Genomic DNA, 143,819 nt, shown 5'->3' on the forward strand with positions numbered 1-143,819 from the left:
TTGAAATATTATTGAAAGAATTGACCAAAATCTCACATTGGACTTTATATGAACTCATATCAGACCCAACGTGGGATTTTAGTCGGTTTCGGTTGACATATATTAATTGATGTAGGGAACTTTTATTGCACTCATTCTAGGTCTTATGATTTTTTGAGGTTACAAAGAGTCCAAATATGTCATTTATTTTTTATTTTAGCTTCTCAGGGTGTGTTAAAAATTCTATTGGAAGAATTGATGAAAATCTCATGTTGAATCAGAGAAGTTAAAATAAAGAATGGATGATATATTTCGACTCCTTGCAACCTCAAAAAATTATAGGACCTGAAATATATGAAATCGTAACTCTCTAGGTCAATTAATGGATTTTAACCAAAATCGGGAGCTTCGATTACACTCATGTCAAGTCCTGTGGATTTCTGAGATGGTAAGAAATTCAAATATATCCGTCATTATTTATTTTGGCTTCTCCAATCCAATGTGGGATTTCAACTGATTTTTTAATAATATATTAATATCTTTGGAGAAGTCAAAATAAACAATTGAGTACATATTTGGACTCTTTACAATCTCATAAATCCACATGACCTAAAATGGATATTGATCCCGTCCGGAAGCTAAGTCGGATGAAGGCGGGCCTCGATGTACTGGAAGTTGACGGAAAGTCGCTGCGACGTCCAATCTACCTGGCAATCTCCGGAAGGGTTCACACGGGCGGATGACGAAGGGTGATGACTGGGATGATGACGCTAAGGCTCTGCGCACACTCAAACGAGCCCACGAGTCATTAGAGACCAGAAATCAGGGAAAAAGTCCCCGGATCAGGCCCTCCGATGCTCAAGTCATGTACTTTTTCCCTAGAAACACAAAGAAAGGACGAAAAGTAAAGACAAGTAAGAAATGGCGAGTGAGCGTACCTGCATAAGGGACAAAGCATCCCTTTTTATACTACAACGGATGTTTCTGGGGTCTGGCGGGTGTCAGGGAATGTCGGCTGTCAGGCTTTGTCTGACGGTGAATGACAAGCGACACCTCCTCATAGGCCGACGACAGAATCAAAGGGGTAATGAGCCCCGACTGTTAGCATATTCCCTGACACACTGATTATTCTCTGACAAACCGTTACGATTCCCTTGTTTGCTTGTCCTGTAGTGTCTGACATCCTCCACTCGTGATTGCTACGCTAGACCTTTACACTTGTTAACCTCGTTCTGATATATTGCTAACCCCGATCTGACATCACCTCCAGATCTGTGCTTTGAACCTTGTCCTATGCTTCTCCTATTGTCAACCCTTACCGGTCTTGTCTATTACGTGTCACACCCTGTATACCCTAGTTTGGTTCTGTTCATCCCTACTTCCAAGCTGTACGTCTGACTTCGTTTGTGCCGACCTGTATGCCTGCCTCCAACTTTGTTTATCTCGGACCATGAGGATATAAATCCTGACCTGTATCCTTGGCTAGCACATCTCGACCTGTACATTTTATCGATCTACGTATCCTGAGTCATAAGGCTATAAATCATGACCTGTGTGCATCGGTCTGCTTCCACTAATCTTGAGTTCCGACCTGTGCTCTTCCATCCCTTTATCCCATGCCGTGAAGATATAAGTCCAAACATGTAAGCCAGGTCTGTAAACTGACCTGCTTCTGTCATTCATAATCCATGTTTGTACATCCCGACCTATATATTTTATCGATCTACGTATCCTGAGTCATAAGACTATAAATCCTGACCTGTGTGCATCGGTCTACTTCCACTAATCTTGAGTTCCAACCTGTGCTCTTCGATCCCTTTATCCCATGCCGTGAAGATATAAGTCCAAACTTGTAAGCTAAGTCTGTAAACCGACCTGCTTTTGTCCTTCATAATCTATGGTTTGTACATCCCGACCTGTACACCAGGTCTGTATATCGACCTGCTTCTATCCTCAGTTATCCATTGCTTGTACATTCCGACCTGTACGCCAGGTTTGTATTCTGATCTGCTTCTGTCTACTATTATCCATGGCTTGTACGTCCCGACCTGTACGCCAGATCTGTATTCTGACTTGCTTTTGTCTACCGTTATCCATGCCTTGTACGTCCCGACCTGTGCGCCAGGTCTATATTCCAACCTACTTCTGTCTACCGTTATCCATGGCGTGTACGTCCCGATCTGTACGTCAGGTATGTTTTCCGACCTGCTTCGGTCCTTGGTTATCCATGGCTTATACATTCCGACCTGCTTCTGTCTACTTTTATCCATGGCTTGTACGTCCCGACTTGTACGCCAGGTTTGTATTTCGACCTATTTCGGTCCTCTGTTATCCATGGTTTGTACGTCCCGACCTGTACGCCAGGTCTGTATTCCGACCTGCTTCTATCTACCGTTATCCATAGCTTGTACGTTCCGACCTGCACGCCAGATCTGCATTCCGACCTACTTCTGTTTATTATTATCCATGGTTCGTACATCCCGACCTGTACGCCAGGTCTGTATTCTGACCTGCTTCTGCCTACCGTTATCCATGGCTTGTACATCCCGACCTGTACGCCAGGTCTGTATTCCGACCTGCTTCGATCCTCGGTTATCCATGGTTTATACGTTCCGACCTGCTTCTGTCTACTGTTATCCATCGCTTGTACGTCCCGACCTGTACTCCAGGTCTGTATTCCGACCTGCTTCGGTCCTGTGTTATCCATGGTTTGCACGTCCCGACCTGTACGCCAGGTCTGTATTCCGACCTGCTTCTATCTACTGTTATCCATAGCTTGTACGTTCCGACCTGCACGCCAGATCTGCATTCCGACTTACTTCTGTCTACTGTTATCCATGGTTCTTACATCCCGACCTATACGCCAGACCTGTATTTCGACTTGCTTCTGTCTGCTGTTATCCATGGCTCATATGTTCCGACCTGTACGCCAAGTCTGTATTCCGACCTACTCCTATCTACTGTTATCCATGGCTTGTACGTTTCGACTTATACGTCAGGTCTGTATTCCGACCTGCTTCTATCTATTGTTATCCATGGCTCGCATGCCCCGACCTGTACGTCAGGTCTGTATTCCGACCTGCTCCTATCTACTGTTATCCATGGCTTGTACGTTCTGACCTGTATGGCAGGTCTGTATTCTGACTTGCTTCTATCTACTGTTATCCATAGCTTGTACGTTCCGACATGTACGCCAGGTCTGTATTACGCCAGAGGCCTTCCTTTCCTAGCCTTTACCAGGACTGTAGGCTCGGTCCTTCACTGCACCTGGCCTGTGAGCCCAGTTCTTGATTGTTATTGGGGTTAGATCTTATCCCACTTGTAGTCCTCTCCTTTGACTATCCCGTCAGGTGAGACTTTGGCCATGGCTACGCAAACTTGACTTCCGACCTCCACGTAAGCTTGACTTCTGACCTCCACGGGGGCTAAACTTCTGACCTCTACATAAGCTTGACTTCTGACCTCCACGGGGGCTTGGACTTCTAACCTCCACGTGGGCTGAACTTCTGACCTCCACGTAAGCTTAACTCCTGACCATTCTGTGGTTTTGACCTCTAATCACATCATCTTACTGCCCCCACAATCATGCACCGTATCAGATACAATCAGAGCTCTCTAAGCCAATTAGTATATTTCAATTGAAATTAGCTGAAATCCCACGTTGGGCCTGATATAAGTTCATATCAGATCTAATGTGGAATTTCAACCGATTTTTTCAATAACATTTTAATATCTTTAGAGAAGTCGAAATAAACAATGAATGATATGTTTAAACTCCTTACAACTTCAAAAATTTATAGAACTTAAATGAGTGTAGTCGAAGTTCTTTATAACAATTAGTGAATTTCAACCGAAATTCACTTATTGACGTAGAGAGTTCCGATTCAATGCATTTCAGGTCTTATGGATTTTTTTATATTATGAGAAGTTCAAATATGTCATTCATTATTATTTTCGATATTTTATGATATTTTGAAAAAATAAATTTTCGTTCAATAAATTGATAGATGAATGATAGAGGAGAGATATGCATCCTTTAATACTTCGTACAGTATCATAAATTTTTAGTCGGAAAGCTATACTTTTTGATAAACTATCAAAACATAAAATTAAGAAAATAACTTACTATGACCGAATAGCCTTTATTTATTCTCCAAAATCTCTCCGCTTTGCCTATGGAAAAGATTTATAGAACGTGAATTTGATTTTTTTTTGTTTTTTATTTTTTAGTTTTATTCAACACTCAGCGAGAAATCACCTTAACAAAAGGCTATCAATGCTGCAAATTGGAAAATAGGTATGGGTCACGAATGACCCATAAATGGTTCAAACTCTAATGTAGCCTGTCTCATCTCCTCACTTACCATTGCATATACCGGGACTTTTTTTCAACATATTTCTATTTTTTTTAATTAACACTAAGTATTTAACTTATGCAGCTTAATTCTAAGGTGATCAGTCTAATCTTATAAAAATTTTCTATTGACTATCAGGATAAATCAAAAGTACTCATAGTGAACATGTCCATCAATTTAATGATTTTAGGTCAATCGTCTATTTAAAAAATATTATATATTAATTTGTCAAAACTAACCCTCATTCTTTATATGTCTGGAAATTTGAGAATATGCTCCTAGGCTTATCTATGTTCTTCCATTCACATAGTTAAGTTATGCATCAAATTTTTTATCGATGCATATTTTTTATCCAAAAAATAAAGTTTGATCTTGTCTGAAATCGAAAAAGAGAATGTATTAGGTAAGTAGCTCTACTGTTATTTGAAAGAAGACTCTGAGTTGAAAGAAAACAACACCGAGCGCTATTGCGTGTCAAAAAAGAACAAGTGGGAAATAAAACGCCAACAACCGTGCCAGGGAGGGATCCCTAGTATAAATACTTTGACGCTCAAGTCAATGATTGATTCAGAGAGAAAAGAATACAAGGAACAAAACAATGAATAGTGGCTATGAGTGAGTATGGTTGTGTAGTGTTGCGTTGTGTAATATAACATATTTGCACTTGTAGATAGAGACCCCTTATATAGTAGTGTTGATGCACCTTTGTGAACGAATATCAATATGTTTCTAAAAATTGACTGACCCTTCTTAGACTATGACAACTTTTCAAAAATAGGTCCATCGTTTTTGTGTTTTGTAGGGTAGAAAATTCCTCGCACAAATGACACAAAACGTCAAAAAGAAATATTAAACCATTGAGTTAATGAGTCATTTATATGCTTAGAGGATAGGCTGACCGAGTCCCCTTTGTCGTCCGATCAAACGTCTTTTTCACGGATGGGGTCAGTCGACTAAGGGATGATGATCTTCTCAAAGAGTCGACCTCCACTCAGCCTCCTTACTCGGCTCAAGAGACTGATCAAATCATATATCTAATATATCCGATCGGACCATAAGTCTGATCGACTAAATCACTTGGCTTAAACATGTGATCATGCTAGCCGTGAGTGACCAAGCATGCTTGCTCTGGATGACACTTATATAGATTGGGACTTTATCAATCCTAAGGGACTCGGACTCTGATAGGACAAAAGTTCAATCGGCTGGACCACCCGACCCCATTTATATGTGCTAATTTCATAGTAGTATTCTCTCGTTGACTTTATGAAGGCAGGGAGACGAATAAGAGGAGGCAGCCGCGGCGGCCGGCGGAAGTACCAATGAGGATTTGAAGGGTTCCTCTGTCGCTTGTTGTCTGCTAGTTGAGAACTCGTATACTGATTAGTACGTAGTTCTGAGTTCTAATTTGTGATTCATGTGCCTCGCGGGCAAAGTTGCAATCTCATTTATTCGTTTAATTTGCCAGCGTCGAGAAAAGATTGGAGATTGGCCATGGCCTCGGCGCTACCTTTCTCCTCCACCACTCTCCTCCTCAACTCTTCCACTCCCTTTTGCACCTTCTCCCCTTCCTTCCCTCCCATCACCCGCCGGATTCCCTCCGCTACGTCCCCGCATCCGCACCCTTCCTCCAGTCTGATTCCGGCGCCCCAGACCCCCGCAATTTGTGCGGCGTTCACGAAATGGTCGCCGGCGATGGGGTAGCACAGCATCCGCTTCCCGTGGAGCGCCGCCTCCACCGCCGACAGCCACCCGCAGTGCGTCAGGAAGCATCCCACCGCCGGGCTCGCCAGCACCGCCTCCTGCGGGGCCCAGTCCACCACCAGCCTGCCGCTTCGACCGGCGAAGCCCGCAGGCAGCCCAGCCCGCCACCGTGCGTCGTCCCGCAGCGCCCACAGGAACGGAGCGCCGGCCGCCTCCAGCCCCAATGCGAACTCAGAGATGGTCGCCGGCGAGAGCGGCGCCACCCAGCTTCCGAAGGAGACGTACACGACGGAGCCGGGCGGTTGGTCCTTGAGCCAGGCAAGGCAGCTCTCGTCTTCCTCCCACAGGTTGGGCCTGGGTACCCTCTCGTGGGCCATTAGTGGGCCAATGGGCAGAGCCCGAGGGGATCTGTGCTCCGGCGAGAGGAGGTGTCCGCCACCGCCGGCTTCGCCGGGGAAGGTGTTGACTAAGACGAATTGGAGAGACATGGCTCGATCAACTACTTGAAGCCAGAATTTGAATCGTAGATTCTGAACGGCGGAGTCGCCCACCAGCCATGGCAGATCTTCTAGGCTCAGCTTTGCTTCGACTGCCAATATTTCTAACTCCTCTGTTTCCAACTCTCGTTTGCTCTGCGATTGATGGCGCAGAAAACTACCTTTCGAGGGAAAATTTGAGAAATTTTTGAGATTCTGGAATTTTTTATGATTGAAATTTAAAATTTTATTTAATCTGGTGTTGATTTTAGTTTTTACCGTCTTGCTCGGAGATGAAACCTCTGCGAATTAGCTCGGGGATGGCGGAAATGGCTCGGTAAGAGGCGAGCATCGCTGGCCAGAACCCGGCGACCACCGACACGCCGCACCGCTTCGCCACCGGAATCGCCCACGAGGCCACCAGGTCCACCACCACGCCCGCCACCGCGCCATCGCCGTCCGCCAGCAACAGGCGCTCGAGGTGAGGAGGCATGTGGCACTCCATAGCCCGGACGATGGCGGTGGAGTCCTCCGCCGTGTGGTCCGCCTCTGGCAGCCCGCTCGGAAGGCACGCGTGGCGAACATCGCCGGCGTCTGCGCTGCCGGCGAGGCGGCGGTGGATGAAGTCGGGCGTGGCCATGGTGACGTCGAAGCCGCTCGCATTGAGAAGGCGGCCGAGGCGCAGCATAGCAGTGACATGGCCCTGAGCCGGGAAGGGAACGAGAATGAATCGCGACCTCGCCATGGCAACAAATTAAAGTTCCTCCCTTCCTCTTCAATTTGGTCATTTATAGTAGATTGTCGACGATTTCACCCAAATTATTATTCCAATTTTTCAATTAATTTCCTATTTTCACTAGTGGATAAAAGAATATTACTATCCTATTAAAAATATTTTTCCTTTACTAACTAACAAGTCTAAAATAAATTTACGTTAATATCCTTTTTTCTATTGGAAAAATTTCTATAAATATTTTAGATCGCGATGTTAAAAATATACTTTTCTTAATTTTTTACTATGATAAATATAATATTAAATTAATTTTTTACAGAAAAATTTATTATAATAATTTATTACTGAAATTCTTTAACGTCATCTTTCTATTATTGTACTATTGTGAGTCTGATTCTTAGTTCTTGAAATTATATTACATACTTAATACATGTGCCGATTACTAGTATCAAATATAGATTAACACACGATTTTACTTTTTTCAATTTTCTTTAAAAAAGGGGGCATTATTCAAATAAATATTCTTTACGTCCCTTCTACTGAGTGTTCATTTAATGTGCTATTTAATACCACAAAGCTGCCACGTTTGGATTCTGAAACAAAAAAAAAATAGTCATTAATGCTATAAGAAATATTCCTGCTATTTAATGCCACAAAGCTGCCATCCCGTTTATTTAATATTGATTTCTTTCTCATTCATCACTAATTTTATTTTTAAATTTACAAATTATTAACTTATCTTTTCCACCAAACATGTAAAACGACTAACTGTAAACAAACATATGAAAAATAAGATAAAATAAAATAAAAACATATCATCTTTTTGGCCTTCCACCATTCCTCTCGAGAAAACCTTCTAACATTACTTTCTTTTTATATTCAGCTGAGTCTATATGAATTTTCTTTGGTGCAATTTTTTCTTCATCATTTGGTTGTGAGGCTTTCACTAGTTGTGATATATATAAACATGAGCAAAGGCAAATTATGGCACTTCCGCGCCCTACAAATACCAAAATAGCCAAAGTGATCGTCATGATTCCAACTCCGACCGATGATCCAAGCTTCCGCGACTGACTCACAATCTTATATGGCCTTGGCTCATTGTCCTTGAGCCTAGTTGGAATTGGATACAAACTTTGAACAAATGAAGCTTGTGCTACGTTGCTATAATCTTTTCTTTTAGTTTGCAATTCGAGATGTTGTTGCCCAATGTTAAGATCCTCATCGAACTTTGAAGCTTCCCTACTTGATGAGGCCGCTTTATTCTTGGCATTGTTGTTATTATCCTCTGTGCCTCGCTGCTATGGAAACACGATAATAGAATATATAACTTCATATTTAACATATAAAATGAGTTAAGAATTATGTTTTCACAGTAAAATAGTATTTAAACAATTGAAAAATATTAATTCATTTTTAGTTAAAAAACAAAGGTTAAGTATATCAATAATTAGTAAAAACACATAATCACTATTAGAGCATCCTCGTTTGTTTGACGTTAATATATATCATACACCCATTAAATTAACATCTCTTTTTTATTAACATATATATTTACATATATTTTAGTATTAATCTTCATTATTTATGGGTCTCACTATCCATTCATTTATCTTCTTTATATCAAAAATTTATTTTTTATTTTTTAGACCTTTTTTTATAAAATATGCTCATTAACCGCGTTCAAAGAATTGAACATAATATGTGGTGTTAGAACATCCATATTGATATTAATGTATGAGTATTATAATACTTAAATGATATTAGGGCATCCACATTGGTATAAAGTGTGGATGTTACAACACCCAAATGATATTACAATCAATGTGGGTGAGTGTTATAACACACACACATTAACAACGTTTAATTATTAAAACGATGTTAATGAGCATCGATCAATTTCCGATGGATAGATGCCCTCGGGGAAAAAAGTCCTCCCACCTCTTAGTCACTTGGTGGTCGAGGTATAAGTTGACTCATGATTTACATCCCTTCACATAACCTAGGGACGAGTTGTGAGGGACACGTGAGGTGAGCATAATCACTTTTTGCTATAATTATTTGAATGTTGTTAACGAGGATTTTATTAAAAAATAATAATATAAATTTTGGATATAAAAATAAAGATGAATGAGTAAATGGTGGGTTCCACAAATAAAAAAATGGTTAATGTTAAAATGAATATGAGTATGCATTAATAAAATAGATATGTTAATCGTTGATGACTGAGATGGAAAAGCTTAAAACACACTCCAAAAGAGAGTTAGACTAGCTAGGTGACGAATCTCAAGGTCATTTTGATGCTCAAGTTAGGGTTGCTTGAGGTGATATGCAAGAAGAAAAAGATGAAGAAGAAGGGTAGAACATAGTCTAGGGCTTTCATAAATTGGGGGATCCCTTGTCATTACCTTCGTGAGTGTTTATATGGTCCGGAGAGCTTCATGTCAACCAAAATATCACTAAAAAAATTGAATTTAGTGAAAGAATTAGATATGAAAATATATTTCTGTCTCTATTAGAGATGAATTTCGTCTCTAATTAGAGATGAACTTAAGTTCCATCTCTTAATAGAGGCGGAATTGAAATATCTCACTAAAATGGTAGTTATTAATATAAAAACATAGTTAATATGGAATTATTAGTGGCGAAAATTAAATTTCTTCGTTAATTAGTGATGAAATATATATTTAGTCGCTAATTATGAACAAATCTATATATCCGTTGCTATTTAGCACTCTAATATTTAAATATAACGACGAGAATAAATATCTGTCTCTATATTATATATAGGCGGAATTTAAATTTTATCTCTAATATAGCGACGGAATAAACTTCCATCGCTGAATTTGAGATCATAGTTAGTTGATCTCTCTAGTGATATCTCTAGCATCCGCGGCCTCTTCGATCTTTGGCGCCCTCTCCGATCTCCAGCGTCTCTAGCATCCTCTCCTCCTCGATCTCGGTATAATCTTCTTCGTTGTCTCTCCTCTCATTTTTAACGTGGTGAGACCTTGTGACCGCGAGCTTGGCCTGTGAGCTTGTGGCGCAAGCTTGGCCCGCCCTAAGCTTGTGGCCGTGAGCTTGGCCAACCCTAAGCTCGTGGTTGCGAACTTGGCCGACCGTGAGCTCACAACTTTGAGCTTGGTGGCCGTGAGCTAGCGACCCGAGCTTGGCCGACCTTGAGCTCGTGACCGTGAACTTCTTGACATCTACTTTCTCCAAAGATCGTCGATGAGTGAGATGAAAGAACACGAAACACACTTCATAAGAGAGTTAGACGGCCGAGTTATGGATCTCGGGGCTACTTGATGCTCAAGTTAGAGTTTACTTGAAGTGATATATGAGAAAAAAGATAGAGAAGAAGGATAGAACCTAGTATAGGGTTTGCATAAATTGAGGGATCCTTGTTATTACCTTCATAATAAGTGTTTATATGGTTCTCCGAGAGTATCTTCACGTCGGTTGAAATATCATGATTGTGGAGTCGGTGAGAGGATCAAATCTAATAGCGGTTAGTTGTCACTCCATTCATCCAGGGCTACATGTTTCTAGGAGAGCATTTCGGAGACCAATCTAACTACCTTATAAATGCTCCTCCATTCTCAAGATGTTACACTTCTTGTAAAATTTGCAATTACTATCAGCAAGCTCATAAAAAGGCTTAGACCTATCTTGAGGACAAAAAAGGTGAGGTCGATGTGGAGTGACTTTAAGAATAGACAAAGTTAAGATTTGAGACTCTTAGACAGAGACAATGCTGAGATCCAATATTGAGAGAGGGCATTAGCGAATGAGACTAAGATATAGATGATGTCAGTGATGGCAGCGAAGACTGAGAGGGAGTATGTCGTCGATATTGAGAAGGAGTCTATTGTCGAGACTGAGAGGGAGTCTGTTGCCAAGACAAAGATGACGGCTGCCACCGATACTAAGAGATAGTCTGTTGTCGAGATTAAGATGAAGTTTGTCATCGAGACTGAAAGAGAATTTATTGTCGAGACTGAAAGATCGTTAAAACCAATATGAATGTCCTTATAACTAATACTAATGAGTGTTATAACATAAACACATTAACAACGTTTAATTCTTTGAGAACGTAGTTAATGAGCATATTTTATAAAAAGAAATCCAATAAATAAGAAAATAAGTTTTTAGTATAAAGAATAAAATGAATAAATGGTTAGTGAAATTCACACACAAAAGCGAATATTATAATACTCGCCCATTAATACTAATGTGATGTTGTTCTATTCTTTTCCTAGGCCCGAAGCTTCCATCCGACGAGCAATATTCTTATTCCGACATGTTAAAACATCCGAATAATAATAACAATAGCGACTACTTCATGATTCGTGCAAGTGCGAGAACCGACGGATGTAAGAAGAGAGAGAGAGAGGGAGAGAGGTTTACCTTGGCGGAAGACTTGTTAGGCCGGCTCTCCTCGACGGCCCGAGCCGGCCTGGACGGGGCCGAGGGTTTGGCCGGAGAGTGAACCGGAACCTCTTTCCCCTTCCTTTTCCTCTTCCGCGCCTCCCCGACCATGAAACAGGCGGACCACGACGACCTCTCGCGGTCGGACTTGTTAGGCCGGCTCTCCTCGACGGCCCGAGCCGGCCTGGACGGGGCCGAGGGTTTGGCCGGAGAGTGAACCGGAACCTCTTTCTTCGTTTTCTTCCTCTTCCTCGCCTCCCCGGCCATGAAACAGGCGGACCACGACGACCTCTCGCGGTCAGGGGTGCGCGTCGGCGCATCGGAGTCGTTGACCTGAGAGGCGTTGAAACAGAAGAGCCTAGACAAGGAGAGTCTCTTACTGCGCGGGGCTCCTCGAGTCCTCTGCTTCTCCGGCTTCATAATATCTCTCGAGAAGGGGAAGAAGAACAAAAGGTGGGGAATCGGTTCTTCATAATAAAGCTCGAGGTCTTTCACTTTTGTCAAAGTCAACGAAAAGGAAAAAAGAATTATTACAGCGAAAGCTGTGTGTGGCGATGTTCATGTTAGAGATGCCATTGGAGATCGGTTATTGGGGAAGTCTTGTCGACCAAGGAATCATAAGGAATTATTTTTTCCCTGATGCGGATTTTTTTTCTTCTCAGGAAGCCTCATATGGAGGATTTGCACGAGATCTAGAGAGAGGTTGACTGACTAACGGTAGACGTGATGGACGAAGTGCTCTGAACATGAACTGTTTTGGTTGCATAGACCAAAAACGTTTGATTGCTTTCAGTTAGTATCTACTCTTTTTTTTTCCTTTGAGTATTTCAGTTGAAGCACTGGGGAGACTTTTTGGAAAACTCCGATCTTGCCATATATTTCCTCTAGAAGACATAAAAGCTCTCAAATTAAACCATAATCACTTCTCCAAGAACACCAACTCTTTGGCCTCAGTACAGCCACACTTGCAAGCAACCCTCTCCACTATCTGCTGGTTACTGTGTTTGCATTATCGAGATCAACTAGAGCACTTGTTCAGATTTCTGACAAACTACCCTGGCACACTAAAATTGACCACCTTAACCCAATATTGACTTTAGAACAAGTCAGCCCAAGATAGGATTACATCACACTCTAACAAACCCAACAACTACATATTAACAACTAATACTTCGTCCTTGAACTTTAGCCGCCGCTCCTTTTAGCTCAGAATTATACCTCAAACCTGCATTGATGATGACACAGGCAACACTAAACAGCAAGGTCAAGGTGTAGGTTATCTTTCCTGTTGAGTAATAACCATGGGAGATACTAATGAGTGAATGACCTTTGATAGTGGTCTGACTTATTCTAATCGGTGAGTTTTGTTCACTCAATAGATAAAATTAGCACTGCTAATTTTATGAATAGAAAAGATAAAATTAGCAGATAAAAAACAAATGTTCCTAATTTGATTCAATGTTTTTTAACGACAATTGGTGGTAAAAGATGAATACGCTCGCCTCCAGTACTCCCGTTAACCCGTCCCAGGGCTAACACGGAGAAGGTAAATTACGGGCGACTACTAGCCTTTGGAATAGTGACTATCACATAAGGGAGACATTTACCTCGACTTTACTGAGATTCGAATCCCAAATTTTATTGTTGGCAACATCTCATGTGTTAGCCACTAGATTCATCTGAGATAACACCGTTTTTTTAGCGACAATGAACCAATTTATTGGCTAATTTTAACACGTGTTTGACCTTATTTTTTCAAATCTAACATGAATTTTAAAATATTTCTTTATTATGTACTTTAGAAATCTTATCAGGTTTATCCCAATGTTAAATTTCTATGGATTTTCTATTAAATAATGACATAACAAAGACGACTATCAAATTAATGGTCCAGCAACGTGACGCCTTCTTGATTTTTAAACATTAAAGCTCGAATTCAGTTCTGATCAATGAACGAATAATTTTTAATGTTACGATCAATTTAAAAATATTGGATTGATAGGTGATGAGTAATTTTCGATTTATCTTATTTATTTTTATGATCGATAAAAATTTTTTATAGGATCATGGGCCGAACCGATTATCCTAGGATTAGTTGACATAAGTTGGATACCTAATACTAACTAAAAAGAAAATGATGCAATGACAATCATCCCTTCTCAATTTTTCAGACATCTAAGGGTTGAATTCATCAAATTTCGACAAATTAATAGATAATTTTTTTTAATAGACATTTGACCGAAAAATGTTGGATTGATGGTCCGTCTATTATGAGCACTTCTCGATTTATTCTAAAAATATATGAAAAACTTATGTAGAATCGAGTTGTAGAGGTGGGAGCTAGGATCTTGATTCAATATTAGTAATAATATAATTAATAAAGTAAAAAAGCATTCCGATTCACGGAGTACTGACGTGGATCCAAAGTCTTGTCCTATTTTACAAGAAGCTAAGTTTGATATTCAAATCCGCCACCTCTAAATTATAGAACAATAATTGGGAAAATTTGCATGCAGTCCCCATTGATAAACATAACTTTGCATGCAGTCCATACTTCTCAAATTCTTTGTTTTCACTCTCTAGTCAAATATATTTACCTAATTACCTATGATATTTTTAAGTATAAAAAGTTCAAAAATCAGTATAATTCATCTTAAATTCAGTACATTAAATTTAGAATCAATATATTTTTTATTATTAAATTAAGTCACGATTCTTTTTAGTATTAATTGGATGAAAAATATATTAAATTCTTTCGTGATATTGATTGGATGAAAAATATATTAGATTTTCTTTCAGAAGCGGTAAATGATGCTGAATTTAGAAGGAATTATATTAAGAAAAAGTTGCTCAATTTATTAGAAAAATATACTGGATTCTAGTTTAAAGTGTTAGTTTAATAGGAATTATCTTTTCGTTTAGGTATTTGTACCTAAAAATATGAGATAATTTTGATAGAAAATATACACGATTTTCTTTAAATGATACTTAATTAGATGAAAATATACTAAATTTTGTTTAAATGGTACTGAATTTAGGAGAAATTATATTAAGTAGGGAAAAAATCATGCTCAATTTAATAGAAAATATACTTGATTCTAATATAAAATACTGAATTTAACAGGAATTATACTCGTTTTTAGATATTTTATATCTAAATTATAACGAGAGATAATGTTGATAGAAAAATATACTCGATTCTAGTATAAAATGCTGACTTTAAGAATAATTATACTCATTCTTGGACTTTTTATACCTAAAAAATCTAAGGGCAATTAGGTCATAATATTTACATGAGGGGAGTTGAAGCAAAGGAAACTTTACATGTAAGGAGTGGGAACAAAGTTTTTTGGATAAAGGGATTGCATGCAAAATTAAAAATGAGATTGGGGATTTTTCTCCACTTTACCAACAATAATTTTACAATTCCATCCAGACTCCTCTTAATAATAATTATTAAAATAAAAAAAACTTATACTCATAATAAAGCATCACAGAATAATTTCGTTATAATTTCTTTTTATTTGTAAACTTTTTTTTGTTTTTTTTTAACTTGAGACAGGTTTTGAAGATGAATATGCTCTTTGAAACTCAAAAAATCGCCAGAAGTAAATAAAAAATGCACACTTATTTCTTCTTGTCAACAACTTAAAAACACGAGGTAGTATTTCTTCTAATCAACACTACAAGATATCAAAACGGGTAAATTGTGTCAACTTTCCCTATGCTTTTCGGATACAGAAAAGAAAAGAGAACAGAAACAGATAAAAAAACACACAAAAACACAAGATGTTGCTACCAAACCAGTTAACTAAATTGGCATCAAACAACCCGTCTCCAATTAGCAGTAGTTTCACAAAATAAAATCGCAACTTGTATCCAAATAATTTGGATGATTTGATTAAATAAAAAATAAAAGCAACTGGCAAAAGAAAGTTATTACAAAGATTTTTGAGTTCAAAGATTGTCTTCATCGTAAAAACAATAGCTAGCAAAATAATAATTCTCAAATCTGCTGTTTCCTCCAACTCACTCTTCTATACCATATCTCCTATTCTAGGTGGGATGCACGGTTAATTCATGAAATCTCCAAAATTTATCAGTGTAGTTGGCTTGCCCATCCTTCTCTGGTTTCAAGATGTCCCGTCCATGGAGGAATTGTGGTGAGATTGCTCTTCGGTTTCTCGTTCAACCAGTTGACCCAACTCCAAGCTGTTCGCCGCAGCGAAGAAACCAGCAGTACAGCAGTCGATCGCTGTAAAAGCTCCAGAAGGATCTCCATCGATGTCCTGTTATATCTTCATTTGCAGCGCCAGCAGGTCAAGCATGGAGTATATCTCCTCAGTCGAAGGATGAGTCTTATCCCGAACAATGAATCTACTCACGCCGCCGCCCACCTCAATCTCGCTGCACGCCGGCGCCTTCCTCACCTTCCTCTTCTCCATAGTCTCCCTCATCTGCTTAGCCTCCTCCCACCGCCGCGCCACTGCGTACACATTCGACAATCCAACGTACCTCCCGTCATGATCCGGATCCATCTCGATCAATCTCTTCCCCACCACCTCCCCAAGCTCCACCCACCCATGGCTCCTGCAGCCGCTGAGCAGAGCACCCAAGACGGCGGCGCTCGGCTCAACTGGCATTTCGCAGACCAACTGGTAGGCCTCCTGCACTTTTCCCGCCCGACACAGCACGTCCACTATGCAAGCGTAGTGCTCGACGTGCGGCGCCATGCCGAGCTCCACCAGCGACCGGAACAATCCCCGGGCTTCGTCCACCAACCCTCCGTGCGCGCACGCGCTCAGCAACGCTAAGTACGTGATCTCGTCCGGCTTAACGCCCGCCTCGTCCTGCATCTCTCTGTACATCCGCACTGCCTCTGTTCCCATCCCGTGCATTGCGAGCCCGCCGATCATAGCGTTCCATAGTAGAACATCGGTCCTGCAGATTGGAACGCCGCGAAACACTCTCACGGCCTCGCTGATGGATCCGCACTTGGCGTACATGTCGACCAGGGAGGTCGCCAGTGCGAGGCTCAAGCGCAATCCGTTCTCCTTCAGGTGACCATGCATCTCCCTGCCCTGGTCGAGAGCCCCCAGGTGCGCGCATGCGCACAGCACGCTGACCATGGTGACCTCGTTGGCCTTTGGCATCGTCGGCCGAGCACGCATTGCTTCGAACAGAACCAGCGCTTCTCTGTACTCGCCGCCCTTCACGTACCCGTCGATCATTGCGCTCCAGGACACCACGTCCCGCTCCGGCATTCGGTCGAACACCTCCCGTGCAGCAACTAGATCTCGGCACTTGGCGTAGCCGTCGAGAAGGGAGTTCCAGGAGACGAGGTTCGGCTGGAGCATTCCGTCGAACACTCTGCGCGCGGAGACTGCGTCGCCGCAGGCCGCGTACATGTGAATCATGGAGTTGGACACGAAGTGGTCGGATTCCAGGCCGTGCTTGGCAGCCTGGCAGTGGACGGAGGTGGATGAGGTGAGGGAGGACATGCGAGCGCATGACTTAGCGAGAAAAGGGAAGGTGAAGTGGTCAGGCGGCGCGGCGGCGCGGAGCATGCGGACGAAGAGGGAGAGCGAGCGGTTGGGGTTGTTGGATCCAGAGAAGTGACGGATGAGGGAGTTGTAGGAGAAGACGGAAGGGGTGGGTATGGTTTGGAAGATGCGGTAGGAGCAGTCGAGATCGCCGGAATCGGAGGTGACGGCGGAGAAAAGGATGAACTTGGAGAGTAGGTGGTCGTCGCCGGAGAAGCCTGACGCCGTGATCTGGGCGTGTATCTGCTTCAGCTCTCTCATGGATGTACAAACATGGAGGAGAGAAGTAAGGCGGCGTCTGGTGGACCACGGCGGTGACGGCGCGAGCATTTAGACGCGATTGCTATGGAACCCATAATCCCATCCACCGGAAAGACAAATAGAATGGAGGGGGGATTCAGCCATTCAGGGACAAATCGCTTAAACGGCCCCTTAAAAGCGGCAAGATCTGATCGAAATTTAATATCGACCGTTCATACTTTACAGCATCCGATTTGCACGAATCTTGACGTCTTTATTTTATTTTTAAATAAAAAGTTTCTCCTGTAAATTTCATATTGGCGGCAGGATTTGTTACTAGATCCGTTCATACATCTCTGATCCAACCCGATTCAGGTGCGAGTTTAACTTGGTAGCAACTTTATTCCGTGGGATTCCGAAACTACCCTTTTTGTGTTTTCTTGGGCAAGGGTTCACCGTTTCGCTGCAATTTGATCGCGCAGCGCAGGCTCAGATCGCCTTGCTAATCTTTTCAGATCGGATTACCGGCGATGGGTGACAGCCAGTATTCCTTCTCTCTCACCACCTTCAGGTACGCTGTTCTCGAGACTCTACACGCTTCAAACCCCCCGCTAATCTACCTTCACGATTCCATTTACGTTTTTCTTCCTGCCTTGTCTGATCTTTCGGCACGCAGCCCGTCCGGGAAGTTAGTGCAGATCGAACACGCCTTGATGGCAGTTGGATCCGGCCAAACTTCCCTTGGAATCAAAGGTGAGATACTATCTAGTTTCATATGCCCTTTTTTCTATAACTTTTTTTTTAACTTAAAATGGTTGGATATCATAGCACCCGTGGGAAAAAAAATAATTGTGATTTTAGGATACATTTTCTGAAAGAAAATATTTCACTATTATTAAGCAGTTACATGAATTATGTGTGTTATGACTGCAGCTGCGAACGGTGTTGTCATAGCTACCGAGAAGAAACTTCCTTCCATTTTGGTGGATGAAGCATCAGTACGTTTCTACAACTTACCCATTTTTTCCTAGGATATTCTGATTTTTACTTTTTTTTTTCAAGTTCAAGCATTCTGGGAAACGTATTTCTTCCATTTTATCTTAGTGTCGTTGAATACTATGGTGGGGTAATTACAAGTGTTATTTATATGGATATTTCCATTCAAAAGGTTTTAGTGGCTTTTAGTTTTTCAAACTTCCCACTTTCAGTGTCTATGTATGTTCATTCTTGGAGGAGAAGCTTAAAAAATCTGTATAACAAAAATGCCTGGAGTTGCAGCTATTCATCATGTTTAGGCATATATGTGAATTTGGCTCTTAAATCTGTTTGTAGGATGTGATTACTATTTCAAAATGAGCAAGGCTGTAGGGCTTTCATGCTCATAATGTGCTATAGGTGTGTATACAAATAACACAACTAACAGAGGTTCTGGGATATTTGATAAATTGTTTGCTCAGACATTGAACTATCAAGTTAAATTTTGATACAATATATACTCATAGATGGGCTCAAAGGAATGAAAAATGAAACCTTAAATAAGAGAAAACTATTGTAGAAATTATCTAGTTGTGTCCTATGAAATGCAATTTTGACATTTCAAATGTAAAGTAAAGATGGAATTGAGATAATTCAATATTTATGTGTCTCTTTAGCTACATTAATATTTGAGTTTTGATATCTGATGCTTTCATGAGAAATCCATTATCACATCAATTTGATTTCTTTCTTTACAGTTTTTTTTTTCTGTCAAGCTTCTGTCCTTTTTTGTGTTGTGTATAGTATATTTTGAGACTGCATCACTCTAAAATCTTTAGCTAACTCATTCGTTTCTCTAAATGTAGGTGCAAAAGATTCAGCTTATGACTACTAATATTGGGGTTGTTTATAGGTGAATGATTTATTGTTTTCTTTGCTTCATTTGCAGTTAGTTGTAAATTATGTACAACATTGAATTGTGCACAACATTCAACATTCATTTGCGGTTAGCTGTTACCAAGACTAAACATGCCACTTCTTTTAATTAGGTTTTTTTTTTTTCTATCATTCTTATTTCTTTTTCATACATCAGATTTTTCTTCTTTTGTCTACTGCAGTGGCATGGGCCCAGATTCTCGTGTGCTAGTGAGAAAAAGCAGAAAGCAAGCACAACAATATTTTCGGCTATACAAGGTATCCCTTAATTCTGACCATCATTTCATTGACAATCATTTTGCTTGCAAAGAATCATTGGTAGTTGCACTAAATGTTTTTTTGTTATACATGGTTGCTATGCAACAATTCTCATCCCTTAGAGATAAACTAAATATTCAAAAGCATGAAATATTAATCTACTCCTGTAGTTAGACTGTTGGAATAGCTTTTAAATCAATCAAGTGATGATATATTAAATGTTTTGATAGCCTTTTTTTTTTTTAAGTTGATGTGTGGTCAACTGGTCATGTGTGGGCATGCCAATGGGATGTGCCTAAGCTCAAGCTGACAGAAGTACTGGCATGTCCTAAGGCATAAAAACCCCATGCCCGGCACGAGCTTTGGCTTGGTTCTAGTGTGCCATGCCCTGCTCATGTTGAGAAACCCATAGGGTCAACAATTTGATTACATTAATGATAAATTAATATAAAGATTTTAAAATGTTTTTATAATTTTATTTTATTTTTTGAAAAAAATATATGTGAGGGACAGGAGAGGTGATATTTAAAAATTGATATGCAAAACATATTGTTGCTATGTTAGGGCTCACATAGGGATGGCATCTGGTCAAGTATTACCCAAATGTGATTAATAGCCACTATTTGAATTTGATAGATAATTGTTTTGGCTGATAAATGGGTCTTTTAATCCATTGACATCCAATTTAAATGAAAATATTTGGGTACCTATGATTTCAAGTATACTTCACCTTGTCCAAACCCAATTATTAAGCATGAATTTGACTCGAACGGGTTAGGTACCCATTGCTATCAAATTTAAATAGTCGTAGTCAATATTTAAATAGTTTTGATAATATAAAAATAGATCAATTTGAATAAGTTATAATAGTTTTATCCAAAATTGTTACCAAACTATTGAAAGTAAGCATTTTAAAAATAAATAATATAAGCATCCTTTTAATCTTTTTTCTAATCGTGTCCTTTTTAATGATAAAGAAAATAAAGGACACTTTCTCAAACTATTTTTCATTGGAAAAATCTTCTGTTTTTTTTCTGAAGCGTGCATGCATATGGCAAAAGCACATCCTACGCATCCTTTATCATCGGTATCATATCGATATAAAGAAAATACGACAATTTATCAACGAGCCCACTCAACTTTTTAAATTGATAAAAACTGCATTTGGTAATTGTATCTCTCTTACCAATCATATGTAACTTACACCTCTTTCTCCCTTCCTCTCTCTGACTCCCTCCCTCTCTATCCACTCACGGGAAATAAAATTTTCTCCCCTCGCTCCGTTTATTCGACTCAAATATATTTTTTTAAAATATCACCTTCAAGAAAAATTTAAAATAATAATAGATAGATTATTTAAACACATTATAACTTGAAAAATTCACATAACTTTAAAATGAATGTAATCCGATGTCTTTAGATCTATCAGTAGATTTCGATTGAAATTCACTAATTAACTTTACATCAATTATACTCATTTCTAATTATGTAGATTTCTGAAGTTACAAGTAGTTTAAATATATTATCTATTTTTATTTCAACTTTTTCGGAAGTGTTACAGTGTTATTGAAAAAATCGGTCGAAATCCCACATGAGCTTGATATGAACTCATATCAGACCCATGTTGAGTATGATATGAACTCATATCAAGTCCAACATGGGATTTCAGCCGAGTTTAATCAAAATCCACTAATTAACTTAGAGATTCCGATTATATACATTTCAAGTTTTGTGGATTTTTGAGGTTGGAAGAAGTCCAAATTTTACATCCATTTCAGGTCCTATGTATTTTTAAATCTGCAAGGAATCCAAATATGCCTTTATTGTTTATTACTATTTTTCCGAATATGTTAAAATATTATTGAAATAATGGGCTAAAATCTAGATTTATGAGGTTAATTACAAAGAATTCAAATATGCTATCCATTATTTATTTTCGGCATTGTTGAAATATTATTGAAAGAATTGACCAAAATCTCACATTGGACTTTATATGAACTCATATCAGACCCAACGTGGGATTTTAGTCGGTTTCGGTTGACATATATTAATTGATGTAGGGAACTTTTATTGCACTCATTCTAGGTCTTATGATTTTTTGAGGTTACAAAGAGTCCAAATATGTCATTTATTTTTTATTTTAGCTTCTCAGGGTGTGTTAAAAATTCTATTGGAAGAATTGATGAAAATCTCATGTTGAATCAGAGAAGTTAAAATAAAGAATGGATGATATATTTCGACTCCTTGCAACCTCAAAAAATTATAGGACCTGAAATATATGAAATCGTAACTCTCTAGGTCAATTAATGGATTTTAACCAAAATCGGGAGCTTCGATTACACTCATGTCAAGTCCTGTGGATTTCTGAGATGGTAAGAAATTCAAATATATCCGTCATTATTTATTTTGGCTTCTCCAATCCAATGTGGGATTTCAACTGATTTTTTAATAATATATTAATATCTTTGGAGAAGTCAAAATAAACAATTGAGTACATATTTGGACTCTTTACAATCTCATAAATCCACATGACCTAAAATGGATATTGATCCCGTCCGGAAGCTAAGTCGGATGAAGGCGGGCCTCGATGTACTGGAAGTTGACGGAAAGTCGCTGCGACGTCCAATCTACCTGGCAATCTCCGGAAGGGTTCACACGGGCGGATGACGAAGGGTGATGACTGGGATGATGACGCTAAGGCTCTGCGCACACTCAAACGAGCCCCTAGAAACACAAAGAAAGGACGAAAAGTAAAGACAAGTAAGAAATGGCGAGTGAGCGTACTGCATAAGGGACAAAGCATCCTTTTATACTACAACGGATGTTTCGGGTCTGCGGGTGTCGGGGAATGTCGTTGTCAGGCTTTGTCGGCGGTGAATGACAAGCGACACCTCCTCATAGGCCGGCAACAGAATCAAAAGGGGTAATGAGCCCCGATTGTTAGCATATTCACGACACACCGATTATTCTCTGACAAGCAATTACGATTCCCTTGTTTGCTTGTCCTGTAGTGTCGACATCCTCCACTCGTGATTGCTACGCTAGACCTTTACACTTGTTAACCTCGTTCGATATATTGCTAACCCGATCGACATCACCTCCAGATCTGTGCTTTGAACCTTGTCCTATGCTTCTCCTATTGTCAACCCTTACCGGTCTTGTCTATTACGTGTCACACCCTGTATACCCTAGTTTGGTTCTGTTCATCCCTACTTCCAAGCTGTACGTCTGACTTCGTTTGTGCCGACCTGTATGCCTGCCTCCAACTTTGTTTATCTCGGACCATGAGGATATAAATCCTGACCTGTATCCTTGGCTAGCACATCTCGACCTGTACATTTTATCGATCTACGTATCCTGAGTCATAAGGCTATAAATCATGACCTGTGTGCATCGGTCTGCTTCCACTAATCTTGAGTTCCGACCTGTGCTCTTCCATCCCTTTATCCCATGCCGTGAAGATATAAGTCCAAACATGTAAGCCAGGTCTGTAAACTGACCTGCTTCTGTCATTCATAATCCATGTTTGTACATCCCGACCTATATATTTTATCGATCTACGTATCCTGAGTCATAAGACTATAAATCCTGACCTGTGTGCATCGGTCTACTTCCACTAATCTTGAGTTCCAACCTGTGCTCTTCGATCCCTTTATCCCATGCCGTGAAGATATAAGTCCAAACTTGTAAGCTAAGTCTGTAAACCGACCTGCTTTTGTCCTTCATAATCTATGGTTTGTACATCCCGACCTGTACACCAGGTCTGTATATCGACCTGCTTCTATCCTCAGTTATCCATTGCTTGTACATTCCGACCTGTACGCCAGGTTTGTATTCTGATCTGCTTCTGTCTACTATTATCCATGGCTTGTACGTCCCGACCTGTACGCCAGATCTGTATTCTGACTTGCTTTTGTCTACCGTTATCCATGCCTTGTACGTCCCGACCTGTGCGCCAGGTCTATATTCCAACCTACTTCTGTCTACCGTTATCCATGGCGTGTACGTCCCGATCTGTACGTCAGGTATGTTTTCCGACCTGCTTCGGTCCTTGGTTATCCATGGCTTATACATTCCGACCTGCTTCTGTCTACTTTTATCCATGGCTTGTACGTCCCGACTTGTACGCCAGGTTTGTATTTCGACCTATTTCGGTCCTCTGTTATCCATGGTTTGTACGTCCCGACCTGTACGCCAGGTCTGTATTCCGACCTGCTTCTATCTACCGTTATCCATAGCTTGTACGTTCCGACCTGCACGCCAGATCTGCATTCCGACCTACTTCTGTTTATTATTATCCATGGTTCGTACATCCCGACCTGTACGCCAGGTCTGTATTCTGACCTGCTTCTGCCTACCGTTATCCATGGCTTGTACATCCCGACCTGTACGCCAGGTCTGTATTCCGACCTGCTTCGATCCTCGGTTATCCATGGTTTATACGTTCCGACCTGCTTCTGTCTACTGTTATCCATCGCTTGTACGTCCCGACCTGTACTCCAGGTCTGTATTCCGACCTGCTTCGGTCCTGTGTTATCCATGGTTTGCACGTCCCGACCTGTACGCCAGGTCTGTATTCCGACCTGCTTCTATCTACTGTTATCCATAGCTTGTACGTTCCGACCTGCACGCCAGATCTGCATTCCGACTTACTTCTGTCTACTGTTATCCATGGTTCTTACATCCCGACCTATACGCCAGACCTGTATTTCGACTTGCTTCTGTCTGCTGTTATCCATGGCTCATATGTTCCGACCTGTACGCCAAGTCTGTATTCCGACCTACTCCTATCTACTGTTATCCATGGCTTGTACGTTTCGACTTATACGTCAGGTCTGTATTCCGACCTGCTTCTATCTATTGTTATCCATGGCTCGCATGCCCCGACCTGTACGTCAGGTCTGTATTCCGACCTGCTCCTATCTACTGTTATCCATGGCTTGTACGTTCTGACCTGTATGGCAGGTCTGTATTCTGACTTGCTTCTATCTACTGTTATCCATAGCTTGTACGTTCCGACCTGTACGCCAGGTCTGTATTACGCCAGAGGCCTTCCTTTCCTAGCCTTTACCAGACCCGTAGGCTCAGTCCTTCACTGTACCTGGCCTGTGAGCCCAGTTCTTGATTGTTATTGGGGTTAGATCTTATCCCACTTGTAGTCCTCTCCTTTGACTATCCCGTCAGCTGAGACTTTGGCCATGGCTACGCAAACTTGACTTCTGACCTCCACGTAAGCTTGACTTCTGACCTCCACGGGGGCTAAACTTCTGACCTCTACATAAGCTTGACTTCTGACCTCCACGGGGGCTTGGACTTCTAACCTCCACGTGGGCTGAACTTCTGACCTCCACGTAAGCTTAACTCCTGACCATTCTGTGGTTTTGACCTCTAATCACATCATCTTACTGCCCCCACAATCATGCACCGTATCAGATACAATCAGAGCTCTCTAAGCCAATTAGTATATTTCAATTGAAATTAGCTGAAATCCCACGTTGGGCCTGATATAAGTTCATATCAGATCTAATGTGGAATTTCAACCGATTTTTTCAATAACATTTTAATATCTTTAGAGAAGTCGAAATAAACAATGAATGATATGTTTAAACTCCTTACAACTTCAAAAATTTATAGAACTTAAATGAGTGTAGTCGAAGTTCTTTATAACAATTAGTGAATTTCAACCGAAATTCACTTATTGACGTAGAGAGTTCCGATTCAATGCATTTCAGGTCTTATGGATTTTTTTATATTATGAGAAGTTCAAATATGTCATTCATTATTATTTTCGATATTTTATGATATTTTGAAAAAATAAATTTTCGTTCAATAAATTGATAGATGAATGATAGAGGAGAGATATGCATCCTTTAATACTTCGTACAGTATCATAAATTTTTAGTCGGAAAGCTATACTTTTTGATAAACTATCAAAACATAAAATTAAGAAAATAACTTACTATGACCGAATAGCCTTTATTTATTCTCCAAAATCTCTCCGCTTTGCCTATGGAAAAGATTTATAGAACGTGAATTTGATTTTTTTTTGTTTTTTATTTTTTAGTTTTATTCAACACTCAGCGAGAAATCACCTTAACAAAAGGCTATCAATGCTGCAAATTGGAAAATAGGTATGGGTCACGAATGACCCATAAATGGTTCAAACTCTAATGTAGCCTGTCTCATCTCCTCACTTACCATTGCATATACCGGGACTTTTTTTCAACATATTTCTATTTTTTTTAATTAACACTAAGTATTTAACTTATGCAGCTTAATTCTAAGGTGATCAGTCTAATCTTATAAAAATTTTCTATTGACTATCAGGATAAATCAAAAGTACTCATAGTGAACATGTCCATCAATTTAATGATTTTAGGTCAATCGTCTATTTAAAAAATATTATATATTAATTTGTCAAAACTAACCCTCATTCTTTATATGTCTGGAAATTTGAGAATATGCTCCTAGGCTTATCTATGTTCTTCCATTCACATAGTTAAGTTATGCATCAAATTTTTTATCGATGCATATTTTTTATCCAAAAAATAAAGTTTGATCTTGTCTGAAATCGAAAAAGAGAATGTATTAGGTAAGTAGCTCTACTGTTATTTGAAAGAAGACTCTGAGTTGAAAGAAAACAACACCGAGCGCTATTGCGTGTCAAAAAAGAACAAGTGGGAAATAAAACGCCAACAACCGTGCCAGGGAGGGATCCCTAGTATAAATACTTTGACGCTCAAGTCAATGATTGATTCAGAGAGAAAAGAATACAAGGAACAAAACAATGAATAGTGGCTATGAGTGAGTATGGTTGTGTAGTGTTGCGTTGTGTAATATAACATATTTGCACTTGTAGATAGAGACCCCTTATATAGTAGTGTTGATGCACCTTTGTGAACGAATATCAATATGTTTCTAAAAATTGACTGACCCTTCTTAGACTATGACAACTTTTCAAAAATAGGTCCATCGTTTTTGTGTTTTGTAGGGTAGAAAATTCCTCGCACAAATGACACAAAACGTCAAAAAGAAATATTAAACCATTGAGTTAATGAGTCATTTATATGCTTAGAGGATAGGCTGACCGAGTCCCCTTTGTCGTCCGATCAAACGTCTTTTTCACGGATGGGGTCAGTCGACTAAGGGATGATGATCTTCTCAAAGAGTCGACCTCCACTCAGCCTCCTTACTCGGCTCAAGAGACTGATCAAATCATATATCTAATATATCCGATCGGACCATAAGTCTGATCGACTAAATCACTTGGCTTAAACATGTGATCATGCTAGCCGTGAGTGACCAAGCATGCTTGCTCTGGATGACACTTATATAGATTGGGACTTTATCAATCCTAAGGGACTCGGACTCTGATAGGACAAAAGTTCAATCGGCTGGACCACCCGACCCCATTTATATGTGCTAATTTCATAGTAGTATTCTCTCGTTGACTTTATGAAGGCAGGGAGACGAATAAGAGGAGGCAGCCGCGGCGGCCGGCGGAAGTACCAATGAGGATTTGAAGGGTTCCTCTGTCGCTTGTTGTCTGCTAGTTGAGAACTCGTATACTGATTAGTACGTAGTTCTGAGTTCTAATTTGTGATTCATGTGCCTCGCGGGCAAAGTTGCAATCTCATTTATTCGTTTAATTTGCCAGCGTCGAGAAAAGATTGGAGATTGGCCATGGCCTCGGCGCTACCTTTCTCCTCCACCACTCTCCTCCTCAACTCTTCCACTCCCTTTTGCACCTTCTCCCCTTCCTTCCCTCCCATCACCCGCCGGATTCCCTCCGCTACGTCCCCGCATCCGCACCCTTCCTCCAGTCTGATTCCGGCGCCCCAGACCCCCGCAATTTGTGCGGCGTTCACGAAATGGTCGCCGGCGATGGGGTAGCACAGCATCCGCTTCCCGTGGAGCGCCGCCTCCACCGCCGACAGCCACCCGCAGTGCGTCAGGAAGCATCCCACCGCCGGGCTCGCCAGCACCGCCTCCTGCGGGGCCCAGTCCACCACCAGCCTGCCGCTTCGACCGGCGAAGCCCGCAGGCAGCCCAGCCCGCCACCGTGCGTCGTCCCGCAGCGCCCACAGGAACGGAGCGCCGGCCGCCTCCAGCCCCAATGCGAACTCAGAGATGGTCGCCGGCGAGAGCGGCGCCACCCAGCTTCCGAAGGAGACGTACACGACGGAGCCGGGCGGTTGGTCCTTGAGCCAGGCAAGGCAGCTCTCGTCTTCCTCCCACAGGTTGGGCCTGGGTACCCTCTCGTGGGCCATTAGTGGGCCAATGGGCAGAGCCCGAGGGGATCTGTGCTCCGGCGAGAGGAGGTGTCCGCCACCGCCGGCTTCGCCGGGGAAGGTGTTGACTAAGACGAATTGGAGAGACATGGCTCGATCAACTACTTGAAGCCAGAATTTGAATCGTAGATTCTGAACGGCGGAGTCGCCCACCAGCCATGGCAGATCTTCTAGGCTCAGCTTTGCTTCGACTGCCAATATTTCTAACTCCTCTGTTTCCAACTCTCGTTTGCTCTGCGATTGATGGCGCAGAAAACTACCTTTCGAGGGAAAATTTGAGAAATTTTTGAGATTCTGGAATTTTTTATGATTGAAATTTAAAATTTTATTTAATCTGGTGTTGATTTTAGTTTTTACCGTCTTGCTCGGAGATGAAACCTCTGCGAATTAGCTCGGGGATGGCGGAAATGGCTCGGTAAGAGGCGAGCATCGCTGGCCAGAACCCGGCGACCACCGACACGCCGCACCGCTTCGCCACCGGAATCGCCCACGAGGCCACCAGGTCCACCACCACGCCCGCCACCGCGCCATCGCCGTCCGCCAGCAACAGGCGCTCGAGGTGAGGAGGCATGTGGCACTCCATAGCCCGGACGATGGCGGTGGAGTCCTCCGCCGTGTGGTCCGCCTCTGGCAGCCCGCTCGGAAGGCACGCGTGGCGAACATCGCCGGCGTCTGCGCTGCCGGCGAGGCGGCGGTGGATGAAGTCGGGCGTGGCCATGGTGACGTCGAAGCCGCTCGCATTGAGAAGGCGGCCGAGGCGCAGCATAGCAGTGACATGGCCCTGAGCCGGGAAGGGAACGAGAATGAATCGCGACCTCGCCATGGCAACAAATTAAAGTTCCTCCCTTCCTCTTCAATTTGGTCATTTATAGTAGATTGTCGACGATTTCACCCAAATTATTATTCCAATTTTTCAATTAATTTCCTATTTTCACTAGTGGATAAAAGAATATTACTATCCTATTAAAAATATTTTTCCTTTACTAACTAACAAGTCTAAAATAAATTTACGTTAATATCCTTTTTTCTATTCACACTTAAAATAATTTCAAAATTTATTAATAATTTCACAAGCGAAACAATCAGTGATGTAGAGTTCGAAACTCAGCTACAACGTATTATTATGATTTTTTCTCATCATTAATTTTTTCTGGTTATTTTATATAAAAAAATATAATGTCTTTAGTCTTACATCTTAGAATTGACAATACTATGATCAAAAAAATTTCTATAAATATTTTAGATCACGATGTTAAAAAATATACTTTTCTTAATTTTTTTACTATGATAAATATAATATTAAATTAAATTAATTTTTTACATAGAAAAATTTATTATAATAATTTATTACTGAAATTCTTTAACGTCATCTTTCTATTATTGTACTATTGTGAGTCTGATTCTTAGTTCTTGAAATTATATTACATACTTAATACATGTGCCGATTACTAGTATCAAATATAGATTAACACACGATTTTACTTTTTTCAATTTTCTTTAAAAAAGGGGGCATTATTCAAATAAATATTCTTTACGTCCCTTCTACTGAGTGTTCATTTAATGTGCTATTTAATACCACAAAGCTGCCACGTTTGGATTCTGAAACAAAAAAAAAATAGTCATTAATGCTATAAGAAATATTCCTGCTATTTAATGCCACAAAGCTGCCATCCCGTTTATTTAATATTGATTTCTTTCTCATTCATCACTAATTTTATTTTTAAATTTACAAATTATTAACTTATCTTTTCCACCAAACATGTAAAACGACTAACTGTAAACAAACATATGAAAAATAAGATAAAATAAAATAAAAACATATCATCTTTTTGGCCTTCCACCATTCCTCTCGAGAAAACCTTCTAACATTACTTTCTTTTTATATTCAGCTGAGTCTATATGAATTTTCTTTGGTGCAATTTTTTCTTCATCATTTGGTTGTGAGGCTTTCACTAGTTGTGATATATATAAACATGAGCAAAGGCAAATTATGGCACTTCCGCGCCCTACAAATACCAAAATAGCCAAAGTGATCGTCATGATTCCAACTCCGACCGATGATCCAAGCTTCCGCGACTGACTCACAATCTTATATGGCCTTGGCTCATTGTCCTTGAGCCTAGTTGGAATTGGATACAAACTTTGAACAAATGAAGCTTGTGCTACGTTGCTATAATCTTTTCTTTTAGTTTGCAATTCGAGATGTTGTTGCCCAATGTTAAGATCCTCATCGAACTTTGAAGCTTCCCTACTTGATGAGGCCGCTTTATTCTTGGCATTGTTGTTATTATCCTCTGTGCCTCGCTGCTATGGAAACACGATAATAGAATATATAACTTCATATTTAACATATAAAATGAGTTAAGAATTATGTTTTCACAGTAAAATAGTATTTAAACAATTGAAAAATATTAATTCATTTTTAGTTAAAAAACAAAGGTTAAGTATATCAATAATTAGTAAAAACACATAATCACTATTAGAGCATCCTCGTTTGTTTGACGTTAATATATATCATACACCCATTAAATTAACATCTCTTTTTTATTAACATATATATTTACATATATTTTAGTATTAATCTTCATTATTTATGGGTCTCACTATCCATTCATTTATCTTCTTTATATCAAAAATTTATTTTTTATTTTTTAGACCTTTTTTTATAAAATATGCTCATTAACCGCGTTCAAAGAATTGAACATAATATGTGGTGTTAGAACATCCATATTGATATTAATGTATGAGTATTATAATACTTAAATGATATTAGGGCATCCACATTGGTATAAAGTGTGGATGTTACAACACCCAAATGATATTACAATCAATGTGGGTGAGTGTTATAACACACACACATTAACAACGTTTAATTATTAAAACGATGTTAATGAGCATCGATCAATTTCCGATGGATAGATGCCCTCGGGGAAAAAAGTCCTCCCACCTCTTAGTCACTTGGTGGTCGAGGTATAAGTTGACTCATGATTTACATCCCTTCACATAACCTAGGGACGAGTTGTGAGGGACACGTGGGGTGAGCATAATCACTTTTTGCTATAATTATTTGAATGTTGTTAACGAGGATTTTATTAAAAATAATAATAATAATAAATTTTGGATATAAAAAATAAAAATGAATGAGTAAATGGTGGGTTCCACAAATAAAAAAATGGTTAATGTTAAAATGAATATGAGTATGCATTAATAAAATAGATATGTTAATCGTTGATGACTGAGATGGAAAAGCTTAAAACACACTCCAAAAGAGAGTTAGACTAGCTAGGTGACGAATCTCAAGGTCATTTTGATGCTCAAGTTAGGGTTGCTTGAGGTGATATGCAAGAAGAAAAAGATGAAGAAGAAGGGTAGAACATAGTCTAGGGCTTTCATAAATTGGGGGATCCCTTGTCATTACCTTCGTGAGTGTTTATATGGTCCGGAGAGTATCTTCATGTCAACCAAAATATCACTAAAAAAAATTGAATTTAGTGAAAGAATTAGATATGAAAATATATTTCTGTCTCTATATTAGAGATGAATTTCGTCTCTAATTAGAGATAGACTTAAAGTTCCATCTCTTAATAGAGACGGAATTGAAATATCTCACTAAAATGGTAGTTATTAATATAAAAACATAGTTAATATGGAATTATTAGTGACGAAAATTAAATTTCTTCGTTAATTAGTGATGAAATATATATTTCGTCGCTAATTATAGACAAATCTATATATCCGTTGCTATTTAGCACTCTAATATTTAAATATAACGACGAGAATAAATATCTGTCTCTATATTATATATAGACGGAATTTAAATTTTATCTCTAATATAGCGACAGAATAAACTTCCATCGCTGAATTTGAGATCATAGTTAGTTGATCTCTCTAGTGATATCTCTAGCATCCGCGGCCTCTTCGATCTTTGGCGCCCTCACTGATCTCCAACGTCTCTAGCATCCTCTCCTCCTCAATCTCGGTATAATCTTCTTCGTTGTCTCTCCTCTCATTTTTAACGTGGTGAGACCTTGTGACCGCGAGCTTGGCCTGTGAGCTTGTGGCCGCAAGCTTGGCCCGCCCTAAGCTTGTGGCCATGAGCTTGGCCAACCCTAAGCTCGTGGTTGCGAACTTGGCCGACCGTGAGCTCACAACTTTGAGCTTGGCTGGCCGTGAGCTCGGCTAGCGACCCGAGCTTGGCCGACCTTGAGCTCGCGACCGTGAACTTGCTGACATCTACTTTCTCCAAAGATCGTCGATGACTGAGATGAAAGAACCTGAAACACACTTCATAAGAGAGTTAGACTGGCCGAGTTATGGATCTCGGGGCTACTTCGATGCTCAAGTTAGAGTTTACTTGAAGTGATATATGAGAAAAAAAGATAGAGAAGAAGGATAGAACCTAGTATAGGGTTTGCATAAATTGAGGGATCCCTTGTTATTACCTTCATAATAAGTGTTTATATGGTTCTCCAGAGAGTATCTTCACGTCAGTTGAAATATCATGATTGTGGAGTCGGTGAGAGGATCAAATCTAATAGCAGTTAGTTGTCACTCCATTCATCCAGGGCTACATGTTTCTAGGAGAGCATTTCGGAGACCGATCTAACTACCTTGTAAATGCTCCTCCATTCTCAAGATGTTACACTTCTTGTAAAATTTGCAATTACTATCGACAAGCTCATAAAAAGGTGTAGACGTGTCTTGAGGACAAAAAAGGTGAGGTCGATGTGGAGTGACTTTAAGAATATACAAAGTCAAGATTTGAGACTCCTAGACTGAGACAATGCTGAGATCCAATATTGAGAGAGGGTGTTAGCGAATGAGGCTAAGACAGAGATGATGTCAGTGATGGTAGCGGGGACTGAGAGGGAGTCTATCGTCGATATTGAGAGGGAGTCTGTCGTCAAGACTGAGAGGGAGTCTGTTGCCAAGACAAAGATGATGTCTGTCACCGATACTAAGAGATAGTCTGTTGTCGAGATTAAGATGAAGTTTGTCGTCGAGACTGAAAGAGAATTTATTGTCGAGATTGAAAGATGAGGTCGGAGACTTGGGACTAAGCTGGAAGGGGTGTCGGGATTTGGGTTGAGATAGGAAACATGGCAACCAACTTGCCCTTGGCTAGCTACGTATTTCTAAAATAAGTGTATTGGCCATATCTGTTGTACCCCGTGGTTGTTTTGATGTGATCAACCAAGTTAGTTAGGTTCTGGTTGTTTTTGATCCCCGTGTCTATATGTGCAGGAGCTTAGGAGCACAGGAAGTCGAGTGGAAGACGCAGCTAGCGAGAAGGGAGCCGACGGGCTCGGTGCGTCCGAAGGATGAGAGAGCTGCGGAAGAGTACACCGGTGGGCGAGAAGAATGTGCGCGATGTTCGAGGGACGTAAAGCCGGGACGAAAGACTGCTCGAGGAGAAGGCCGAAAATTGGATTCGGATGAGCCCTTTTCGGTTGGTCGGAATCACCCAAGCGATCGGAGCTTTGGAAGAAGAAGAAAGAGAAGCTGGAAGCTATTTATACCATGCAGAAATTGGGATATTTATACAATGCAGTCTTGGAGGCGCCTCCATCACACCTTGAAGGCGCCTCAGACTTGGAGGCGCCTCCATCACCTTGAAGGCGCCTCAAACCAGTCCGAGGCGTCTTGAAGGGCATTAGAGGCGTCTCAGACCCAGTTTTCTGACCGTTTGCAACCGGATGAGCTTTATCCGGTTAAACTGCTTGGAGGCGCCCTCAACCCTCTTGGAGGCGCCTTCAACACTCTGGATAAGATTTCCAAGAGTTATATAAAGGCCCCTGGAATTAGGAAATTCAAACAATCAATTCTGTAATCATTCCTAGCAACCTCTGAATCTTCCAAGTGTGTAAAAAGGCTTCTTCGCCTACAATGAAGAAGATATTCTAGTGGAGCTGTTCAACCGTCTTGGATTAACAACCGTCTTAGTTGTAACCAAGTTAACTTTTGTTCTCCTCTTTATTTCTGCTTATTTTATTTGTTTAGTGTTGCATTTTTGAGTTGAAAGTTTTGAGGAGGATATACTTTGATTTTTTCAAACAATTCACCCTCCTCTTGCCGACTCCGCTGCACTAACAATATCGTGACTTTGACTAATAGTTAAACATGACTTTTAATCCTACGAGACACGTAGGACTGCAAAATTTTATCGCATCAATGAGTATGTGACATGTTTTCTGAAGATATGACATATGTTACAGTTCAAACCAATATGAATGTCCTTATAACTAATATGAATGAGTGTTATAACATAAACACATTAACAACGTTTAATTATTTGAGAACGCAGTTAATGAGCATATTTTATAAAAAGAAATCCAATAAATAAGAAAATAAATTTTTAGTATAAAGAATAAAATGAATAAATGGTTAGTGAAATTCACACATAAAAGCGAATTATAATACTTGCCCATTAATACTAATGTGATGTTGTTCTATACTTCTATTCTTTTCCTAGGCCCGAAGCTTCCATCCGACGAGCAATATTCTTATTCCGACATGTTATAACATCCGAATAATAATAACAGTAGCGACTACTTCATGATTCGTGCAAGTGCGAGAACCGACGGATGTAAGAAGAGAGAGAGGGAGAGAGGTTTACCTTGCCGGAAGACTTGTTAGGAAGGCTCTCCTCGACGGCCCGAGCCGGCCTGGACGGGGCCGAGGGTTTGGCCGGAGAGTGAACCGGAACCTCTTTACCCTTCCTCTTCCTCTTCCGCGCCTCCCCGACCATGAAACAGGCGGACCACGACGACCTCTCGCGGTCGGACTTGTTAGGCCGGCTCTCCTCGACGGCCCGAGCCGGCCTGGACGGGGCCGAGGGTTTGGCCGGAGAGTGAACCGGAACCTCTTTCTTCGTTTTCTTCCTCTTCCTCGCCTCCCCGGCCATGAAACAGGCGGACCACGACGACCTCTCGCGGTCAGGGGTGCGCGTCGGCGCATCGGAGTCGTTGACCTGAGAGGCGTTGAAACAGAAGAGCCTAGACAAGGAGAGTCTCTTACTGCGCGGGGCTCCTCGAGTCCTCTGCTTCTCCGGCTTCATAATATCTCTCGAGAAGGGGAAGAAGAACAAAAGGTGGGGAATCGGTTCTTCATAATAAAGCTCGAGGTCTTTCACTTTTGTCAAAGTCAACGAAAAGGAAAAAAGAATTATTACAGCGAAAGCTGTGTGTGGCGATGTTCATGTTAGAGATGCCATTGGAGATCGGTTATTGGGGAAGTCTTGTCGACCAAGGAATCATAAGGAATTATTTTTTCCCTGATGCGGATTTTTTTTTCTTCTCAGGAAGCCTCATATGGAGGATTTGCACGAGATCTAGAGAGAGGTTGACTGACTAACGGTAGACGTGATGGACGAAGTGCTCTGAACATGAACTGTTTTGGTTGCATAGACCAAAAACGTTTGATTGCTTTCAGTTAGTATCTACTCTTTTTTTTTCCTTTGAGTATTTCAGTTGAAGCACTGGGGAGACTTTTTGGAAAACTCCGATCTTGCCATATATTTCCTCTAGAAGACATAAAAGCTCTCAAATTAAACCATAATCACTTCTCCAAGAACACCAACTCTTTGGCCTCAGTACAGCCACACTTGCAAGCAACCCTCTCCACTATCTGCTGGTTACTGTGTTTGCATTATCGAGATCAACTAGAGCACTTGTTCAGATTTCTGACAAACTACCCTGGCACACTAAAATTGACCACCTTAACCCAATATTGACTTTAGAACAAGTCAGCCCAAGATAGGATTACATCACACTCTAACAAACCCAACAACTACATATTAACAACTAATACTTCGTCCTTGAACTTTAGCCGCCGCTCCTTTTAGCTCAGAATTATACCTCAAACCTGCATTGATGATGACACAGGCAACACTAAACAGCAAGGTCAAGGTGTAGGTTATCTTTCCTGTTGAGTAATAACCATGGGAGATACTAATGAGTGAATGACCTTTGATAGTGGTCTGACTTATTCTAATCGGTGAGTTTTGTTCACTCAATAGATAAAATTAGCACTGCTAATTTTATGAATAGAAAAGATAAAATTAGCAGATAAAAAACAAATGTTCCTAATTTGATTCAATGTTTTTTAACGACAATTGGTGGTAAAAGATGAATACGCTCGCCTCCAGTACTCCCGTTAACCCGTCCCAGGGCTAACACGGAGAAGGTAAATTACGGGCGACTACTAGCCTTTGGAATAGTGACTATCACATAAGGGAGACATTTACCTCGACTTTACTGAGATTCGAATCCCAAATTTTATTGTTGGCAACATCTCATGTGTTAGCCACTAGATTCATCTGAGATAACACCGTTTTTTTAGCGACAATGAACCAATTTATTGGCTAATTTTAACACGTGTTTGACCTTATTTTTTCAAATCTAACATGAATTTTAAAATATTTCTTTATTATGTACTTTAGAAATCTTATCAGGTTTATCCCAATGTTAAATTTCTATGGATTTTCTATTAAATAATGACATAACAAAAGGACTGACTATCAAATTAATAGTCCAGCAACGTGACGCCTTCTTGATTTTTAAAACATTAAAGCTCGAATTCCAGTTCTGATCAATGAACGAATAATTTTTTTTTAATGTACGATCAATTTAAAAAATATTGGATTGATAGGTGATGAGTAATTTTCGATTTATCTTATTTATTTTTATGATCGATAAAAATTTTTTATAGGATCATGGGCCGAACCGATTATCCTAGGATTAGTTGACATAAGTTGGATACCTAATACTAACTAAAAAGAAAATGATGCAATGACAATCATCCCTTCTCAATTTTTCAGACATCTAAGGGTTGAATTCATCAAATTTCGACAAATTAATAGATAATTTTTTTTAATAGACATTTGACCGAAAAATGTTGGATTGATGGTCCGTCTATTATGAGCACTTCTCGATTTATTCTAAAAATATATGAAAAACTTATGTAGAATCGAGTTGTAGAGGTGGGAGCTAGGATCTTGATTCAATATTAGTAATAATATAATTAATAAAGTAAAAAAGCATTCCGATTCACGGAGTACTGACGTGGATCCAAAGTCTTGTCCTATTTTACAAGAAGCTAAGTTTGATATTCAAATCCGCCACCTCTAAATTATAGAACAATAATTGGGAAAATTTGCATGCAGTCCCCATTGATAAACATAACTTTGCATGCAGTCCATACTTCTCAAATTCTTTGTTTTCACTCTCTAGTCAAATATATTTACCTAATTACCTATGATATTTTTAAGTATAAAAAGTTCAAAAATCAGTATAATTCATCTTAAATTCAGTACATTAAATTTAGAATCTAATATATTTTTTATTAAATTAAGTACGATTCTTTTTTCATCTTAATTGGATGAAAAATATATTAGATTTTCTTTAAATGATATTCAATTGGATGAAAAATATATTAGATTTTCTTTAAATGATAAATAGTGCTGAATTTAGAAGGAATTATATTAAGAAAAAAGTTGTGCTCAATTTATTAGAAAATATACTCGATTCTAGTTTAAAGTGTTGAATTTAATAGGAATTATACTCATTTTTAGACTATTTGTACCTAAAAAAATATGAGAGTTAATTTTGATAGAAATATACACGATTTCCTTTAAATGGTACTCGATTGAATGAAAATATATTAAATTTTGTTTAAATTATACTGAATTTAGGAGAAATTATATTAAGCAGGGAAAAAGCCATGCTCAATTTAATAGAAAATATATTTGATTCTAATATAAAATACTGAATTTAACAGGAATTATACTCATTTTTAGATTTTTTATATATCTAAAATTATGAGAGATAATGTTGATAGAAAATATACTCGATTCTAGTATAAAATGCTGACTTTAAGAATAATTATACTCATTCTTGGACTTTTTATACCTAAAAAATCTAAGGGCAATTAGGTCATAATATTTACATGAGGGGAGTTGAAGCAAAGGAAACTTTACATGTAAGGAGTGGGAACAAAGTTTTTTGGATAAAGGGATTGCATGCAAAATTAAAAATGAGATTGGGGATTTTTCTCCACTTTACCAACAATAATTTTACAATTCCATCCAGACTCCTCTTAATAATAATTATTAAAATAAAAAAAACTTATACTCATAATAAAGCATCACAGAATAATTTCGTTATAATTTCTTTTTATTTGTAAACTTTTTTTTGTTTTTTTTTAACTTGAGACAGGTTTTGAAGATGAATATGCTCTTTGAAACTCAAAAAATCGCCAGAAGTAAATAAAAAATGCACACTTATTTCTTCTTGTCAACAACTTAAAAACACGAGGTAGTATTTCTTCTAATCAACACTACAAGATATCAAAACGGGTAAATTGTGTCAACTTTCCCTATGCTTTTCGGATACAGAAAAGAAAAGAGAACAGAAACAGATAAAAAAACACACAAAAACACAAGATGTTGCTACCAAACCAGTTAACTAAATTGGCATCAAACAACCCGTCTCCAATTAGCAGTAGTTTCACAAAATAAAATCGCAACTTGTATCCAAATAATTTGGATGATTTGATTAAATAAAAATAAAAGCAACTGGCAAAAGAAAGTTATTACAAAGATTTTTGAGTTCAAAGATTGTCTTCATCGTAAAAACAATAGCTAGCAAAATAATAATTCTCAAATCTGCTGTTTCCTCCAACTCACTCTTCTATACCATATCTCCTATTCTAGGTGGGATGCACGGTTAATTCATGAAATCTCCAAAATTTATCAGTGTAGTTGGCTTGCCCATCCTTCTCTGGTTTCAAGATGTCCCGTCCATGGAGGAATTGTGGTGAGATTGCTCTTCGGTTTCTCGTTCAACCAGTTGACCCAACTCCAAGCTGTTCGCCGCAGCGAAGAAACCAGCAGTACAGCAGTCGATCGCTGTAAAAGCTCCAGAAGGATCTCCATCGATGTCCTGTTATATCTTCATTTGCAGCGCCAGCAGGTCAAGCATGGAGTATATCTCCTCAGTCGAAGGATGAGTCTTATCCCGAACAATGAATCTACTCACGCCGCCGCCCACCTCAATCTCGCTGCACGCCGGCGCCTTCCTCACCTTCCTCTTCTCCATAGTCTCCCTCATCTGCTTAGCCTCCTCCCACCGCCGCGCCACTGCGTACACATTCGACAATCCAACGTACCTCCCGTCATGATCCGGATCCATCTCGATCAATCTCTTCCCCACCACCTCCCCAAGCTCCACCCACCCATGGCTCCTGCAGCCGCTGAGCAGAGCACCCAAGACGGCGGCGCTCGGCTCAACTGGCATTTCGCAGACCAACTGGTAGGCCTCCTGCACTTTTCCCGCCCGACACAGCACGTCCACTATGCAAGCGTAGTGCTCGACGTGCGGCGCCATGCCGAGCTCCACCAGCGACCGGAACAATCCCCGGGCTTCGTCCACCAACCCTCCGTGCGCGCACGCGCTCAGCAACGCTAAGTACGTGATCTCGTCCGGCTTAACGCCCGCCTCGTCCTGCATCTCTCTGTACATCCGCACTGCCTCTGTTCCCATCCCGTGCATTGCGAGCCCGCCGATCATAGCGTTCCATAGTAGAACATCGGTCCTGCAGATTGGAACGCCGCGAAACACTCTCACGGCCTCGCTGATGGATCCGCACTTGGCGTACATGTCGACCAGGGAGGTCGCCAGTGCGAGGCTCAAGCGCAATCCGTTCTCCTTCAGGTGACCATGCATCTCCCTGCCCTGGTCGAGAGCCCCCAGGTGCGCGCATGCGCACAGCACGCTGACCATGGTGACCTCGTTGGCCTTTGGCATCGTCGGCCGAGCACGCATTGCTTCGAACAGAACCAGCGCTTCTCTGTACTCGCCGCCCTTCACGTACCCGTCGATCATTGCGCTCCAGGACACCACGTCCCGCTCCGGCATTCGGTCGAACACCTCCCGTGCAGCAACTAGATCTCGGCACTTGGCGTAGCCGTCGAGAAGGGAGTTCCAGGAGACGAGGTTCGGCTGGAGCATTCCGTCGAACACTCTGCGCGCGGAGACTGCGTCGCCGCAGGCCGCGTACATGTGAATCATGGAGTTGGACACGAAGTGGTCGGATTCCAGGCCGTGCTTGGCAGCCTGGCAGTGGACGGAGGTGGATGAGGTGAGGGAGGACATGCGAGCGCATGACTTAGCGAGAAAAGGGAAGGTGAAGTGGTCAGGCGGCGCGGCGGCGCGGAGCATGCGGACGAAGAGGGAGAGCGAGCGGTTGGGGTTGTTGGATCCAGAGAAGTGACGGATGAGGGAGTTGTAGGAGAAGACGGAAGGGGTGGGTATGGTTTGGAAGATGCGGTAGGAGCAGTCGAGATCGCCGGAATCGGAGGTGACGGCGGAGAAAAGGATGAACTTCGAGAGTAGGTGGTCGTCGCCGGGGAAGCCTGACGCCGTGATCTGGGCGTGTATCTGCTTCAGCTCTCTCATGGATGTACAAACATGGAGGAGAGAAGTAAGGCGGCGTCTGGTGGACCACGGCGGTGACGGCGCGAGCATTTAGACGCGATTGCTATGGAACCCATAATCCCATCCACCGGAAAGACAAATAGAATGGAGGGGGGATTCAGCCATTCAGGGACAAATCGCTTAAACGGCCCCTTAAAAGCGGCAAGATCTGATCGAAATTTAATATCGACCGTTCATACTTTACAGCATCCGATTTGCACGAATCTTGACGTCTTTATTTTATTTTTAAATAAAAAGTTTCTCCTGTAAATTTCATATTGGCGGCAGGATTTGTTACTAGATCCGTTCATACATCTCTGATCCAACCCGATTCAGGTGCGAGTTTAACTTGGTAGCAACTTTATTCCGTGGGATTCCGAAACTACCCTTTTTGTGTTTTCTTGGGCAAGGGTTCACCGTTTCGCTGCAATTTGATCGCGCAGCGCAGGCTCAGATCGCCTTGCTAATCTTTTCAGATCGGATTACCGGCGATGGGTGACAGCCAGTATTCCTTCTCTCTCACCACCTTCAGGTACGCTGTTCTCGAGACTCTACACGCTTCAAACCCCCCGCTAATCTACCTTCACGATTCCATTTACGTTTTTCTTCCTGCCTTGTCTGATCTTTCGGCACGCAGCCCGTCCGGGAAGTTAGTGCAGATCGAACACGCCTTGATGGCAGTTGGATCCGGCCAAACTTCCCTTGGAATCAAAGGTGAGATACTATCTAGTTTCATATGCCCTTTTTTCTATAACTTTTTTTTTAACTTAAAATGGTTGGATATCATAGCACCCGTGGGAAAAAAAATAATTGTGATTTTAGGATACATTTTCTGAAAGAAAATATTTCACTATTATTAAGCAGTTACATGAATTATGTGTGTTATGACTGCAGCTGCGAACGGTGTTGTCATAGCTACCGAGAAGAAACTTCCTTCCATTTTGGTGGATGAAGCATCAGTACGTTTCTACAACTTACCCATTTTTTCCTAGGATATTCTGATTTTTACTTTTTTTTTTCAAGTTCAAGCATTCTGGGAAACGTATTTCTTCCATTTTATCTTAGTGTCGTTGAATACTATGGTGGGGTAATTACAAGTGTTATTTATATGGATATTTCCATTCAAAAGGTTTTAGTGGCTTTTAGTTTTTCAAACTTCCCACTTTCAGTGTCTATGTATGTTCATTCTTGGAGTAGAAGCTTAAAAAATCTGTATAACAAAAATGCCTGGAGTTGCAGCTATTCATCATGTTTAGGCATATATGTGAATTTGGCTCTTAAATCTGTTTGTAGGATGTGATTACTATTTCAAAATGAGCAAGGCTGTAGGGCTTTCATGCTCATAATGTGCTATAGGTGTGTATACAAATAACACAACTAACAGAGGTTCTGGGATATTTGATAAATTGTTTGCTCAGACATTGAACTATCAAGTTAAATTTTGATACAATATATACTCATAGATGGGCTCAAAGGAATGAAAAATGAAACCTTAAATAAGAGAAAACTATTGTAGAAATTATCTAGTTGTGTCCTATGAAATGCAATTTTGACATTTCAAATGTAAAGTAAAGATGGAATTGAGATAATTCAATATTTATGTGTCTCTTTAGCTACATTAATATTTGAGTTTTGATATCTGATGCTTTCATGAGAAATCCATTATCACATCAATTTGATTTCTTTCTTTACAGTTTTTTTTTTCTGTCAAGCTTCTGTCCTTTTTTGTGTTGTGTATAGTATATTTTGAGACTGCATCACTCTAAAATCTTTAGCTAACTCATTCGTTTCTCTAAATGTAGGTGCAAAAGATTCAGCTTATGACTACTAATATTGGGGTTGTTTATAGGTGAATGATTTATTGTTTTCTTTGCTTCATTTGCAGTTAGTTGTAAATTATGTACAACATTGAATTGTGCACAACATTCAACATTCATTTGCGGTTAGCTGTTACCAAGACTAAACATGCCACTTCTTTTAATTAGGTTTTTTTTTTTTCTATCATTCTTATTTCTTTTTCATACATCAGATTTTTCTTCTTTTGTCTACTGCAGTGGCATGGGCCCAGATTCTCGTGTGCTAGTGAGAAAAAGCAGAAAGCAAGCACAACAATATTTTCGGCTATACAAGGTATCCCTTAATTCTGACCATCATTTCATTGACAATCATTTTGCTTGCAAAGAATCACTGGTAGTTGCACTAAATGTTTTTTTGTTATACATGGTTGCTACGCAACGATTCTCATCCCTTAAAGATAAACTAAATATTCAAGAGCATGAAATATTAATCTACTCCTGTAGTTAGACTGTTGGAATAGCTTTTAAATCAATCAAGTGATGATATATTAAATGTTTAGATAGCCTTTTTTTTTTAAGTTGATGTGTGGTCAACTGGTCATGTGTGGGCATGCCAATGGGATGTGCCTAAACTCAAGCTGACAGAAGTCCTGGCATGTCCTAAGGCATAAAAACCCCATGCCCGGCACGAGCTTTGGCTTGGTTCTATTGTGCCATGCCCTGCTCATGTTGAGAAACCCATAGGGTCAACAATTTGATTACATTAATGATAAATTAATATAAAGATTTTAAAATGTTTTTATAATTTTATTTTATTTTTTGAAAAAAAATATATGTGAGGGACAGGAGAGGTGATATTTAAAAGTTGATATGCAAAACATATTGTTGCTATGTTAGGGCTCACATAGGGATGGCATCTGGTCAAGTACCCACGATTTTGGGTATTACCCAAATGTGATTAATAGCCCACTATCTGAATTTGATAGATAATTGTTTTGGCTGATAAATGGGTCTTTTAATCCATTGACATCCAATTTAAATGAAAATATTTGGGTACCTATGATTTCAAGTATACTTCACCTTGTCCAAACCCAATTATTAAGCATGAATTTGACTCGAACGGGTTAGGTACCCATTGCTATCCCTGTTGGTTGACCTATAGTACATGTACCCGCAATTTGATCTGTTCCAAGCATGCCTTGGCCCATTTTGGGTGGATCATGTTATGTAATGGGATGCACAGTCTACTTGACACTGCCAGTCATGTTATCCTTATACTGTTATGCTTTACTTTTTATGATGTTTCGTGTAAACTTCAACTTTTAATATGCACGTTTAATGCAGTTCCAAATTTAAAATGAAATTTAGGGTTTCTTTTAAAATTCTAAAATTTTGTTAAATCTTTTACAAGTTGTCTTTTAATTTTTAAGTTTTATTTTACATTTTAAAAAGTTTATTATAATTTTTGGATAACTTGGACCTTGCTTTTAGGAGACTTGTTATTGTGTTTCATAAAAGGTGTTCGGATCCCATGCAATGAAATATTTTACAATTTATATTATTATCTCTCTGTGTGAGATTTGTTTTTTGTGTGAGATTCCCCTTCTCTGCATGAGGTTGTTGCAAATGTACTCTGTTGTAATGCATACGTCTCCACCTCTTGACTTCTAGATGATGTCTAAAACTCTAAATATCATATGACAGTGCTTAATAGAAAGAACATTTTTATATAGGTTGTGTCTGGTAGACGGTGATCACAAAAATTCTGGATATACAAAACCTGGCTTTTAAGTATTCTTATAGTACTTTAATGATGTGATCATACAAAAGTTTAGAATCTGTTTCAAGATAGAGTTTAGGTTCATAGCCGCAATGAAACAGATTTGCATCATTTCTTCTTATGCCAACAAATGGTATCGGTTGCTTCGAGAGGAGTGTGAGGGGAAAGAAGAAAAAGAGGAATAGGAGGAAGGAGAAAAAAATGGGAGGAAGTTCACCAACATGAAGGAGGCATTGGTGTTGGAAGAGTCATGACGATGACACAAAACAGATGAAGGATGAGCTCGCGGCTATGGAATGAAGTCTATGTCTAAGACATCTCATGCTTGTGTGAACAACGAGCTCAGATGGATGAAGGATGGGCTCATAGCTTGCTTGCAGACAAACTCATGGATGACAGTTGAATAGATGGGTGGACAGACTTGCAAATGAAGGCTAAACTCACCAATGATGGATGAACTTGTCGACGAACTTGTGGACAATGGACGAAATCACAGATGCTAGATAGTCTCGCAGATGGTGGGCAAACTCACAGACAAATCTGCAGATGAAGGATGAGCTTGCAAGGAAATATTCCTCACATATTGTGATTTCAAACTCCATCTCATGTGCCAGTTAGCAAGCAGAAAGAATTTTTTGTCCATGCCGTCTGGCATAGAGCAAAATTTAAAACACTGCCTTATAGTTAGGGGGCGTTTGGTTCTTTCCTAGAAATAGGAATCGGAATTGGAATCATTGTATTGTGGAATGGAAATGGGTATGAGCATGAATATCATTCTTAAAAGCAATGTTTGATTACTTGCATATTTTCTATCGGAATAAATCAAAATTTCCTTTTTTACCCTTAAAGGAAAATAAGAGAAAAAATTAGATGTGAGAGAAAGATGAATGTGAGAGAAAAATATGATGAAAGAGAATGATGAGAGAGAAAGTGTGATAAGAAAGAATGAAGAGAGAGAAAGTGTGATGAGAGAAAATGAAAAAAGAGAGTGTAATAGGAGAGAGCATGATGAGAGAGAAAATATGATGTGAGAGAAAGTATGATGGGAGAAGGTGAAGAGAGAGAAAATATAATGGAAAAAGAGGAGAGAGAGTGTGATGAGAGATATTGAGGAGAGAGAAAGTATGATGGGAGAGAAAGTGTGATGAAAAAAAAGAGAGAACGGTGACTGTGATGGGAGAGTTTGAGGAGAGAGAAAGTATGATGAGGGAGAAAGTATGATGAAAGAGAAAGTGTGTTGAGGAAAAAAAAAGGAGGGAGTGTGACAAGAGAGATTGAGGAGAGAGAAAGTGTGATGAGAGCGAAAGTGTGTTGAGGGAAAAAAAAGGAGGAAGTGTGATGAGAGCGAAAGTGTGATGAGAAAAAAAAGAAAAAAGAGAGTGTGATGGGAGAGATTGAGGAGAGAGAAAGTATGATGAGAAAAAAAAGAAGGAAGAGAGTGTGATGAGAGAGATTGATGAGAGAGAAAGTGTAATGAGAAAAAAAGAGGAAAGAGAGTGTGATAGGAGAGATTAAGGAGAGAGAAAGTGTGTGATAAAATGATGAGAGAGAACAAGGAGAGATAAGTGATATGAAAGAAAAAATAAATAAATATATTTTGATATTTGATATTAAGGGAGAAAAGTTTAATTTTAGGTCAAGGGTATTTTTGGAATAAGAAAATATTTTGATTGATGAAAATAGGGTAATGATTCATTGAAGGGGAGGTATATGGGAATGAGTCATTACCCAATTTTAAGGATTCATTCCCTTATTTGTATTCCTATTCCTATAATCCAAACATTAACAATGACAATCAATGATTCTCATTCCCATTCCCCACTCCTATTCCCCTAAACCAAACACCCCCTTAGTTTTTGATTTCCAACTATAGTTATTCTGATTGGTAAAACTAAACTCACAATGCAAACATTTTGGAAGGTTGCTTTATGTTTTCTAAATAGTCTTGCATACTGGAATTTTTGATGATAGTTATTCTGATTTGTTAAATAAAACTCATACTATATACATTTTGGAATGTTGTTTAATGTTTTCTAAATATTCTTGGATACTGGAACTTCTGATGATAGGTTTAATCCAACTCCTAAGCCCATATAATTTTGTAGATCTGCATTACTATCAAGCTTGGTTTGGACAATCAATGTCACTCCATCTGCTTTTATGCTTCAATTTCATATAGTTTAAGATATTTCTTATTCACTTACACCCCGATAAATACTGAATTGTGCAGGAGCCTATCCCAGTAACACAACTTGTAAGAGAAACTGCAGCTGTTATGCAGGAGTTTACTCAATCTGGGTGCTATTTCTTTACCTATTATGTTTTATCTGCAGTATGGTACCTGAATTCACTTGCAGTGCTTAGGGCATGCCCATGTGATTATAGATTAGGGGCAAGATAAGGATTTGCCAAATAAACTGATTCTTTCATGGCACTAATATCATCTGCCTCAGTGCACAAAGTTGGTAACTTTTGGCTCTAATATCTTGAACTTTATGATCACTGCTGTAATATAGTGCTTTTCAAACAAAAGAACTTTTAATAACTGTGTGATGTCTTACTTCTTTTGTGCAATGTGAACTTCATCAGCCTCACTCTTCTGATTCTGTACCCATTGCTAAATGGTTTGACATGACATTAGCTATTCTGTGAAGTATATGCTCATTCATGAGGGATTCTTGAAATGAAACTAATTTACTTGCTTTGTGTTTAGATGAGTTGTTAATTTTTGTTCATCTTCCTCTCTCTGATTCCTTGTTGATTCCAGTGGTGTAAGGCCATTTGGAGTTTCCCTTCTGGTTGCTGGATATGACGATAATGGTCCACAGTTATACCAGGTATTCATTTTGTTTGTATATAGTTAGTTGTGCCTATTTTTTACATATGCCATTCTAGTGAATTAACAAAGGTAGGGTCGTGCCAGGTCAGATTTCAAGAAAACCTTACCTGGATTTAAAGTACATGAAAATCCCTGGATGACTGAACCTGACCCATAGGTTCGGGTTATGTACTAGACCATTATTCTACTATATTCACAAAAAAAAGAAACTGAACCAATTGAGAAAAAAGTTTTTTTTATGTGTGTGTTGGTTCTGAAGAAAACCCTGATTGGGTTTGATCTGCTGTTTTTTTTCCCACCCAATTTTTGCATAAACTCTGGTTTTTTTCCCATCCCCAATTTTGAATAAACTCCAGTTTATTGGTTGCTCTAATCTGGATATCCGTTTTCTTATGAGTAAAAGGAACAACATTGTATCTACCATAGGTCATTGCCATTCATGGATATATGTCATAATAGATTTAGACAGAATTGTCTGTTATATAATTTCTTGTGTTCTCAAGTATTAGTTTTTGAAAACTATGAATGATTACCTGGTCATGTTCAAAGTCATAATAAGCAATAAAATGTGGTATACTGGACTTTGATTTTCCAACTTTCTTTTCACAGGTTGATCCATCTGGTTCATACTTCTCTTGGAAGGCATCAGCAATGGGGAAAAATGTTTCCAATGCCAAGGCATTTCTTGAGAAAAGGTACGCACTTTTACCTATTGCTGGCAACATTTGTTCTTTCAAATTTAATTTTAGTGGTGCTATGTCGTATTTTCTCAAAATTTAAAGCTATTCTTCCTTGGGGTCGCTGTCAGTTATCCATGTTATGTTGACACTTGGTATGCTGCCATAGTCCACTTTGTTACAATATTAACATGGCACCAACTGCTTAGATTTGATCACCTCTGCATGCTGGGCTATTGCACGACTGCCATGACAAAATTTATGCTAGTGGTTGTACACACCATAACAAATTGTCAACCACGCCCTATTCCTGACTTTGCCACCATCAAGCATGGTACTTTTACATAAAAAACAACGAGTTTTATATTTTAATTCGTTTGTAATTTCTACTACTTTACTAAATAGAAATTTTGAGCAAGTCTTAGTTGTTACACTAATCAGATAACAATCAGAGACTGCTGCTTCTTTTAGCAATTCCTTCCTTACAATTGAAAAATGGAGATGGAAAAATGGTACATCTCCATTTATCTGAATGTGTGTATTCTTAGATTGCTATAGAGAAGCAAGCCCTAATCTGTAGCACCTTAAGATTAGTCTTGAAGCATAATCTTGTCTTTTAAATTTATGATTCCTCTTTTGTTTGTTGATTTAACCTTGAAGTCTAAACAATATTATTCTTGTGTTGATTGTTCAACAAATTCTAGTGAGCAATATAGTGTTTAAAATTGAATATTATGTAGTGATTTTACATTTTTACTTGAGCTACAAGGCTCCAGTGGACAGAACAGTTTCTAAAATTCTGTTATTCTCATCTTTCAGCCTTGAGAAATTTGATAGTTTGTGCAACTGGGTCCATATACTAGGTGTGTATTGTGGACCATGAAATGATAAGGGTTTCTGGGTCAATCCAATATTCACTACATTAACCAATATCATTCTTTTTCAAATTTTTGTTGTTTCCTGTATCCTTATCACTTTTCCCCATGTAAGCTGGATATGGGTATGTGGTTTAATGTATTATTCCATGGTTCATCAGCAATAGTGTATAGCTCATACTTTGAACTAATATTCCTTTAATAAGATTATTGTTGTGAATGTTATATGCATGCCACTGTCCTATAATGCTTATTTATGGTGCACTATCTGTATTTGCAATGTTGTGTGTTGTTCTTTCCACACAAGTTTAACTTGTTTTTAGGAATGGGATATACACTTGATTATTTCTTGCACTTTTTATGATATCGGTTTGCTATATTTTTTCTCTCCTTTTTTTTCTTCTAAAGGTATACTGAAGATATGGAGCTTGACGATGCTGTTCACACTGCCATACTGACTCTTAAAGAAGGGTATTTTCTGTAGTCATTCTTTTTTGTTTTGAAGCTCATAGATCTCTCGATCATTATTTTTACGAATTTTGGGTAAACCTTCCAGATTTCAAGGACAGATCTCTAGCAAGAATATTGAAATTGGAATTATTGGCATTGACAGAAAATTCAGGTGCTTTATTTAGGACGTAACATTCAGTTATATATAATCTTGGATTATGAAAGGTTACTCTCTTTTTTTTCTTGGGTCAATTGTATGCACACCATTTTTGTTACACAAGCATTCCTCTTATGTTCAATTTTTATAAATCTCCATTGATATCTACTTGGTTGATGTCGAGCATGATTTTTGAATAGATATGTTTAGTTCGTCAAGGCATGACACAGTCCTTTGAGGCACCTTATGCTAAATAGAAATGCTATATGAAGGGGTTTTATTACGCTAATCATGTTGGGTCTTGGATTGCAGAGTGTTGACTCCTGCTGAAATTGATGATTACTTGGCGGAGGTGGAGTAACTTCTCTGGAGTCGTTGCGTACAGAAGACGCTCTTGGTTCCAGCTATTCGCAGTCGTTGCCTACAGAATACTTTTCTTGGTTCCAGCTTCGCACATTTAGTTCATTGATGGTTCTTGGCATGCCACATAACTTATTACTGGCTATCATTTAACAAATTATGACGGCGCAATTGAATTTTCCTAACGTTTTCTGAATTTGCTCAGGTCGTGTTGACATTGATAAGCCGGATTCTTTAGTGCGATTCTAAAAATTAAATGTCGATCCTATTTTAATTATCTGGACATAACTCAGATTTGAATTAAATTAATATCTAAGGTAGATTAACCCTCAGATATTACATAGTTTTCACAAAAAAGGACGGCTTAATTCAGCTCTAGTTCATATATGGTAGCGTATGTATATATACAAGATTGATATGCTGCGTGCCTGCCCAGTGCGCGACTTGCCTTCCTGAACCTCCTGATCGGTCTCTGGACCGATCAGGGAACCTCCTGATCGGTCCAGAGATCAATCAGGGAATTGATCATTTTCTGATCGGTCTACAGATCGATCAGGAGATTCCCTGATCGGTCCAGAGATCGATCAGGAGGTTCCCTGATCGGACTGATAACCGATCAAGAAGGCAAGTTGTGTACAGTCGCGCATTTTGCAAGCACGTAGCATATCAATCCTTTGTATATATATATCTTCTGTATATATAAAGAATGATACCTAGATATCTTATTTGAGCGGTCATGAGCGATGTCTGGCGTGTGCGATTTGATGCGGTCAAGCGTGTGCGATTTGATCTTTGATGTGGTCAAATCAAATTTGTTTAATATCTATCTTATTTGTATGTAACTCCCTGCTCTCTCTTTGCTTTATAAAGTAGTGTTTGATTTTTACAAATCAGTTCTAATGTTGTGCTGATTCGTACAAATTAACATCACGTATAAACTAGCTCTAATGTTGGAGTTATAGAATCGAAAAGTGTTAGATGAGGATGAATAACGTTAGTGATTTTTTCATATTTTTCATAAATCAATAATATACACAACGGAGAGAAAAAAATTCAAAGAAGAATAAACATAGACAAAGTTAACACGTTTTTTACTTGATTTGGAGTCGGTCGACCATCGCCGATTGTTTTTGTTGGATAATTCATTAATAATTTTGAATAACTTCAAGTATAAAATTATACTTGATAAAAGTTTAAGTGTTATAAATGAAATTATATCGATAATTAAAGATTCATAAATTCATGCTTTTAGTCGTCAAAGCAACGTTATATCATTGTAAAGTTGTTTTTAGAGCAGCGCACAAGAGAGTAAATCATTGGAGTTGTTGTCATTGATGTGTTTGTCGAAGTCCATTTTATAGGTCACCTCCAAGCGCCTGGATTGGTCCAGGATAACCCCACATGGTATCCTCTCATCGAAATTCTATCCAGCAACTTTAATTTTAACCTTACCTAGGTGCCTGGACCACTCCTAGACACTTGAACATTGACATATGCTGACCAATCAGAGCGAGCCAACTTATCTGCACGTGCAGCTGAGTTTGGCCCAGTCCGGACGTCTAGATCCAGTCCGGGTGCCTAGACTTAGTCCGGGTGCCTAGACGTCCAAGCGCCTGGACCAAGTCGGAGCGCCTAGATGGCTATTTACGGGTCAATCTTCCAGTTTTGATTTCCTGTACCACAAAATTAGTACAACAAGCAAAATATATTATTTTGAATGAATTTGATAATTTTGGAACTCTCCGATTTTGATTTTCGGATTTCTATGAAATCCCAGGTCGAATCAACGCCTACTGTTCCCTCAATGGGAAACATGTCCTCACTTACTCCTCTTAGGAGAGTTTACCTTATGTCAAACTGGTCCTTTTTGGACTGTTGCTCAACATCCGAGACTTCAAGACTTTTCGCTGGACATCTAATTCATAATGTCCAGTCTTCGCTTGGTGTCCGCGACCTCCAAGACTTTCATCTACTATCCTCGATCCATAGGATTTTTCATTCGATGTCCTCAACCTGCTAAGACTTCTATCCAATTCTTCGGACCAAGACTTCCTTGTCAAGCTGTAATTAGATCTTTTCACCTGTCAAATATTCATTAGGATTTTTATCTTTAGGACTTTGTTATATATTTAGTCAGACTTATTATAATTATCATAATCCTTAACTTTAAAATCGTTTATCATTATCAAAATTTAAGTTGGATTATATGATGTCTTCTGCATCAACATGAGCTGATTGCTAGTGCTTGTCTTTAAAAGTCACCATCGTTTATTGGTGCAGCTGATTTTTAAAGACAAGCATCAACGGATTTGGCGGCGCTAAAAAGTGTTGATTTATAAAAATCAATATCATATAAGTTTATATGTAGGAGAGAAAAAAAAAAATCATATATATGAGAGAGACCCTAAACAAATTTAATTTTGATTCGGTCAGATTGCACATATCAGACGTCGCTTACAACCACTCAAATAGGGTGGGTATAGATATAAAAATTAAATAGTTTCATGCGGTTTCATAAAATGAAACAATTTTATTAAATAGTTTCATGAAAACAATTTGAATCTATTGGGCCATTTAAGATGAGGATCAACACTGGACGATAAAGGGGAGTACGAGAGAGGTAGCTTTGAAGGATGAGAATGAAAATTTTAAGAGGGAAGGTTCCAAAAAGAGAGGGAATTTATGAAAATAAATTAAACCAAGAGAGGTAAGAGATTTAATGAAAAATAAATTGATCCAGGGTAATTTTTTTTCTCTAATAAAGTAAATTCAATAATAGGGATATTATGGAGAAAAACATAAATTAAAACTAGATTTGCTAAATAAAAAGGAAAAAGAAAAGAGCCTTTGATGTTTTTAATAATAAAAATGTCTTCTTTATTTTTGCCCTTAAATTATAGTACATGACTGTCAGTTTGTTTTTTTGTGCTGAAGCGTTAAAAAAAATAGAAAAGAAAGGCAAAGAGAATGGAAGGGAAGGGAATTATCCTTTAAGTTGTCCCTTTAAATAAACAAATGAAGGTGATGCTCTCTTTTATACATAGAGTATTCATAATAAGTAGGGATATTTCTTTTAAGTACTTGTGACCCCTACTTTCATATTATTTTTTAAATATTTTACTATTTAAATATCTCAATTTTCACAATGATATATCTCCCACTTCCATATCATTTTGATGGATCATACCATATTTAATTAAATTTAAAAAAAAATCAAAAACAATGACAACCCATCACTTTGGTGAGCCCTATAAGAAGAAATCATTGGGCACAAATTTGTGCCCAATGATTTTCAATCATCCCTCAAATATCTCCTGTAATGAGGAATATTTAAAAAATATCCTCTCCAAATATCTTTTATTGATCATCCCTAGTGCTCTAGACCTTAAATTAAACTTGGTAAATGTGTGATGTAGGTAAGATGTAAAATTAAAGACAAATTTTATATAAAAGGTAATATGAGAAAATTATTAATCAGTCTTAAAATTTTGTGTGAAAAGAAAAAAAATATTAACTTAATTTAATTTTAAATTTTATCAAAATTATTTATTAAATATCAGATTTTTAATTAGATGGTAAGATTAATAAGGTTGTTTTTTTTTCTTCTGATTTTGAATATGTGAATTATAAAAGACAGATGGTTAAATTTATCTTTTTGAATTTTTTTTCTTAACAAAGAAAATACTAAATAGAGAAACGTGTCCAAACGTTCTAACTTTTATACAAAATAATATAATACAACATTGCACTCAACGACCCAATCGAAATAAATATGACAAAAAATGATTTGATTTATAATTAATCCAAAGGAAATTAATTGAATTTTTTATGAAGACTAACTAAACTTGTTAATATGGCTAACCAAACCAAATAAAATTTTTTCATATGGTTAGGTATTCTTTTTATATATATAATTATCGAAACACTGAAAAGGATTCTTTTTCTAAAAATTTTAGCATTAAAATAACATCTCATTTTATCTCGAACCATTTTTATTTTCAAAAATAATATGTTAATATGGTCAATATTAATAAAACTATATTATAGCAATTGCAATTTTACAATATGAATGTTTTATTTTTAATCAAAACTAATCAAGCTTATATTATAATAATTATGAATTATAACTGTTATTTATTTTTATCAATATTGATGATATTATATTACAATAATTAGCATCCGCTATAATTGTATAATAATTATGTTCATCATTGTGTTTAAAATATTGTTTAAAATTAAAATAGATTGAGATTGGTTGAGTATTATTTTAATAATAATAATACAAATTGTTGTTGACTGTGTCAATAAAAGGTTGCGATTTGATTTTTGTTGTCATCTATTTTTTATTTTTCAGTTGGTGGAGTATTATTTTAATAATAAATAAAAAATTTGTCGTTGACTGTTTAAAACAAAAGTTGCCTTGTTGATATTTGTCGTCGTCTATTTTTTTTTTTTTAGTTTGAATAAAACAAAACGTGGTTTTACCTTGTTTTGATTTTTAAAATTCATTTAAATACGCCAAATTGTAATTTAAGTCACTAGAAATTATATTATTTTGATTTTTTTTCACACAATTTTATAAAAAAACGAATATTAAACCGTAAATTGGCGTTGGGTACCCGGTATAACGTCATGTGTGACGTCACTATAGTCGCAGGCGGTTTACGGTCCAACAAAGCCTACGAATGTACAGTATGACGTCACTTGAGGTCTCTAGTTATATAAAGATAACCACTCACAGGCTCACAGCTCCCAAGCAGACAGCCAGCCACCTCTGCTGCTTCGTCGTGGGCCGGTAGGCGCTAATTTTTTCTTCAGATGGCTCTCGTCCCTCCGTCCGCCGCAGGACCCCCTCTGATCGCCGAGGTCGATATGGGCGCTTCCGATCTCTCCTCCACGGTCGTCCGCGCCACCGTCGTACAGGCCTCCACCATCTTCTACGACACCCCCGCTACCCTGGGTTCGTTTATTCGTGCGATCAATCCTTTTTTTTTTTATTCGTTGCTTTTAGATTTTGTTTCTAAAGTAAGTAGGGTTTCTACTGTTTGTGGAGGGGCACCTTCAGTGTCCTCTTTCTACTTGCATCGTCTTTATGTAGGTGCATTGCAACGCTGTATTATCGATCTTGGATCTAGGTTTCTCCCTTCATAGTGTACCATCAGTTTTCCAACAAATTACTGAGAGCTCTTCTGCATTTGTAGGCCAGAAATGCTGAGTTGGTCGGAGAAAAATAGGGCTTTTGATCTCACCTGTGATCTTACCTAATTCCCTACTTACCAAGATTCAATGTTGAAGTATCCAGCTTCATTATTGACATTTGACTTGTATATTATATGAGAATAGTATTACTTCATCTGGTTTAGAAGCTAAACCATTCTAAATCGTCTGAACTGGATAAGACTGGTAATAACCTGAAGTATTCTATGCCATCTGAACTGGACTAAGGCTGGTAATGCAAAATGTAGCTTTAGTGTTCATAAAGAAACTATTATAATGACAAGAATATGGCATGAATTTTCTTTTAAGAATTCCTGGTTAGGTATTACTAAACAATGAGCGAATATTTGTGAAAATATTCTTTATGGAATAAAATCTGAGCGATTAAAATGCAGAGTTAGAGCTATTGGGTTTTGTTGCCATCATCACGTGCCCTTTGTCTAAAGTAATTCTAAATTTGAATTTTGTTGAAGAAATTTTGAAACCAAAGAATCTAGATAAATTTGGACTTATGCACAACAGAAAAAATGGAAGTAATTTTGATACTTTAAGAATTGTTGAAGAAGTAGATAGATCTAACTTTTTCTATTGAAACTTATCTTTTGGTCAAAAGTATGTACTTCTGTTGCTGTTGCAATCAATTTATTCAAGTTTCTCCAATATGTCAGTAGTGTGTATTGGCGGGGAGAAACTATTAAGATTTTGTAGTGGTCCTGGCAGTTTGAAAGGTAGTAACTTCTTGTTATCTGAATTATTCATGTTTAAAATTCTCTCCGAATGGTTATACTGTAGAGATCATAGGGACAGAAGCACAGTGGTTCTCTTAGATTGATTTGCATAGCTGTTATCAAGATCTATGCTCTAACTTGAGAGAGAGAGAGAGAGAGAATAGATTAATTCCACATTGGTTGTTTACTCTTATTTATATGTTCTCTTTTCTCTTTTCTATTGGAGTAACTTGTTCTGTTTCTCTCAACTCAAACCAGATGAGTCTATTAATTTATAGTTTTGCACTGAACTTTGTGGAAGCATTTGATGTTGTTATTTTCATATATGGCCTCATGCTTCCACTGAAATCATCTCTTGCAGATAAGGCAGAGAGATTGATCGCTGAAGCTGCCTCATACGGAGCACAAATAGTAGTCTTTCCTGAAGCATTTATTGGTGGTTATCCTCATGGTTCTACTTTTGGTATCACACTAGGTAACCGTACAGCTAAGGGAAAGGAGGAATTTCGAAGATATCATGCTTCTGCAATTGATGTGCCTGGTACTGTTTAATACCACTTGAATACTGTGAAAACCTTTTTTTTTTAACAAATGTAAGTCATCTTTGCAATAGCTCATATTTTCAAGTTGAGAACTTTTTATTGTAACCATTGACTATATGCTTCGAGATAATACACATTCTTATATTGAATCTGAATTTGCAAACAAATGTTTCATCCAAAAAAATAGTTCAAGAAACTGAATTACTTGTTGGCATACTAAATAGAAAACACGTTTCTTTTTCTTTTTTTTTCAAGTAAATGGGATTTGATGATATATCATAGTTATAGCCTTAGATCTTGTGTTTGCGCTGACATTCTAATGGCCCGACATTCTTAAGGTGATTGATGCATGTTAGGAAGAACACCAGAGGAAACTTGTACTTAAAGATGGAGGCCGTTGACCTCCACCCTTAAATGGCTATCACCATAATTTAACACATGTATCATTTAATTGGTAGGGCCAATTTGCCCATGTTGTAGTTCAACTTCAATTAATTTTATTGGAATTCAAAGAATCCATTCGAAGTAGTTTTAAAAATATCCACTATATGACTTGTTTTCATTAGAAATTGATTGGATATTGTTTCTCTGAGTTGTTTATGACCCCCATAACACTTTGTTGGAAGAATGTCATGTGAAAACTACTCCCTACACTATGGAACTTAACTAAAGATGCTGCTTACTTTGAGTCTATGTTACATCTATGCATCAGGAATTATGGTACCTTTCCAAGAAGTGAGGTACTGCTTCAAAAATGTTATGTTCTTTATAATTTATAGAGGCTGCAAAAAGTGTATGAGTGTATGGTACTTGATGGACAAATTACTAATATCATTCTACTTTAGTTTCTGCATCTACCTGTCACCAATGTTGTAAGTTTAGTTTCTGAAGTGAAGATTAGACATGCCTCGTAATTCTTCACACTTGCTGCAATTGTTTTTTTAGATGCAGCAAGAATCAAGAACATAGGTTCATTGCTAAACTTAAGTTCGAATGCACTTGATTCTTGATATGTTTTCACTACGGATATAGCAATTCCAAATCCCTGATCCATATACTGATATAGCATGATCCATTGAAATTTGAAAGCTCTAATTCAGCATAATCATAGATTAGATTAGAAAATAACATGATATTATTTCATAGACATGAGATTCCACATATCTAGCCATATATTCATCTGACGTTTGAGAGTTTCAAGTATGCAGGTCCTGAGGTTGATCGATTGGCAGCATTGGCTGGGAAGTATAAAATCTACTTGGTCATGGGTGCTATTGAGAGATCTGGATATACACTTTACTGTTCAGTGCTCTTCTTTGATTCTCAGGGTCAATACCTGGGAAAGCATCGCAAACTCATGCCTACAGGATTAGAACGTGCAATATGGGGCTTTGGAGATGGATCAACTATTCCAGTTTTTGAAACTCCTATAGGTAAAATAGGAGCAATCATATGTTGGGAGAATAGGATGCCACTACTGAGGACGGCTATGTATGGTAAAGGTAATGTCCATCTTAAAAGGACTCTCCGGCTTTATAAACTGTAATTGATTGTTGCATTACTTCCATGTGTGTGATTGGACTAACAGCTTCCTTTAGTCTTCAGTGGCTATGCTGCAACTGCCAAAATCTAATTAAAAAATTTAAAAATATTTGGTTTTCGCTGTTGAAATGATTGTCTATAGATGAGAACTAATTTTTTTTGTACCTTTAATTTCGATTTGAAATCTAAGGCTTAACTTGAGTATTGTAATTTAAGTCTGACCTTTAAATATAATCAGGTTCCTTAGAGACTGATGGACGTGATGTTGAAAAACATTATTATGTAGGTATCGAGATATACTGTGCTCCTACAGTTTATGATAGGAAGGATTGGCAGGCTTCCATGACTCACATAGCTCTTGAGGGTGGGTGCTTTGTGCTGTCTGCAAGCCAGTTCTGTCGAAGAAAAGACTACCCACCCCCACCTGACTATGTCTTCGTAGCTGCTGCTGAGGAGCCATCTCCGGATACCGTCATCTGTGCTGGAGGAAGTGTCATTATCTCTCCATCAGGACAGGTCTTGGCTGGTCCCAATTATGAAGGAGAAGCCCTTATCTCTGCAGATCTAGGTATGTCTCTACCATTTGTGCGTCTATTACTGGGATAGTCTTTTGCTTTTGCATATAGAAGAATCAAACTTTTCAGAAGATAAAGGTGAAATTTTTATAAATCTGGAAAGGCTGTCTAAGAACAAGAAAGAAGAGACAATTCAGCTTCTAAATCTAAATTTGCACATTAGTTAATCAAGAGTAAACAACAATGGACAGTTCATAAAGAATCATTAGGATGATATTTTGCTCATATAAAAAAATATCACTTGATTTTGTACTCTTGTAAAGTCATATAGCAATAAGAACCAAGATAAATGCTTAAGCGCATGGTGTGCAGATCTTGGAGAAATTGTTCGAGCCAAGTTTGCTTTTGATGTGGTTGGACATTACTCGAGGCCTGAGGTGCTGAGCTTAACCGTGAAAGATCATCCGCAGGACCCTGTCTCATTCACTTCTACTGCAAGGACTGAGAGCACACCAAAATGATAGGCCACCAGTATATGGATGGTATAGGTCGAATGGCTCGTCCCTAGAGTCTATTTATATTCCAGTTGTTTTCTTTGGATGATATGGCAATAATGCATTTCATACTGTGAAATCAGACAAATAAGGAATCTTATTAAGGGACCCTTTAGAGTACGTATATCGCTACTACATTCGAAAACACTCTTAAGCGAGCTGTGAAGAAGACGAAGAAATTGAACTCCGACGACATAGTAAAATTAGAAATTGAAATATTTCTTAAACTATTAAGAATAGGGATAGAATTGGAATAAAAAATATTTTATTTTCTCTTCCCCTTCCTTACACCCCAATTCGGGGTATAAGAAAATCTCTCTTTCCATGGGTAACGAAGGTTAAAGTTTACCCTTCCTTACCTTTCCTTCTCTTTCCTCACTCCTTCCAAACGAGGTTCAAAGTTTCCCTTCCCTTTATTTCCCCTTTCTTCCCCTTCCCTTACCTCCTCCTAAACAGATCATTAGACAATTTGCCGTATATTTTAAAAAGTTAATCGAATTTAAATTATGCCAAATTAAATTTAAGTTATATGTGGAGATAATCTGAGTTGATAATCTCATATTATCAGTGGAGTTTAATTTTTGCCAAGTACTGAGTACAGATTGCACAATGGTCATGCGAGTAGATTGACTGTGCGGGCAAAGCGACGGAGCCGGCTGAGCAAGCAGAGTAGTTGAGTGGGCAGAGTACCAGACCGGACAGAACAGAATAGCTAATTAGGACGAGCGGCCGACCGAGTAGTGCGGTCGAGCAGGTAGATTAGTCGAGCGGGCAACGTAGCCGATCGAACAGAGTAGAGTAGATGATCAAGGCAAGCGACCGACCGAGTAGAGTAGCCAACCTAGTAGTGCGATCGAATGAGTAGATCGAGCCGTGACGCAGAGTAGCCCGAGCGACCGAGCAGACAGATCAACCAAACGACAGATTTGCTGAGTCGCAGAGTGGTTGACCGAGCTGAGTAGTCGACCTGGCTTAGTAGCATATCAGTAGAAGGCAAGGCGGCCTAAAGGCAGAGCAACCTAAAGGCAAAGCAGCTCGAGCGACGGAGCGGCGAGAGCGGGTAGAGTGGCCAGGTGGGCAGAACGATGAGCGGGCGAAGCGGTCGAACGAGCGAAGCAGACCGAGGCTTGCGATGAACGCAGTTTTCTTGAAGCAGACCCATCACTGACTGTGCTTCAAGGTTTTATTGGATCATCTGTTTCTTAGGATACAACGATCAACCGTGATTTCCACCAAACACTGGTGGTCGCAGCAAATTGAGAGATATCCAATTGCTATCACGGCTATTCCGTCAAGTAAAAGATGCACGACAGAGAAAGAGAGGTACGCAGGTGGAGAGCTTCAGCTTTTCCGTGTATGTGTCTACCCAAGACCTTAATTTTTTTTTATATAGGAGCACCATCCCTCACTTGCATTGAATGTCGAGTAATGGCGATTCTATGCCCAATGATTAATGATTATCGGCAGCCATCAATGACCAACCATTACTATTCGGGAAGTTACCAAATCGCCATTAATAATGGTTAATGCTTCCATTACCTTCTTGAGCAGCAAATAAAAAAATTCATGTGATGAAATGTTAATTGTTCCAATTGAACAAATTTTACCTCGTCCAACATTCGTCTTGCTTAGGTCGTACTAGTACACGAGTCAACTTGGTTCAATGCAATCCAAGCCCTGAATTTGCACCCCCTACACATCTAAGCGTAAAATAAAATTTCTCTCCATGTATTTGTTCACATCATCAATATATATGAATTAATGTAAATCAACTAATATATCTTGAAACTATCAATGTCAACCTAAAGTCTCATTCATAATAAAATTTATTTCTTTTCCATCTTTTCTTCATTCACATATATCCAAGAAACACTCTCAGGGCATAATCCAAATGACAGATTTACATCAATAGATAAAGATTTAAGTCACGATCGTAATAAACAACTCTCCCACTGTCCCACATATTCAAGTCGCGGTTATAATAAATAACTCTCCCACTACGAGATTGTTTAGCACCTGATTTATTTCTGGGGCCGACGATTATCATTTTTTTTCATCACTAATACATTCTAAAACATTATTACGTTGGAAAAAAAAAAAAGGATAAAGTTCTATGACAATGCCCTCTATGAAAAATTAATTATTTTATATGGACGAGCTAGATTAGACCTGTAGATCTCCAGACGCGTGCTCAGACATGTATACACGCGGGCACACTTGCCTGTACGAGTGTAGGGGTTTTAAGAAGGTCACGCCTGATAAACTGAATACATGTAAATGCAACATCCGTCCACTTACTAAGAATAGATTTTTGTATAATTATAAGATTTTTTGCTACTTGGCGCATTGCTATTAGTCCAATTATGTGGATGATGTTGCATCTGTTACGATGTCTTCATTGGCAATGAGTGATGTTAATTTGATATGGTCCTTCTACCAAAAGTCCATGCAAGAACATGCTCCATCTTTAAACAGATGAAACCTAGCTCTGTCTCTCATGATAATTTGCCTTTTTTAAACTCTTGAGATCAACTTTGTAAAACTATAACAATCAATACACACTCTCAAGTTCTTGAAAATTCTAATGGTAGCCTCAATGTCTGCGTGCAAGAGAATAATATTCGTCACAAAATTATTTGCGATGAAATTTGGATTTCATTCTAATTTTAGCGACGAAAATGATTTTCGTAATAGATTTGACAATGAAAATATATTCATTCAATAAATTTGTAAATCTGCGACGAATCAATTTCGTCCCACAATCTTGGACGAATTTACATATTTATTTCAAATTCTGAGATAAAATTTGAGACGAAAAATAAATCATCATAGAATTTTCAATGCCAATAATTCAAATTTTTCTAAAGATAAAATCTGGTGTGTATAATTGGGAATTTTAAAAAATAAAAAAAATAAAAAAAATTGAAGTGTTATATTCCATAATTTTTGAGAAAATTTTATGAAAAATTAATTAGTTTCATGGAAAACAATTTAAATCTATTGGGCCATTTAAGGTGAGGATCAACACTAGAAGATTAAGGCAAGACTTCCATAGCCTAATTTCTAATTAGGGCTTCAATAGCTTAGTCCTGCTAGGATTTTCATCGCTTAGTTCTCAACTAAATTTTCAACCACCTAGCCCCGTTAGGACTTGCATCACCAAGTTCCCAACTAGGTCTTCAACCGCCCAGTCCATTGCCTAGTTCCTAATTAGGTCTTCAACTACCTAGCTCCGTTAGGATTTCCATTACCTAGCTAGTTCCCAACTAAATCTTCAACCACCTAGCCCCACTATAACTTCTAACACCTAATTCCCAACTAGATCTTCTATTATTTAGTTCTGCTAGAACTTCCCATTATCTAATCTCCAATTAAAACTTCTCAAATAAATACTCAATCCTCCTTTATCTATTTAACCTCTCTCTCACACGTAAACATTGAAACTTAGGAGGCGTTTGGTTAAATGATGGGAATGACTATGAGTATGAGTTTGATAGTAGGGTGGAATGAGAATAGAAATGGAAATGAAACCCATCAAGTTATATGTGTTTGGTTGATTCCCATAAATCTAGTAATCATTCCCAAAATGTCATTCCCAAACCCACAATCCAAACACTATCTTTTACTATCATTTCATTCCCTCATTCCTAAACCCATCAACCAAACACCCCCTTAAGCTCCTCAACTTAGTCGCCCCACGAGGTTATCTGGAGCGGTTAGTGCGTAGAAGCTTGTCACTTGAGAGCGTGGGTTCGAACCGCGGGGTAGTCAGGGCGTAATTCCTGGGTCCCTGTGCACCTCTTCCCACTCCGCACTAACTTCTCCAAGTACCATGATTTACCTTCCTCGTGCAGATCTTGGACATGCTGCGACGAAGACACTAGGGGCGAGCGATATCACTTTTTGCCGCCACTTGCCACTTAAGCTCCTCAACCTAATCAACTTCGCTAATGATTGCACCAATATCCCAACGTCAATTCACGGTTTAATATTCTTTTTTATATATAAAATCGTGTGAGAAAAAAAATCAAAATAATATAATTTCTAGTGACTTAAATTACAATACAATTCAAACTGAAAAATAAAAAAAATAGACGACAACAACAATCAAAAGGCAACCTTTTCTTGAAACACTCGACGACACATTTTTATTTATTATGAAAATAATACTCAACAATCTCAATCTATTTTCATTTTAAATAATCTCAATCTATTTTCATTTTAAATAATATTTTCAAGATAATGATGAAAATAATTATTATACCATCATAGCAGTTATTAATTATTACAATATAATATTATTAATATTTATAAAAATAAATAACAACTATAATTCATAATTATTATACTAGAACGTTGATTAGTATTGGTTAAAAATAAAATATTTATATTGTAAACTTGTAATTGCTATAATATAATTTTATTAATATTGACCATATTGACATCAAATAAGATTATTTTTGAAAATAAAAATGGCTCGAAATAAAATGAGAGGTAAAAAAATCCTTTTGACTGTTTCAATAAAAAGAATCCCTTTTGACTACTTAGATTGTTTTTATTAGCATAGTAACCATATGAAAATTTTTGATTTGATTTGGTTAGTAATATTAACAAGTTTACTTAGTCTTCATAAAAAAATCAATTAATTTCCTTTGGATTAATTATAAATCAAACCATTTTTTATCATATTTATTTCGATTTAAGACCTAGTTAGGATTAGGCGATGAAAGTCATAACAGGGCTAGGCGGTTGAAGACCTAATTGAGAACTTGATGATGCAAGTCCTAGTGAGGCTAGGCGGTTGAAAACCTAGTTGGGAACTAAGCGATGGAATTCCTAGCAGGACTAAGCTGTTGAAGCCCTAATTAGGAACTAGGCGATGGAAGTCTTAGCCGAGCTAGGAGGTTGAGGACCTAGTTGGGAACTAGGGGAAGAACAATAGAAAATTTTAAGTGGGTCAAAGGTGAACCAAATATTTACGGAAGAAATCCTAACAGAGTTAGGCAAATTACAAAGTCCAAGTGGATTAAAAATTGATCGGACACTTGACAGTCAGAAGACCAATATTGAGTTGGCATGCGACAAGAAAGTTTTGATATAACAAATTTCTGAAAGTCATAATTTTTGACTCGGATATCAGAATGAGATGATTTTTATTGTGAAACGAAGCTCGTCCATGGATTCATGTTTATCAGAGTTAGGTATTAGTCGATTGATAGGTTTGATCAGTTAATTGATGGCTTTAGCAACTGAATATAAGCAAGTCAATTCGGTTGCTAGACTCAACTAATGGAATCAGTCGACTAATGGGTAAAATCAATCAACTGATAATCATAAAAAGAGAACAAAAGCGAGTGAGACTCGCTTGCTCTGTTCAATTGATGAGATCAGTTGATTGATATCGAATTGAAGACACAGAAACAAGTGGGACTCGCGTGCTCCATTCGACTACTGTGATCAGTCGATTAATGTTTTCATCTGTCGACTTATCTTCAACTTGAGACAAAATCAGACAAGGTTTAGAAGCATCAGAGATTGTTTAACGGTCAGAGATCATATCAATCGACTAATGGATCATATCAGTAGATAAAAATCAGTCCTGATCTAATAACTTTAAAGGAAGAGTTTCGAAGAGATTTTTTGGAGCCAAATCTTGGACAATTCAAAGTGAAATGCTACTGTATTTCTAAGTCTACAAGAGACTATTCTAAGCAAGAAAAGATTCAGCAAAGTAGGTTTCATAATTGTAATCGTTTTCAATTTGTTGTGTATTTTTTATTATATTTTCTTGTTGTGAGGTTGTGTGAAATTTTTTCACCTACGAATTATTTTTGAGAAAAAATATATTCATAATGAAATAGTATACATTATGTGAATCTTTGAATTAATGTTTTAAGGAGATAGAGACTAAGTAAATGAGAGATTATTATATTACCAAGTTTTTATTTCGAGTATCCACCGTAAATTATCACTGAAGTGAGCTCCATTCATCCCCACGGGCTCCATGGACTCGGTATAGCGTCATGTGTAACGTCACTTTAGTAGCAGGCGGCTCACGGTCCAACAAAGCCTATAAATGTAAAGTATGACGTCACCTGAAGTTTCTAGTTCTATATAGATAGCCACTCAGCTCCGAAGCAGATAGCCACCTCTGCTGCTTCGTCGTGGGCCGGTGGGCGCTAATTTTCTCTTCAGATGGCTCTCGTCCCTCCGTCCGCCGCAGGACCCCCTCTGATCGCCGAGATCGATATGGGCGCTTCCGATCTCTCCTCCACGGTCGTCCGCGCCACCGTCGTGCAGGCCTCCACCGTCTTCTACGACACCCCCGCTACCCTCGGTTCGTTTATTCGTGCGATCAATCCTTTTTTTTTTTTTTTAATTCGTTGCTTTTAGATTTTGATTCTAAAGTAAATAGGGTTTCTACTGTTTGTGGAGGAGCGCCTTCGGTGTCATCTTTCTGCTAAATGAATTTTGAACTTTTTCTAACAGTGAATCTTGAACTTCCATGTGATGGAATAATATAATCTCATGGTCATTTAGGTGGAACTTTTTGCATCACCTTTATATAGGTGCATTGCAACGCTGTATTATCGATCTTGGATCTAGGTTTCTCCGTCATAGTGTACCATCAGTTTGCCAACAAATTGCTGAGAGCTCTTATGCATTTGTAGGCCAGAAATGCTGAGTTGGTTTGAGAAAAATAGGGCTTTTGATCTCACCTGTGATCTTACCTAATTCCCTACTTACCGAGATTCAATGTTGAAGTATTCGGCTTCATTATTGACATTTGGCTTGTATATTATATGAGAATAGTATTACTTCATCTGGTTTAGAAGCTAAACCATTCTGTCATCTGAACTGGACTAAGGCTGGTAATGCAAAATGTAGCTTTAGCTATCATAAAGAAACTATTAGAATGATGAAAAATGGCATGATTTTTCTTTTAAGAATTCCTAGTTAGGTATTATTAAACAATGAGCAAATATTTGTGAAGATATTCTTTATGGAATAAAATCTAGGCAATTAAAATGCAGAGTGAGAGCTATTGGGGTTTTGTTGCCATCATCACGTGCCCCTTGGCTAAAGTAATTCTAAATTTGAATTTTGTTGAAAAATTTTTGAAACCAAAGGATCTAGATAAAATCGGACTTATCACTTATGCAAAACAGATTTTTTTTATATATAATTTTGATACTTTAAGAACTGTTGAAGAAGTAGATAGATCTAACCTTTTCCATTGAATCTTATCTTTTGGTCAAAAGTATGTACTGTTGTTGTTGCCATCAACTTATTCAAGTTTCTCCAATATGTCAGTAGTGTGTATTGGTGGGGAAAAACTATTAATTTGTACTGAACTCTGTGAAGCATTTTATGTTGTGGTTTTCATTTATGCCTCATGCTGTCACTGAAACCATCTCTTGCAGATAAGGCAGAGAGATTGATTGCTGAAGCTGCCTCATACGGAGCACAAATAATTGTCTTTCCTGAAGCATTTATTGGTGGTTATCCTCGTGGTTCTACTTTTGGTATCACACTAGGTAACCGTACAGCTAAGGGAAAGGAGGAATTTCGAAGATATCATGCTTCTGCAATTGATGTGCCTGGTATTGTTTAATACCACTTGAATACTGTGGAAACCATTTTTTTCAACAAATCTAAGTCATCTTTGCAATAGTTCATATTTTCTATTTGCCAACTTTTTATTGTAACCATTGGCTGTATGCTTTGAGATAATACGCATTCTTATATTGAATCTGAATTTGCAAACAAATATTTCATCCAAAAAAATAGTTCAAGAAACTGAATAATTACTTGTTGGCATAGTAAATAGAAAACATGTTTCTTTTTTTTTTTAAGTAAACGAGATTGATGAAATATCATAGTTATAGCCTTATATCTTCTGTTTGCGCTGACATTCCTATGGCCGGACATTCTTAAAGTGATTGATGCATGTTAGGAAGAACACCTGAGGAAACTTGCACTTAAAGATGGAGTCCGTTGACCTCCACCCTTAAATGGTTATCACCATAATTTAACACATGTATCATTTAATTGGTAGGGCCAATTTACCCATGTTGTAGTTCAACTTTAATTAATTTTATTGGAATTCAAAGAATCCATTCGAAGTAGTTTTAAAAATATCCATTACATGACTTGTTTTCTTTTGAAAAATGATTGGATATTGATTCTCTGAGTTGTTTTTGATTCTCATAACTCTGTTGGAAGAATGCCATGTGAAACTTACTCGCTACATTATGGAACTTAACTGAAGGCGCTGCTTCCTTTGTGTCTATGTTACATCTATGCATCGGTACCTTTCCAAGAAGTGAGTTACTGCTTCAAACATGTTATGTTCTTTATAATTTTTAGAGGCTGCAAAAGGTGTATGAGTGTATGGTTCTTGATGGGCAAATTCCGATAATATTATTCTTCTTTAGTTTCTACATCTACCTGTCACCAATTTTGTAAGTTTAGTTTCTGAAGTGAAGATTAGACTTGCCTCGTAATTCTTCACACTTGCTGTAATTTTTTTTTTCAGATGCAGCAAGAATCAAGAACGTAGATTCATTGAAATTTGAAAGCTCTAATTCAGCATAATCATAGATTAGAGAATCACATGATATTATTTCATAGGCACTGATTTTTCAGAATCCAAAGAGATTCCACATATCTAGCCATTTATTCATCTGACGTTTGAGAGTTTCAAGTATGCAGGTCCTGAGGTTGATCGATTGGCGGCATTGGCTGGGAAGTATAAAATCTACTTGGTCATGGGTGCTATTGAGAGATCTGGATATACACTATACTGTTCAGTGCTCTTCTTTGATTCTCAGGGTCAATACCTGGGGAAGCATCGCAAACTCATGCCTACAGGTTTAGAACGTGCAATATGGGGCTTTGGAGATGGATCAACTATTCCAGTTTATGAAACTCCTATAGGTAAAATAGGAGCACTCATATGCTGGGAGAATAGGATGCCACTACTGAGGACGGCTATGTATGGTAAAGGTAATGTCCATCTTAAAATAACTCTCCGGCTTTATAAACTGTAATTGATTGTTGCATTACTTCCATGTCTGTGATTGGACTAACAACTTCCTTTAGTCTTCAGTGGCTATGCTGCAACTGCCAAAATCTAATTAAAAATTTTAAAAATATTTGGTTTTCACTGTTGAAATGATTGTCTATTGACGAGAACTAATCTTTTTTGTACCTTTAATTTCGATTTGAAATTTAAGGCTTAACTTGAGTAGTGTAATTTAAATCTGACCTTTAAATATAATCAGGTTTCTTAGAGACTGATGGAAGTGATGTTGAAAAACATTATTATGTAGGTATCGAGATATACTGTGCTCCTACAGCGGATGCTAGGGAGGTTTGGCAGGCTTCCATGACTCACATAGCTCTTGAGGGTGGTTGCTTTGTGCTGTCTGCAAACCAGTTCTGTCGAAGAAATGACTACCCACCCCCACCTGACTATGTCTTCGTAGCTGCTGCTGAGGAGCCATCTCCAGATACCGTCGTCTGTGCTGGAGGAAGTGTCATTATCTCTCCATCAGGACAGGTCTTGGCTGGTCCCAATTATGAAGGAGAAGCCCTTATCTCTGCAGATCTAGGTATGTCTCTACCATTTGTGCGTCTGTAACTGGGATAGTCTTTTGCCTTTGCATATAGAAGAATCAAACTTTTCAGAAGATAAAGGTGAAATTTTTATAAATCTGGAAAGGCTGGCTTAGAACAAGAAAGAACAAACAATTCAGCTTCTAAATCTAAATTTGCACATTAGTTAATCAAGAGTAAACAACAATGGACAGTTCATTGAGAATCATTAGGATAATATTTTGCTCATATAAAAGAATATCACTTGATTATGTACTTTGTAAAGTCATATAGCGATAAGAACCAAGATAAATGCTTAAGCGCATGGTGTGCAGATCTTGGAGAAGTTGTTCGAGCCAAGTTTGATTTTGATGTGGTTGGACACTACTCGAGGCCCGAGGTGCTGAGCTTAACCGTGAAAGATCATCCGCAGAACCCTGTCTCATTCACTTCTACTGCAAGGACTGAGAGCACACCAAAATGATAGGCCACCAGTATATGAATGGTATAGGTCGAATGGCTTGTCCCTAACGTCTATTTATATTCCACTTGTTTACTTTGGATGATATGGCAATAATGCATTTTCATGCTGTGAAATCATACATAAAGAATCTTCTTATGGGACCCCTGTGAATTGGCACTCAAATGGTAGATTTGTATAATGAGCAAGGATTTGAGTTGTGGTTGTGATAAATAACTCTCACTGAAGCTGTAGCTTAGTACCGATTGATCTGATCTCCTTTCATCTCATTATGGGGCTGACAATGAGGGATGTAACATTATTATGTTGGAGAAAAAGGGAACTTCTATGACAATGTCCTCTGTGAAAAATTAATTAGTTTTATATGCACAAGCTAGATTGGGCTTTTAGATCTCCACACACGTGCTCGTACATATATACAGCACGCCCACGCCTGTGCGAGTGTAGTGGTTTTACGAAGGTCACGCCTGATAAACTGAATACATGTAAATGCAACGTCCGTCCACTTACTAATATATTTATTATAAGAGGATTGTTAAATGGTCAGAATTTGACTAGTCAGAATACATACATGCCAGTTAGAAATCTCTATTTTCCCAATCATAATGCATGTATGTAATTAATATATACATATGATATTACTAAAATGCTCATATATATGCATGCATGTATTCTTACTGGTCAAATTCTGATCATTTAGCAATCCCAATAAACATAAATCTTGTTGGTCAGAATTTGATCAGCTAGAAATCTCTATCTTCTCAATTATAATACATGCATGTATTCTGGCTGGCTGGTCATTTAGCAATCCCCTTATAATTATAAGATTATTTTGCTACTTGGATCGTTAGACCATTACCCATAGTAAATCGTTCGAAGCAGTTGGCACATTGCTTGGAGTCCAATTATGTGGATCATGTTGCATCTGTTACGATGTCTTCAATGGCAATGAGTGATGTCAATTTGATATGGTCCTTCTACCAAAAGTCCATGCAAGAACATGCTCCATCTTTAAATAGATGAAACCTATTTCTGTCTCTCATGATAATTTGTCTTTTGTAAACTCTTGAACTTTGTAAAACTGTGGCAATCATTACACACTCTCAGGTTCTTGAAAATTCTAATGGTAGCCTCAGTGTCTGTGTGCAAGAGCCCCAAGGCAATAGCTAACTTCTCGCTATGAACAGACAAAGCTTGTTCTTTTTCTTCTTCCTCAATGTCGAGCGACACTTCCCATGTCGCAGGTAAAATGCCCAGCTTCACCCTTCAAGCGCTGAAATGCCTCCATCAGCTTCAGGTAGATGTCCTCATACTGCTGGTGGGACTGATCACCAGCCACAAACTGACCATCCAACTCAATCATACTGATGCCAGGGATCTTTGCAACACCACTTACTAACATATTGCTTCTGATCTTGTTCACATCATCCCAACGACCAACTGTGGCATAAATGTTGGAGAGCAGGATGTACCTGTTAGACAATTTGAATGGAACAAATAAATCATTACTGCGGAAACTGGAAAGGAAAGAGACTTCCTCTTCCCATGGTAAATTACAGTGGTTATCATTTCCTCACAGAATGATCAAACTAGTACCATTGTTATCGACTCTGAATAAGCATCTGGATAATGCCAAACTCACCGGCCGCTGTGCCTTGGTTGAAGATGGATAAGGTGTTTACCCACACCATCTGCGATCTCACTGTTTCTGTGAATCTTGCATCCACCCAGCAAAGCTCCCCATGTAGGAGCATTGGGCTCCATTGGCATATGTTTAGTGAGCTCCATTGCTTCCTCTAACAAGCCAGCGCGCGCAAGGAGATCAATAACACATCCATAATGCTCAACCTTTGGATCAATTCCATACTCATCCTTATGCAGTCGAGCATGCGCTTGCCCTCCGTCACCATCCCTGCATGACTGCAGGCAGTGAGGAGCATCACAAAGGTTATATCATCTGGGCTAATGCCACTGTTAGTCATTTCATTAAAAAGCTGAAGAGCCCCTTCAGCATGCCCGTGGATTGCCATTCCACCGATAATTGTATTCCATGCGAGCAGATCTTTGTGCTGGATATCTCGAAAGATTTCCATTGCAAGTGTTATGCTTCCACACTTTGCATACATGTCTATCAACGCAGTGGCTAGGATAGTATTGATCTTTATGTTCTTCTCGTCCAAACTCTGATGGAGTTGCTTCCCTCGATCAAGGGCTCCTAAATGAGAGCAAGCTGATAACAAGCTTACCATCGTTGCATCATTTGGCTTCTCGTTGGCTAGTTTCATCTCCTCGAAGAGTGCCAGAGCTTCGTCTGCACACTGGCTCCGGGCAAGACACGCTAACATTGTGTTCCAGGAGAATACATCGCGCTTCGGCATTTCAGCGAACACCCTCCGAGCACCCTCGACGTCACCTTGTCTGGCGTGCGCGGCGAGCATGGAGTTCCAAGATACGACATTTAGTTGGGGCATCCGAGCGAACAGGTTCCGAGCCTCGCTCAAGTCTCCTGCGACGGCGTAGCCATGGATCATCGTGTTCCAGGAGACGGCGTCCCTGCGCTCCATCGCATCGAAGACGCCCCGCGCGAGGCCCAACTCTCCGGCCTCGACGTACCCATGAATCAAAGCGTTGCAACAGCCAGTGTCCTCGTCGAGGCGCTCTTGGAACACTCGGCGAGTGGCGGCGAGGTCGTTCCTCTGGGAGTACAAGTGCATCAAGCCGCATCGCACGTAGGGATCTAGGTGGAGACCGGCCTTGACGATGTGGGCATGCGCCGCGCAACCGTGAGGCTCGAACGCGCGCGCGGAGCACGCCTTGAGAAGGAAGGGGAAGGTGAAGTTGTTGGGACGAAAGCCTTGGCGGAGCATGGAACGGAAGACGGGGAAGGCACTGAGCGGGCTGTCGCTGCCTCGGATGAGGGTATTCCATTGGAGAACGGAGGAGGGCGGGGGGAGTTGCGTGCGGAAGGATTGGCCACAGAAGGCGTCGGCGTGGGCTGCGGCGGTGGAGTAGGAGGAGAGGGATGCGCCGACGCCGGCGAGTGCTCGTTCGAGTAGTCGGAGTCGCAGAGGCATGCGAATTGTTAGGAAAATTGGAATAATTCAGGCTGCTTTTGTGAACACTGCATAGGATAGGGAGGTAAACGAGCTAAATCGAGTCGGACAATATTAGACTCAAGCTCGGCTCGTTTAAATTATACTCGGATTCGAGCTCGGCTCGAGCTCGAATCGAACTCGGCTCGAGCACGAATCGAACCTTTATTACAAGGCTCGAGCTCAACTCGTTATTAGCTCGATTATTATAATTAACAAGCCTAATTCGTTAAGCAAATTCGGACTAGTTTTCGGACTCATTTTAGAACTTATTTTTTTTATTCTTTTTAGAATTAATTTTTTTACTCATTTTAGAGCTCATTTTTTGGCTCGATTTAAGGCTCATTTTAAAGCTCATGAGCCTACAAACGAACATGTTCGCGAGCTCATAAGCCAAATATCCTTAAACTCAAGCTCGGCTCGATAAAACTGTCGAACTCGAAATCGAACTCGAGCTTAGCTCGATAAGATAAACGAACGAATTTTTTTATCGAATCAAATTCCGAATAACTCGTGAACCGTTGGATTCATTTACATCCCTAATATTGCAATCTGCAGCTGCAAGTGTAAACGGGCCTTCAGGCTTACTCGGCCCACCAGATGGCCTGCCGGTCTAGCATAATCCAAATTTTAAATCTTTAATTTAATAATTTATTCTTTTTTTCTTTCTTTCTTAATATAATAAATATTTGCACGCATTGTATTATAATTAATTAATGTTAATGGTGCCATTAAATAATAGTCGATAGTTTATAATAATAAGAGTGGAAGGAAAAGGGAACACGCCAAGGGCAATCAAATTGTAGAATCCAGATCATTACATCAGGTCGATTTGGTGGGGTAGCTTGGCCACTGGACCTATATTTTGTTAAAGAAAGCAACAATAGAAACCATGAATGATTGGATTATGTCTCCTCGACCAAGTGCCGTTACGTTGATATCAATCCTTTTTAATGTCAAATGCTTTTGATCTGAATTGTAGTCGGTTTCCTATTGATTTCGATGGCACCAATCACCAGCTCTAATGCACAACGATAAGCATCACTAGTGCAAGTAAACTATCTAAACAGGTGTCCAATCACATAGAGGATGATAGATTTATTATAATGAGATAACGATCAATGGATACATATTCTCGAATAAATCTCTTCCATCTTCTAATCATCTTTTTGTAATTATCTTTTCCTACAACTAATACAAGTAAACTGTCCCCAAGTATGGTGGAACTGACAAACAGGAGCATCACGTTTGCACGGTTTGAACGACACTAGCAAAGAAGTCAACATTCACAGAGAATAAAAGTAAAATTGCTGTGCATTCTCAGTTGTGGTAATGAAACAAAAGTCAACTAATTGAGAGCAGCTCAGCTGTGTGTGAATAACGTTGTCAGATTCCTTTTCTTCCTGATTGTCAAATTCGCATGCATAGCAATGGAGAATAATAGCTACAAGTTTCAGTAGCAGACAAAGTATACGTGGGAACTTAGAGAAAGAATAAGCCATATATATTTTCCAAATCAAACTGAATTAGTATAAATATTCCGATTGAATTTGGAAATTGGTTGGTCGAGAACACCGATTAATGCTCAACATTCATTCAAATACAAATAGTCATCGGGTACTTCGAGTAGGATGATCGTCTCACATGGATGATAATTCACGTCGCATTCATTTGGCAGACAAATAATTTATTTACAGGTGCATGTAACTATTAAGGAAAGAACAAACTCTGACAGAGAGGAAAAATAAATAGTAGATATGTAGAAGAGCACAAGTAAACCATTCAAACTTTGAGAAGCTCAAATCTTATTATAGCACATGCTTCATGATTCGTTTAAAGGTATGGTTAATCAGCACAACATCTTGTAAAATCAAATCTTTTGGGGCACCCAAATCATGCCATGCACTTCACTACAAGCAAACTGAAAAGAACAGGACAGTGAAGCCATCGTAGACTCTTCATTTAAATTGATGTATGATGGGTACTATTGCGACTTGAATATCGATCTTAATAATTAGCTGAGATGTTTAGAACTTGTTTTGCAGATGAATTGCAGCTTACATATAGAGTTGCATGCATATATTTTTCTAAATACTTCATGATTGGGATGGCATATACCAGGAATTACCAATGTTAAAGAATTTCTACATTGTGATGAGTAATTCATAATTCGTGTCACAATTGATACTGACAAACTGCTGAAATAAAAAGGTGAGCAGTGTACGAGGTCCACACATTAGAAATCCTAGAAAGCAACTTCAGCAGCTAGAAGCAAGAATTATTAGCTTTCAGACAAACCAAACCATCCATAAATACAGACATAAACCATCATTATTGTCTAATCGAAGAAAATATGGTAGCAAATACAGAATGGAGCTTTGACAGTAGAGGACTTACAGATAGTAAATAGAGATTTCCCTCAATCTCCAACGTTTCCAATCCATGCCCAAGTTATTTTTTTTGCTGATAGCTTGATCATTCTCCCTGAAATCTTCATACAGAATGAAGTATGTAAATGAAATTCTTATGGGAAGAAATGAGACGCACTGAGACACTCTATGCTTTTCAGAGGATGATCAGACTTTTTTCCACCAATTCCGGCATATGTGGGATGAAGAATTCAACTAATTTCCATGGTTTTATCTGAGCTCCGAGAATGCGAACCAATGAAGAATTTTGTAGAGGAAAATCCACAGAGACCCTAATTATTGAGACACAGAAAGAGGGCTAAAGAAAGACGAGGCAGCGACTCCAATTCCATACAGAAGCTGAGGATTTCCTGACTCGGACAGAGAACAGCTAGAACCGTAACCTAACCTCGAAGAAGCTAATGAGCATCGTCGTCAGTTCCCGCCGCCGCTCCCGTTGGAGACGCACCGGGAGCCCCTGACAACGAGGCGAGCAGATTGAGGTGTCCAGCAAGAGGAAGGTAGTTGCCGACGCGGGCGGCGGACGCCTCCCCCATCGGCTGCCCGGCGAACCTTCCAGTGAGCGTCACCGGGATCATATCCGGCGTCGCGAAGCTCCAGTACTGCCCGTAGTCCTGCCGGGCCGGTACCGCCCAGAAGCCGGCGGCTGGTCCAACTCCTACGCCGCCGTTGGCGTCGGCGAGGGTTTCCTCTTTGCCTCCGGAGTCATTGTCGGCGCGTAGGCGCTTGCCGAGGATGAAGGGGGCAGGGGCGAGGGAGTGGGAGTGGGAGAGGAGGTGGGTGCCGGCGGCAGAAGAAGGGAGCGCGAGAGGGGCGGGGGAAGAGGAGCTGATAGCGCGGAGGAGAGACGTGGAGGCGGTGGAGAAGCTAGCGGGGGTGGTGCCGGTGCCGGTGGCGGCGATGATGGAGGGCTCGGCCTGGCGGAGGAGCCACTCGATGGTCTGGCCATCGGACTTGTGGCCGAGCTCGCGGGTGAGCTGGAAGACGCGGGCGGCGCAGATGATGGGCATGCGGATGCGGCGGCCACGGCCGTCGACCTTGCTGTGGCGGTCCTTGGTGGGCGGTTTCTTGACCGCCAAAACGCCGTTCCCGGCGGCGGTCGCCCGCGGCGCCTTCTGCTGGCCCTCGAGGGCGTCGCCGCCGCCATCAGAGTTGTTCATGGCCTGGAAAAAGAATACTTTTTTTTTGTGTCTATTTTGTTTCAAGGAAGGAAAAAAAAACGGAGAAGGAAGGAAGAAGGAGAAAGGAGTAGGAGAGAGGAGAGCAATGATTGAGGAGGAGGAAGACGAGGAGGAGGAAGAGGAAGGAAAGGGTGGAGACAGAGAGGAAGAGGAGATGCACATGGGGAGGTGGGGACCACGAGGAGCGCGCTTCCCCTTTTTTTCCACCTTCAACACTTCCAACTCTCCCTCGGCCGCTCGCCCTCGGCCGTTTCCTGCCTCCTCGGACACCACCAGATGAGGAAATAGGGTTTCAGCGGTAGGATCACAGAATCGCCCAGATCAAACGCAAAACATTTAGATTCCAAGCGTGAATTCATCGCCAAAGATCATCCACTCCATCAAACTCGTAGCACAATCTTCTCATCCTTCATTGTTGCAGCCACAAAGCCAGCAACCTCCACAACCAAAGGATCCTTCCCCGCTCAACCACTACTAGATCCATTACATTGTCGAATCTGCTTCTCGATCTGATCTATCCGATTGCCTCCACCAACCAAGCCAAAGCCCCTTTCACAGATAGAGCATCACGTAGTGCCGCCTCCCGCCCTGTCCTCATCAGAGCATTTGTCCACTGTCGCGATTGCCGACCCAGTTTAGCTTAGAAACCCTCGTCGTCGGAGAGCCAGCAGAAGCCGCCGTCATTCACCGTAAAGCGTCGCCGAGGTCATGGGGTAGCTACGAATACGATGGGAGATTTAGGGCTGAATTACTTCTGTTAATTGATGATGATTATTAACAGTAAGTTTTCTATTTTTAAAAAATTTTGTTTTTTCTGGATTTATAATATGCTGACGTCATTAAATAATTTATTTTAATATTAATTATCAAACCCTTAGGTCACCAGATGGCTTAAATATTAAAGTTCCAACTTCCACCCTCTTTCCATGGTAGAAATGGATGAACTAGTGTTCCTTAATATCAAGTAACAATGGTAAAAAAGATGCAGATTGGGGCCTTTTAAATCTGAAAAATAAGTGGATAATGCAACATGGATTTTACTGAAATTGTTCTGAGAATGAGATGGGACCTTAAATCTGCAGTTAAAATTTTGAAAAAGAGTATCTGGAAATGGACAAACTGGTCACAAGCTGCTGAAACTTCTACTGCAGCCAGTTTCAGGAACAATCTTGAGGTTTTAGCTGAGCTGAGTGTGAATAAACAAGTCTAAACTATAAACTGAAACATAAACTGCACACAAAGGAGGCTAGCTCAAGTATTTCGGTGCAAATAAAAGGATCTGCCTCTGAATTACTTTGGATTACAGTTGGACATCAAAATATCTTCGCAAAACTTCTGGAGGCTTAATCCTATATCAAACTGGAGTCTTTCTCTTACCTAAGTGCGTAATTAAGAGGTAGATAAATTGAGAAGGGAGCTTCTCTGTCATAGATGGGGAAGCTTAGGCAAGAAAAGTATCAATTTGTGACTGATCCTGTCGAAGACGACTCACTAGACATATGATTTCTCAGTTGACCATGTGAAGATTTCATTCCATTATGTAATACAAAAAATGTCAGTATCGGGGATAGAAGGGGTCTCTGATATTGATCCTCTGACGCTCAAGTTAGTCATCGGAATATTAAAAAAAAGGTGAAAGAATGTAGCAGCAAGGAGAGCTCAAACACAAATAACATATAACACATACCTCCCCCTTATATAGTGCTCCAGTAGGTGACGTGCATGCTTCTCAAGGCGCGTGTATGTTTTCTCAAGTGTCTTATTAAAAGACATATTAGAAAAGTGTATGTGACACCATATCTTAACAGGGTGTGCAAATCCCTAACATGATAATAGAAGCTTTCATTGTATGATTTGTCTGTTGATCATGTCTTGTTGTCAGCGGCACTATCTCCCAGAAAGATACGACGAGATATGGGAAGAGCCTCATTGGTTGGTTGAGTGGGTAAGCCGCTCGGCCGGGATTCCTCTCCTGGTCGCCCAAGGTTGTTCTTCGTAGTCCCTCAGCTCAATAGGTTGTTTTTTGTTCGACCGGACAAGTAGTCCGGTTGACCTAGCATTCACTTAGTCACAGTTGTGAGCATCTGATATTCTTTCTGTAGTGATCCTGACCGGACAAGCGACCTACTCAGATGAGCCGATTGGCAATTAGTGCCCGCTTGACCAACATTGGTGAGCCCTTTGCCTCCTTGACGTTGATCGTCTTAATTTTGACCTCCATATCAATCGCATTTTCCACCTCTGACTCATCCTTGATGTGCTCCTTTTACAATCGCATCAGTGACCAAACCAAAGAAACTGAGAAGTCTAGGGTTCATTTGTCTGTAACTTGGCTCGCAATATTTATTTAGGCTAGTGAAAATTTCATCTCAGGCTTGAGTTTTAAATTGGGAAATGGAAGACTGCTCAATTTTGGAGAGGCAGATGCAGAATGAGTTTGAAAAGCTGTATCTAGCAGCCTCTGATAAAAATGAAAATATGGCTAATTTAGGCTAGAGACTGATAGTTCAACTACATATCAGGATCTGAGGTGGACTACAATGAATTGATTAAGGTTAGAAGGATGGTGCAGGAGATGCAAGTAATGAAGGATGGCAGTGAAGCAGTAAGTTGGAGATGGCAAATGGATTGATCTCGTGTGTTTCCATCTAAGAGGATTCAAATGGGGGTACAACTTTAGAATGGACTCCATGAAAACTCGATTTTCTAATGGGCTTAGGTATTTAAGACCAATAGATTAAATTTTTAATGCGAGTATTGGAGTAAAAAAAAGTAGATATTTTATCATAACACAATAATCTTTTACATGGAAAGATCAAATATTTTATATCAGAATTCATCTTAAATTTTATTGGAATAAATATACATACAGATACCAATTACATTTGATACAATGCATGATAGTGGAGTTGGACAGCGAACGTGGTCGGAAGTCAAATCCTCGGGGCGGTCAGAAGTCAAGCCCACGAGACATTCAAAATTTAAGCTCACGTGGCGGTCAGGACTTACGGACTTGCGGGTTGGGATGTCTGGACAAGGCGTACAGGTCGAGATAGGCAAATCAAGGATGACAAGTCAGGACTTGTAGACTTGCGGTACAGGATACACGGATCAAAGCGTACAGGTCGGAATAAACAAACCAAGGATGACATGTCAGGACTTGCGGTACAGGATACACGGATCAAAGCGTACAAGTTGGGATATGCAAACCAAGGATTACAGGTCAGGACTTACGAACTTACGGGTCTGGATACCCGGACAAGGCGTACAGGTTGAGATAGGCAAACCAAGGATGACAAGTCAGGACTTGCGGACTTGCGGTACAGGATACACGGTTCAAAGCGGACAAGTCGGGATATGCAAACCAAGGATTACAGGTCAGGACTTAGAGACTTGCGGGTTGGGATACCCGGATCAAAACGTACAAGTAGGGATATGCAAACCAAGGATCACATGTCAGGACTTACGGACTTGCAGATTGGGATACCCGGATCAAAGCGTACAAGTCGGGATATGCAAACCAAAGATTACAGGTCAGGACTTACGGACTTGCGGGTTGAGATACCCGGATCAAAGCGTACAGGTCGGGATATGCAAACCAAGGAAGATGTCATGTGTCATTCACTGCCAGACAAATCCTGACACCCGACATTCCCTGACACCCGTCAGACTCTAAAAGTACCCCCAGCCATATAAAAAGGGGGGATTTGTCTCTACGCAGGTACGCTCACTCGTCTTTTCATTCTCGTCATTTACTTTTCGTCCTTTCACTGTGATTCTGGGGAAAAAGTACCTGACTTGAGCGTCGGAGGACCTGACTCGGGGGCTTTTTCCCTAGTTCTTGGTCTTTAACGTAGAGACGGCTTGTCTGAGTATGTGCAGAGCCCTCGCGTCGTCATCCCCATCATCACCCCCCGTCATCCGCTTGTGAGAACCTTTCTGGTAGGTGCTAGATCAACCAGGCGTCTCGGCGACTCTCCATTAGCACCAGCGACAGCGCGGCCAGCCTCTGTCCGACTTAACTTCCGGACGGGATCAACATCAATTTGTGAGAGCTTTTAATATTAGTATATTGGAGCAAAATATGATATCGTCCACCCCAAATTATTCAATATCATCAGCTTCATAGCAAAATATAAGTAGATAAATCACGGGAAATATTTTATCCTAGTACAGTGACCCTTCGCATGGGGAAAATCAAACATCCAACGAGACATTTTATACTCTTAGAAATTGACCCAAGGAAACACTTTTATATATATATATATACCAACTACTCCTATATATGAGGGTTTTTAACATGAGCATATATTGGCGAAAACAAGATGAAATCGTCACGTTAACGACTGTTTTATGATGACTTTCCATGATCTAAAATGGAGGTAAATGACAAAGACTTCACCCACCAATAATAATACATGCATGAAGGACTTGAGACAATCAACGGAGCATTTTACATCTGTTATCTGTATCTGTTGGGGATTGATCTTCGACCTATCCATTGACAGTAAGTAACACATGCACCAACTGCGCCGTTAACGCGAGTAAATGGTAACAGCAGAGAGTGTCGTCCATCATGGCGAATTTGAGTATCCGTTGTTGGGAATTGATCTGCCCTATCGAATAGTAAGTAACACATGAACCAATTGTGCCAGTTAACGCGAGTACATGGTAACAGCAATGAGCGTCCATCATTGTGAATTTGAATAAGAATGATCAGAGTCATTCCTCTGATTTCGAGCTGCCATCGTTCCAGTGTATATGTATTCATTAGAAGGCACAAATGTATCCCGACTTAGAGTTGAGTTGGTTAATACATGACAGAGTTGTTGTTATTATAAGATAAGAGTTCATATCTTGATAAAGCCAGGGCAAAAACCTTACAGCCGACAACGTTAACAACTCGGCAAAAATGAGTTTCAGTTTAGCACAAAAAATTGCATTTGATTCTTTTCTTCTGGAAAAAAAAATGGTCAAATTCATATCTAGTTCGAAGCAATTTTTCGAAATATTGTTCATCCTTGGTTTCTTATCATCGTGAACAAGATTGATCATACCAACTCTGATAATCTCTCTTCTGAGAAGAGACACAATTAGGCTTGACAAGTAGGGAGATATTTAGTCCGATAACAGTGTTATCAAGTAATTGATTGTTTTACAAATAACGTGAGCTAATAGTAACAATTCGCATCCACAACCATTAACAAGTTCGAGGTTTTACCAACCACACAATCATACAATAGCATCAAACTTTTAATACAAGTTCTATTTTAACACATACTTTAGCAGACTTCTTTGTCCTCAACGAGCTTCATATTGCACAACTGCAAGATTTGAAAAGACATCTAGAATTAGTTCGAGCTAAACCATAAAATGCGAGGGAGAACCAAACAATTGTGTATAGAGTTTACTCCTGCAATTTATCAGAGGAATACAGAAGAATACAATGCACCATCGAGATGATAGCGATCACATTAATTTATTGAAAAAAAACCAAAATTCTAATCTTAAGGAAATTATCCCAAGACGGAGTAACAGATTATAGAACTATGTGCAGATCATATGACAAAGACAAGATTATCAGAAAGGTTAAAATTTGTTATTGAGAATAGAACACAGTTACATGTCCAATGGACCATACACAACCAAGATAGAGCTGGAAACCTTAAAAGCTACTCGAAATCTTTATTCCTTTTTGTCTGGTGATGAAAATCCTGATGTCTACAAGAGCACATAATACGAGGAAGAATTTAACAGACATTAGAACATCCATATCAGTTTCCCTATTACTATATCTAAAATTTAGGGTAAATAATTCATTTTATTAAATTTAGACAATCACTTTTTACTACACACTACATCAACTATCCTAAAATTTCTATTATCTTTAATTTTTTATTATTTTCTTCTCTTTCTTCTATTTTTTATTATTATATTTATGGAATAAGCAGAAGGAGAGAGATTGAAAAAAATGAGCGGAAGGAGAGAGATTGAACAAAAATATTATTTTACTTTTAGGATAGAGATTTCATTCCCTAAATTTAGAGAATCACAATTCATCAAATCTATATTTAGGGAATATATAGGGTAACTGATATAAAGGTTTTTTAGTTAGCCTATCCAAAATTTAGGATAAAATCTTTGGATAGGGTAGCTAATGTGAATGCTCTTAGCATGGATAGGCAGAGACATTTGGTTTTAATTAAGCAAGTTGTCTTGCAGTTATTCTATTTAAAGGACGTTTATTTATAAATGATAAGTTGGATTTCTCCCTACTTCCCTAGACCCTTTAATTATCAGCATATGGTAGTTTGCCGAAAATAAATACATAAAAACTAACAATCTGATTAATCGAAGACCTCACAGACATAAAAGAAAAGGTTCAAAACAGCATTTAACATTGAATTGATCAAAATCTTGAAGAAAGAAATGAAGGTTGTATAACATATGATTGGAGACACAAAAGACATTCTTCAAGATGGTTGAATATTTGGTGAAGTATGCATTCTTCTGAACTCTAAAAGATGAAAATATCCTTGATTGAATCAAATATTCATTGAAAAGGTGTTAATGGGTTGTGCCCAAGCCGGGCACGGCACGGGTCTGATTGGTCCTTTTTTTTCCATGTCTTACCTGGCCTGAGATGGGTTTAACAAGTCATGCTCAACACAACTTGTAAGTTGTGTTTTCCTGCCCAGTGCAAGCTCTGTAGGCCAGAGCTTGAGCCCAGGTATTAATTTAAATAATTATAAAAATAAAAATTAAAAAAGTTCTAAATGAATAAGAAAAAATTGAAAATTTTATTAACAACAACAAAACCATGTCTTGAAATCAGCAAAAATTAAATTGATTCTTAAAAGAGTAGTTCAACTAAGAATTATGATCGAGATAAGGGAAACTAAGAATCATAAATTAGTAGATTATGCTAAGGGAAGTCAATTCAACTATCAATCATGCACTACATATGAGAGAAGATATGGCCATTGTCACTAACTTGGTGAAAATAAATTTTTTAGAAAAAATAATGACCTTTCTATCTCAGTGTATTCAAGTACTGGAATATTTATTTCATTGCTTGACCATTACACTTTAGTTCAATTATAAAAATCTTCACAAAAGCATAAGAATTTGAGTAACGAAGAATTAATTGGTCTAGGATTATCATCTGCACAGAACAAAAACTACAATCTCACACAAGATGGAAGTGTGTATATTACAGTCTAATCCAAGATTAAACCATTTGTAAAAATCTATCTTGATTTCCTTTCAGTCAACTCTTACAAAGATATTTATTTTTTTGTACTAATTCAACCGACGACAAAAAAAGATTAAGATCCACATTATCAGCAACGGTAAAACCCCAAATGAAAACCAAACAATTCGATGTGGAAAGCATCTCATGAACAAAGACATGTACCAAAGGAAAAAAGGCATTTGCAGGTGGCTATGAACTTTAGCAAGCTGTCTCGGTTATATAATTATTCACTCTTCCTCCCATAATTATTAACAATCTATGATGGGCTATTGAAAAAAAATGTATATGTACATAAAAAAACACTTAGTACATACTTCTACGAGTGCGCTTCTTGTAAAGGATGCGGTATCCGCACTCTCTGCACTGTATGACATCCCCTGGCTTCAATGTGTTCTCTGCTCCGCAATCTAAGTCATAACCAATTCAATTTTTCTTAATAAGAAAGACCATCAAAGCGATCAAATGAATTCATGAAAACTCAACCACATAAATTGAAAGAAGAAGCAAATTTTTACCTCCACATATGTAACTAACAGGCTCAGGCTGCAGAGGATCCATGACTTCAAAAACGCAAAGCTACGATTTGAAAAATCATGAAAAATACTAGATTAATCCATTAGTTTGTGATCCATCACAAAGAACAAACAACTCAAAGTTTGTCGAATAGAGCATCACAATCCCAACAGATTTCACAAAAGAGAAAACAAAAACAAAGAAAAAAATCCGAATAAATCGGTTGATTCAAAGCTTAATGTCGATTGGAAAGGAAATCTCAGTGAATCGGCAAAAATCTCACCCAATTCAAAATTGAAATAGTCTCTCGAGACGAAAGCAATGATCGTACAGTAAGAGGAGATCGTGTGAGGGAGAAGAAAATTTGAGGTGAGAAACTTACCGGCTTCCTTCTCTACGAGGCGTGATCGCAAGATAGAGGAATGGAGATAATTAGGGTTTAGCGTTTATAGCGGCGTATATATATATATATATATATATATATATATATATATATATAAGTTCATTTTTTTAAAACAAAAACCAAATTATAAGTTCATTTTCTTTAATAAATTGTGTTTTTTTAATCTAATCTTTTTAAAAATGGGCACCAATACGAAATACTATGTAATGTAATATAATATAACTAATATTATATTATGTCAAAAGGATGTTCATATATCTCCATAATGATATGATATTGTTCACTTTGAGCATATGCCCTCATTATTTTCCTCTTGGGCTCTCCCCAAAAGACATCATTCTAATAAATATCCTACATCCTTTTAACCTCATGATCTTTTCTAAATCTTTCCAATGTGGGACTTTGATTGAACTCCAACAATCCTCCCCTCAAACAAAGGACCACCATTACTCTCATGGTCCAAGCCTCCCCGTAAGAATTTGGTCACACTGACCTTTTCTGGAGCACCCCGCAAGCATCTGCATCCTGTCACCTTGACCTACTCCGGGCCTCCCCGCGAGCATTCGGTCACCTTGACCTGCTTTGGACCTCTTTGTGAGCAGCCGATCGTCTTGACCCGGTCACCCTTACTTGCTCCAGGCTTCCCCGCAAACATCCAGTCATCTTGATATTATGTCAAAAGGATGTCCACATATCTTCATAATGATATGATATTATCCACTTTGAGCCTATGCTCTCATTATTTTGCTCTTGTGCTCTCCCCAAAAGGCATCATTCCAATAGAGATATCCTACATCCTTTTAACCTCATTATCTTTTCTAAATATTTCCCATGTGAGACTTTGATTGAACTCCAACAATTTTCCCCTCAAACAAAGGATCACCATTACTCTAATGGTTCGGGCCTCCCCGCAAGCATTTTGTCACCCTGACCTGCTCTGGCTCCGCAAGCATCTGCATCCTGTCACCTTGACCTACTCTGGGCCTCCCCGCGAGTATTCGATCACCTTGACCTGCTTTGGGCCTCCTTGCGAGCATCCGGTCGCCCTGCCCCGGTCACCCTTACCTACTCCAGGCCTCCCCACAAGCATTCGGGCGCTCGGACCAGCATGTTTGACCAAAACGTGTCTAATGCATTCTGAACGTTGGGGGATAAAGTCTTATCCCCCCAGGAGGTCCGGAACCCTTCCAGGCGCCCCGACCAAGGCTATAAATATAACCTTGGTCCAGAAGCTTTTCAACGAACTCATTACTTGTAATTCCTACGCTTGTGTGCTTTAGAGTTAAGCTTCTGTTTCTGTGCTTCAACGTTGTAAGAGACTTCTCCGCCTGAAGGAGTATTCTAGTGCGCTTAACCTTCCTTGGATTAACAACCACATCGGTTGTAACCAAGTAAATCTTGTGCCTCGTCTTTTTAATGTTTTATTTATCTGCTTTGTTTATTTTACAAGTGTTAGCTTAAAGAGTTCGAGAAAGGATTGTTTATTTGTTTTGATTTTGTAGGATATCCAACAACCCCCCTTCCAGCCGGCCCAACGGTCCTACAATTGATATCAGAGCCGAGTACACCTCAAAAGGACTAACTGCCGTCTGAAGCAACAAAACGATGGCCGGAGCTAGCGACTACCCACCAACATTCGAGGGGGAGTTTCCTTTATGGAAGCAACAAATGGAGGTATATCTAAACTCTGATTTTGGTATTTTTTCAATAATGAAATTTGGTTATGAAGAACCGAAGAACGCGTACGGAGAAGAAATCGATAAACGTCTCTGGACCCATAAGCAACGTGAGGAGTTTATGGCAAACGGGCGAGCTAAATTTCACCTCCTAAGCAAAATACCAAATGAAGATCCCGATAGAGTTGGCGAATACAAAAGCGCAAAAGAACTTTGGGAAAAGTTCTTGAAGATTCATGAAGAATCAAAAGAAGCCGAATCCGAGACTAAAGAAATTGCCGAAACATCAATCATAGCAGAAGACCCACCTAAAGATGAAAGCTCAACCGAGACAAGCATCGATGAAGGGGGAGAGTCTTCGAAAGAAAGTAATTCAACAGGGGGAGAACTAACGACCGACGAGGTAAGTAAGGTATGACCTCTACCCTCAGAACAACTGGTTCAATTAATCGAAAAATTACCTGAAGATTTTTACGAATTAAAAATTGAATCATCGAAAGAGTTTTTCGGATTAAAAAATCAACTGCCGAACACTTCTTGCAAATTAAGAATATTATTGAAAGAATTTTTCGAATTACAAAATATTTTGGCGAAAGATTCTTGCAAATTACAAATTATTTTGTCAAAAGAATTTTGCAAATCAGAAATATTGCCAAAAGATTCTTGCAAGCTACAAAATATTTTGTCGAATGAATCTTGTAAATTAGAAAAATTGTTAAATGAATTTTTACCAATTATTTTGTCAATACAATTTCTTGCATGTTTAATATTTGTTGCTTTAAAACTGAAAGAAATATAGTCTGTCGATTAAAGTATGTAAAATACCGAAAAAGGGTGAATAATAATAAGAGAATTTTTCAGAATTTTTAGAAATTTTTCGGAAATTTTTCGGAGCTCGTATGGACAAGTTTACGGGGATAAAAAGGGGTTCGGAAAAACCTATTTTGGCTACCTAATTTAAGCGAGGAAAAGTTGAATTTAATTATCTATTTTCTTTTTCTGTTTTCTTTGTTTTCGCCGAACTCTGCCTTTTCCCCGCGCGCCCGACGCCGCCGAACCCCCCTGTGCCCTAACCGTCCTCTCCCAATCGGCGATGCAAAACCGCCGCTCCCCCTCACGAATAAACCCCTCGGCCAAGCTCTCTTCCTCTTCTTCCTACCCGAGCCCCTCTTCTCTTCTTGTGCTGACGTTGACCTTGACCACAGGCGCCCTGACTCCATGAATCCACCATCCGTGTGTGCCCTAGCGACGCCGACCGTCGGCCTTTCTCCCGATTCCGCTGCCGCTAGTGCTTCTTCGTCGGATCTTTGCTCAACGCCGACCACTATCCCTTCAGTTTGCTCTGGATTTGGTCCACGACGCCTCTGCCCTAGCGCCGACGCCGCCGCTTCTTCCTCTTATTCTCCGATCAGCAGTGTCGTCGGCCCTCCCCTGTGCACTAGCGCCACTGTCGTGCCACTGCCGATCCACCGCGAGCACCCGTGCACTATCACTGTTGCCGGATCCTTGATCACCTCCGATCGGTAGAGGGGAAGAGGGAAGATGAATTAGGTTGTTATGGAATGATTGGTTGAATTAGTGATCTCCTCTTTTGATTCGTTCAGTGATTGGTCCAGCATGTGTAGGGTTCGGTGGATCTAGGCTGTGAAGTGAGATCCGAGTAGTAAGGTGAATTTCAGGAGGTGAGGTTTCTGGTTTTTGGTTCTGGTAACATTCCAACCAGCAACTTCCATTGTTCCAGCTAATCCTTTCCGGAGCAAACTTCCTTGGCTGTGGATTAACAGGAGCGGTTAAGAAGTAAGGTAAGGTGTAGAGCATTTGATATATGCTATAGGTCATGTTTTTGATTCGATTATTTTAGATAGATGATCATGCGTAGATTAATTCTTGTGGGAAGAATGATGGTAATATGATTAGGGTTTTGCCCTAATTTAGGATTAGAGATTTTATTTAGCTATTTAGAAGAATTGTAGCTAAATAAAATTTATTTTTATTCGTGACACATGACTTTGACGCGAGACGAGTATCTCGACGTTGTATTTGGACCAGATTGGACTTTTCGATTGGAGGCGGATACTTTGACTTTATGTCATTCGATATGCATAATAATGTTTTTAACATATAGCAATGATTGTGTTTCTCATTTGCTTCGGTTGATCACTACCCGATCTGATACATGCTTGTTTGTTTATTTGTTATGCACATCATGTTAGTACTTATCTGATTATATATGTTTATAGGGGTAGTGACACAACCATGATATATATTATGTTCAGGACCTAGGGTTTTTCATATCCTATCTGATCTGTGTACCTTTGATTTGATTCATTATCCTATGGTACATATTTTAATATTTATATATATGGATATTGCTATGCTATTCAGGATATTGCCATGTTTAGTGTCATGCATCATCTCGCATGATTGCATGTTGTGCGATAGTTTGCTCCATTATTGTCGAGCACATCGCCAGTTACATGTATCTGTACACACCACCACTCATGGGTTAGTGATATATCAGACAGGTGTGTGGCAGTTCTGCTGTTTGGTTTCGTTGGTCTGGTGACTCAGCGTGGTAGCCGGCAGACGGTTCTGCTATGTTTGGCTCCGCTAGTTTAGTGTAGCAGCGTGGTAGCCGGCAGGCGGTTGGACTCTGTTTGGCGTCGTTGGTCCGCTCATTGGTAGTGTAACGCAGTGTGGTAGCCGGCAGAGATTCCTCCCCGTCATCGTGTACCGGGAGATGAGAGCATTGAGCTCCCCCATTTATGATTCGGGGTAGGAGGATAAGTGTACTCCGACAGCATCCCGTCCACTCGGTCACTCATCAGGAGCAGTGATGGCAGAGTGCATGGTTATCATAGCCCTACCCACTCGGTCTCACCATTGTATGTGAGATGACTGACTGACGTCAGGGGTGACCATGACATTTGCATCATATGCATGATGCATTTATTTCTTGTGTTTGCTGCATTTACTTGCTGCATTTATATGGATGCATATGATTGACATGCATATAGGATTTTGATATTTCTCGGTCTGACGACCCTGTTATACTTATACCCTGGTGTTGGTTAGTACAGTTTTCTCCTGTTTGTTTCAGTTGCATTTATCCTTCTTGTATCAGGAGATTGTACACATGATTAGTGCTGGTTGTTATTTTCTTTATTATGCATATCAGTTGTTACCCACTGAGTGTTGGACTTACACCCTCCTCCGTTGCTATTTTCAGGTTGATGCTGTCCGGAGAGTTCCAGTCGCTAGTCCCCTGAAGACCCAGAGTTATTTGATCTTTTTGTTATGTCTCTTATTGCACTATCTAGATTTGTATTAGTTTACCTTATCACTACAAGAAAAAAGCCTAACAACAACGGTTTTTCACCGTTGTCATAGGCCCTTTCGGACTGTTGTTAAATGTCATGTTGTTAAAGAGGATGCCCAAAGACAACAGTTTTTAACCGTTGTCTTTGAACACAAAGACAACAGTTTTACAACGGTAAAAAACCGTTGTCTTTTTATTCAACGACAACAGTTGTTCACCGTTGTCTTTGAGCGTATTCCTTTAATAATATGCTCTTCAACAACAGTTTTGAACTGTCTACGACAACGGTTAAAAACCGTTATCTTTTTAGCCAATGACAACGGTTAAAAACCGTTGTCTTTTTAGCTATCAATGTTATTTAACATCAGTTTGACAATGATTTTTCACCGTTGTCTTTTAACGCCATTGACAACAGTTTCACATATTTAAACTAATGTCTTTGGGTACAATATACAACATTTTGACAATAAATAAAAAATTGAATCTTTTCCATCATTTTATAACCATTATTTTATATAAATAATATATCTACAAAATATCATTGATCAAAAACCTACAATCCAAACATCATCATCCAGTGCAAATTTCATTAAAGTACCAAACATTATCATCCAAACATCTTTAAAGTACCAAACATCAACATCCAAACATCACAAAAGTTTACAAAACTAAATAGTACCCATAACAATATATCACACATATATACACTACAAAAAAATAAGCCTTTAGAAGCGGTTTTAAGACACCTATAGCAACGGTTATCACCCGCTGCTAAATCTATTGCACCGGTTCAAAACCGTTGTGGATGTTGGCGACGCTAAAGCCAACAGATGCAGTAAAGCTGACCGGTGGTTCATGACTAAGAGCCAATTCTGATGGGTACCTATAGAAGCGGTTAATGACCGATCCTGATGTATACCTATAGAAGCGGTTGATGACCAATCCTGATACCTATAGAAGCGGTGAATGATCGATCATGATGGATACCTATAGAAGTGGTTAATGACCACCTCTATAGAATTTTCCAATCTAGAAAACTGCCCTTTAGAAGCGGTTATAACCGGTTCCAAAGGTCTAGTTATAGGAACGGTTAAAACCGCTGCTATTATTGAATTACCAATTTTACAAAAAAAAATCCTATTTTCTATTGTACCTATAGAATTCCAAATCAAATGCTCAATTTAAATCAATTGACAATATTCATATTTCATTTCACAAACTTAATTTATTTCCATAACACATAAATATAAATTGGATTACCAAATCAACACATACAATTTGTATTTCATTTCAAAATATTCATAACATTTAACTCCACACTATAACACAAACACAATATTTTCTTCAATCTCCAAAATATATACAACCTTCAATAATAAGTTTTCTCCACAAAAAAAAAAAATCAAAAGACATGTGCTCCAAACGACAAAAGACATGTGCTCCAAACGACAAAAGGCATTTGCTTTAAGCGACAAAAGACATTTGCTCCAACCTTCAATAGAACCACCAAATTATATTCTATCAACATATTTCAATATATAATGAAAAAAAATATTTAACAAAAGCTTGTATCAAATTAAAAAGGTGCTCCTCCCCACCTACAACACCAGCCCACAACTTCCACAGATGCGATAATCTTGTTTGATAATGCATTAATGGCACATCAGTTTAGTCCCCCATCGCAAGTTGATGCTTTATAAAAAAACACCTCACATTTTTCTTCATTGTATAGACAAAGAAAACACTAAACAAAGGTTCCGGCTATTGAAAATGCATCAGAAAATAATGCATTGCACCATATGTTAGCCTATACATGGAACAATTGTTGCACATCTTTAGCAAAGTACTTCCAGATACCACTATGTAGCTATTTGTGATGGTCATACCTTCATGGATTTGAAACAATAACCAAATAGAGCAGTTTCAGCTCTGATGACATTAAAAGATATTTCGTTTATGGCATCTTGTCATTTTCAACTTCAAACAAGTAATAAAGAGCAAACATTATATATGTGTACTAAACGCTATTAGCCAGATGTATATATGCACTTTCATACAGTGAACTTGCTTACATGAAAGAAAAAACATGGCAACAAAACAATGGCCGAATTATATGAAGTTCAAAGAAACATAGCAACTTAGAGAGTGCTGAAACTAGATGCAACAGGCAATTGGCTGTATGGTTTTTTTAACTTTGAAAGGAAAGAATGGAAAATCACATATCAAAGAAAACACATACATTTTTGCTTCATCCAAGCTTCGACAAAATCTTGCCTGCTTGCACTTCAGATGCAAAGAGGAAAGGAGGCCATTGAGAAACGGAATAGCCTGTTTAAACTTGATCCTGTAAAACAATTATTAAAAATAACCTTTAATAGTCTACAATTCAAAATAACAAATCCATAATCACATATTGGTTTCTGAAAGAAGCACAATTTTGATGTAAGACTCCTCTTTTATTCTAAGATCCGAAATCTTCAGTATCCAATCCAAAGTTTTAAAAAAAAAGTAGTGAAAATGGCTTTGATGAGATAATGTAAAATACAACAGCTCTTAAATAAGAACTCAACCTTGCAAAATCATGAGTCCCAAAAAACTGTACAAGGATAGATTCATTTGTCCGGGAAGGCTTCAAAGCGTTCTTAGGACCAAAATTTGATTCACTAACAACAACTGCTGGCCACATAGCATGCCCTATCAATGAGAATGTATATAAATAAGAAGATTCTTTAGAAAACTATGCAAGTACCAAACATCTGCAGCCCATCTAACAAAGACAAATACAAAATTATGATATTCATGATAGTAGTCCCAACTGTTGACATTTCAATCTAGCAATCAAATGTGAAGCAATGTAAAGTTTTTACAAAGTCACTAGCTACAAAGCATGTAATGCAAAAAAGTAAAGTATTAAATAATAAATTTACATTATTATCATATTAAATCTTCAAATAGTGTCGAGAACTTTTATCAAATTTAATCCCAACATCTACAATACTAACATTTTAAATAATTATGAAGATAATCATAAAGAAAATCTTTTCAAAGTTCAATCAATTTACTGCATATAAAAATACCTAATTTGTAATCAGCAAGAAACATATAAGATAACTACACCATAAATTTACACATACCTGTAAGTTTTGCCCAAACAAGTTCACCTGGTTCAAGATCTTGATAATCATGAAAGTTAAGTGCTAAAGCCAGCAATTCATTGTAATTGAGGCCTTTCTTCACTAAGTTGGGGACACCACATTTCAAACATAAATCCTTCATTTCTACACAAGATAAATGAAACTTTATCTTTTCATTTGAGAGAATCAAATGCTCGACACCATCATCCACATATTTAACTTGCACTAAGTTGAGTTTGTTTGAGTTAAAAGATAAGGCATAATGTGTATTGAGTAACGACTTAGGGATACGTAGGAAAATACATATTAACTGTTAACATATTAGCAACTAATCATGAAAAAAAGAACATCAGAAGAACGAAAGAACATAAGCAAATGAGCTTTCAAACTTCCATAAGCGAACTAGAACATATCACAGGCTCCTTATTTCATTTAACGGAATACCATGAAAGAACTAAACAAGAGAAACGATGTACAACAAGCAAAAGGTGAAGCTTCCAGATTGATGGTCTTCGGGAGGTGTTAGGAGATTAATGAACAATTGACTAGACAAAATTCAATACATACTCTATGCTGCTTGGTGTCTGAATTGTACTCCGTGATGGAACCCTTGTACCAATCACCATCTATAGGCCAGAGAACCTGAAAAGGCTCAGTTAAAAGCTGATATCCACAAAAAATCATTTAGTCGGATACTCAGACAGTCATGGGAATTACTTGCCTTGCATTCCAACCCAATCAATGCATGCGGGTCTACGCCTTCAATTTCCAACCTACAAGAACAGAGGAAGCACCTAAGTACATACTGCTGCTAAAAAATCCAAGAGAAAAACAATTCAACTTCTCCCATGAAACACAATTCAGTATTAAATAATCGGCATAGTGGCGAAGAAGAACTCACTCTACCCATTTTTTCACTTTGCTCCACCTAGAAGAATCCTTCTGAGGACCATGAACGTTCTTTCTCGCCTCAGAAAAATTGACCCTCTTACAACCTTCATTTGATCGCAATCGCAACCCGGACATACTGCCCAAAGAACCGGAACCAGATCCCAACCTAAACAATTCGTACTTCATACATGTCCTCGCCTTAACAATCCTCACATCCCCGAGCGACTCAGCCGCGACGTCGAGCCTCCCCTTATCATCTACCTCACCCGACTGTTCCGAACCCGATTCGATCTAGGGCCGCGTAGCCCTCCGCTGGTAGACCAGTAACGGCTTCGCGGCGTCACCATTGCACATTCCCACAGGCCCGATATCCGAGGGCTTATCCTTCCAACCTGCCTCCTCGCCCCCGCTCGCCGATTCGTCGGTCATCCTGACCTTCACCTTCTTGGACGCGACGGAGGAGGATCCGCTAGGGCGGACGCAGGGAACAGAGGAGGAGTACACTCGACCGAGCGACAGCTAGCGCATGGGGTGCTCGACCTCCTCCTCATGGAAGAACTCCTCCGCCGCGAGCACCATCGGCGACGGGGCGAAGCAGAGCTGAAGGGTTTCGGACCGCCTAGAGTTTCCACAGGACAAAGAGAGGGAAAGCGGAGGTTTCCTAATTTTCGCCTTCAGTCTCCCAAAATCGTCTGTTTCCCGCCCTGACTGAAACTCGGGTACACAAAGGTGTTGTTGCAAACTTTTGTCAACATGCATAGGTCTAAATTATATCGGATCAAATTAAATTTTCAATATGAAACGCTAAAAAGTATATTTTGTTTTGTCCATATTTGTTCAATTGATCATGTTTTTATTCTCACATTTAGTTTGATGCATTACTCTTACCAAAAATCATATTCTTATTTAAGGTACAATTAGTTTTTCTCCATGAAAATTTCAGATGCGATAATCTTGTAAGATACCATTTATCATCAGATGTTTGTGTAGTGTCTCACGATCATGTTTATGTAGTGTCTCACGATCATGACTCAATGAGTTTATACATTTGCAACAAGGGCATGGTCTCGTGACTTCTGGAGTTGCATCGCCAAATACATAACGTAAAAAATATAGGATTTCCACCCGATACTCAAAACTGCCATGTGACGCAGCCATTCATCCATTACTTCTGTATAATTTGATGTTGTTCAATAATTTATAAAAGTTAACACATTGAAACAAGATTTATCAAAATTAAAGAAACTTCGTAGATAAAATTTCAAAGAATTCAACAAACACATATATAAATACAATTCTTAAATATAAAATTTTAAATATATAAATAGAAAGATTTCAATATATATATATATATAAATATATGCTAATGGTCTTATGAGAAATTCGTGATATTATTCAACTTAGAGAATAAAAATTTGAAAATGAAGCTTAGCATCATATATTTGAAAAATTACAATAATAAACTTGGAAAATAATACGGATAACTTGTAGAAAAAGATAAATTAAATGAAGGGATTTATTGGAAAAATTTACAAATCTACCGAAACACAAATTAAACCCTAATCGATTATAATTTTTATCACCATTAACATATAATAACATTGTCACCATACGAAAACTAAACCAAGAAATTACCTCGAGAAATAAAATCAAAGGTGATTTATGATGTGGATGTTGAAGGATGATGCTAGGGTGCAATTAATCTGATGGGTCGCTAGAATAGAGAGGATTGCTGGAACATAGATGGTCGATAGAAAAGAGAAGGTCATTGGAACAAAGAGGGTCATCGAAATAGAAAGGTTTGTTGGAATTGTGAAAATAATATGAGATGCAAGCATGTTTTTTTTATTAATCTCGTATGTACCCTTTAGAAGCGGTCGTATGTAACCTTTAGAAGCGGTTTAGAACCGCTTCTAAAGGGAACTTATAGGAATGGTTCTAATAACCGGTTCTATATGTGTCCAATAGCAACGATTTACCACCCGCTTCAAAAAAACTCAATTGAAGCGGTTTTAAGAGCAGTTATACTTGACCAATTCTATTGGGTTTGCTTTTACAACCGTTTCATCAACCGCTGTAATATTTCGATCCTAATGTCAAATTTTTTTGTAGTGATATGAAGTCCAAAATATCTTGTTTTGTTGGATCAAATCTTCTCTACCTGTGCATCTTCTAAACACCATATCGAGAACTGCAGCCTTTTCTGCTTTCTCCTCCCTCCTAGCTTTTCTTTTCTTCTCCTTTCTAGGTATGGTCATTATCTTTTCCCTGAGGTAAATAGCATATGATTGCAAGTTAAGTCATTTCCCAGGAGTAAATGGCATAAAGATGATGATGACAAAGACGCTGTACACAATTGAATATGATAACAATACTTCTTTCTAGGCACAAACTAAAATTACTGCATACCTCAATTTCAGTTCAAGTTATCTACAAAATATCATTGATCAAGAACCTACAATCCAAACATCATTAAAGTACCAAACATCAACATCCAAACATCGAAGTTTACAAAACTAAATAGTGCCCATAACAATATATCACACATATATATGTCAAAGTATCTTGTTTTGTTGGATCAAATCTTCTCTACTTGTGCATCTTCTAAACACCCTTTTACTTCCTGTGAAAATAAAAATTATATGATTTTAATCCAATTCAACAACAACAAGTCTAGCTAGTCTCCAGTAATATAGAGCTTTAGAGTTTGCAAAGTATATAACAAAAACTGGCTAACAAAGTTTGTTATTTTTTTCACTGTGATATATTCTAAATTAAAAGAAACATTAAAAATCTACTTGGCATAACATTTTAAGTAGTTGTCCCCACAATTCTATTTGTTGGCAGTCAGTACCTTATGGCGACCACTTGTTGCAATGAACTTTGTAAATAAAGCAATGTTTACTCCTAAGCAACATCGTGGATTACAATACATGACATTAAGTTATTGTAATATCAACAAAAATTAGTATTAGATTGTTGACCTCACTTGCCATTAGGAATATATATAGACATGGTACTTTACTGCACCACATAGAAACATCAAAGGTTGACACAAAAAAAGGTACACATAAGGTAGAAAATATGCCTAAAAGAAAATACAAGATTCTTACTGCACCAATATTTGTTAAAATCTAAATGAATCCATATATATATTATTTTTCCAGGCAATGAATGGAGGAACCAACACGTAGATAAAGTATCAATTAATATTGAATGTTGTTGAAAGCCAAGTACATACCTCTCCTCTTCCAAGCACTGATGAATTGCATGAGCACAGCGAAGGCTTCCAGAATAAACCTAAATCATGAGTTCCAAAAAGAAGATATCATGTTTCTATACATGGCATACATCATTTGTATAATTTCTTGTAGTATTAAAAGAAGTAATTAAGAAACCAAACTTATCATGTGTGCTCCTTTAATCAATGGAAAATATTTTGAATTGCAAAAACTTACTTGTATGAGCGAAGGCTTTGATTTCCCGACAATAGAAATGAACTTTGGTCATATCACTCAGCATACCTAATTGCAATCATAAAAGTTGCTAATCAATTCTTCTACATATCATATCACTCAGCATACCTAACTGCAATCATAAAAGTTGCTAATCAATTCTTCTACATAAAGGCTTACACACCTCATATGCACATGCTGACATTTTTGCATCAGTAGAACAATGAACATACCAAGTGAAGATGAATTAATAATTGGGAGTTTGATCTCTGAGAAATGGATGAATTATTACTGACATGCTAAAGCCAAAGACGGGATACTTGTCAACAACAAATCATTCTATATTGAGTAAAAAAAACATACCATACTAGTAACTAAAACTTGAAATTCTCCAACAAGAAAGGATTCAGAGTGTTCATCAATGCCAAAAAGGTCATAATCTCTCTTCCATAAAGCATTTGTCAAAAGTTCAAATGCATAACGAATCTATAAAAGGAAAATATACATAACCATGATAGCAAGGTACTAGACGGATTAAAGAACATGATAACACCTTCCATCCATGCATGTGTTGATACATGACTTTCAAAAATCCAATTATGAAACATTTCGCTGTTTAGAAATTGAATAGCTGAGAAGCAAAATAACAATGTATTTGAACTTAACACACACCAACAATCTCATCTGTGGATTTAATGTAGAATCATATTAGGCTTGGATATAAGGATAACAATAGTGTAGGTTAAGTAAGAAGAACTATTAGCCACTTCCCTATCTTGTGCTATATATATATATATGAAAAAAATAGTCTAAATGAGGCAAAAATTGTAAATACATTATATTTCACTAAATCTATAACAATGAGTAGCACAAACCAAGATGAAGCCAAGTGAGGCATAAAATTCTTCTCATTCATATTCCACATCACTTGTGGATGATGTTTGCCATCCCTATGAATGGAATGAAAGGCTTTATGGAAGAAAAGTCATATATCAGCCATCAAAGTGAGGAGAAAAAATCTCAAAAGAATAACCAATGAATTCTAAAAATGAATCTAGCTGTATTTTAAAGAAATTGAAAGTTTATTTGGATAGAACAAAGCAAACACTGGACAATATGGCTTGGATAAATACCATATCAATGCATTCTAAGACCAATGCATTATCGACTAAAAAGTCATTCCTCAAACATCATTCAACTATAATTTGCAAATATAAGTGAAAGTGTATATGTTGGTGAACCTAGATATATTAGTAAGTATCAAAATTCAAAATATAAGTAAGAATACAAAATGATGAATCATTGTCATTGAAACAAATCTACTTTAAGGTCATTCAGAGAAAGTCATGTTCATATGACCCTAAGAATAAGAAATATGGATAAGAAAACAAACCTTAATGAGTTTGTTCGTAATTGGAAGATCTGATTCTGCAAACCTAAAATGGTCACTATGGCAACAGACCCCTACCACAGCTGGATCCTAACTTGCAACCGATGGAATCTCCAATAAAGACGCAGATCTTAAAGCTTACCGTAGATTTGATATACACTAACAGTTGAAGAATTGGATGATGATGATGATGATGAGTGGGCGGAGGAGTGGCGGAGGAGGCTAGGTGTGGGCGACGGGAGAAGTGGCGGAGGAAGCTAGGTCACGGGTGGTGCGAAGGAGTGGCAGAGGAGGCAAGGTGCGGGCAGCATTCTAGTTAGCAGAGAACAAGTCGCGTAAGTGCAAGGTGGCCATGAGCGACCTCGAGGATCTTGTTGTGGATTGCCGCAACGAGAGGAAGAAAGGGTTACCTCGCCGTTCAAGTAGCCGCTCGTGAACCGCCTACAAGCGAAGCGAGGCAACGGCTGCTTCATGCTGGTGACTGAGCCTCAGTAGCCACCTCTCGAGCAGTCGACGCCCAACCTTGTCGCCTGCCCCCTCGTCAGTGGCCTCCTTGTCGGCGATGGAAGAAGATCGTGTTGTGCTGCGGAGAGGAAATGCGATCGCTGCGGGAAGGGAAAGTTTTAGGTTAGCAAAAAAATGAAAGGGAAAAGATCGTGATGAGAGATGAGTGGTGCGGATCTAGTTGCCTTCTTGCTTCGATCCAATGGTCCATGTAGCTTCAAATCTGGATGGAGGGTTGGATGACTTAGATCTGAATGAAGGAGGAAGATTTCTCTTGATCTGGATCAATGACCCATATTAATTCTGTTTGATCTCCATCATTTGACCTCCAAATAAAGTCAAATTTGGAGGAGGAGCGTCTTTCGCGGAGGAGTCGCGAAGGAGGAGTCGGAGATAGGTTTTTGTTCGTTTGAAGAGTCACAGAGAAGTGGGTTTTAGATTTTTTTCATGAAGTTAAAAAAACTGTTGTGTTTTTAGGATTCAACAACATTCAATAGACAACAGTTTAATAAAACTGTTGTATATTATCACATAAGCAACACTAAAAGACAATAGTTTTTTAAAACCGTTATCTTTGACACACATTAGACAACAGTGTTTTGAAAAACTATTGTTATTTAAAAAATATTATGGTGAACAGCAACAGTTTTCAATAAAACCGTTGTTAAATGGAAAAGACAACAATTTCTTGAAAAATTGTTGTCTATTAGGTGTGGTTAAATCTAGAAATTCTTGTAGTGTATGGATACTGTCGATGAGCTTATTTGGATTTGTTTTACTACATGCCTGCCTAGACGGCAGAAGAGATAAGTTGATTTTATCGTCGGATTTGAGCTTTATGAGTGTAGTGAAGTAGGACATCAGTTTTGTGCTTTATGAGTGTAGTTGAGTATGGTTATTTTTTAGTCTTCTTATCATTGCTTTTTAGTTGTTTACTATTAAACTACGTGGATGTTGGATGTGTGATTGTTGTTTATTTATTGTTTTGACCATGTTGGCCGATGTATATGTGGCCCTGGGGGCGATGTAGAAAGTTTCAGATTGTCCGCCGTACAGGGGAGATGTTGCCGAAATTTCTTCGGACATGGACTCCTACGGGGCATGACAATTTATTTGGTATCAGAGCCAAGTTATACGATCCTTTGTTTTTGTATTTTGGATATTTGGGATAACCTGATACCAATTTATTTGGTATCAGAGCCAGGTTGGTGATACTTGTTATTTATCGTGTTACGGATTTCAAGATTTATCTGATACCAATTTATTGGTATCAGAGCGGGTTATGATACCTGCTTTTGGTGTTCTGGATATTTGGGTTAGCTCAAGTTTGTGAGTCAAACTGGGTATTGATTTCGGATTAGCACGGATTTCCCTTATGTTTATGTTTCGGACTTCCGTTTCGGATTTATATGGATTTTCGATGATTTTTTTGTACGGAATTCCGAGGAAAAAGGGGATTGGACAGCGACGGAACATCTCCAGATGACAAATAGGTATGATGTTTATTTTATGATTGTTATACTTGTAGTAATATCTGTTATATAACTTAACAGATATGAGGAGATCTACACGTATTGCTGCGAGATGTGGTTCTGGACGGCCACATACGAGGACCTTGGGATCTCTGGACTTGCCAGAGATGTCTACTGGGGTTGAGCCTGTCAGTCAGGGACAGACTCAGGATACTGCAGGCGCGTCGGGCTCTCAGATCCCGATGACTCCTTTAGAGGTACCTACCTCAGTTGTACCGACTGTACCCACTTCTACCGTATTTACGGTACCACCGGGGGTACTACCGGCATACCCCTCACCTGCTCCGGCCCAGCCTACGGCGTACCCGGCACCACCGCCACCTGGACCTACCGTGTACCCGACACCAGTGGCACATGTGCCCCCAGTACCTACTGTATACCCCGCAACACCTGCACCAGCGATACTGGTTGCTCCACATCCGGTACCACTACCTACCGTACATCCAGCCGCTGCCACCTATGCTAACCCTGCAGTGCCACCGGCGGCATATGCTCCAGTTTATACAGCAGCACCGGGAGTATCTCCCCCGTCTATTCAGCGGTACCACCTGTAGCACCAGCTCCAGTGGGTTCGCCAGTTCAGTCAGCCGTTCCAACACATCTCACTGGCATTGTCGCAGCACGAGCTCGGATCCCAGCATTAGCAGTGTCGATGAAGAGTCGATTTACACTCTTCCGAGGAGACCTTGATCTGAGTGTGGCTCTGTCATGAATAGAGACTATGGAGCACACTTTCTTCTATATGGCTTGCTCTGAGTGGGAGAAAGCAGAGCTAGCTGCTTTTCACTTACGGGACGAGGCCGACACTTGGTGGGTTACTCAGCGTTCCATCATCGGCGAGCAGAACATCACTTGGGTCAGATTCAGAGAGGCTTTTGAGAGCCGCTTCTTTCCACGAGCTTATCAGATGGCTCACCGGCAGGATTTCTTGAGTCTGCGATAGAACAACCGGTCGGTGACAGAGTATAATGCAGAGTTTGACAGATTGGCCAGATTTTGTCCAGAGCTAGTTGCTGAGGACAGTTCAAGTATGCAACAGTTCATTCAGGGGTTGGATGGCCATTTGAAAGTAAGGCTTGCCGGTCTTGGTTGTGCATCTTATTTGGAGACGTTGGACAGAGCCCTCATGATTGAGTCAGCTCAGCAGAGAGCGTTTCCGGACAGAAAAAGAAAGCAGCCTGGTCAGACGTCTGGACAGATCCAGCAGCCACAGGCACACAGCAGTAGAGCGGTCGCAGTCGGCCAGGTTAGGGTACTTCTGGGGTATTTCGTAGGCCTCAGAAGTCAGGGCAGTCTTCCTCAGGATGTTTTCGGTCTCCACAGCAGAACCAGAAACAACCCGCCAGCGACATTCACTTTTTCAGATGTGGGTCCAGAGATCACATCACCCCAGCCTGCTCTCTGGGACAGTCAGTTTGCTTTCGACTCAGCATATGACTTCAGGAGGGTCTGGTCATGGAGGACAGTTCAGTCAGTCCGGAACTTATCGAGGAGGGCGAAGAGCCCAACCTTCGCATGGCCAGCAACCGATTGCTCCCCCTGCAGCAGCTGCATTTGGCATGCTCGGACAGGAGTACCCCAATACTCCTATAGTACCCCAGAGCTCCGTTTCGGGACCTCATTATCTGACTCAGGGGTAGTATCAGCTGTAGCCCCAGCCACAGGCTCAGTATTAGACGCAGTCCCAGCCATCGGTACAGTATCAGTCTCCACCCTCTCAGACTTCTCTGGCACAGTATCCAGCACCACCTCAGTGGCAGGCTCCTGCCCAGACGTAGTAGTCGCAGACAGCGTTACCACCTTTTCCTCCGCCAGAGACTGGGTGTATTCATGCGGTCACTAGAGAGGATGTGTAGCGAGCCGACAGATCCGTTTTCCGCGGTACGATTTCTATTTATGCATTATCTGTTGATATGCTGATAGATACTGGTAGCTCGCATTCATTTATATTCTGTACCTTTATGCGGGAGATTGGTAGATTACCCACTATTAGACTGTAGCGACTGACCGTCTCTCTACCGTCCGGTGATACATTGGATGTCACTCAGGAGGTCAGAGGTTGCCCGTTAGACTTTGGCAACATGATACTTATGGTAGATCTTTTAGTATTGGAAATGGTCGATTTTGATATTATTCTTGGCATGGACTGTTTGTCAACATATCATGCCACTGTTGATTGCCAAACGAGGGTGGTCACATTCCGAACTCCAAACCAACCCTCGTGGGATTTCAATATCATCAGAGACAATGACATATCGATCATTTCGGTGATCCAGGCTCAGAAGCTGTTGTCACATGGTTATCAGGGTTTTCTGCTATCTTTGATTAGTACTGACGACAGAAGTAGTTCGCAGTTCTTCGATGTGCCAGTAGTCCGAGAGTACCCTGTGTTGGTTGCTACTCGGAAAACCTAGAGGTTCCACTGTACAAAAATTTTGTACAAAGGTCTGAACCTTTTCCTAGCTACCATGTGTTCTTTTAAATTAAATTTTGGATCGCCTGCGGAACTTAACACATTTGATCCAAAACTTAATCTATTTGTTCTTTTAGGTTTTAACTTGGATCTCCTGCGGAACTTAACACGTTCGACCCAAGTCACCTTAAGTTATTAATTCCATTAAATATTAATTTCCATAATTAGTTCCCAGTACTGACGTGGCGAGGCACATGGCCTTCTTGGATATGGGAGCAACCACCACCGACTAGACAAAACCTTTTATGGAAAGCTAATATTTAATTTCCTAAAATAACTTTAGGTTAACCGAAAAGAACAATCAAATCACAAGCAAAAGAAAAACAAAAGAACACTATATCGAAAACAAATTCGAAACTCTAGAATCGTATGCCTCTTGTATTTAGTATTATTTCCAAAAATAATTAGTATGATGCGGAAAGAAAAAATACTAGTTATACCTTTTAGAAAAACCTCTTGATCTTCTACCGTATTCCTCTTCTAATCTCGGACGTTGTGTGGGCAACGATCTTCCGAGATGAGAAACCACCAAAGCACCTTCTCCTTTCTTCAAATTTCGGCCAAGCACAAAGCTTCCAAAAGATGAAGATCTTTTCCACCAACCAAGCTCCAAGGGATGTAGGCTTTCTCTCCTTCTTCCTCAAGCTAGATCCGACCACCAATTAAAACTCCATAAGCATGAAGAGGTTCGGCCACAAAGAGAAGAAGAAGAGAAGAAGGAAGGGTCGACCACACCACCAAGGAAAAGAGGAAGAAAAATAGAATAGAGTCGTTCACCTTGAAGCCTCCTCTACCCCCTCTTTTATAATCCTTGGTCTTGGCAAATAAGGAAAATTTAATAAAAATTTCCTTAATTCTTTTTCCATTGAAAAGAAAAATTATTTAATTAAAAATAATTTTCTTTTTCAAATATAATGGCCGGCCACCTCAAGCCCCAAATCAAGGAAAGTTTTAATTAAAAATAAGAATTAAAACTTCCTAATTTGTTTCCGGAAATTTATAAAAATTTCTCCAATAATTTAATCCCTTCATGATTGGTTTATAAAAAGGAAATTTAATAAATTAAAATCTTTCTTTTAAACATGTGGATAAAAAGAAAGTTATCTCTAAAAATTAAAATATCTTTTAATCTACAAATAAGGAAAGATATCAAGTCTTTTCTTAATCTTTTGTAGAAACTAATAAAAGAGAATTATTAATTTTTAAACTTTCTTTTAAATCATGAACATGGTTAAAAAGGAAAGTTTTCTTAAAATTTAAAATCCTCCTTTAATCAACAAATAAGGAAAGATTTCAACTTTTAAACTCTCTTTTAAACATGTAGATGATTTACAAATAAGGAAAGTTTTTACCAAAAATTAAAACCATCCTTTTAAACTACAAATAAGGAAAGAGATTAATCTCTTCTCTTAATCTTTTGTAGAAAGCTATAAAAGAAAATTTTTAATTTTTAAACTCTCTTTTAAAATCATGATATCCACATAAGAAATAATTTTAATAAAAATTCTTTTTAATATTCTAGTGGCCGGCCACCTAAGCTTGGGACCTAAGCTTTAGCCGGCCACCTACATGGCTCATCCACTTGGTCTTGGCCGGCCCTAGCTTGGGTTCCAAGCTAGCTTGGCCGGCCCCATTGGATGGGTAAGAAGGTGGGTATGCGGTGGGTATAAATCTCTATATACTAGAGGCTACGATAGGGACCGAGAGGAGGAATTGTTTTGGTCTCCCGATAAAATTAAGCATCCCGTGCTCGCCCCGAACACACAACTTAATTTTATCAATAATAATTCATTCCACTAGAGAACTATTATTGATCTACCGCACCAATCCCAAATTACATTTTGGGCTCCTTCTTATTATGAGTGTGTTAGTCTCCCTGTGTTTAAGATAACAAATGTCCACTAATTAAGTAAGTTACTGACAACTCACTTAATTAATATCTAGCTCCAAGAGTAGTACCACTCAACTTCATTGTCATGTCGGACTAAGTCCACCTGCAGGGTTTAACATGACAATCCTTATGAGCTCCTCTTGGGGACATTCTCAACCTAGATTACTAGGACACAGTTTCCTTCTATAATCAACAACGCACATTATAAGTGATATCATTTCCTAACTTATCGAGCTTATTGATTTATCGAACTAAATCTCACCCATTGATAAATTAAAGAAATAAATATCAAATATATGTGCTTGTTATTATATTAGGATTAAGAGCACACACTTCCATAATAACTGAGGTCTTTGTTCCTTCATAAAGTCAGTATAAAAGGAACGACCTAAAATGGTCCTACTCAATACACTCTAAGTGTACTAGTGTAATTATATAGTTAAGATAAACTAATACCTAATTACACTACGACCTTCCAATGGTTTGTTCCTTTTGAGCTACTGTTTATAATTTATAAGGTACTGATAACATGATCTTCTGTGTGTGACACAACACACCATGTTATCTACAATATAAATTAATTTAACAACTACATTTATCACAAATGTCGACATTTGACCAATGTGATTCTTATTTCTAGATAAATGTTTTATACCAAAAGCTAGGCTTTTAGTATACATTCTAACAATCTCCCACTTATACTAAAAGACTAAGCTGTCATATCTGCTGCCATACATCTGATTCCCATGCATTTTAAAAAGCTCTTGCCTTAAGGACCTTAGGTTATCATCTGATGCAATCTAGGCGGCAACAACTTCTCCTCGTTATACAATTTCTCGTATTGGATAGTACTTGCGCTCTATTGTGTTTACTTGCCTTATAGATTCATGGTTTCTTCGAGTTTGCTACTGCACCATTATTATTACAATAAATTGTAATAATCTTTAGACAAACTAGAAATCATATCTAAGTCTATCTTGAGGTTATTAAGTCATTCAGCTTTTATGGCTACCTCAGAGGCTTGCCATATACTCAGCTTCTATGGTGGAGTCCAGAAAAACACCTATGCTTATCACTCTTCCATAGTTATGACTTTTCCTCCTAAAGTAAACACAAAATCTCGAGGTTGATTTATTATTGTTCCTATCCGATTGGAAGTCAAAATCCATGCAACCCACAAGAACCAAATTAACTGCCTTGTGAGCTAGCATATAATCTCTAGTGCCTTTAAGGTACTTCAATATATGCTTTACTGCAGTTCACTGTCCTTGTCCAGGGTTATTTTGATATCTGCTAACTATGCCCTTGGCAAAACAGATTTCTGATCTCGTGCATAGCATACATTAGGCTTCCGACAGCCGAAGCATAAAGAACTGCCTTTATTTCCTTTATCTCCTTTGATGTCCACAGAGACATATATTTAGATAAAATTACTCCATCCTGAAAAGGTAAGAAACCTTTTTTGGAGTTTTACATGCTTAAAACGAGCAAGGATTTTTTCGATGTATGAAGCTTGGGATAAGTAAAATATTCTTTTCTTGCGATCCCTTATTACTTTGATCTCAAGAATATATACATTCTCCCAAGTCCTTTATATCGAATTATTTGGACAACCATACCCCTACTTCTGACAACATTTTGATATTGTTTCCAACTACCAAAAATGCTATCTATGTATAGTACAAGAAATACCACCACGTTTCCATCACACCTTTTGTATACACAAGACTTATCCGTTTACTCAATAAATCCATAGGTTTGGATTACTTTGATAAACCGGATATTCCAAGACCTTGAAGCTTTGCCTCAGTCCATAGACTGACTGAGATTGCACACAAGATGCTCTTAGCCCTTTGCAATGAACCCTTCTGCTTGCTTTATATGGATGCTTTCATCAAGACTTCCATTAAGGAATGCTGTCTTGACATCCACTTGCCAAATAGATAAAAGAATCCGGATAGACTTAAGCATGACTACCAGTGAAAAAGTTTTCTTTTTCATTAAGCCTTGCTTTGAAAGTTACTATCTTCCTTTCTATCTCTCTTTTCCTATTATAGACCTTTTAACACCCAAAGGCTTTTACACCATTTGGTGGTTCTACAAGCTTCCAGATTTTATTAGAATACATATATTCTAATTCTGTTATTCATTACTCTTTGCCAAGATGTTGCATCTTTATCTTGGAGTGTTTCGTCATATGTCCGGAGATCAGGTTCATGTCCTCCAGGGATCGAGTCCAAAAACTCTCCCAAAACATGAATCTTTTTAGGTTGCCTAACAACCCTCCCACTACGACAAGGCACTTTCTGCAATTGTGTATCATTTGTGATACGTGTTGCAGTTTCCTTGTGGTATCTCATCTTATACAGTTGGTACTAGATTAGACATGCCTTTTATTATTTCCTTAAGAACAAATTTTCTTATGGGCACATGGTTTATTACATAGTCCTTTTCTAAAAATCGGTCATTGATGCTAACAATGACCTTCTGATTTTTAAGACTATAAACCTACTTTCATTTCACTAGGATAACCCACAAACAAGTGAATTCTTGTCCAACTTATCATTGTCTCTCTTCTGCATATGTGCTGGACTACCCGAATCCGAATATGCTTCGAAATAGGCTTACGCCTATTCAGCAATTCTATATGAGTAGAGAGTTCTGACTTTAGAAGGTACTATATTCACTCCCGTTTCCAGAGTATATCCTTAAAATGATTTTGATAATATTCTTAATAACTCATCAATCTACTTATTTCCATAAGAGTCCTATACCTTCCTTTTCCTACACCATTCTGTGGAAGTGTACCAGTGTAGTTAGTTGGGATTGAATCCCTACTTCTGTTAAATGACTCCTAAATTCTCCCAAGAGGTACTTGCCACTACGATCTTACCGTAGTGTCTTGATACTTTTACTTTGTCGTTTCTCCACATCAGCCTCGTACTCTTTGAACTAATCAAAGCACTTAGACTTGCGACACATCAAGTAAATATATCCGTATCTCAATAGTTGTCTATAAAATAGATGAAATATTTGAAACAACCTCTTGCCTGGATGCTCATAGGATCACACAAATCTGAATGAACCAATTCCAATATATCTTTGACTCCATACCCCTTAGACTTAAAAGCTTCTTGGTTATTTTTCCTTCCAAGTAAGACTCGTAGGTTGGAAAGATTTCCACTACTAATAAACCCAAAAGTTCATCAGCTACCAATGAATCCTACTCAAGTTAATATAACCTAGCCTTAGATGCCAAAGATATAATTGGTTCATTTTCGAAGGTTACTTTCTCTTAAAGTTAGAAGATGTGTTACTAATTTCCATTTGTTGCATCGTGAGAGTTATTGGATTTATAAATTGCCAACCAGAACGGATAACTTCCCTCTTTTCCTTAATAACAACTTTGTTATTAAAAGGCAGAATATCAAGTTCTTTGAATAGTTTAGAAACTGAAAACTAGTTCTTTCTAAACTTGGTGCGTAAAGACAATTACTCAAAATCCATGTTTTATTCTTATCAAAAATAAACATCTCCCACTATTACAGTAGTGCCCATGTAGACGGTGTTTTAATTTTCATTTAGTTGCCGGGTTTCCTGGAATCCTGCAATGAATTACGGACATGATTAATGACATCTGTATCTACACTCCAGGTTCTGGTAGATAACACCACTAAACATGTTTCAACTAATAAATTAAATACACCTATATTGTTCTTAGTTCTAAGAAGACAGTCTACCTTAATGTCCAAGTCCTATTTCCAATCATTACAATTGGGATTACTAAGTCTCTTCTATAGTATGACTACTAGGGAATTGACAAACATTTTAAATCCTAAGAATCACAAAAATATTTGGTCAAGATCAACTCGTTAAAAATCCCCATGAATTTTGTATACCACGATAGTGTGGACGTATACAAAATCGAAGAGGATATTTTATTCATTAATTTTATTATCTCGTCAACTTTACTTTATGACGAAATAAAATTAATAGTTGATCTGTCTTTGATCAAATATTTGGTCAAAAACTTTTGAATAAAAAAATATTGATTCCTCAAACAATATTATTTAAATTCTCCAACACCTCAAACACCGTGAATTTTGCATGCCACGTTAGTGTGGACGTATACAAATTCAACATTTGTAAAAGGAGGGTTTTAACCCATTAATTTTATTATCTTGTCAACCTAACTTTTTGACAAATAAGATTAATAGTTGGTATCATTTGGTCACACAAATAATAGCAGTGACTCTGATGGGGAGGATACTACTAGATGTGTCTAAGTGTAGACCATTACTTGACACTAAGTCCATTAATAAGATTATGCCCCTTCCGTTGGGGAAGATCACATGCTCTTAATTAACTTCCTATAGTCATCCAAAAATGGAAGTCTGTTCTAGTAATCCACAAACAAGCTCATCCGTTATGGAGGAAGGCACTCAGAGCCAACGCGCAAGCTTGTTTGCATCACTTACAAACCAGTAATGGAGACCATGGGATTTACTTAAAAATCCCTCTCCCACTTAGTTATTTATAAATGAGGAATTTTAACTATGCTAGCCTACTAAATATGTAAACTAACATGCACACACAACACAATATAAAAGCAATAAATAGAAAATCTAATTTTCAACTATTATGGCTTTTATCTCTAGTTGTCCTCCGTGTGTTGTCATCCCAAGCTGCTGCCATATTTGGCCACCGCTACCGGATCCATCTTGCTCCTAGTTCCGCTGCGCCTCTGGTCCTTAGAAGGTTCCACGCTTTGCAAGATTCGATCCGCGACATAAATAGAATTTTACATTTTGATCCTATATTCCTCGAAGAAATGTACATGTAAACTAGATCGAACATAAAATAAAATTTACATCCATCGATCCTGTATTCCATAAAAGGAATGTACATGTAACTAGATCAAAAAATAAAATCCTAATAAAACTAAATACAGCTCCTGCTGTATTTTATAATACAATCATGCACACACAATAAAATGCCCTTTACATGTCCAAGGGTCCAATCACACACATAATAACTATAAGCCATAATAGTTGGATCCTGCATCCACAAAGTTAGCACATCCTACTATTAACCTGCCTAAATTATGTATGACATGTGCATAATTAAACTAATACCAAATACACAGAGGCAAAATCCTAGCTCTGATACCAATTGTTGCTTGCTACTCGGAAAACCTAGAGGTTCCACTGTACAAAAATTTTGTACAAAGGTCTGAACCTTTTCCTAGCAACCATGTGTTCTTTTAAATTAAATTTTGGATCGCCTGCGGAACTTAACACGTTTGATCCAAAACTTAATCTATTTGTTCTTTTAGGTTTTGACTTGGATCTCCTGCGGAACTTAACACGTTCGACCCAAGTCACCTTAAGTTATTAATTCCATTAAATATTAATTTCCATAATTGGTTCCCAGTACTGACGTGGCGAGGCACATGGCCTTCTTGGATATGGGAACAACCACCACCGACTAGACAAAACCTTTTATGGAAAGCTAATATTTAATTTCCTAAAATAACTTTAGGTTAACCGAAAAGAACAATCAAATCACAAGCAAAAGAAAAACAAAAGAACACTATATCGAAAACAAATTCGAAACTCTAGAATCGTGTGCCTCTTGTATTTAGTATTATTTCCAAAAATAATTAGTATGATGCGGAAAGAAAAAATACTAGTTATACCTTTTAGAAAAATCTCTTGATCTTCTACCGTATTCCTCTTCTAACCTCGGACGTTGTGTGGGCAACGATCTTCCTAGATGAGAAACCACCAAAGCACCTTCTCCTTTCTTCAAATTTCGGCCAAGCACAAAGCTTCCAAAAGATGAAGGTCTTTTCCACCAACCAAGCTCCAAGGGATGTAGGCTTTCTCTCCTTCTTCCTCAAGCTAGATCCGGCCACCAATTAAAACTCCATAAGCATGAAGAGGTTCGGCCACAAAGAGAAGAAGAAGAGAAGAAGGAAGGGTTGGCCACACCACCAAGGAAAAGAGGAAGAAAAATAGAATAGAGTCGTTCACCTTGAAGCCTCCTCTACCCCCTCTTTTATAATCCTTGGTCTTGGCAAATAAGGAAAATTTAATAAAAATTTCCTTAATTCTTTTTCCATTGAAAAGAAAAATTATTTAATTAAAAATAATTTTCTTTTTCAAATATCAGCCACCTCAAGCCCCAAATCAAGGAAAGTTTTAATTAAAACAAGAATTAAAACTTCCTAATTTGTTTCCGGAAATTTATAAAAATTTCTCCAATAATTTAATCCCTTCATGATTGGTTTATAAAAAGGAAATTTAATAAATTAAAATCTTTCTTTTAAACATGTGGATAAAAAGAAAGTTATCTCTAAAAATTAAAATCTCTTTTAATCTACAAATAAGGAAAGATATCAAGTCTTTTCTTAATCTTTTGTAGAAACTAATAAAAGAGAATTATTAATTTTAAACTTTCTTTAAATCATGAACATGGTTAAAAAGGAAAGTTTTCTTAAAATTTAAAATCCTCCTTTAATCAACAAATAAGGAAAGATTTCAAATTTTAAACTCTCTTTTAAACATGTAGATGATTTACAAATAAGGAAAGTTTTTACAAAAAATTAAAACCATCCTTTTAAACTACAAATAAGGAAAGAGATTAATCTCTTCTCTTAATCTTTTGTAGAAAGCTATAAAAGAAAATTTTTAATTTTTAAACTCTCTTTTAAAATCATGATATCCACATAAGAAATAATTTTAATAAAAATCCTTTTTAATATTCTAGTTGCCGGCCACCTAAGCTTGGGACCCAAGCTTTGGCCGACCACCTACATGGCTCATCCACTTGGTCTTGGCCGACCCTAGCTTGGGTTCCAAGCTAGCTTGGCCGGCCCCATTGGATGAGTAAGAAGGTGGGTATGCGGTGGGTATAAATCTCTATATACTAGAGGCTACGATAGGGACCGAGAGGAGGAATTGGTTTTGGTCTCCCAATAAAATTAAGCTTCCCGTGCTCGCCCCGAACACACAACTTAATTTTATCAATAATAATTCATTCCACTAGAGAACTATTATTGATCTACCGCACCAATCTCAAATTACATTTTGGGCTCCTTCTTATTATGAGTGTGTTAGTCTCCCTGTGTTTAAGATAACAAATGTCCACTAATTAAGTAAGTTACTGACAACTCACTTAATTAATATCTAGCTCCAAGAGTAGTACCACTCAACTTCATTGTCATGTCGGACTAAGTCCACCTGCAGGGTTTAACATGACAATCCTTATGAGCTCCTCTTGGGGACATTCTCAACCTAGATTACTAGGACACAGTTTCCTTCTATAATCAACAACGCACATTATAAGTGATATCATTTCCTAACTTATCGAGCTTATTGATTTATCGAACTAAATCTCACCCATTGATAAATTAAAGAAATAAATATCAAATATATGTACTTGTTATTATATTAAGATTAAGAGCACACACTTCCATAATAACTGAGGTCTTTGTTCCTTCATAAAGTCAGTATAAAAGGAACGACCTAAAATGGTCCTACTCAATACACTCTAAGTGTACTAGTGTAATTATATAGTTAAGATAAACTAATACCTAATTACACTACGACCATCCAATGGTTTGTTCCTTTCCATCTTGGTCGTGAGCTACTGTTTATAATTTATAAGGTACTGATAACACGATCTTTTGTGTGTGACACCACACACCATGTTATCTACAATATAAATTAATTGAACAACTACATTTATCATAAATGTAGACATTTGACCAATGTGATTCTTTTTTCTAGATAAATGTTTTATACCAAAAGCTAGGCTTTTAGTATACATTCTAACACCCTGATGTATTTCCAGAGGAGCTACCAGGTTTGCCTCCCTGAAGGCAAGTGGAGTTCGCTATTGAGCTGATTCCGGAGACTGCGCCAGCATCGAAAGCTCCTTATCGTATGGCACCAAAAGAGTTGAACGAGCTGAAGGTTCAACTCCAGGAGCTTTTAGACAAGGGATTTATTCGTCCTAGTATTTCTCCATGGGGTTTTCCGGTGTTATTTGTCAAGAAGAAGGATGGTACACTGAGATTATGCATTGACTATAGGCAGCTGAATGCAGTGACCGTCAGAAATAAGTACCCCTTACCACAGATCGAGGATTTGTTTGATCAGCTTAGAGGTACATCAGTGTATTCTAAGATTGATTTGCGGTCCGGATATCATCAGTTGAGAGTCAGAGAATCTGATATTCAGAAGACAGATTTCCGTACCAGGTACGGTCATTATGAATTTTTGGTAATGGCATTTGGGCTTACCAATGCTCCAGCGGTATTTATGGATCTGATGAACCGCGTGTCTTTCTGGAGTATCTGGATCAGTTTGTTATCATTTTCATTGATGACATATTGTTCTACTCGCATTCCGAGGAGGAGCATGCACAGCATATTCGCATAGTCTTGGAGACTCTTCGACGACATCAGTTGTAGCGAAGTTCAGCAAGTGTGCATTCTGGTTATCCTCAGTCGGTTTTCTGGGACATGTGGTCTCTAGCAGAGGTATTTCAGTAGACCCTCAGAAGATCGAGGTTGTCACCAGTTGGGAGCAACCGAAATCAGTACAGGAGATCTGCAGTTTTCTGGGACTAGCAGGATATTACAGACGGTTCGTCGAGGGTTTCTCCCGGATTTCTATGCCACTGACACGCCTTATCAGGAAAGGCGTGAAGTTCACGTGGTCCGAGAATTGCGAGACCAACTTTCAGGAGCTGGAGCGGAGATTAGTGTCGGCTCCAGTTTTGGTTTTACCTTCTGGAGAGGATGGATTTGTACTCTACACCGACACGTCTCTTCAGAGTTTGGGCATTGTTCTGATGCAGCACGGCAGGGTAGTCTCCTATGCTTCTCGACAGTTGAAGGAGCATGAGAAGAACTACCCAGTTCATGATCTGGAGTTAGCTGCCATCATCTTTGCTCTGAAGCTTTGGCGGCATCATTTATACGGCATTACATTTGAGATTCTCACTGATCATAAGAGTCTCAAATATATTTTCAGCCAGAAGGAACTTAATCTCCGACAAAGGAGATGGATAGAGTTCCTGAAGGATTATGATTGTACCATTAGCTATCACCCGGGGAAAGCTAATGTGGTTGCTGATGCACTCAATAGAAAGTCCAGAGGGACTTTGGCTTGCCACCGAGTTTCAGTTACAGACTTGGTTCAAGGTTTCTCCGAGTTAGACCTTGAGGAGCAGGGACATACAGAGCAGGGTATTCTTGTTACCATGGTTGCTCAGTCGTCGATCAGGACGAGGATCCGAGAGGCCCAGGCTGGTGATCAGCATTTGTAGTTCATTGGTAGCCAGATAGCTTCCGGGCAGCAGACCGAGTTCACACGAGACGAGGAGGGTATTATATACTTTCGAGGCAGATTATGCGTACCTCAGTCTCATCCGGTCTTATAGGAGCTACTTCAGGAGGCTTATCACTCTCGATTTACGATCCATCCAGGAAGGACTCGCATGTATCGAGATTTGAGGCGTTCCTACTGGTGGAATGGTTTGAAGAAAGACATCACGGAATTTGTAGCTAGATGTCTTGTTTGTCAGCAGGTGAAGGCCGAGCACCAGAGACCTGCCGGTTTACTTCAGCGGATTCCTATTCTCGAGTGGAAATGGGAACACATTACTATGGACTTTGTGGTGGGTTTGCCGAGGACACGACGAGGCCATGACGCGATTTGGGTAATCGTTGATCGATTAACCAAATCCGCGCACTTTTTAGTGATCCGGAGGACAGATTCCCTGGATCGATTGGCAGATCTGTACTGCCGGGAGATCATCAGATTACATGGTATCCCTTTGACTATCATTTCGGACAGAGACCCCCGGTTCACGTCTCGTTTCTGGCAGTGTCTGCAGTAGGCCTTAGGCACGTAGCTCCGTTTCAGTATAACTTTCCATCCGTTGATAGATGGACAGTCAGAGCGGACCATTCAGACTCTAGAGGACTTGCTGAGATCATATGTATTGGATTTCGGAGGCAGTTGGGAGGACCATTTGCCATTGGTAGAGTTCGCCTACAACAACAGCTTTCATTCGGCTATCCAGATGACACCGTTTGAAGCGTTGTATAGTAGACCTTGTTAGACACCCACCCTCTGGGATGAGGTTGGGGAGGCCCAGCTGTTAGGACCTCATAGAGCTCAGCATGATGTAGAGTTGGTCCATACTATTAGATGGAGGATGTCAAAGGCGCAGGATTGCCAGAAGAGTTATGCAGATCGGAGACGTAGACCTTTGGAGTTCGCTATTGGTGATCATGTTTTTCTGCGAGTATCACCCACGAAAGGGGTGAAGAGATTTGGCCTCGGAGGTAAGCTAGCTCCGCGATACATTGGCCCTTTTCAGATCCTGGAGAGGATTGGAGTAGTAGCTTATCGTCTGGCATTACCACCGTCCCTGGCAGGCGTCCACGATGTATTCCACATATATATGTTGAGAAGATATATACCTGACCTGACACATGTGCTGACAGATATCCTTGTTCCCCTTCAGCCTGATGTGACTTATGAGAAGATTCTGGTACAGATTTCGGACCGGAAAGAGCGTCAGTTGCGGAACAAGACTATCCGACTGGTTAAAGTCGGATGGCAGCATCATTTGGACGAGGAGGCTACCTGGGAGCTCGAGGATACTATCCGAGCTCGATATCCCCATCTTTTCACTTGAGGTATGTGATTTAATTTACCGTTCAACATTTATACTCATTACCTGTTGTTAGTACTTGCTGATGGTAGATAACGAAATTTGGGGACCAAATTTTTATTAGTGGAGGAGAATGTAAAATATCGAAAAAGGGCAAATAATAATAAGGGAATATTCCGAAATTTTTAGAAATTTTTCGGGAATTTTTCGGAGCTCGTATGGACGAGTTTATGGGGATAAAAACGGGGCTCGGGAAAGCCTGTTTTGGCTACCTAATTTAAGCGAGGAAAAGTTGAATTTAATTATCTATTTTATTTTTCTATTTTCTTTGTTTTCGCCGAACTCTCCCTTTTCCCCCGCGCGCCCGACGCCGCCAAACCACCCTGTGCCCTAACCGCCCTCTCCCAACCAGCGATGGAAAACCGCCGCTCCCCCTCACGAATAAACCCCTCGGCCAAGCTCTCTTCCTCTTCTTCCTACCCGAGCCCCTCTCTTCTCTTCTCGTGCCGACGTTGACCCCGGGCTTTCTCCCGATTCCACCGTCGCTAGTGCTTCTTCGTCGGATCTCTGCTCAATGCCGACCACTATCCCTTCAGTTTGCTCTGGATTTGGTCCACGACGCCTCTGCCCTAGCGCCGACCCACTGCTTCTTCCTCTTATTCTCCGATCAGCAGTGTCGTCGGCCCTCCCCTGTGCACTAGCGCCACTGTCGTGCCACTACCGATCCACCGCGAGCACCCGTGCACTAGCACTGTTGTCGGATCCTTGATCACCTCTGATCGGTAGAGGGGAAGAGGGAAGATGAATTAGGTTGTTATGGAATGATTGGTTGAATTAGTGATCTCCTCTTTTGATTCGTTTAGTGATTGGTCCAGCATGTGTAGGGTTCGGTGGATCTAGGTTGTGAAGTGAGATCCGAGCAGTAAGGTGAATTTCAGGAGGTGAGGTTTCTGGTTTTTGGTTCTGGTAACATTCCAACCAGCAACTTCCATTGTTCCAGCTAATCCTTTCTGGAGCAAACTTCCTTGGCTGTGGATTAACAGGAGCGCTTAAGGAAGTAAGGTAAGGTGTAGAGCATTTGATATATGCTATAGGTCATGATTTTGATTCGATTATTTTAGATAGATGATCATGCGTAGATTAATTCTTGTGGGAAGAATGATGGTAATATGATTAGGGTTTTGCCCTAATTTAGGATTAGAGATTTTATTTAGCTATTTAGAAGAATTGTAGCTAAATAAAATTTATTTTTATTCGTGACACATGACTTTGACGCGAGACGAGTATCTCGACGTCGTATTTGGACCAGATTGGACTTTTCGATTGGAGGCGGGTACTTTGACTTTATGTCATTCGATATGCATAATAATATTTTTAACATATAGCAATGATTGTGTTTCTCATTTGCTTCGGTTGATCACTACCCGATCTGATACATGCTTGTTTGTTTATTTGTTATACACATCATGTTAGTACTTATCTGATTATATATGTTTATAGGGGTAGTGACACAACCATGATATATATTATGTTCAGGACCTAGGGTTTTTCATATCCTATCTAATCTGTGTACCTTTGATTTGATTCATTGTCCTATGGTACACATTTTAATATTTATATATATGGATATTACTATGCTATTCAGGATATTGCCATGTTTAGTGTCATGCATCATCTCGCATGATTGCATGCTGTGCGATAGTTTGCTCCATTATTGTCGAGCACATCGCTAGTTACATGTATATGTACACACCACCACTCATGGGTTAGTGGTATATCAGACAAGTGTGTGACAGTTCTGTTGTTTGGCTCTGTTGGTCTGGTGACTCAGCGTGGTAGCCGGCAGACGGTTCTGCTCTATTTGGCTCCGCTAGTTTAGTGTAGCAGCGTGGTAGCCGGCAGGCGGTTGGACTCTGTTTGGCTCCGTTGGTCCGCTCATGGGTAGTGTGACGTAGCGTGGTAGCCGACAGAGATTTTTCCCCGTCATCGTGTACCGGGAGATGAGAGCATTTGTAAAATACCGGAAAATAGGCGAATATTAATAAGGGAATTTTTTGGAATTTTTAGAAATTTTTCGGGAATTTTTCGGAGCTCGTACGGACAAGTTAACGGGGATAAAACGGGACCGGGGAAAAGCCTGTTTAGGCGACCCATTTAAGCGAGGAAATGTTTATTTTATATTTCCTTTTTCTTTTTCCTTTTCCTCTCCGTTTCTTTTCCTCTCCCCGCGCGTGTCGTGCCCTAAACCTTCGACGCCGTCTTCTCCTCCTAACCGGCGCCGACGGCTTGCCCTAACCGCCACCAAGCGACGGTTCATTCTCCTCTCCCATGCGTGCATAAGCCTCGGACCAAGGGAGAAGCCGACGCCTTCTCCTCTCTGTGCTTGTGCCCGCGCAACACCGCCGGGAGCCACCCCTTCTATAGCCGTCACATGTGCCCTAGCGCCGGCAGCCGGCCTTTCCTTCTCTTCTTCGAGCGCCGGCCACCAGGTCCACCGGGCTCTAGCCGCGTCGCCGTCACTCCGACCCGACGCCGAGCCTAAGCACTGACACCCTCTCCGACAGCCACCTCTCGCCACCACCGAACCTCCTCCTCTGCCGTGCCCTAGGTTTGAGCTCACAGCCGGCCTTGCCTCCTTTTTCTCGGAGACGCCCTATTCACGGCAGAAGCAAGCCCTAGATGAGCCCTGCCGATCTTCGGTTGCCAGCCATTGGAATTTTTTCCTAGCCGGCCAAACATTTTTGCCCTAGACCTCACCACCAGATCCTCCTTCGCCACCAGCCGCCGGCAGTGAGGAGAACAGGGGGTAGCGAGTTAGGTAAGGCAAAAAAGGGGTATTTGGATTTTTGATTTGGATCTTGTGCTGAATTTGTTGGTTGATAACTATGGTACTTGTCACTGTTTTCCCACAGCAGCTTCTCCAGGTCTCGACAGTAAGTTCTTCAGGATTTGAGCAGCACTGAGGCATCGAAAAATTTGAGGTAAGGTTTAGGGTTTTTGAGCTTCGTGTATATTGATTAGGTATATGTTGGAGATTGGTAGATTGGATTAGCTTTAGATTTTTAATCTCATGTTATGATTAGGGTTAAGGAACTAACCCTGGTGGACCCATTGATTTTATTTAATTAGGGTTCATTAATTTTGTTGGATGGATTAGTTGGATCCAATTTAGAACTTCTTAAATTGGATTAGAATTTAATTTGGCTAATTGTGGTATGATAGAATTAGCTAAACTAGACCTTATGTTTAATATACAGGACCTTGACGCGAGACGAGTATCTCGGAGTCAGATTTGGACCATTTTATCGGAGGCGGGTACTTTTGACTTTTTGTCTTTGATATGCTTAGTAATGAAATTAACATATTGCATCAATTGTGTTTCTTATCTGTTTCGGTTAATCACTACCCAAATCTTGGTACGTGCTTGATTGATTGATTGATTTGCATCTCATGTATATTTTACCTGTTTATACATGCTTATAGGGGGTAGTGATATACCATGCTTCACCATGTTCAGGACCTAGGTTTTTATACCTTCTGTGTACCTTTGATTCAATATGATTCGTTGACCTAGGGTGCACTTTTCTATATATATGGATTAGGTCAGGATGTTTATATGGTTATTGCCATGCATCATTTGCATGATTGCATGCTGTGCGATAGTCCGCTCCATTATTGTTGAGCACGTCCAATTACATAGATCTGCACACACCACCACTCATGGGTTAGTGGTCGATTCGAGAGTGTGTTGCGTGAGGGACTCTGGGCACCGTTGGTCCGCCTCATGGGTAGTGTGACCTGACGTGTTATCCGTGAGGATTCCTCCGTCATCGTGTCTGGGAGTTGAGGCATTCGCTCCCCATCTATGATTTGGGGTAGGAGGATAGGTGTACTCAAACAAGATCCGTCCACTCGGTCACTCATCGGGAGTAGTGACGACAGAGTGAGCCCTACCCCACTCGGCCTCACTATTATGTGAGATGATCGATGGCGTCAGGGACCAGGACGCATCATTGGCATCATATGCATGATGCATTTATTGCTTGTGTTTGTGTTTCTGCATTTATATTCCGCATATTGTTTGGATACCTATGTTTGACATGCATACGGACTTCTATCCTCTCGGATTTTGACCTTATACTCGGGACCTGGTTAGTACAACATTCTCCTGTTTACTTGGATGCATTTTATCTTTCTTATCGAGGTACGCATGATTAGTGCTAGGTGTTGTTTCTTTACTTTGCATATCAATTGTACCTGTGAATGTTGGACTCACCCGCCTCCATTGTTGTTATTTTACGGTTGATCTGTCGGGAGGGAGTTCGGTCGCTAGTCCTCACTTGCGTAGTCTGGTCCCTTGAGACCTCGAGGATATGTTTGGTTTTCTTTGGTTTCTTTTATGTTCTGGTTTGAACATGATATGTTTTGGATTATTCGCTTATGGATATTGTATGGATTTTATTATTGCGATGGATTTGGTTTGGTTTGGATTTTATTCTACTACATACCTGCCTATGTGATTGTCGGATTTGAGCTTTATGAGTGTAGTGGAGTAGGGTGGATTTCAGTCGAGTATTATTTTATTGTTTAATTATCTTAACTGCGTTGTGATATCTGAGGTGAATAGATTATATATAATTGCGTGGTGATGTTTTATTTTATTGTTATTATTCCCGCCACTGTGGTGAGGTATTTGTGAGATGTAGAAAGTTTGATTGTCCACCGGACATGCTGTCGAAATTTTCTCGGACGGGGACTCCTCCAGGCGTGACAATTTAGTGGTATCGAGCCAAGTTTCGATCTTTTGTTTCGTATTTTAGATTTTGGATTTATCTCGATACCAATTTATTTGGTATCGAGGCGGTTATGATACACCTTTTGGTGTTACGGAGATTTATCGGATACATTGTTGGTATTCGGATATTTGGGTTAGCTTTGCATAGTCAAACGGCATTATCGGATTTTCGATATGGTTATGTTTTATGTTTCGGATTTATTTGGATTTTCGCGATATGTACGTTCGAAATTTTGAGGTCAAATTGGGGGCTGGAGGAACATCTCCAGACGGCAAATAGGTATGTTGTTATTTTATGTTTGTTATATTGGTATTGATATCTGTAATTTAATTTAACAGATATGAGACGATCTACTCGTATTGCTGCGAGACGTGGTGCTGGACGACCCCATGCGAGGACCACGGGATCTCTGGATATGCCAGAGATGCCCACTGTTAGTGAACCTGTCAGTCAGGGACAGACTCAGGATGCAGCGGGAGCATCGGGCTCTCAAATCCCGATAGCTCCTGTAGAGATACCTACTTTGGCCACACCGACGGTATCCACTCCTACCGTATTTACGGTACCATCAGGTGTACCATTGGCGTACTCGACATTTGCTCCAGAGCAGCCTACGACGTACTCGGCACCACCGCCACCTGGACCTACAGTGTACCCGACACCAGTGGCACCTGTGCCCCCAGTGCCTACAGTAGCAACAGCTGCACCATATCTGGTACCATTACCTACCGTACCTCCAGCTGCCACCACTTTTGTTCCCCAGGCAGTACCACCGACGGCTTATGCTCCGGTATATACAGCAGCACCGGGAGTTCCTCCTCCGGTTTATTCCGCGATACCACCTGTAGTATCAGCTCCAGTGTTTCCGCCAGTTCCTGCAGCCGTCCCGACACAGCTCACTGATATTGTCGCTGCACGAGCTAGGATTCCATCACTGGCTGAGTCGATGAAGACTTGTTTCACTCTTTTCCGCGGAGATCTCGATCCGAGTATGGCTCTGTCATGGATAGAGACTATGGAGCAGACTTTCTTCTATATGGCTTGCTCTGAGTGGGAGAAAGCAGAGCTGGCTGCCTATCATTTACGGGATGAAGCTAATGCCTGGTGGATTACTCAGCGTTCTATTATTGGTGAGCGTAATGTCACGTGGACCAGGTTCAGAGAGGCTTTTGAGAGCCGTTTCTTTCCACTGTCTTATCAGATGACTCGCCGACAGGATTTTATGAGTCTGAGGCAGAATAATCGCTCAGTGACCGAGTATAATACTGAATTCCTCCGGTTGGCTCAGTTTTGTCCAGAGTTAGTTGCGGAGGACAGAACTCGCATGATGCAGTTTATACAGGGATTGGATGGTTATCTTCATGTACAGCTTGCCGGATTAGGGATTTCATCTTACTCTGATGCATTGAATCGAGCTTTGATGATAGAGTTAGCTAAGCAGACAACATATCCGGACAGGAAAAGAAAGCATACGGGTCAGACATCAAGGCAGGTCCAGCAGACGCAGGCGACAGGACAACCTCAGAGTAGTCACAGAAGGTCAGGTCAGGGTACTTCTGGGGCGTCTCGTAGGCCTCAGAAATCAGGGCGGTCTTCTTCAGGACGTTCCCGGTTTTCTCAGCAGAACCGGCAACCACCTTCCGGTGATACTCATTGTTTCAGATGTGGATCCAGAGATCACCTCACCTCAGCTTGCTCTCTGGGACAGCCAGTTTGCTTTTATTGCAAACTGCACACACCTGAGCCGAGATTGTCGGTGAAGGCTCGGCACGGGGAGGGTCGAGTTAGAGGGGCAGTCTAGTCGATCGAGGCATATCGAGGCGGCCCAATCTTCTGACGGCGAGGCAGCTCCTCGCGGCATTTGGCATGCTTGGGCAGAGTACTCGCTACAGCACCCAGTTTTGCTCAGGACCTTATCTCAGACTCGGGCGATGTCAGGACTCGGTCGGCCGGTGCCTGATGCTCGATCACCATCCTCTCGGTCTTATCTGGCACATAGTCCAGCAACGCCTCGATGGCAGGCTTCTGCTAGCCGCTGGCAGCATTACCACCTCGTCCTCCGCCAGAGACTGGTCGTGTTCATGCTATTACCAGAGAGGATGCTCAGCGGGCCGACGGATCCGTTTTCCGCGGTACGATTTCCATTTATGCATTTTTCGCTGATATTTTGATTGATACTGGTAGTTCGCATTCTTTTATATCCCGTACCTTTATGCGGGAGATTGGTAGATTACCTACTGTTAGACTGCAATGGTTGACCGTCTCCCTACCGTCTGGTGATACTTTAGATGTCACCCAAGAGGTCATAGGTTGCCCGTTAGACTTTGGCAACATGACACTTACGGTAGATCTTCTAGTATTGGAGATGATCGAGTTTGATATCATACTTGGCATGGATTGGCTATCAGTATATCATGCTACCGTTGATTGCCAGATGAGGGTGGTCACCTTCCAGCCTCCGAACCAACCCTCGTGGAGTTTCACTGGCATTAGAGACGACGGCATCTCGATTATTTCGGCGATTCAGGCTCAGAAGCTGTTGTCACATGGCTATCAGGGTTTCCTATTATCTTTGATTAGTACAGACGACAGCAGTAGTTTGCAGCTCTCCGACATTTCTGTAGTCCGAGAGTATCCAGATGTATTCCCTGAGGAGCTTCCTGGTTTGCCTCCTAGAAGGCCAGTGGAGTTCACTATTGAGCTGATTTCGGGAACCTCACCGACATCGAAAGCTCCGTATCGTATGACACCGAAAGAGTTGAACGAGCTGAAGGTTCAACTCCAGGAGCTTTTGGATAGGGGATTTATACGCCCTAGTGTTTCACCATGGGGTTCTCCAGTTCTATTTGTCAAGAAGAAAGACGGTACTATGAGGTTATGTATTGACTACAGACAGCTGAATGCAGTGACCGTCAGAAATAAATATCCTTTATCACGGATCGAGGATTTGTTTGATCAGCTCAGAGGTACATCAGTGTATTCTAAGATTGATATGCGATCTAGATATCATCAGTTGAGGGTCAGAGACTCAGATATCCAGAAGACAGCTTTCCGTACGAGATACGGTCATTATGAGTTTTTGGTAATGCCATTTGGGCTTACCAATGCTCCAGCGGTGTTTATGGACTTGATGAACCGCATTTTTCTTGAGTATTTGGATCAGTTTGTTATCATTTTCATTGATGACATATTGGTCTACTCGCATTCCGAGGAGGAGCATGCACAGCATCTTCGTATAGTCTTGGAGATTCTTAGACGACAGCAGCTGTACGCGAAGTTCAGCAAGTGCGGTTATCCTCGGTTGGTTTTCTTGGACACGTGGTTTCTAGCAGGTATTTGGTTGATCCTCGGAAGATCGAGGTCACGGTTGGGAGCGGAAGTCGAGTCTGAGAGATCCGCAGTTTACGGACTAGCGAGGATATTACCGCGTTTTGTCGAGGTTTTCACGTATTGCTATCTGACCGCCTTACCGGGAAGGCGTGAAGTTTACGTGGACGAGGATTGTGAGACCAGCTTTCGGGAGCTGAGCGGAGATTAGTGTCGGCTCGGTTTTGGTTTTACCTTGGAGAGAATGGATTTGTACTTTACAAGCGTGTCTCTAGGGTTTGGCATTACGATGCGACGCGAGTAGTCTCTTATCCTTCTCGTCGGTGAAGGAGCATGAGAAGAACTACCCAGTTCATGACTTGGAGTTAGCTGCCATCATTTTTGCTCTGAATCTTTGGCGACATCATTTATACGGTATCACATTTGAGATTCTCACTGATCATAAGAGTCTCAAATATATTTTCACTCAGAAGGAGCTTAATCTCCGACAGAGGAGATGGATGGAGTTCCTGAAGGACTACGATTGTACCATTAGCTACCACCCGGGGAAAGCTAATGTGGTTGCCGATGCACTCAGCAGGAAGTCCAGAGGGACTTTGGCTTGCCACCGGATTTCTGTCACGGATTTGATTCAGGGTTTCTCTGAGTTAGACCTTGAGAAGCAGGGACCGACAGAGCAGGGTATTCTTGTTACTATGGTTGCTCAGTCGTCGATCAGGACGAGGATCCGAGATGCCCAGGCTGGTGATCAGCATTTGCAGTTCATTAGCAGTCAGATAGCTTCTGGGCAGCAGACCGAGTTTACACGTGACGAGGAGGGTATTATATACTTCCGAGACAGATTATGCGTACCTCAGTCTCATCCGGTCTTACAGGAGCTACTTCAGGAGGCACACCGTTCTCGATTTGCGATCCATCCAGGCGGGACCCGTATGTATCGAGACTTGAGACGTTCCTATTGGTGGAACGGTATGAAGAAAGACATCGCGGATTTCGTAGCTAGATGTCTTGTTTGTCAGCAGGTGAAGGCTGAGCACCAGAGACCTGCAGGATTACTTCAGCGGATTCCTATTCCTGAGTGGAAGTGGGATCACATTACTGGTAGGGTTGTCGAGGACACGACGAGGCCATGACGCGATTTGGGTAATCGTTGATCGATTAACCAAATCAGCGCACTTCTTAGCGATCCGGAGGATTGATTCCCTGGATCGATTGGCAGATCTGTATTGTCGAGAGATTATCAGACTACATGGTGTTCCATTGAGTATCATTTCGGATAGAGATCCACGGTTCACGTCTCGTTTCTGGCAGAGTCTGCAGCAGGCCTTGGGCACACAGCTCCGTTTCAGTACAGCTTTCCATCCATAGACAGATGGACAGTCAGAGCGGACCATTCAGACTTTAGAGGACCTGCTGAGGTCATGTGTTATGGATTTCGGAGGCAGTTGGGAGGACCATCTGCCGTTGGTAGAGTTTGCCTACAACTGTTAGAGTGTATACTAAAAGCATAGCTTTTGGTATAAACATTTATCTAGAAATAAGAATCACATTGGTCAAATGTCTACATTTATGATTGATCCGACGGTGAGAATGGGGGACCCACTTCCTGAAGGGTCCCAGCCTGAGGACAGATGGAGGGCTGACTAAGTGGGTAAGGGTCGCGTCGAGCAGTTGAGCAGGTCCAAGCGGAGCCAGATATAATCCAGCCATAGGCTTGGGTTTCCGACGCCAAGGCGGGTGTCTGCCCGGCCGGAACCGAAGGGCCAAGCGGGTGTCTGCCCGGCCGGAACCGAAGGGCCGAGCGGGTGTCTGCCCGGCTGGAACCGAAGGGCCGAGCGGGTGGTCCGTTCGGCCAGGATAAGGGCGAGTATACAAAGGTTAGCCGAACGACCTATTCGTTCGGCTCGGGATATGGGATGTCAGCAAAGGCATGCCTACGGGATATGGGATGTCAGCAAAGTCATGCCTAATGATTATGCCGTACACAAGATTTCACGATAGAGGATCTAGCCGTCACATCATGGAGAGGTTGATACAGTAGCGGTATGGCCTTATGGATGCCCTTCTGACAGACCCATACAGCAGGTGATTGCTTTGATTGGCGTGCCTAGGCCTTCGAGAGGTCTATATAAGGTCTCCATTTCTTCACCGGAGGTACGAGTCTTCTGTTTCTAAGCCACCTCTTTGTTATTCCTCGCCGACTTGAGCGTCGGGCCGTCGCCGGGACACCCCTCGGCTCGGTTTTGTTGCGGTTCGCCGGAGCACTCGAGGATCTAGCAGGAGCGCCACATCCGTTCGTTGACCCCTGGTTCGGACAGATCAATTTGGCACCGTCTGGAACGCTCCTGCATCCGAACGGAAGCGATGGACGAGGCGGGCGACAACACACGGTGGCGCTTTCAACGGAAGAACTTGACGCTCTGGTCGAGATGAGGGCCGCCAAACTTGTGGAGCAAAAACAGCGGCCGGAGCAACAAGCAACATCTGCGTCTGGTGGCGGGCGGAAGCACCTCAAGCCACCGTCGCATTCCATCGGGCCTTATTCCGCACGAAGCCATACCAGCTCGGAGATAGAGGATCTTCTTGAGACGAGATGCCTGGCGAGATGACGAAGGGAAAGCTCCCGGCGAACTCATCTCCGGCGGATCAATCGCCAATTTTCGGAGGCTATCCAAGCACTACGTGCCTCCGAGTACAATGGAACAACTGACCCATCTTGGCAAGTTTGATAACATGACCACGCTCCATCAATACACCGATGGAGTAAAGTGCCGAGTCTTTCTTACCACTCTTTGAGATCGGCTCAGCGGTGGTTTGGAGGCCGGACGGATCCATCACCGACTTCAAGGACTTCCGACGGCCTTCCTCCACCACCGCCGGCGTTATCAAAAACAAGCGTAAGTCATTTCGCCATCAAGCAAGAGGCCGGGAATCGCTTGAGCTTACATCCGTGATTCAACCAAGTGGCGATGGACATTCCAACGACCACCGGAAACCATGATGAATGCCTTCACACAAGGCCTAGTGGATGGAGATTTCTTCCGATCGCTCATCCGAAACCCCGGGATTATGATCACATGCTACATCGGGCCAATGAGTACATTAATGTGGAAGAAGCGCAAGCCGCTAAACCGAGCGGGCACCTATTGCCGAGCGGAATCGCACACGCTCATCAACCGCCGAGGGGACCAAGGGCGAAGCAATCCGCTCCCCTCGTGTAAGGTCCCAAGTACAAGTAGCTGCTCAAGCAAGCCAGTAGAAATGGACCCTATGTTACTCCTTCCTCGGACGGATCGCACAACACAAGGGATTGTCGAAGTCTTTCCTTCGTGGCTAATCCCGTTCCCAGGAAGGCCGAGCAACGGTCTCCTACCATCGACAGGAGGCAAAGGACCCATGAAGTCGACCGGACCCGCAGAGGCGACATCAGCAGCGCCCGTCGACATCGATCTCAAGGCGGAGAATCGCCGGCGTCAAGAGAACGATCCGGCCGCTCGGGAAGAGAAAATAAAAGCAATACTTCCCGAGGCGAGATCAATGTTATTGCTGGTGGGCCGACCGGAGGAGACTCAACCGAGAAAGGTGGGCGTCAAGCGACTCTGATCCGCAATGCGGTTGCGACCAAGCGGGCAAGTGGACCGGAAATCACTTTCGGGCCCGGAGACTTAGAAGGAGTAGAAGTGCCCCACGACGACGCTCTGCTCATTAAAGCGGTAATAGCAAATTACACTATTCACCGCATATTTGTTGACACAGGGAGCTCGGTCAACATTATAATCAAGAAGGCGTTCGATCAGCTGCAAATTAATCGAGCCGAGCTACTACCCATGACAACGCCGCTCTACGGGTTCACGGGTAACGAAGTACAGCCGGTCGGACAGATCCGGTTGGCTACCTCACTGGGAGAAGAGCCGCTCAGGAGGACCAGGACAATAAACTTCGTGGTGGTCGACTCTCCTTCATCCTACAACGTCATTTTGGGACGACCGGCGCTCAGCGAATTTCGAGCAGTCGTCTCAACCTTCCACCAGAAGATCAAGTTCCCCGTGGAGGACAAAGTAGGAGAAGTACGTGGAGATCAGCTAGGAGCTCGGCGGTGCTATATAGAGATGATCCGAGCAGAAGCCTGTTCCGCTCGGAAGGCACCCCGGATCGAAGTACACGCCATAACCGAAGAACCTCCTGCTTTAATTTATGATGAAAAGGAGGAGGTTCAGATCCATCCGACCCGATCGGAGGCCACGACTTTTATCGCCTCTGATCTGGAGGAGGAGCAGAAGGAGGAACTGATCCAATGCCTACAACGAAATCATGATGTCTTCGTCTGGTCGACACATGAGTTTCCGAATTTCGAGAGCATAGCGCAGCATGAGTTGCATGTCCGACCGGACGCTCGGCCGATGAAAGCAGAGAAAAAGAGATTTCAGTGTCGAGCAAAATGCCATCATCGCGGAGTAGAAACTTAAGCCGACCACATCAGCGAGGTCGGTTCCAGTGGTGGCTAACATAGTATTAGTCTCCAAGCCAGGCAAGTGGAGAGTCTGCATCAACCTTCGGGACTTAAACAAAGCATGCCCCAAGATTTTTATCCACCGGATAGATCAGGTGGTGGACTCTCACGGTCATGAAGTTAATATGTATGCTCGACGCCTACCAAGGCTATCATCAAGTGCCGCTCGCCCGTGAAGATCAAGAAAAAGTTAGCTTCGTGACTGCGGACGGCATATATTACTACAATGTGATGCCGTTCGGATTGAAGAATGCCGGGGCCACCTATCAACGCTTGATGAATAAAGTGTTCAGGGAGCAGATCGGGAGGAATCTGAAAGTCTATGTGGACGACATTCTTATCAAATCAGTCCGAGCGGCCGATCTCTTCAAGGACATGGAAGAAACCTTCCGAACGCTACGCAAATATGGAGTCAGGCTAAATCCCCAGAAGTGCCTGTTCGGAGCAAAAGGAGGGCGTTTCTTGGGATACATAGTGACCGAATGGGGTATTGAAGCAAATCCCAGCAAAGTGAAAGCTCTACAAGACATGCCGCCTCCCAGAAATACAAGGGAAGTGCAGCGGTTGACCGGTCGGATAACTGCTTTGTCCAGATTCATCTCCAAAACTGCCGACCGGAGCCTACCATTCTTCAAGATCCTGCACAAGGCTACTAAGTTCCAGTGGGATGAAGAATGTGACCTTCGGAGAATTGAAAACATATCTCAATTCTCTGCCTATATGCCAAGCCGATCGGGGTGAGTCACTTTATATTTATCTATCAAATCGAGCATGTTGTAGGCTCAAGACTTGTGAGGGTGAGCGGCGAAGAGCAGCCGGTGTATTTTCTAAGCCACATTTTAAAAGATGCTGAATCTCGTTACACCGGGCTCGAGAAGTTGGCCTTTGCTTTGGTTCTAGCCGCTCGGCGCCTTCGACCATATTTCTTGGCTCACACCATCATTGTCTGGACGAACAGTCCACTAGGAAGAGTACTGTTGAATCCAGAAGCATCCGGACGGCTCATCAAGTGGACGACAGAACTAAGTGAATTTGACATCCAATACCAGCCCCGCTCGGCGATCAAAGCGCAATCCTTGGCTGATTTTGTGACCGAAGTGCAAAAGCCAGAGCCGGAAGCTCTGTGGAGAATATATGTGGATGGGTCTTCCACTCGGCTCGGAAGTGGGATTGGAATATTGCTGCTCTCGCCTCAAGAAGAAAAGATGCACTTATCCGTCCGGCTGGATTACAAAGCTACCAACAATGAAGCAGAGTATGAGGCCCTCATAACCGGATTGCAGGCAGCACGGCATGTGGGAGCCGGTCGGGTGACACTTTATTCAGATTCACAGTTGGCCGCTCAGCAACTGTCTGGCACCTTTGAAATCAACAGCGCTCGGCTTAAACTCTACGCTGAGGCCTTTGGAAAACTCAAAGCTAATTTCCGCGAGGTTCTTATTCAGAAGATTCCCCGAACGGAGAACCAGGCAGCCGATGAGTTGGCCAAACTAGCAAGTTCTATAACGCCAGTCATTATCCCGAAGCCAATTGAACAAGTATCTTTGATGGCACATGTTGACCGGATGGAAGGCCTCATGTTTCCGGACAACTGGAGGACATCCATCATGGAGTTTTTGCGCTCGGGCACCATTCCTGCCGATCGGGATGAAACCCAGCTGAGAGGAGGGCCGGTCGGTTCACACTCATCGGCGATCAGCTCTACAAGAAGGCTTTCTCTCGCCCGCTGTTGAAGTGTGTGAGCTCGGAAGACTCGGCACATCCTCCAAGAGGTACATCAAGGATCGTGCGGAGGACATCCGGGCCGACGATCACTAGCCAAGAAGATTTTACTATTTGGATACTTTTGGCCGACCTTACAAATGGACGCCGCTCGGACAGGATCTGCGTTTTCGTGCCGAAGTATCACAACTTCTCGCACCGACCGCAGAGGAGATGAAGACATCAGCCGTTTCATGTCCTTTCGATCAATGGGAATGGATATTGTGGGTCCCTTTCCGATGGCGACCGGGCAGAGAAATTTTTGCTGGTGGCGGTCGATTATTTTTCCAAGTGGGTGGAGGCGAGCCACTAGCCGAGGATCACCGAGCGGATGGTCAAAAATTCATCCGCAACACATCATCTGTGAGGTTCGGTATCCCTCGCCGATTGGTTTCCGGCAATGGGCGGCAATTCACGGGGAAGGTGCTAGAAGATTGGTGCAAAAGCTACATCGAGCAACACTTCACATCCGTGGCTTACCCCAAAGCAACGCGGTCAAGCGAGTAAACCGGAAATTCTCCGTGATACGCTCGGCTCGACCACGTGGGAGGAAGTTGGCGGATGAAGTGCGGCGTTTATGGGCCATCCGGACGACTCCTAAGGAAGCAACACACCTTTTCATCCGGTGTACGGCGGCGAGGCGATCTTTCGGTTGAAGTCGGCGTCGAGTCCGTCCGAGTCCAATGTTACGATGGAAGCAACACCGAGCGGAGGAACATGGAGCTGGATTTGGTTGATGAGGAGCGGGCCAAGGCATCCGTTCGGCTGATGGCATACCGTCAACGAATGAAGCAAAACTACAACCGCCGCGTCATTCCCCGATCATTCCAGGTCGGCGACCTTGTCTGGAAGAAAGTCAAACCGGTTGGTGACGTCGGCAAGCTTGAAGCTCCGTGGGCAGGTCCCTTCAAAATCATCGAAAAGCTCCGCTCGGGTGTGTATTATTTGGAGGATGAGGACGGTCGGCAGTTAGATAGGCCGTGGAGCGCGAACCACCTCCAGCCTTACCGGGCGGGATGAAAGGTGTACCACTGTAAATCATCCTGTGTACTTTTTTCGACTGAATACTGGAAATGCAGAAATGAAGAATCAAGAGGACAATTATAAGGCATTGTCAACAAACGAAGGTCCCGCGCCGTTCGGCCGGAGGTAAATTGGTTGAGTCAGGAGCTTGAGAATCGAAGGCCCCGTACCGTTCGGACGGAGGTAAATTATCCGAGCCAAAATGCTCAATGCTGAAGACCCCGTGTCGTTCGGCCGGGCGTACGATACCCAAGCATCGACACAAAAATCGAAGGCCACGTGCGGGAAGCAAAGTGGTGTAATATGGCGCTAATTCTGTATATGTTAAGCTGCGCCGAACGGGAGCGTTAAAATTAGCCTTAACGACCGTCTAGCCCAGACGTTAAACCGTAGAGCCGCGCCGACCGGCTATAAATAACTGCGCCGTCGAGCACCGAAATTAAAGATGCGTGGAGACATGGTAATTAGGGAAGCACAGTCGACCGACTAGGGTTGCAAATGCGGATGGTTGCTGGTCAGGGCTGCATGCGCACCCAATCTCCCATAGCCGCATGACTACTCGGCCTAGCTTGTGGTCAAGGCCGGAGTTGAGCTTGCAGCCAGCCAAGGCCGAGAGGCTGGGGCCGAGCTTACGACCACTATTGCAAGCACAAGGCGTATTCGGCCCCTTGAGCACAGCACGAGGCCGGCCAGTGCAAGCAAAGCGTGAGGTTGGCCGATGCAAGCACAATGCAAAGCCGATCGGTTCAAACATAGCGTGAGTCCGGCAAGTGCAAGCACAGCATGAGGCTAGTCGGTGCGAGCACAGCACGAGGAAGACCGCCGTGAGCACATGGCACAATTGTGCTCGGGAGATTGGCCTCTCGAGCACAGAACGAGGACGATCTCACGAGCACAACACGAGGTCGCCCTCGCGAGCACAACATGAGGCCGACTTTGCGAGCTCACGTGACTAACCTCGTGATCTCACGCGATCGACCTTATAAGCTCACGCAGCCAAGACGAGAGCCGCATCGAGGTCAAAGGGGAGATCGAGAGACGGAGTTTTACCGCTCACGAGAGAGGAGATGTAAGACCCGACGAGCCCCGTCGTTAAAAATCGAGAGCCGCGCCGACCGGCTGTAAATAATCGCGCCGTCGAGCACCGACGTTAAAGATCGTGAGACTAGCCGGCGTCTATAAACGGCCGAGCGGAAGACCGACGAGCCCCGTCGTTAAAAATTGAGAGCCGCACCGACCGGCTATAAATAACCGCGCCGTCGAGATCCGACGTTAAAGATCGAGAATCAAACCCGCAAATGTGAGCTTACTGGACGAAACTAAGGACGCCAAATAACGAGCGTTCGCAAGTACTAAATTTATTAAGTCCGATCGGCCATCAATTTGCCAATACTTCACATTCACTGAATGCCAACAGCATAGCCAAGCGCTGAACGATTTCGAGGAAAACAAGTCAACTGAGTAACCCGATCGGTCGTCTAGTGTGGAACACGTGGAGCTTAACTGATTTTACGAATAAGCACCAAACAGACAAAAAACGGCAATGAAGGGCAAGCAAAAATAGAGACAAAAGAAGACAATTACGCCGATCGGCACATGCAAAAATTTTACATCAGCAGATGAAATACAGAAAGTACTGAAAAGAACTCGCTTCACTCCGGGTCCTCAAAATTAAAAAAGGCGTCCGGGATATCGTCAATCATAGCCGCCAGATCTGAAGAGGGAATGCTCAGGTCAGCAGGAAGGTGCCCCCTTCTTCAAATACGCCATGGTGACCTTGACCGCCTCGGCGAAAGTTGAGGAGACGTTGCCACCAAACTTTTCGCCGAACTGCTCCGAGCGGAGGTATTCTTGGTGCGCTGTTGCTAGGCGACTCGGCTCCCCTTCCTTGTACTTTCTGAAAGCCGCTCGGGAGGCAATTAGCGAGTCCTGGAGAACTTTCTGGTCCACCTCCGCTTTAGTGCGTTCAGCGGAGTGCCCATCCCGTTCGGCAGCTAGTTGGGCTTCTAGCTTCTTAGATTGCTGATCTAGGGCTCAGACTTCAACTTTCATCTTGTCCAGATCAGCAATCGCCCGCTTCTTCCGGCTACTGGCGCGCTTCACGTCTCCGTCGCGCTTCTTCACCAAGCCTTCAAGTCGGGCCACCTCTGTAGCCAGGTCGGCGGCCTTCTTCTGTTCGGCCTCGAGGGCTTGTTTCTGCCGCTCGGCCGATGGACCCCCCGAGACTTGGAGTTTTTCCATGAGATCCTCCAGCTCGGCTAGCCGATGGCTAGTGGCGATTTGCTCTGCCCAATGCTGTAAGGGAAATGATAAAATCAGAAACCAAGACGAAATGAAATGAACCGAACCTAAGGTGGCTGTGCATGTGGTTATCACCAAGCTGCTTGGGCGTCATGAGGGCCACCTAATCTGGGCGTCCTCAAAAGCTTGGCGGCGGACCTCAGGTTATCTCATGAGCGGGCTTGAGGCCGATCGTGCAGACAATAAATATTCCTCCGATGGGAATCGAAGGGTAGTCTTGTGATCGGGTGGTCGTGGCACTTCTCACCGCAGTCGCCTGGCCCGAGGACTCCCCTATGGTTGATGTTTCGCCCAACCGTCGTAAGCGACGAGGAGAGCCAGAGGGCTGTGCGGTGGGCGAGGCCACTGAGGTCCCGATCTGCGACGGCGTGCGATCTGGCGAAGCGACCTCGATCGGCGCCTGTGGTTCGCCCTCTTGGGTCGGCGGAAGGCTGGGGTCTCTTCGACGTTTCCGCCGAACTTCCCGTGGTGAATCCCCGGCCTGGGGGACTCCCAGCTCGGCTGGGGCAGAGGAAACAGGATCCGCCTCAACCTCTGTTGAAGCGGATGGAGTAACTTCTGTTTCAGGGGCGGACTGCGTCCCCCCCTCTCCTGTAGCTGCCGGGCGGCTGGGGATTAGACCCCGCTCGGCGAGTTCTTTTTTGGTAGCCGCCTCAATTTCCACGGCTTTCAACTTCAGATGATCAGTAGCCTTGGAGCGCCACATGACTTCAGCTGCAGTAGAAAAAATTAAAATCAGTTAGACAAAAAAAGGCGAAGTGAGTAAAGAGTCCTTACTCATGCGGTAGGGAAGATTGGCCCGAACGGGAGACAATCCAAAAATGTACAACCCCTTGAGAAGCAGTCGATTTTGTCAGTGACGGACAACAGGTTCCGCATGAAGGTAGGTGGATTGCTTACTGAATTTCGAGCTCAATTGGGTCGTACAATGATGCCATTTAGTTGAATCTTTGGCCGCTCGGAAGTCGCGTATAGAAGAAAAACTCCTTCAGTGCTTGTTGGAGGTCGACATATTATCAAAAAATTTGAAGCCTATTCTACTTTGGAAAATAAAGGTGCCCAACTCGGATTGTTTGGGGTAGAAGAAGAAGTGGAATATTTTGGGGTCAAGTGGAATACTATGCAACCTAAAGAGGACGACCACCCCACTCAGCAGCCTAAAGGAATTCGGCACAAGTTGGCCGAGCGGGATGCGGAAATAATTACAAACTTCCAAAATAAATGGATGGGTAGGAAATCTAAGGCCGCCCTGGAATTGGTCTAGAAAAAAGCAAATGGTACCGATCGGCGGGTTATGGGGCCGATCGGTCGGGTCGGCTATAACTATTTCATGGTCGTCCGGGATCCCGTACGTCCGAACAAGACGCCGAGCGCCCTCCTCGTCAAATTTACTTTCCATACTCATATACCATGGACCGTGAACATGGGTAGCGGGTTCGGAAGAGCTCGCCATCTCGAAGAGACAAAAGGATAGCAACGAAAGAGAGGTGAAACGATTAGGAAAGACCTGGTAAGCGAGGAAAGAAGGCTCACTAAGAAGGAGATGGGCGGAGAAGATCGCCGGTGAGATGATAGCCGCCGAAAAACGGGAACTGGATCGTCGAAGGCCGCAGCAACAGAGGAGTCAGAAGGACAAAGCACGAGCAAAGATGCGGCAGAGGAGGAGGACTAAGGCTTTATACGGCCGAAGTCGATTGGCCTCCATCGTCCGATCCAGGTCACGAGAAACAAGGACGTCATCGGGCCGTCCATTTCAAAACAATCGGCGTCCCATCGTACGGATCATCACCGCCACGCGAGAAGAGCCACGTGGCGCTCTGTCACCAGGCGCAATTAATGCGCTCATACCGCGCGTGCTTCGACTTAATGAAAAGGATTTGCGTGATTTTCGAGAAGATTTAGACAAGCAAACATCTACGTGGAGCGCCAAGACATTCAAAACGAAGAGTCGAGCGGCTGAATTTGGCATAAGGGCCGAACGGCTCAAGGGATATTATAAGCGACGGTAAGGCGACGACCGCCCGCTCGGACACATAGTCCAGTCAGTCGGACTCACGGCCTCCTTCGACTAGACTTGAAGGGGAGGCAAGTGATCCGGCGGTGAGAACTGAAGGGTCCCAGCCTGAGGACAGATGGAGGGCTGACTAAGCGGGTAAGGGCCGCGTCGAGCAGTTGAGCAGGTCCAAGCGGAGCCAGATATAACCCAACCATAGGCTTGGGTTTCCGACGCCAAGGCGGGTGTCTGCCCGGCCGGAACCGAAGGGCCGAGCGGGTGTCTGCCCGGCCGGAACCGAAGGGCCGAGCGGGTGTCTGCCCGGCTGGAACCGAAGGGCCTAGCGGGTGGTCCATTCGGCCAGGATAAGGGCGAGGATACAAAGGTTAGCCGAACGGCCCATTCGTTCGGCTCGGGATATGGGATGTCAGCAAAGGCATGCCTACGGGATATGGGATGTCAGCAAAGGCATGCCTAATGATTATGCCGTACACAAGATTTCACGATAGAGGATCTAGCCGTCACATCATGGAGAGGTTGATACAGTAGCGGTATGACCTTATGGATGCCCTTCTGACAGACCCATACCTGGGCATGGTCGAAAGCAGGTGATTGCTTTGATTGGCGTGCCCAGGCTCCTTCGAGAGGTCTATATAAGGTCTCCATTTCTTCACCGGAGGTACACGAGTCTTCTGTTTCTAAGCCACCTCTTTGTTATTCCTCGCCTGACTTGAGCGTCGGAGGGTCGTCGCCGGGACACCCCTCCCGGCTCGGTTTTGTTGCAGGTTCGCCGGAGCACTCGAGGATCTAGCAGGGAGCGCCACATCCCCAGCGTTCGTTGACCCCTGGTTCGGACATGATCAATGATAAATGTAGTTGTTCAATTAATTTATATTGTAGATAACATGGTGTGTGGTGTCACACACAGAGGATCATGTTATCAGTATCTTATAAATTATAAACAGTAGCTCATGACCATAATGGAAAGGAACAAACCATTGGAAGGTCGTAGTGTAATTAGGTATCAGTTTATCTTGACTGTATAATTACACTAGTACACTCAGAGTGTATTGAGTAGGACCATTTGAGGTCGTTTCTTTTATACTGACTTTATAAAGAAACAAAGACCTCGGTTATTATGAATGTGTGTGCTCTTAATCCTAATATAATAACAAGCACATATATTTGATATTTATTTCTTTAATTTATCAATGAGTGAGATTTAGTTCGATAAATCAATAAGCCCGATAAGTTGGGAAATGGTATCACTTATAGTGTGTGTTGTTGATTATAGAAGGAAACTGTGTCCTAGTAATCTAGGTTGATAATGTCCTCAAGAGGAGCTCATAAGGATTGTCATGTTAAACCCTGCAGGTGGACTTAGTCCGACATAATAATAAGGTTGAGTGGTACTACTCTTGGACTAAGATATTAATTAAATGAGTTGTCAGTAACTCACTTAATTAGTGGACATTCGATATCTTAAACACAGGGAGACTAACACACTCATAATAAGAAGGAGCCCAAAAATGTAATTTGGGATTGGTGCGGTAGTTCAATAATAGTTCTCTAGTGGAATGAATTTATTGATAAATTAAGTTGTGTGTTCAGGCGAACACGGGATGCTTAATTTTATCGGAGACAAACCAATTCCTCCTCTCGGTCCCTATCGTAGCCTCTTATTTATAGAGTATACCCACCTATACCCACCTTCATACCCATGTGAAAGGGTCGGCCAAGCTAGCTTGTGGTTGAGCTAGGTAGCAGTTCATGGGTGGCGCCTAGCAACCCAAGCAGGTGGCGGCCCCATTAAATAAAAAGAATTTTAATTTTAATTTTTATTATGTGGAAGATATAATTTATTACAGAGAATTAAAATTAAAATATCTCTCTTAAAAGATCTACAAAAGATTAGAAATAGATTAGATCTCTTCCTTATTTGTAGATTGGAAAGATATTTTATTTTTTCCTCTCTAAAAATTATTCACATGTTGAAAATTAAAATTATAAAAATTTTTTATCAACCATGAAGGATTTTAAAAGGAAATTTTATTTTTAAAATTTCAGAAAAAAGAAGTTTTAATTGTTGATTAAAATTATCCTATTTGCTCTACATGAGGTGGTCGGCCATATACAATTAATTAGGAAAATTTATTTAATTTTTTCTTAATTAATTGTTGTCAAGGAAAGTTAAGGAAATTTTATTATAAATAAATTTCCTTATTTACCAAAGCCAAGGAATATAAAAGAAGGGGTAGAGGTGCCTTCATGGTGAACAACCTCTATGATTTTTCTCCCTCTTTTCCTTGGTGTGGTGGCCGGCCCTTCCCTTTCTCTCTTCTCCTCTTGTTGGCCGAAACCTATCTTCTTGGTGGAGCTTTTGTTTGTGGCCGGATCAAGGAAGGAGAAGAAGGAGAGAAAGCAAGTCTCATCTCTAGCATCCCTTGGAGCTTGGTTGGTGTTTTGTTCTTCGTCCTTGGTGAAGCTTCTTTGTGATTGGCCGAACCTAGCTAGGAGAAGAAGAAGGTGCTTGGTGGTTTCTCATCTCGGAAGATCGTTGCCCACATAATGTCCGAGGTTAGAAGAGGAATACGGTAGAAGATCAAGAGGTTTTTCTACAAGGTATAACTAGTAATTTTTCTTTCCGCATTATACTAGTTATTTATGGAAATAATATCAAATACAAGAGGCTTACGATTCTAGAATTTCGAATATGTTTTTCGATGTTGTGTTCTTTTGTTTTTCTTTTCCTTGTGATTTGATTGTTCTTTTCGGTTAACCTAAAGTTATTTTAGGAAATTAAATATTATCTTTCTATAAAAGGTTTTGTCTAGTCGGTGGTGGTTGCTCCCATATCCAAGAAGGCCGTGTGCCTCGCCATGTTTGACCGATTATAGAAATTAGTATTTAATGGAATTAATAACTTAAGGTGATTTGGACGTGTTAAGTTCCGCAGGAGATCCAAGTCAAAACCTAAAGAACAAATAGATTAAGTTTTGGATCAAACGTGTTAAGTTCAGGCGATCAAAATTTAATTTAAAAGAACACATGGTAGCTAGGAAAGGTTCGGACCTTTGTACAAAATTTTTATGCAGTGGAACCTCTAGGTTTTCCAGCAGCAACAATTGGTATCGAGCTAGGGTTTTGCCTCTGTATTTGGTATTAGTTTAATTATGCACGTCATACATAATTTAGGCGGAGTTAATAGTAGGATGTCTAACTTTGTGGATCAGGATCCAACTATTATGGCTTTTAGTTATTATGTGTGTGATTAGACCCTTGGACATGTCAAGGGCATTTATATGTGTGTGCATGATTGTATTAAAATACAGCTGTATTTAGTTTTATTAGGATTTTATTTTGATCTAGATACATGTACATTCCTTTTATGGAATATAGGATCAAAATGTAAAATTCTATTTATGTCATGGATCAAATCTTGCAAAGCGTGGAACCTTCTAAGGACCAGAGGCGTAGGAGCAAGATGGATGCGACAACTAGACCCGTGGCGGTGGCCAAATATGGCAGCAGCTTGGGATGACAACACGGAGGATAACTAGAGATAAAAGCCATAATAGTTGAAAATTAGATTTTCTATTTATTGCTTTTATATTGTGTTGTGTGTGCAATGTTAGTTTACAAGTTTAGTAGGCTAGCATAGTTAAAATTCCTCATTTATAAATAACTAAGTGGGAGAGGATTTTAAGTAAATCCATGGTCTCCATTACTGGTTTGTAAGTGATGCAAATAAGCTTGCGCGTTGGCTCAGAGTGCCTTCCTCCATAACGGATGAGCTTGTTTGTGGATCACTAGAACAAACTTCCATTTTGGATGACTATAGGAAGTTAATTAAGAGCATGTGATCTCCCCAACGGAAGGGCATAATCTTATTAATGAACTTAGTGTCAAGTAATGGTATACACTTAGACACATTTAATAGTATCCTCCCCAACGGTGTCACTACTATCACTTGTGTGACCAAAGGAAACCAACTATTGATTTGTCATAAAACTAGATTGGCAATATAATAAAATTAATAAACCCCTCTTACAAATGTTTGAATTTGTATACGTCCACACTAACGTGGCATACAAGATTCATAGTGTTTGAGGTAATTTTATTTGTCAAAAAGTTATATTGACAAGATAGTCAATGGGTAAAACCCTCCTCTTACAAATGATGAATTTGTATACGTCCACACTAACGTGGCATGCAAAATTCACGGTGTTTGAGGTGTTAGTGAATTTAAATAATATTGTTTAAGGAATCAATGTTATTTTAAATTCAAAGAGTTTTGACCAAATATTTGATCAAAGACAGATCAACTATTAATTTTATTCGTCATAAAGTAAAGTTGACGAGATAATAAAATTAATGAATAAAATCTCCTCTTCGATTTTGTATACAAAATTCATGGAGATTTTAAGGAGTTGATCTTGACCAAATATTTTTGTGATTCTTAGGATGTTTGTTAATCCCTAGTAGTCATACTATAGAAAAGACTTAGTAGTCCCAATTGTAATGATTGGAAATAGGACTTGGACATTAAGGTAGACTGTCTTCTTAGAACTAAGAACAATTTAGGTGTATTTAATTCATTAGTTGAAACATGTCTAGTGGTGTTATCTACCGGAACCTGGAGTGTAGATACAAGATGCCATTAATCATGTCTGCAATTCATTGCAGGAAACCCGACAACTAAATGAAAGGTAAATCACCATCCACATGGGCACTACTGTAATAGTGGTAGCTGTTGCAGTGGGAGATGTTTATCTTTTGATAAGAATAAAATTTGGATTTTAAGTAATTGTCTTTACGTACCAAGTTTAGAAAGAACCTGATTTCAGTTTCTAAACTATTATAGATATTGTGTCTATTTTGATAACAAAGTTGTTATCAAGAAAAATAGGGAAGTTATCTATTCTGGTATGATGGTTGACAATTTATAATCCAATAACTCCCACGATGCAATAAATGGAAATTAGTAACACATCTTCTAATTTTAAGAGAAAGCAACCTTCGGAAATGAATCAATTATATCTTTGGCATCTAAAAGCTAGGTTATACTTGAGTAGGATTCATTAGTAGCTAATGAACTTTTGGGTTCATTGGTAGTGGAAATATTTCCAACCTGCGAGTCTTACTTGGAAGGAAAATAACCAAGAAGCTTTTAAGTCCAAGGGGTATGGAGTCAAAGATATGTTGAAATCGGTTCATTCTGATTTGTGTGATCCTATGACTATCCAGACAAGAGGTATTATTGAATATTTTGTCTATTTTATAGACAACTATTCAAGATACAAATAAATTTACTTAATGTACCGCAAGACTAAGTACTTTGATTAGTTCAAAGAGTACAAGGTTGATGCGGAGAAATGTTAAAGTAAAAAGTCACTATGGAAGATCGTAGTGGCAAGTACCTCTTGAGAGATTTTAGGAGTCACTTATCAGTAGTTGGATTTCAATCCCAACTAACTGCATCTGGTACACCCCAACAGAATGGTGTAGTAGAAAGAAGGTAAAGGACTCTTATGGAATAATTAGATAGATGATGAGTTATTCAGAAAATTACCAAATTTGTTTTAAGGATAAAACTCTGAAAATGAAAGTAAACATAGTACCTTCCAAGCTAGAAATCTCTATTCATATAGAATTGCTGAATAGGCGTAAGCCTATTTTGAAGCATATTCGGATTCGGGTAATCCAGCACATATGTTAAAGAGAGATAATAATAAGTTGGATAGGAGTTCACTTGTTTGTAAGTTATCCTAGATAAACAAAAGTAGATTTATAGTCTTAAAAATCAGAAGGTCATTATTAGCATCAATGATCGATTTTTAGAAAAGGACTATGTAATAAATCATGTGCCCATAAGAAAATTTGTTCTTAAGGAAATAATAAAAGACATGTCTAATCTAGTACCAACTGTACAAGATGAGATACCACAAGAAAACTGCAACACGTATCACAAATGATACACAATTGCAGAAAATGCCTTGTTGTAGTGGGAGGGTTGTTAAGCAACCTTAAAAGATTCATGTTTTGGGAGAGTTTTTGAACTCGATCCCGAACCTGATCTCCGGACATATGACGAAGCACTCCAAGATAAATATGCAGCATCTTGGCAAAGAGTAATGAATAATAGAATTAGAATATATGTATTCTAATAAAATCTGGAAGCTTGTAGAACCACCAAGTGGTGTAAAAGCCTTTGGGTGTAAAAGGTCTATAATAGGAAAAAAGAGGGATAGACAGGGAGGTAGAAACCTTCAAAGCAAGGCTTGATGAAAAAGGAAACTTTTTTCACTGGTAGCTATGCTTAAGTCTATTCAGATTCTTTTATCTATTTGGCAAGTGGATGTCAAGACAACATTCCTTAATGGAAGTCTTGAAGAAAGCATCCATATAAAGCAACCAGAAGAGTTCATTGCAAAGGGCTAAGAGCATCTTGTGTAAAGCTCAATCAGTCTATGGACTGAGGCAAAGCTTCAAGGTCTTGGAACATCCGGTTTATCAAAGTAATTCAGACCTATGGATTTATTTAGTAACCGGGTAAGTCTTGTGTATACAAAAGGTGTGATGGAAGCGTGATGGTATTTCTTGTACTATACGTAGATAATATTTTTGGTAGTTGGAAACAATATCAAAATGTTGTCAGAAGTAAGGGTATGGTTGTCCAAAAAATTCGATATAAAGGACTTGGGAGAATGAATATATTCTTGAGATCAAAGTAATAAGAGATCGCAAGAAAAGAATATTTTACTTATCCCAAGCTTCATACATCGGAAAAATCTTTGCTCGTTTTAAAGCATGCAAAACTCCAAGAAAGGTTTCTTACATTTTCAGGATGGAGTAACTTTATCTAAAGATATGTCTCTATAGACATCAAAGGAGATAAAGGAAATAAAGACAGTTCTTTATGCTTCGGCTGTCGGAAGCCTAATGAATGTTATGCACGAGATAAGAAATCTGTTTTGCCAAGGGCATAGTTGGCAGATATCAAAATAACTATGGACAAGGGGACTGCAGAAAAGCATATATTGAAGTACCAGAGGCACTAGAGATTATATGCTAGCTTACAAGGCGATTAATTTGGTCCTTGTGGGTTGCATGGATTTTGACTTCCAATCGGATAGGGACAATAATAAGTCAACCTCGGGTTTTGTGTTTACTTTAGAGGTAAAGTCATAACTATGGAAGAGTGATAAGCATAGGTGTTTTTCTGGACTCCACCATGAAGCTTAGTATATGGCAAGCCTCGAGGTAGCTATAAAAGTTGAATGACTCAATAATCTCAAGATAGACTTAGATATGATTTTTGGTTGTCCAAAGATTATTACAATTTATTGTAATAATATTGGTGCAGTAGCAACTCGAAGAAACCATAAGTCTATAAAGGCAAGTAAACACAATGAGCGCAAGTACCACCCAATACGAGAAATTGTATAACGAGGAGAAGTTGTCGCCTAGATTGCATCGGTGATGACCTATAGATCCTTCCACCGAGGTCCTTAAGGCAAGAGCTTTTGATGGACATGTTGAAGGGTTAGGAATCGGATGTATGGCAGATATAGCGACTTAGTCTTTTAGTATAAGTGGGAGATTGTTAGAGTGTATACTAAAAGCCTAGCTTTTGGTATAAACATTTATCTAGAAATAAGAATCACATTGGTCAAATGTCTACATTTATGATAAATGTAGTTGTTCAATTAATTTATATTGTAGATAACATGGTGTGTGGTGTCACACACAGAGGATCATGTTATCAGTATCTTATAAATTATAAATAGTAGCTCATGACCATAATGGAAAGGAACAAACCATTGGAAGGTCGTAGTGTAATTAGGTATCAGTTTATCTTGACTGTATAATTACACTAGTACACTCAGAGTGTATTGAGTAGGACCATTTGAGGTCGTTTCTTTTATACTGACTTTATAAAGGAACAAAGACCTCAGTTATTATGGAAGTGTGTGCTCTTAATCCTAATATAATAACAAGCACATATATTTGATATTTATTTCTTTAATTTATCAATGAGTGAGATTTAGTTCGATAAATCAATAAGCCCGATAAGTTGGGAAATAGTATCACTTATAGTGTGTGTTGTTGATTATAAAAGGAAACTGTGTCCTAGAGATACTAGGTTGATAATGTCCTCAAGAGGAGCTCATAAGGATTGTCATGTTAAACCCTGCAGGTGGACTTAGTCCGACATGATAATAAGGTTGAGTGGTACTACTCTTGGACTAAGATATTAATTAAATGAGTTGTCAGTAACTCACTTAATTAGTGGACATTCGATATCTTAAACACAGGGAGACTAACACACTCATAATAAGAAGGAGCCCAAAAAATGTAATTTGGGATTGGTGCGGTAGTTCAATAATAGTTCTCTAGTGGAATGAATTATTATTGATAAAATTAAGTTGTGTGTTCGGGGCGAACACGGGATGCTTAATTTTATCGGGAGACCAAAACCAATTCCTCCTCTCGGTCCCTATCGTAGCCTCTTATTTATAGAGTACTATACCCACCTATACCCACCTTCATACCCATGTGGTTCAAGCTAGGGCCGGCCAAGCCTTGGTTCATGGGTGGCCGGCCCTAGCTTGAACCCAAGCTTAGGTGGTCGGCCCCCATTAAATTAAAAAGAATTTTAATTTTAATTTTTATTATGTGGAAGATATAATTTATTACAGAGAATTAAAATTAAAATATCTCTCTTTAAAAGATCTACAAAAAGATTAAAAGAAATAGATTAGATCTCTTTCCTTATTTGTAAATTGGAAAGATATTTTATTTTTTTTCTCTCTGAAAAATTATTCACATGTTGAAAATTAAAATTATAAAAATTTCTTTTTATCAACCATGAAGGGATTTTAAAAGGAAATTTTATTTTTTAAAATTTCCAAAGACAAAAAAGGAAGTTTTAATTGTTGATTAAAATTATCCTATTTGCTCTACATGAGGTGGCCGGCCATATACAATTAATTAGGAAAATTTATTTAATTTTTTCTTAATTAATTGTTGTCAAGGAAAGTTAAGGAAATTTTATTATAAATAAATTTCCTTATTTACCAAAGCCAAGGAATATAAAAAAAGGGGTAGGGGTGCCTTCATGGTGAACAACCTCTATGATTTTTCTCCCTCTTTTCCTTGGTGTGGTGGCCGGCCCTTCCCTTTCTCTCTTCTCCTCTTGTTGGCCGAAACCTATCTTCTTGGTGGAGCTTTTGTTTGTGGCCGGATCAAGGAAGGAGAAGAAGGAGAGAAAGCAAGTCTCATCTCTAACATCCCTTGGAGCTTGGTTGGTGTTTTGTTCTTCGTCCTTGGTGAAGCTTCTTTGTGATTGGCCGAACCTAGCTAGGAGAAGAAGAAGGTGCTTGGTGGTTTCTCATCTCGGAAGATCGTTGCCCACACAACGTCCGAGGTTAGAAGAGGAATACGGTAGAAGATCAAGAGGTTTTTCTACAAGGTATAACTAGTAATTTTTCTTTCCGCATTATACTAGTTATTTATGGAAATAATACCAAATACAAGAGGCTTACGATTCTAGAATTTCGAATATGTTTTTCGATGTTGTGTTCTTTTGTTTTTCTTTTCCTTGTGATTTGATTGTTCTTTTCGGTTAACCTAAAGTTATTTTAGGAAATTAAATATTAGCTTTCTATAAAAGGTTTTGTCTAGTCGGTGGCGGTTGCTCTCATATCCAAGAAGGTCGTGTGCCTCGCCACGTCAGTACTGGGAACCGATTATGGAAATTAATAT

General features: G+C 40.2%; 11 protein-coding genes, 2 long non-coding RNA genes and 1 pseudogene across 14 annotated transcripts; 4 read left to right on the forward strand and 10 right to left on the reverse strand.

Moving 5' to 3' along the window:
* Positions 1-5,782: 5,782 nt before the first annotated feature.
* On the reverse strand, positions 5,783-7,264 carry LOC122050792 (UDP-glycosyltransferase 82A1-like). Its single transcript, XM_042611669.1, has 2 exons — positions 6,794-7,264; positions 5,783-6,696 (listed from the first exon to the last, which is right to left on the reverse strand). Exons 1-2 carry the CDS (start codon positions 7,257-7,259, stop codon positions 5,783-5,785), a joined length of 1,380 nt encoding a protein of 459 aa, XP_042467603.1. The 5' UTR covers positions 7,260-7,264.
* Positions 7,265-15,514: 8,250 nt separating this feature from the next.
* LOC122052881 (pentatricopeptide repeat-containing protein At5g08305-like) lies at positions 15,515-17,691 on the reverse strand. Its single transcript, XM_042614620.1, has one exon. The coding sequence runs from the start codon at positions 17,549-17,551 to the stop codon at positions 15,971-15,973; it is 1,581 nt and encodes a 526-aa protein (XP_042470554.1). The 5' UTR covers positions 17,552-17,691; the 3' UTR covers positions 15,515-15,970.
* A 163-nt stretch (positions 17,692-17,854) lies between these two features.
* Positions 17,855-19,819, forward strand: LOC122052884 (proteasome subunit alpha type-2-like). The gene is made up of 5 exons (XM_042614625.1): positions 17,855-18,032; positions 18,138-18,214; positions 18,395-18,459; positions 19,303-19,349; positions 19,555-19,819. Exons 1-5 carry the CDS (start codon positions 17,992-17,994, stop codon positions 19,802-19,804), a joined length of 480 nt encoding a protein of 159 aa, XP_042470559.1. The 5' UTR covers positions 17,855-17,991; the 3' UTR covers positions 19,805-19,819.
* Positions 19,820-27,267: 7,448 nt separating this feature from the next.
* LOC122050793 (UDP-glycosyltransferase 82A1-like) lies at positions 27,268-28,749 on the reverse strand. Its single transcript, XM_042611670.1, has 2 exons — positions 28,279-28,749; positions 27,268-28,181 (listed from the first exon to the last, which is right to left on the reverse strand). Exons 1-2 carry the CDS (start codon positions 28,742-28,744, stop codon positions 27,268-27,270), a joined length of 1,380 nt encoding a protein of 459 aa, XP_042467604.1. The 5' UTR covers positions 28,745-28,749.
* Positions 28,750-29,696: 947 nt separating this feature from the next.
* LOC122052882 lies at positions 29,697-35,417 on the reverse strand. Of its 2 annotated transcripts, none has more exons than XM_042614623.1 (2): positions 34,538-35,417; positions 29,697-30,225 (listed from the first exon to the last, which is right to left on the reverse strand). In XM_042614623.1, exons 1-2 carry the CDS (start codon positions 34,976-34,978, stop codon positions 29,743-29,745), a joined length of 924 nt encoding a protein of 307 aa, XP_042470557.1. In that variant the 5' UTR covers positions 34,979-35,417; the 3' UTR covers positions 29,697-29,742. The 2 variants fall into 2 exon arrangements, with proteins under 2 accessions (XP_042470557.1, XP_042470555.1); XM_042614621.1 differs by having other exon boundaries at positions 29,697-30,228.
* Positions 35,418-38,498: 3,081 nt separating this feature from the next.
* LOC122052880 (pentatricopeptide repeat-containing protein At5g08305-like) lies at positions 38,499-40,541 on the reverse strand. Its single transcript, XM_042614619.1, has one exon. The coding sequence runs from the start codon at positions 40,443-40,445 to the stop codon at positions 38,865-38,867; it is 1,581 nt and encodes a 526-aa protein (XP_042470553.1). The 5' UTR covers positions 40,446-40,541; the 3' UTR covers positions 38,499-38,864.
* Positions 40,542-40,765: 224 nt separating this feature from the next.
* On the forward strand, positions 40,766-49,524 carry LOC122052883 (proteasome subunit alpha type-2-A-like). The gene is made up of 11 exons (XM_042614624.1): positions 40,766-40,926; positions 41,032-41,108; positions 41,289-41,353; positions 42,197-42,243; positions 42,449-42,524; positions 46,201-46,268; positions 46,738-46,807; positions 47,419-47,504; positions 48,770-48,832; positions 48,918-48,983; positions 49,281-49,524. Exons 1-11 carry the CDS (start codon positions 40,886-40,888, stop codon positions 49,327-49,329), a joined length of 708 nt encoding a protein of 235 aa, XP_042470558.1. The 5' UTR covers positions 40,766-40,885; the 3' UTR covers positions 49,330-49,524.
* A 4,555-nt stretch (positions 49,525-54,079) lies between these two features.
* On the forward strand, positions 54,080-58,546 carry LOC122052887 (bifunctional nitrilase/nitrile hydratase NIT4B-like). The gene is made up of 5 exons (XM_042614627.1): positions 54,080-54,288; positions 55,635-55,814; positions 57,024-57,317; positions 57,644-57,925; positions 58,245-58,546. Exons 1-5 carry the CDS (start codon positions 54,147-54,149, stop codon positions 58,391-58,393), a joined length of 1,047 nt encoding a protein of 348 aa, XP_042470561.1. The 5' UTR covers positions 54,080-54,146; the 3' UTR covers positions 58,394-58,546.
* A 6,006-nt stretch (positions 58,547-64,552) lies between these two features.
* On the forward strand, positions 64,553-68,720 carry LOC122052886 (bifunctional nitrilase/nitrile hydratase NIT4B-like). The gene is made up of 5 exons (XM_042614626.1): positions 64,553-64,763; positions 65,851-66,030; positions 67,142-67,435; positions 67,762-68,043; positions 68,362-68,720. The coding sequence occupies exons 1-5, from the start codon at positions 64,622-64,624 to the stop codon at positions 68,508-68,510; spliced, it is 1,047 nt and encodes a 348-aa protein (XP_042470560.1). The 5' UTR covers positions 64,553-64,621; the 3' UTR covers positions 68,511-68,720.
* A 381-nt stretch (positions 68,721-69,101) lies between these two features.
* On the reverse strand, positions 69,102-71,640 carry LOC122052885 (annotated as a pseudogene).
* Positions 71,641-73,865: 2,225 nt separating this feature from the next.
* Positions 73,866-75,941, reverse strand: LOC122052888 (transcription factor TCP7-like). Its single transcript, XM_042614628.1, has one exon. It carries the CDS (start codon positions 75,369-75,371, stop codon positions 74,427-74,429), a length of 945 nt encoding a protein of 314 aa, XP_042470562.1. The 5' UTR covers positions 75,372-75,941; the 3' UTR covers positions 73,866-74,426.
* Positions 75,942-80,326: 4,385 nt separating this feature from the next.
* On the reverse strand, positions 80,327-83,439 carry LOC122054141 (DNA-directed RNA polymerases II, IV and V subunit 12). Its single transcript, XM_042615965.1, has 4 exons — positions 83,360-83,439; positions 82,980-83,040; positions 82,779-82,871; positions 80,327-80,533 (listed from the first exon to the last, which is right to left on the reverse strand). The coding sequence occupies exons 2-4, from the start codon at positions 83,020-83,022 to the stop codon at positions 80,511-80,513; spliced, it is 159 nt and encodes a 52-aa protein (XP_042471899.1). The 5' UTR covers positions 83,023-83,040; positions 83,360-83,439; the 3' UTR covers positions 80,327-80,510.
* A 7,266-nt stretch (positions 83,440-90,705) lies between these two features.
* On the reverse strand, positions 90,706-91,525 carry LOC122054142. Its single transcript, XR_006132579.1, has 3 exons — positions 91,510-91,525; positions 90,946-91,069; positions 90,706-90,719 (listed from the first exon to the last, which is right to left on the reverse strand). It is a non-coding gene; the product is annotated as an uncharacterized LOC122054142 (long non-coding RNA).
* A 3,100-nt stretch (positions 91,526-94,625) lies between these two features.
* Positions 94,626-96,019, reverse strand: LOC122054143. Its single transcript, XR_006132580.1, has 3 exons — positions 95,859-96,019; positions 95,642-95,700; positions 94,626-94,668 (listed from the first exon to the last, which is right to left on the reverse strand). It is a non-coding gene; the product is annotated as an uncharacterized LOC122054143 (long non-coding RNA).
* Between the last annotated feature and the right edge of the window lie 47,800 nt (positions 96,020-143,819).

This window comes from Zingiber officinale, chromosome 3A (genome assembly GCF_018446385.1).
Source record: "Zingiber officinale cultivar Zhangliang chromosome 3A, Zo_v1.1, whole genome shotgun sequence".
Taxonomy (NCBI): domain Eukaryota; kingdom Viridiplantae; phylum Streptophyta; class Magnoliopsida; order Zingiberales; family Zingiberaceae; genus Zingiber; species Zingiber officinale.

Bases quoted from the DNA above. Each gene is read 5' to 3' on its own strand.
- LOC122050792 (XM_042611669.1), bottom strand. From the start codon at position 7,259: ATGGCGAGGTCGCGATTCATTCTCGTTCCCTTCCCGGCTCAGGGCCAT. The intron at 6,697-6,793 runs GTAAAAACTAAA...TTCCCTCGAAAG, and splicing joins TTTCATCTCCGAGCAAGACG to GTAGTTTTCTGCGCCATCAA.
- LOC122052881 (XM_042614620.1), bottom strand. From the start codon at position 17,551: ATGCTCGCGCCGTCACCGCCGTGGTCCACCAGACGCCGCCTTACTTCT.
- LOC122052884 (XM_042614625.1), top strand. From the start codon at position 17,992: ATGGGTGACAGCCAGTATTCCTTCTCTCTCACCACCTTCAG. The intron at 18,033-18,137 runs GTACGCTGTTCT...TTCGGCACGCAG, and splicing joins TTCTCTCTCACCACCTTCAG to CCCGTCCGGGAAGTTAGTGC. The intron at 18,460-19,302 runs GTACGTTTCTAC...CTCTAAATGTAG, and splicing joins TTTTGGTGGATGAAGCATCA to GTGCAAAAGATTCAGCTTAT.
- LOC122050793 (XM_042611670.1), bottom strand. From the start codon at position 28,744: ATGGCGAGGTCGCGATTCATTCTCGTTCCCTTCCCGGCTCAGGGCCAT. The intron at 28,182-28,278 runs GTAAAAACTAAA...TTCCCTCGAAAG, and splicing joins TTTCATCTCCGAGCAAGACG to GTAGTTTTCTGCGCCATCAA.
- LOC122052882 (XM_042614621.1), bottom strand. From the start codon at position 34,978: ATGAAGCCGGAGAAGCAGAGGACTCGAGGAGCCCCGCGCAGTAAGAGA. The intron at 30,229-34,537 runs GTAAACCTCTCT...GTGTTTCCATAG, and splicing joins CTAACAAGTCTTCCGGCAAG to CAGCGAGGCACAGAGGATAA.
- LOC122052880 (XM_042614619.1), bottom strand. From the start codon at position 40,445: ATGCTCGCGCCGTCACCGCCGTGGTCCACCAGACGCCGCCTTACTTCT.
- LOC122052883 (XM_042614624.1), top strand. From the start codon at position 40,886: ATGGGTGACAGCCAGTATTCCTTCTCTCTCACCACCTTCAG. The intron at 42,244-42,448 runs GTGAATGATTTA...TGTCTACTGCAG, and splicing joins AATATTGGGGTTGTTTATAG to TGGCATGGGCCCAGATTCTC. The intron at 48,833-48,917 runs GTATTTTCTGTA...TAAACCTTCCAG, and splicing joins ATACTGACTCTTAAAGAAGG to ATTTCAAGGACAGATCTCTA.
- LOC122052887 (XM_042614627.1), top strand. From the start codon at position 54,147: ATGGCTCTCGTCCCTCCGTCCGCCGCAGGACCCCCTCTGATCGCCGAG. The intron at 55,815-57,023 runs GTACTGTTTAAT...TCAAGTATGCAG, and splicing joins TTCTGCAATTGATGTGCCTG to GTCCTGAGGTTGATCGATTG. The intron at 57,926-58,244 runs GTATGTCTCTAC...CATGGTGTGCAG, and splicing joins CCTTATCTCTGCAGATCTAG to ATCTTGGAGAAATTGTTCGA.
- LOC122052886 (XM_042614626.1), top strand. From the start codon at position 64,622: ATGGCTCTCGTCCCTCCGTCCGCCGCAGGACCCCCTCTGATCGCCGAG. The intron at 64,764-65,850 runs GTTCGTTTATTC...CATCTCTTGCAG, and splicing joins CGACACCCCCGCTACCCTCG to ATAAGGCAGAGAGATTGATT. The intron at 66,031-67,141 runs GTATTGTTTAAT...TCAAGTATGCAG, and splicing joins TTCTGCAATTGATGTGCCTG to GTCCTGAGGTTGATCGATTG.
- LOC122052888 (XM_042614628.1), bottom strand. From the start codon at position 75,371: ATGTGCATCTCCTCTTCCTCTCTGTCTCCACCCTTTCCTTCCTCTTCC.
- LOC122054141 (XM_042615965.1), bottom strand. From the start codon at position 83,022: ATGGATCCTCTGCAGCCTGAGCCTGTTAGTTACATATGTGGAG. The intron at 82,872-82,979 runs GTAAAAATTTGC...GTTATGACTTAG, and splicing joins TGTTAGTTACATATGTGGAG to ATTGCGGAGCAGAGAACACA. The intron at 80,534-82,778 runs GTATGTACTAAG...CAAATCTTGCAG, and splicing joins CAAGAAGCGCACTCGTAGAA to TTGTGCAATATGAAGCTCGT.